Source organism: Diplotaxodon limnothrissa, linkage group LG19, assembly GCF_057381915.1.
Source record: "Diplotaxodon limnothrissa isolate DT_005_m linkage group LG19, D_limnothrissa_male_GT1.1, whole genome shotgun sequence".
Taxonomy (NCBI): Eukaryota; Metazoa; Chordata; class Actinopteri; order Cichliformes; family Cichlidae; genus Diplotaxodon; species Diplotaxodon limnothrissa.
The window spans coordinates 7,824,874-7,966,177 of record NC_140614.1 but is presented as its reverse complement, the minus strand read 5'-3'; the positions used below and the strand labels follow the sequence as shown (position 1 = coordinate 7,966,177).

The window sequence follows — 141,304 nt, the reverse complement described above, 5'->3', positions numbered from 1 at the left end:
CCCAAATCCCTCTAACAGATGGAAAGGTGGATCATCTTAAATAACATCCTGGAAGTAATGTTTGTGAGGGGGATAAAATCAAGCGTTCTGGGATTAATAACTTATATATATCTATATATACATTATTTAACTCTATACATGAAATAAAAACTAAATAGTCTATTTGCAAAGCATATACAAACATTGTACAGCTCTGATATTCACTCCCAGCAATCTAGAGTGACCCAGAAATAGGTAGCTTATACTCATTAGCCTTTCACCCTGAATTCCAAAGATGCATTTTCCAAACTTGTTCATTTTACAACCCTCACATTGGATCTCATTCCCACTGAAATTAAAAAAGGCCGTACTGTGTTACAGCCAACGCTCAACAATCCCGAGGGCAACAGGCGGTTTCAGCATTGCACGGTAGCATTCAGTCTTGTCTTTGTCTCCATGAACCCGATTACAAACTGCATGCACAGAACTGTCAGCATCATCATCTTTGCGTTGCTGAAGCCTCTCAAAACCTCCCAGGCGCCTCTGTAATCAACACCTCCTCATTAGAATATTGTTCCTCCATAAACAAAAACGCCCTGAAGCAGACACCTCGCGCTTCCCGAGATCAATGTGATTTCTTCAGCTACTGGCTGCAGGCCCGAAACGCCGTCGCCGTGAGCTGGTTTAGAGATGCGCTTCCCCTTTTCGTGACAGGCAGCCCAGACAAACTCCTGACACCTACCTGCTGAACCGACTGAGGTGTAAATATCTTTTGTTCTCCGCGGGGATGTGATGAAGGATGGAAGCGGAGCGCAGGAACAAAGAGGGAAAACATTTAACTTGACTGTTACAGGGTGTCTGTTGCTTTCAGCAAGTTCAGCTCTTCTGGTTTTAGTGCTCCGTTAGCAGGTGTTTACATTGAGCCACACACATTTCACATGACTGGGTTTCATTTTCAGCATTTTAAAGCTTGCACGAAAGCATGTCATACACCGAGGAACAATGTGAATAAAGCAGCCGGACTGGATGCATAGGGCCCCGAGTATTCCCAGTTTTACATCAAATATTCAGACACATGCTATTGCAAAATTCTTTTGAACAAAACAGTGACACGAAAAAATACGTGTCACTGTTGGACTGTGCCTGAAAGCTTCTTCATCACAGCTGGAGGATTTTTCTGCGACTAATTTAAAGTGGAGCACTGTCTCGTATTTTGTCTGTGACACAACTCGGATCGCAACCGGGCAGCAAATTAGAGGAGTCATGTTCGGCCTAGAAATCCTCTCCTCCTGCATGAAATAGAAAATGTTTCTGTCAAACAAGGAGCCTAGACTACACAGTGTGGTGTTAGATGAGATGGACGGACTTTTGTCACACCGCGCCATCAGAAACACATTTTCTACTGTAATGTACCGTTATTTTTGAAAACAGCTAAAAAGGTTGAGAAAAAAAGATAAACAGCAAGCTGTTCTATGTGTTTTGTTACTAGAGTCGGCATCTCATTGTTCACGTGGCTCGCAACGGGCCACAGAAACCACTACAGCCATTAATCAGCTGTTCACAAGTTGCCTGTTTCAGAGATAAAAGGTCCGAATCCACATATGACAGTTAAAGTCGCTGATTGGTTACTGTTTGCATGATATTTCCGTTCGTTTTAAAACATTTTACGCTTCACTGCATTGTTTAGATGAGTTTTATTCATACATACTCATAACCTTATGTCTTAAATGTCTCCATTCTTTGTTATGTAACAGTTAAAAATAATCAGAAAAAGCTCTTAAAAGACTTAATAGGAAACTTAATAGGAAACATTAAATGACATGTAGACGTGCCGGTTTCATCACTCAGCTACACGTCTGTCTATACACGTCTCCACAACCAAACGTCTTTAATTGTTTAACAGCGGAGAGGAAAGGCAAAGGTTATACTCTATGCATTTCACCGGTGCAGGCTGCATGAGTCGCAGTATTTCAACATGTCCCTGCTATTAGGAAGGTCAAATCCAAGGTCAAAGAGAGTTGATATAAGATTTGAAATGTTACTTTTCTTATTTCATTTAAGCCTTTCACCAAAATAGGGTGACTATTTAAAGTGGCCATCTGATCACGATACCTAAATGTAAAAGTCGAAATGTGTTTCATTCTCCGGTATTATTATAAAGTCTGACTAGATTTATTTTTAAAAGCATTTTTGCCGTAGACCTGATTTTGTTAAAAGTTTGTTAAAATGTTAAATACAGCAGCATTAGAGTTTTTATACTTAGAGATTTATAGTATTTTAATACAATTTATGCTTATAAACCGTCGATAGAGCTGCCAGTCTGTAAAGTAACAGTTGTAGCGCTGTTACATCAGCTGCTATCTATAAAGTCTCACCGTGAATTAAGCTGCACTCAAGTACTTAAAGTAGGTTTTCTTCTTTTCTAAATTGAATGCAAACAAGAAAGCTTTAATAAGGTAGGGGATTAGAACGGCCTTATTGCTCCTGTGGAACATGGTGAACTGTACTGACTCTATGTGTGTCAAGTGCCTCCCTTCTTCCCTGCCACAATTATCCTGTTGCCCTCTCATTGGATACCGCTCATCCCGCTTTTCAAACCTTTCTCTGAAGTGCACAGTTAAATAAAGCCAATCTGAAATCTGTCACAGCGCCTGGACGAGCTCACAGCGAGGTCAGGAAGTGTCTCAGCACTAAACAGCCTGTCACCACAGAGGTGACACCAAATCCAGGGTGTTTCCCTAACACTTCGGCATGCAGATTGTAATGGGAAATTCACAGCAAATTACCACACATTTGCCCTGGGCTTTAGTCATTTATAATATCAGAGATCACAGCCTGGGGAATGAAACCAATGCTGAAAGCATCCACAAGATAGAGAGCAACCCACTCCCAGAAAGTCTGTACAAAAATACACACAATGTCCAGATTTGTGTTTCTCTGTAGGCCATACTGCATAAGCCACGGTCACAGGACGGACATGTGCGACCTCTGACGTAACTCACTGGACATATTTTCTTTAACTGGCTCGTTATGATAATGTAGCTCGGGTTGCAGTGTTGGGATTTCACCATCACGCTCTGAATAAAATGGGGCTGACAGCAAAGATAAAAGCTAACAGTATAAGTGCATAGCTTAGCATTAAATGATACAGAACTCAAGGTTATATTTCAGATCTTGCAAGTAAAAATAAGATTTCACATGAGAACATGTGGCTCAGTCTAAAATCCCTTTAAAATAAATGTATATAACATGATGGTTTGGGGTGAGAAATAACAAAAAAAGGCTTCACCGAGCTTTACAGATGACACACAATGGCTAACATGTTGGTGTGGATGACTTAGAAAAGATAATGAGATGTAAAACGAAACAATAAAGAAATCAAACAAAAATGAGAAATCATAATTTATTCAAAACTTGTGATTCATTCTTTACATAAACACAAGATCTCAGTTACAAAGTGTTGTCATACATTTGAAATTCAACTAAAATCAAATACCCAGTCGTGAAAAAAAGGAAACTTTGATTCAATAAATAAATAACAGAAATGTTTTCAAGCAAACTGCAGCAGGCGATACGTGGATTATCTTTAACATATCAAAAACACCGTGTCACCGGGTAAGATTTTACACTGCAATTTTACTGCAACGTCTCTGATTTCTGTCTTTTTTATTTGGTTTTCTTTTTTACAACTAGATTTCATAAAGTTCTTTGGGTTTTGTTTTTTTCCCCTCTCTGAGGTTTAATATCGTGTAAGCAGATTGTGGCCTTTCTGATGCTTTAAAACACATCGAAGATGAATTTTGGACTTGGTTTTTTTTGTGTGTCTGTGTGTTCAGAAAGAAGCCAAAGTGCATTTTGGAGGCGACAAAGCTGTGAATTTGCCTTGGCATCCTCAATTAGAGTCTGTGCTGAAAGATTGCCGTTTCGGACACAAACGATCCCAAAGCAATATCAATATCAATAAATTATCAATAAAGTTTGATCTTAAAAGGGGAGGCACTCCGCCTTCTTCTTGAACACAGCTTTAGAACAATTTTTAACCCTCGACATCATCAGTGCGATTTTTTTCCACCCAAAAAACTTAAATAAATTCATGATTGATACAAATTAAAACTCATATGCGAGTTTAGCTTTATTACAACCCTAACCCTTATACCAGAAGTTTCTGGCAACTACTTCAAGGTTCAGTCTTTACCGGGTTAATGGGTCTGGCTGCACTATGATTTAAAATATAGTGAAACACGTTTTCTACTTTTTAACCGAAAATACAGACAGAGCACATCCCCACTGCTTTACCCATTTCAGCTGCCCTTTCCCTCTTTACACAGACTGTACTCTTACATCCAGCACAAGAGAAAACTCGATTATAATTTACAAAAAGCAGCATATCGCTAATAATTAAAAAAAAGACTGGTGCAAAAAAAGAAGTGGGGGGAGGTGTTACTACAAGCTCATCAAACCCCAAACAGGAAGAGTAATACGATTATATCATCAAAAGAAGCCAAGTCCACAATGCTTTTTAGCTACTCTACCTGATAGCACAAAATATGTAGATTTTTGTCAGAAATTGACAAGAAAAACTAAACTGGTGGAATCAGCTTAGGCTAAAGAGCAAGCGTTCAGTCATTAAGGTTTAAGGTCGGCTTCCCAGTTCATCAGCTCGGATGACTTTAAATTAAAGATTTACAGCATACTGCTAACAAGCTGAAGCCACTTGTTCCACCTCAAAATGGGAGAAAAGAAAAAAATTGTCCTTTAAGCGTTTGTTCTTCTAAACCCAACACCCACAACTGAGCAGGAGTCTGAGAGGACGGTTTGTATTGTAGACATTCACACAGAGACGGCCAGTCAACACATACCAACTGCTTTAAAAAAAAAAAAAGAATAGTGCATTTACACTGTGGCAATACTGTGCAGAGAACAGTCAACGTTAGTGACAGTGTGCTAAAAATCGGCTCACCTTTTTATTTCTCCTGAGTCACTTTCTTCTAAAATATCATGAGGGAACTAAATGAAGGAATAAAAGGTAAGAAATGAGCCTCGGCCTGGTTGGCAATGAAAATTTGCTGACACAAGCCTCGAGTCAAACTGCTTTCGCTGCCAACTGTATCTCTACACCTCCTTCTTTCTCAAAGACTGCAGTTTAAACAGCACAGCAGCCACAGACAAGGACATACAATCATTTGGGGAAGTGTTAGTTTGAGGGAAGTTTGAGTTTTCTTGAATTTATTTGAAGTTTTGACCAGTTTTCATATATTGCAATCATTTTGTGGTAATATGTAGGTTTTGAGATGTATTTTTTCACCCTTTTCCATCATCTTGGAATTTTAGAGTTGGCTAGACTGGTAGATATCCAGTTTGCTCCAATTGAGTATAAAGAATATGATCAAATCTTCCCACTGGTGAAGGTGGAACCAGTTTGTTTTTAGCTGTTTGCACATCAAAAGAAAGGGAAAAGTGGCTGATTATCTGCTTGTTGACTAGTCGGGTGTCTTTGGCTAAACTGAAGCTCCGTGCATTTAGTAAAACATGGCAAAAATCATGTTAAAGGTAAAAAATAAGCTCTCAGGAGCGCTCTGTGCAACTGCACATTACTGACATCAATCTGCATTTCAGCAATGACTGCAACGCATTAAAGGTCCCTGTCGATTTCAACCCTTTCTGGACCTGCACAGGAACCCTGTGTATTGATCTCCATCAGTCTTACACTCTGGTATTAGTCTCTTTCCCCTTCTCTGACCTTTGACCCTCTGTCCCAAACAGGGCCAGTCGTGCTGATATACAAAGTGCTCCTCAGAGTTCACCCTTGTCAGGCGGGATGGGTGACACAAACACCACGCTCTCCTGCCGAGTGTAAACGAGACGTTGTCACAACGTTCTTTTAAAGTGTTTACACTGGCTGCGGATTTATGCAGCGCACGGCGTGCCATGTCCCGCCGGAGCGTCTCTAACCTAAACACAACCCTCTAGTGGAGCTGGCTTTGGCCCATGTATGGGACGAGTGTTTACCCCGCACCCATCAGTCTGACTGGTCCCAGGCGAAGCAGAGCCTTTGCTCCGCCAGGCAGCACTGGATGCGAGCTGGGACGATGCCCGATGGAAGATGAACAAGCTCTTAAACTTCCACATGTAGGACGGCGGATTCTGGGAATGGATTAAATGAAGCGTTGTCCACTCAGCATTATCTTAAGTACCACTCCGTCACCCTCGTTTACACCCGAGTTCTTCTCTGATTATGCAGGAGGAACACCAGAGCGGCGGCAAAGACCGTAAACTAGGTCAGCTCATCAGACAGAGGCGGCTGGAGGCGTTACGGTGGGTTCACGCGGCACCCGCGTGTGGCTGGACAGGAAGCCAGTTATGTGAGAAATTCACCAGCGGTCAAAGAAGCAATCAGATTTTTGGATTTCATCACTACCAAGAGTTTTTATCTGAGGTTATTAGATACATCTGTCTGAAATTCTTCTATTTGATCCCTTTTCCCCCATGAATCAGTTCATTAAGATTACATTTCACATGTCAGAAATGTCAACGTGTCTTCAAAATGCTGCATAATAATGATAATTAGACAGAAAAAAAATATTTATCAAATACTGTCAGCACCATTAATGGTTAGGGAATCAAATGTCATTATTATACATATTTGTTTTCCATTCATTTATTAGAGGGATTAGCGAACTGGAAACATGAGGTTGGAGTCTTCTAGGGGGCATTTTCCTCACTCTATTTTAAGTTTTTAGGAAGCACCAATAAGCAAAATAATAATTAACTGCACCCCTGATCGAAATGTGCAGTTAGCATCGTTTCAAATTTCATTGAAAAGCTGATGCAGTGTGAACACAGAATGGGATATGTGGATAGGTAGCAGGACATATTTAATCATCTAAAATCATCACACAGCCCTGAGGAATCTTGTTTACATACTACGTACATTCATGGCTACAGTGCAAAGAACAAAAAAGGAAAAAAAGACAGGACTAAAATTTTAAATTCATCCAAATTTGTTCAGAATTTAATTATTATGCAAATCGAAAACGTCACAACTCCGTTAAATTCTTAAAAATCCTCAGAAATAAATATGCAGTGTTATAAGAACCATAAAATTTGTGTGATAAGAAGGCCACTTTGCATTTAAACGATGACAACTACGACACAACTCATGAACTCATCTATCGCCTGAGCGGACGATTTCCAGACTAATTACTGCAAAATGAATCTCTTACTTTCCTAAACTTTGCCGTCCCCAGTATCGTTTGTTGGGTTTGCGTGCTTCGGTAGAAATCAACAAGGAACATTTAAAGCCTTAGCGACGGATAACGAAGGCTGCTCTGAGAGAGCGAACAAGCAAAACATCATAGCTGCTAAAACGCTACAACAACAACAGCATCTCAATATCCAAACTGAAGGGCGAACACTAACCCAACGAAGGACCATTCGGGGACAGCCCAACTGACTTGTCACAGCAGCATCAGACGCATTTAATTGGTGGCTTCTGTCCCTACACTGATCCTACACAGTTTAAATCCATCTTTGCTGTTTTGCTGTTTTGAGGTACTCCTGATGACTTTAGGAGTACCTCGAATGTGCTATTAATGCATCTCAGTGCAACTTTGGCATTAAATAAAGAGCTGCGAGTGAAGATCTATGAAGAGCTGCACTAAATGTACTTTTTCCCCATTTGTGAGTGCAAAATGTAAAGAAATTGCAGTACTATAGTTTTGGTTTTCATGGAAAAAGTTTGATGTCCTATCTAAGAAAAACCTAAATAGTTTTTAGCATATAATCGCTAGAAGCCCCTTTTTAAAATGGATTGTTTTTAACCTGTAATTTCAACATGTTTTGAGTATTTTTGTGTTGTTTCCAATACCAATAACATCTTTGGTTGCAGCCACCGTTATAGCCAGCGATAAGCTACCTGCCCAAGTACAACTTAAAAAAAACTTTACAAACAGGTATGAGGTGGATAAATAAAATATAAGCGGAAATAAAGTGAGCGGAATGACAGAAATGACAATGTTGACTGTGCAAAGTTCGGAAATGATCGCTCATTTCTCCGAGATGATGACATGAACGAACTGAAAGGCAAGACGGTTCACCTACAACTTTAAATAACACGTCTGATAACACATTTCCCAAACCATTTTTCCGATTAGCTTTCAATTCCATGTCACTGTGCTCCCTGCACTGATAAATACTGAAGTAAAACTACCACACATCTTACTTAATTTTTTAACATGACAGAAATTTAGTTTCTTGTTGAATTTGTACATTTTAAAAGGCAACAAGCCTTCTCTGAAGATTTCTTATTTTTTATTTTTAGGAGCTCAATTTGTAGCAGAATGACATTTTCAGAAGAAGGCAGCTGTTACCTTGCGGTTCTCGACCTCTCCAGATCAACCTGGTGTCCAGAGTCCTCTATGACCAGATACCAGTCACAATGGAGAGTGCTCATTTTTTACAAACACTCGTGTCTCTGAAGCAAAATGAGTTAACTTTTGAGTGTGGCTGCCTGTTCCTTCTCTGCCTTCTCTTTGGCCTTTTCCTTCCCCATCAGCTTCTCCTCTTTCTGAAGCATCACCATGATGTCGGCCACCTGTGAGGTGGAGATGTCGATGTCCTCCTTGTCGACCAGTTCCACTACCTGAAAAAAAACAAACATTTTTTATTTAAAACCACAGAATAGAAGACAATTGAAGACACGTGGAGGATATACATGCACATAACAATACCCTCAACTTTTGATGATGCTTATAAAGCGCTATTGTACTTATGGGAAAGACCAGAATGTTTTGGTGAGACTCAAACAAAGCGAAGTATTTTGGATGTAGAAATTACAGGATACTATGTTTTTGTGTGTTGACACTATTTTGGACGCCTCCATTCTGTCCTGGTTTATAGCCTCCCATTAGTTTCCATTACATCTTTTAAAGGCTTGTATGATGAAATGGGCTGGAGATATTTTAGGTTAAACATAAACATGCCATACATTTGAAATGTTTTTAACAAGCGAGACTCTTTGAGTTTGTTCATTTTAAAGCATATCAAACCTCTAGAAACACATTAAGACTGTGGTATGTTTTTTAAAAGCAAAAGTAAAAACGGTGTATAAAACACATGTATTTGGCAGTCAAGTTGGCAACATGACCACAGTGATGTTAAAAAAAAAATAAAATCGCTCCAAACAGAAACTGCAGGCGCTGAAAAATCAAGCCAACAGTAGATACCAAAGAGTGCAGTTCTTCAAATGGCCACTAGAGGTTGGTATAATTTATGAATCAGATTAATCTTTTTTGTTTGTTTGTTTATTTTTTATAAAAACTGCAGTTCCTTGTGGCATGCTGGATAGCAGCTCCAAGGCCAAATTCGGATCGATGATGACCCATTTTCCTCCTGCCAGTGATCAAAGTCGATCACACCTGCGCTTAAGGACTGATCAGGGAGTTACAGTGGGGCAAAAAAGTATTTAGTCAGCCACCGATTGTGCAAGTTCCCCCACTTAAAATGATGACAGAGGTCAGTAATTTGCACCAGAGGTACACTTCAACTTTGAGAGACAGAATGTGAAAAAAAAATCCATGAATTCACATGGTAGGATTTTTAAAGAATTTATTCGTAAATTAGGGTGGAAAATAAGTATTTGGTCACCTCAAACATGGAAAATCTCTGGCTCTCACAGACCTGTAACGTCTTCTGTAAGAAGCTTTTCTGTCCCCCACTCGTTACCTGTATGAATGGCACCTGTTTGAACTCATCATCTGTATAAAAGACACCTGTCCACAGCCTCAAACAGTCAGACTCCAAACTCCGCCATGGCCAAGACCAAAGAGCTTTCGAAGGACACCAGGAAAAGTATTGTAGACCTGCACCAGACTGGGAAGAGTGAATCTACAATAGGCAAGCAGCTTGGTGTGAAAAAATCAACTGTGGGAGCAATCATCAGAAAATGGAAGACATACAAGACCACTGATAATCTCCCTCGATCTGGGGCTCCACGCAAGATCTCATCCCGTGGGGTCAAAATGATCATGAGAACGGTGAGCAAAGATCCCAGAACCACACGGGGGGACCTGGTGAATGACCTGCAGAGAGCTGGGACCAAAGTAACAAAGGTCACCATCAGTAACACACTACAACGGCAGGGAATCAAATCCCGCAGTGCCAGACGTGTTCCGCTGCTGAAGCCAGTGCATGTCCAGGCCCGTCTGAAGTTTGCCAGAGAGCACATGGATGATACAGCAGAGGATTGGGAGAATGTCATGTGGTCAGATGAAACCAAAGTAGAACTTTTTGGTATAAACTCAACTCGTCGTGTTTGGAGGAAGAAGAATACTGAGTTGCATCTCAAGAACACCATACCTACTGTGAAGCATGGGGGTGGAAACATCATGCTATGGGGCTGTTTTTCTGCCAAGGGGACAGGACGACTGATCCGTGTTAAGGACAGAATGAATGGGGCCATGTATCGTGAGATTTTGAGCCAAAACCTCCTTCCATCAGTGAGAACTTTGAAGATGAAACGAGGCTGGGTCTTTCAACATGACAATGATCCAAAACACACCGCCCGGGCAACAAAGGAGTGGCTCCGTAAGAAGCATTTGAAAGTCCTGGAGTGGCCTAGCCAGTCTCCAGACCTCAACCCCATAGAAAATCTGTGGCGGGAGTTGAAAGTCCGTGTTGCTCGGCGACAGCCCCAAAACATCACTGCTCTCGAGAAGATCTGCATGGAGGAATGGGCCAAAATACCAGCTACTGTGTGTGCAAACCTGGTAAAGACCTATAGTAAACGTTTGACCTCTGTTATTGCCAACAAAGGTTATGTTACAAAGTATTGAGTTGTATTTTTGTTATTGACCAAATACTTATTTTCCACCCTGATTTACGAATAAATTCTTTACAAATCCTACCATGTGGATTCATGGATTTTTTTTTCACATTCTGTCTCTCACAGTTGAAGTGTACCTCTGGTGCAAATTACTGACCTCTGTCATCATTTTAGGTGGGGGAACTTGCACAATCGGTGGCTGACTAAATACTTTTTTGCCCCACTGTACCTGGCCATGGATCCAAAATGCTAATTCAATAATCTCTTAGCAATTTAGCTTGGAATAGAATAGAATCCTTTAATTGTCCCACATGGGGAAATTTGGTTGTAACAGCAGGAAAAAAAACAAAACAAAAAACAGGACACAGAACAGAAACACACAAAATTTTTACATATTTACATCCTGGACAATAGTTACCAAAACAGAGTACTGTACAGTTGTTCTTACACTGTGTTAGATAATGCTGAAAAATGCAGTTTGTCAACAAACTGCTCCTGTATGATTAGAAAGTGTTGGACCAACTTTACCAACACATGCTTTTATTTCAACTCGGCTCGACTACTGTAAGCACTGTATATTGGAGTCAGCCAAGGATCTCTTGCACGTCTTCAGTTCAAAATGCTGCTGCCCGCCTCTTAACTGGCATGAACTGTCCTCTCTCCACTGGCTTCCTGTTCATGACAGAATTAATTCCTAACGCTGGTTTATAAATGGTCTTGCTCCCCCCATACCTTTCCCAGTTACTTCAGCCTTATATTCCCGGACCCTTAGGTCAGCCGACCAGCTGCTGTTGGTTGTCCCAAAATCTAGGCTAAAACATGGAGGAGAACGATCCTTTTCAATTATGGCTCCAAAACTTTAGAATACGCTGCCTTTAAATATTAGACCGGCATCTTTGCTTCCTGTTTTTAAATTTTGAAAACTCACCTTTTTTCTATAGCGTTTAGACTGGTGTGAGTTGATATGTTTATTATGCGTTTATGTGAGTGTCAGTGTTTTTTTTATCTTGTTTTCTTACCCCTTTGTTTCTGTACAGCACTTTGGGCAAACTTTCTGTTTTTAAATGTGCTATATGAATAAGTGAAATCAGCCGCTGCTGAACTTCAACAGGTAACAAAGTGATGAGCATTCAGGCTGCAGTCTCCGTTTCTACCTGTTCATGTGTCTACAGTAGAATCACCGTGACGATCGCTTTAAAGTCTCTTTGTGTTGGTTTTAATCTTGTATTTGTGTTGTTGGCTTTGTGTTTATACTAGGATCTGGAACTCTAGCCTGCAGGCTTATATTGTTAAATAGTAATTATGAGACAGTTTCAGATCATTTTACAGAGTAACATGACATGAACGTAACGAGTGGTTCAGTATCGTACTGCATTACTTTAAAGAAAAGTGTTCTGTGCAATAATTACTTTTTGAGTAATGAACACTGATCACAACAAAGACGGGACATACCTCCAACATGCACAAACATTTGAGCACTCAGCATTTTGCATGTATGTAATATTATTGATATGATATTGATAATGAAATCGAAATTGCTAAATTCTTATCATTTCCCATCCCTAACAATGTTCCTCATAGCAGATCAACTCACTTTGATGACGTCGTCGATGTCAATCTTCCCGTCCTTGTTGTCGTCGAGAGCCTCGGCGATGCTCTGCAGCTTGTGCTCGGGAATGTTCTGGATCTGTCGCATGATGTTGATGAGCTCGTCGATGCTGACCAGGTTCTCCCTAAAGGTATAGAACAGACTGTATACAGGAAACGGTTACCAGGTTTGACGGGACGTAAAATGTGGTGGAGAAGTCTAGGGTCAACATGCTGCATTCAAGGTTCCCAAAAAAATCAGCAAAAAAAAAAAACACACCAATCAAAAAAATTTGGTGCAATTTGTCATAACGGCAGGATTAATTAAATTTGATTTAGTTAAACGCATTTATTCATGCTGAATGCAGCATATTTGTTTTAAACTAATTTCTTTAAGCTGCCCTATGATAGAAACAGAAGCTTACATGCCAAATAATGTCCAATACATCCTTTTTTTTAAGATTTCGGAGACTTTCGTACAGTCTGAACAAACATCAAACATTTCCAATCATTTTATTTTAATTAAATGTGATTTAATTCATTAAATAGGTTAAAAAAGAAAACAAAAAAAAACAACATTTAGCACGTCTGAAGCACAGCAACCACATGTAGCGAGCAGAAATGGAAGCTGAGAATAAGATGAGAGCAGTGTTTGATCCTTTATTGCACCGTTTCAGCATCTGAAAAACCATGCTAGCATGTTACAAGCAAGCAAATGGCGGTTTACCCCAGTTTTGCTTACCTCTTGGCACCGCTATATTTAGCAAAGAATAATCTGTAAAATTTCAAATGAATTAGGGACTCAATTTAGTCAAAACTACTGAAAACGACATTAAAAAGGTATTATTCACTTTTGAGGGGGGGAAACCTTTTGTTCCCTTTGTTATCTCCACCACCATTTTACAGTAACACTAATGATGATGATGATGAAGATGGTGATGATGACAATGAAGATGATAAAGTTATCAATTACAAAGACAAGCTATGTTAGATACACTGATACATGTCATGAAGCATTTGGGTCAATGATCCATAAGCAACATTTTGATGTTTTCATCCTGTTGTCATTGTGTTTACCTGCTGATATAAAGTATAAACATGTTACAAGTGTTGCTTTAAAAATCAAGGAAATGTAATCTGAAGAAGATCAAAGTACTAAAGGCCAGACTGTGCAGCTTAATTTGTTTAGCTTGATTTAACTGATGCGGACTCTACTAAAATCAACTTGTTTAACTTTTACAAACAGGAAAGATGTACTCTATCCCATCAGATATATGCTAACAGTGAGTCTGTCTATGCAGTCACAAGCCAACACGAACGGCGCTCTTCATTAAAAGGTTGCTTGTGGATCCTTCACTTTCAAAAGCTTCATGGCTTTTACAGACTAGCACACACACGCAGCTGCAAAACCATCAGAGCGGTCTAGTTCAACAGCAGTTGGAGCACATTGATCACTTTAGCCTCGCTAACTGATATTTTGCATATAAAAGGAGAGATACAGATGTCAGTAGCCAATCTTTGTGTTGTATCAAGAGCTTTTGTTTGCTCTGAATATAAAATATTCAAAGAGTGATGAAGAGCTGAAAGACTTATAGTCTTTCTATAGAATGGTAAAATAACATTTTACTATGATTTATCTGTTTAACCAAACCACAAGTGGGAATAAATAACTTAAAGTTATTCATTTCATAAGCCCGGTTGGCTGTTAATACGATTGAGGCGTCTCACTGTGGGGAACGCTCGGTCAGCATTGTCCTTAGAAGCTTCTATCAACACTCCAGCAGGGGCAGCCCTCTTTTTTAAAAACAAATTAAATCATTTCTCATTCATTCAGCCTACCTGAGCAACCTAAAATAGATAAACTGGGTCAGGCAGCTGTGGTGAGAGCTAGAGTGATCTGGCTAGTGTAGTGGTTAGCGCTTATGCTACTGAGCCATGTGGCAATAATGCAATTAGCTTGGCCAGCTAGCTATTGTGCTAGGTACGAGGTGGCAGCTAACACGCTCCAAAGCCTAACTCTATGGCAAAGTCTAGTCTGTTAGGAAGATGTGAGCCAGTGACCAAGGTGTTAGCTTACTCAGGTAGCGCATTAAGCTAGCACTCAGGTTAGCAAGAAGAATTTGAATGAAAGACAAAATGTGTCAAAGGGAACAGGATGGTTGTTATTTGACGCAAGTGTCACAGCTGCCAGTCTATACTGGCTGAACTAATGATGTAGAGCAAGGGTGTCAAATGTAATCGGCCCACCAAAGACGCCAATCTGGCCCTGGTCTCTGGAAAATGTGAAGGGAGGGGTAAATTTTGGACGTTTAACTGTATTTTCACAAGTTTTGCGGCATTTTCTACTAATATAGACCACGCCCCCTGCCATTCATACTACACTACAGTAAATCAGAGATAGATGAACATGAAATGACACAAAGTTACCATTTTCACTATGTACTATAGAAATTTTGGATTTTTACAGTGAGTTTACTGTAACAAAAAATAAAAAATAGACACCGTGGATCAAGATCAAAGTGGGCTGTATGTGGCCCACCATGTAAAAGCATGTAGAGGCGTCTGAGGACAAGACTGAGGGAGCGTTCTGCACAATAAGACACCAAAATGAAAAACAATTATAGAAACAAAATAAATAAACTGAAAAAACATAAGTATTAGTCATTAGTAAAATTGTTATTTTGAACTTCGGCATTAAGCCGGAATTTAAAATGGGTGCTTAGTAACAAAGCAGGTAAATAAATTTCTTAGATGTTGAATTATTCATCTGCAGGGCAAAACTATCATGACGCCAAGTTCCCTGAAATCAAAGAGTCCCCCAGTGAAAGCAGTTACACGTGACAGATCCAATTCTGTCTAATGCTATACGGCAGCTTCTCTCACTGAAGCTGTTATGGCTGCTGTTTTCTTACCCAACAGGTGGGGTGGATCCACTGTCCATCTGTCCATCCAGGATGACCTTGTCCTTCTCCAGCTCCAGGATGATCTTGTCAATGCGACCGATCATACGGTTCACCCTCTTAGAAAGCCGCTGGCTGGCCTTTGACTCCTCTATGGCCTTCTCCTGACCAGTCTTGGAGAGCTCCTTTTTTATCTCCTCCAGATCCTGGAAAACAGGGCACAGATGCAAATTTTGCACACACAAAAAAAACGCCGAAACAACCACATAAAACAAGCCAAAGAAGTTGGAGCATTACAAATTAATACTCCATTTTGAGGTAAAACTGCTTAAAAAAAATTAGGCCTGATTGGCAATAAATCATTAAATTTGTCCATTGAAGCCAAAATAAGGCACCTCATTGTACTCCTGGACATCATCCTTCAGCTCTTCCAGCTCCTCTTTCTCCAGAGTCAGCAGTTTCTTCTGCTCCTTCAGCTTTGAGCAGGCATCACTCAGCAGGTCAATCTCTTCCTTGGTGATCTCCTCTGCCTGGAAGTTATTAAAAAAAAAAGAAAAGAAGAAAATATAAACATATGTTCTTTTAAATCAAGACAACCTAATCTGAAGTTCACAAAAAAGTTACTTTTTTAGATTGTGAATTATTACCACAGCCACGTGGTAGATGGGAGCAAGATGGGTGTATACCACTACATGAACCAAGTCAAACACTGTCTTCACTTAGCACGTATAACATGTGGATTTGATACAAAACAAACCCTAAAACAACTAAATATAAGTGGTAAAAGAGGGAAACTGGCAGGCATAGTGGGATACTCCACATAAAAAAACAACTGTGGCACTACAAAGGTTTTTAGTTAAGGATGGAAATGTTACACGGCTTGAAGGACTGACGAGGGGAGGTCCGTGTAGACGTGGGCCAAACAGCATCTCTTTAAGAAATTTCAAAAATAAAAGTAATGAGTGGGAATTTTTATAAGTTAGAAAGTGCAGACAAATACTCACCACAGGTTATTAGCGCAATTTGGCCTAAATATATGGACGTTTGTATTTGCTGTTTTAAATTTTTTTTTAAAAGAAAAGAAAAAATAAATTTCACATTCAGAAAATACAACTTCCTCCGAGTCTTTATAACAGGTCTGAAACTGGAATCTGTACGATTTTCATCCCAAAGCTGAACCTGCCCTCGCTACACTGTTGTTGCTCTCATCTGCAAGCACTAAGCAGTTACTGGTTTATGTCAGCATCAATGTTGTCGTGAATATGGACAGTACTTCCTCTAACTCTGATTATGTTCTCAGTCTTGGGGAAAAAACATGCTAGTGCTGTTTAACCCACATCTGGATCTGCTCAGAGGAAGACCAGACACCATAGGTTCAGGGATAGAACAAGTATCAGGGATCATTTGGGAGGAGGTGTTAATAAAGCCAACCTGGAAACGCAGAAACCTCTGCCACTGCTCAAACTGCATGGTACAGAATGAAAAGGCAGCAACAAGTGAGTGAAAAAAAAAACAACAACATCAGGATATGATACAATCAATGCAAATCTCTTCTGTTGTCTGAAATTAAAGCTCCAGGTAAAGGAAACTATACAACATGATATTACGTGTAGTAGAAAACTGGATGTGTGCAGCACATGAGGCAGGTTTAGAGGGTTAAACTGAAAAGCTTTATTAGAATTCTGACTTTAAGTCAAATATTATATAAATGCATAAAAATATTAAACATGTAACAGAATAAATAAAATAAATGTTATCATCTATTACTAACTTTACCTTGAGTCCCTCTATAATGGGTGCGGTGTCCTTCAGTGTCTCTGAATCGGCTGCCTTTTCGGCTTTAGATGAAGCTGGCTCGGCCTCACTGCGCTTCATCCTCTCTGCTTGAAGCTCTGGTTCACCCTCCTGCAGAAAACAGAGCATGGTTCAAACCCTATAGCAACACCTACAGAAACAACACTGCAAACGACTGCAGGAAGCCTTCAGCTTTAAGGGAGATGTGTCCTTGTTGCAGTAGTTAGGGTTAGGCAGTTAGTTTTTCTTGTGAGAAAGTTGCAGATTTAGAGTTAATCCAATCATGTGGAATATTACAGAAACCTTTTGATTTCTCTAAGCTGAAGCTTCAATGAAAAACAAAGAGCACATCATTCTACCTGAAAACTCACGACTGTGTAGCAAAAGCATGGCCTCTAAGGCTTGGTCAGACTCTTTTAAGGTCTTTTGGTAATAATAACTTTATCTTAAACTGGCTCATAAAGTCTGTCAGTTTGTTGGCACTGGTATCAAAGACTTAAATAGCACCTGGCCTAAACACTGAACAGACATCATACAGAGTCAGTACCCTGGCAGCCTTCTCTGCAGCATCAGCCAGCCTCTCCATCTCTCGGTCCTTGTTGTCCTGCCGTATGGCTGCCTCCTCCTGAAGCATGGTCTCCAGTTTGGTCTTGTTATCCACTTTGGAGAGCTCCAACTCCGCCGCCATTAACTGGGCCTCTTTGGTCTGGAAAAGCAAGCAGAGGGCAGGATATTCGCCTGTATTCCAGTATTGACCGAGGCTGCGTGTTGAGCTTAAAGTACTGCCTGCAACTTTATATCCCAGCTCTGTACTGTTTACATACCACCATTTCAGGAAGTGTTTGCAGCGTGGTTTTCAGCTGGTCTGCAGGAGACAGGGTATCTGGGAGGTACATGGCTCGAGACAAAAGCAGCAGAGAGGTGGGGATCTGCTGGTTGAGATGCAGCTCCAACCACTACCAGAGTCAAACACAACATTACAGAGGTTATTACAAATATGCACTCAAACATACATCTTAAGAGTTTCACCCCTGATGCCATTCCTGAAGTCTCCAGACGGTCAAACCTCTACTTTATTTTTACAGTGAATAATGAAAAATGCCCCCATCTGTCTGCTGTTGTCGTTACCTGGCCGAGTTGTTCTCTTAGTCGTTCTTCTGTGACTCCCAGAGATCTCATCCCTCTGACACGACACGCTGCCTGCACTTCGTTCACATTCAGGCTTTCCACCCCCTCCTCTGCTATCAGCTGATAAACACAGAGAAGAGGTCACACAGAGTCAGCGGCCAGTGTCGCTGCATTCACCCGGGTGCTGCCGTGTGCTCAGACATAAAACAACAGGTTTATTTTTCCTTTTAACCACAGAGATTCGTACCTTGTCGTCTGCGCGGATGGCCCTCAGCTTCATAATGAGCTGGAAGCGGAGGAAGTTGTTGGTCCCAATTGACTGGAGCTCCAGGAGACGACAGAGCGCCACGAGCTGAGGTCGAGTCAGGTTGTCCAGCGTCAGCTCGTCCTCAAACAGTTTGGAGAACTTTATGATCTGCTCATTACTGGGACGCTCCCCAGAGTCCCGGATCTATAGTAATGAGAAGATCAGGGCTTGTAAAAAGTTTAAATGAGACCAGGTTTACATGCAAAAGATGTACTGCTGTTCTCCCGTGCAAAGAATAATCCATGAAATGAATATAGTCAGTGAAAGCATGTAGTAACAAGAAAATACGGAAGAAATACTTAAATTTCCACTATAAACGCTCTTAATGGTAATCAACTGGTCACAACTCTGTTTTAAATAAAAATAAATTAATATTTTCACCACCAGAGAGCAGCAATGAGCTTTTTATTCTCCTCATTTCACACTGCTCGGTGTTAGAAAGCAGACCTTTTGGAAGAAGGTGGAGAATTCCTCCGTCACGTCGCCTTTTGCTGCCTTATTCCTCAGAGCGATCTCCTCAATGGTGTCCTGCAAGAACTTGGCCATCTCCAGTTTGACCCTCAGCTCCTTTTTCAACCTCTCCTCCTAAAAAGCAAGAGGTTACAAATTCAGTTTGCTTAAAAGCACTACAGTAAATCCCACTCAAATGATGTTAGCACTGATGGTGAGACATATGAGGACCAACACAGTCTGAATCTCTACAGTCCGCTTGCGTTCAAGGCTGGAACGGATAGTTGAATCCGCAGCAGACAAACTGTTTCAAACGTTTTTTTGTCAAATACAATTTTGATGACTGGAACCAGCTTCTAAAAGAAAAGTTTTCTTTATCACACAGGACAGAACGCAGGTTACCTCCACCAAGGAGGTCATGTTTTTGTAAGTGTGGGTTTTACCGTCTGTGAACAAGCTTGAAAAGTTTTGAATGGATTGTGATAAAACTTTGTAGAGGTAGCTCACATCCACCCAGGTGTTCACTGTCAACTAATGATTTATTAGGGGAAAATTGTCTCATAACTTAGACACTGTGATCCTTACCAGTGGTTTCTATTGCCAACATATAGAAACTACTTTATAAAGACTTAAAATATCAAGTCAAGACCTGGTCAAGCTCAACAGATTGGTCAAAGTGATAAAAATGTCATATAGGGCTATTTAAGACTGTTACTGTCATAGTCTAGATTAGATAACCATCTAAATAACAACTTAAGTACATGTATAATATTCCTGAATAATACAACTACATATGACATACAGTTCCAATCACAATATTTAGCAAACCCAGCATCGTGGAGCTAAAAATAAATACAATAAATAAATAATCAACCACCCATTTCTACTTACCTTCTTTGTCTGTGTCTCAAAGGTGGACGGCAGCATGTTGGGGAAGAGTTTCAGAGCTACAGGAAGCAGGAACTCCATGAAGGGAACGATGATAAACACCAGGAAAGGAAGAAGTCTGAAGACATCAGCACATGTTCTGAGAAACTGAAAGGAAATTTAAAAAAGGAAATAATATCAGCAAATGGGACAGATCTGTGTAAACTGATGGAATCTTTAAGTGAGACTATGAGCATCTATGTTAGCACTCCCGTTTGGATTTTCAAAAGAGCCGTTGTCTCATTAGGATCCACGTGGGAGCCCATAGTATCATTTTGTGTTGCTGCAATGATGCATGCATGATTTTTTTACCATTGAGATTTGATGTGTTTTTAAAGTGCTCTCATATTTTTTAAAGATTTTTCTTTCTTTTCTTTTTTTTTTTTTAAACATGGAGGGTACAGGAAAAAAAAGTGCCATTCATTCCCACCATTGTAGTTCATATCTGCCACCAGCAGAGGGCAGCAGCAATGCACAAACTGTGTGAAAATGTTGATTTCATCTTTTATTCTCTCCTTAAAATCGCCCCTCTAATAAGTTTCAAAAGTCAGCACTTCCAAGCCCACCTCTATACATCCCCCGTCCACTCACACAGTATTTGCATGGAGCCATAGAGCAAAGGGAACATTTGGCCTCACAAGGCTCTAAAACTGTCCATTTGATCCAACAGGAAGCACATTTGTTCAGCGCAGACCCGAACAATCCCGAGAGCACAGAAGCACTTGGCCAACACTGGCTGACTTCATTGTACGGCTGTCCAAACGTGGCTCGCTGACCATCCAGGACACAATTCCAGCGAACCGTCTACAGAAACAGCACAGAGGGGAAAAGGCCAAAAACACGAGTCCTCCTTTCTCCGCTCTTCCCACCTGCATGTCAGTGGGCCAGTAGGGTGAAGGATTTAGGCCAGCCTGAGTGAAAAGGCCTTTGTCTGCAGGCCCATTGACATGTATATCATCTCCCAGAGTTCCACATCAAAGAAGGGAGGAGGGGGTGAGACACGTTCAAATGGAGGGAGCCTTAAATGGGAGGCCTGGGTATTGTAAGGGAATATGAAAGGAGGAGATTAAGGAGGCAAAGCCAGTCCAGGTTAGATGAATGGCATGTAGACGGGTTTGGGACGTGAACTCTGAGGGAGCCTGCTCCATTTGAAAAGGTGCAGATGGGGTCATAGTGTGGGCTTAATGGGGGGAAGCTGCGGTCATCCTCTGCACTGACCTGCGACCATTAGCATTCCACTGAGGCTTTATATCCCAGCTGCTTTAACATAATCACAATGAAGTCAGTTAATGAATGTGTATACTGTAGGGCTCAGTGTTATGGTGTATGACGCATACATATCTCTGAATTTGAATATTAAAGAAGCGACTTAAAAAAAAAAAGATTGGTCTTCACTTAAGAGTTTTGTAAAACAGGTTACATCACATCATTTCACAGAATGACACACCCTACTGAACTTCTGTGTAAGTGGATATTGAGAAACATGTCGTAAAATGACTCTGCAGCGACGGCTGTAAAATCTCTGCATGTCCATAACTTTCTCCTGCACGCTTTAACACGAATAATCAAATAACAATGAATCTGAATCACAGTTTCATCTGAATTTACAATCAAGTGTAACAAGGCAAATGGGTCATTTCGTTTTTTTAAATGGGAATTTTCAACAAAATTTCAACAAAATTTTCAACAAAATTAAAATAAATGTATAATGGCAGATTCCCAAGTATCAGTTTAAGGGTTTCTTTTAAGTTGGACATAAAGCAGTGAGTGAAATGTGAATTTGGCCACATATTAAAATAAGAACATGGAAGGATTCCCAGACAAGATCTCATTACATCACACAGTTAATACCTTTGTATCAAATCTATGTCTTGGTGTGTTGTAACCACAAACCCCTCTAATACCCTGCCACATAGCCTCTGCTGTTACCCGATGTGCACCTCCCTGGAAATGTATCAACACATCTCATAACACAGGCCGCAACTTTTGTGATTGGCCTACGTTTGATTCCCGTTTTTGAATTAATCAGTGAGAGAATAACAATCACCACATTTCATGGATGTCAGCAAATTCCTGGGGGAACATAGCCAAAGCTATCAAACTGAACGTGAGGGAATACACAGAGTGGAAAAACCTGAAGAAAATACGTTTGCCTGACCGCAACAAAGAGCTGGGTCGCCGTCGGCCACTTGCGTAGGCTACGTTGCTCTACAAAGATTCCCTGCAGAAGTCTAAATTAGTCACTAAGAAGCATTTGCAACTCGCCAATTATGTCACCTAAATCTGCACCATCCTGTGCTGCTGGATTGGAGGTAACAGTACATAAGTGTGAACTGAGCTGACCTGCCCACCTTCCTTGAAATGACACCTGTGTGTGCCAGAACCTTTGGCAGATTACCGAACCGGGCCTCAGTCCAGACAGCGAATCGCGCTGCCGTGGATTCCGAGCAGCTTGTCTCATCAGAAATATTTGCATTACTTCACACAAATCCTACATTTCTCATGCAGTATACTCGTGAAGTCATTTTAATAACTGGAATATATTCTGTATTAAAACAAAACTGTGTAAATAATCGAATTTATCATATTTTTAATACCATGTCCTGTTGCACAGAATTTATCAACAACAGCTGCGTTAGGGATTTGTTGTGAAAGTCACAACAAAATGAGAGATGTAGGCTGAGTGCAGAGATGGGATGAATCTGGTACGCGAGGTAAAGCTTCTTCCTGAAGAGCTTTAATGAAAAGGCACAATCTGCCCGGCGCCTGATGAGTAAACACAGCGTGCGGCCCGTTTCCATAATTGATCCCATTAGGGTTGAGAGGCTATGGATAAAACGGTATAGAACATGATGTCTGAGCTGTCAGGCTTGAATCGGTGCTCAGTCATCGCTGATCTCTTAAACTCACGTCGGTTATCCTCAGTGGAAACTCTGAGCCGGACTAGAAAAAGAATCGTTTCCTTTCACTGGAAGCACTAAAAACTTTCATTTACTTGTTACTGAGCAACGTTTGAACGCTTCTTCATATTCTGCTGTTAATGATCCTGAGCTCTGTAGCTCTGTTACTACTGATACACCTGATCATGAGGCAGGAGAAACCTTTAAAACACGAGCCTCTTTTTAGCATTATCTAAATAAGCTTACATTAGCTGTGTTAGTGGGCTCAATTCACATTCTTGAAACTGACATTACTGTGTTAAAGACAAGCTAAAGCTTGTTCCAGGTGAAAAAAGGAAACTGTTTGCTGACTGGAGGTTGGCATTAATTCTTGCTCTGGGCTACAGAAAGAAGGCATATTTCAATGTGGAAATGCTGGATCTTGTAGCTTCTACAAACAATTTTTCATTTAATAAACACACTTTTGTGCTACTCTGAGTTTGGTATAAATTAAAAAGATCTTAGGCTTAAATATTTACCCTCAGGGGCTGGAAACTAAACTGCAGCAGCCCACACACACACAGAGGTGTGTGTGTGTTACCAGTGCAGAGACAGAGAGAGCAATCACCAGGGAAAACCCTTCCTTTCACCTACATTTTTGTTCACTAACTGAATCAAAGTATAGCCTGCACTGGGATTCTGGTATGACTGTGTAGTACAAATGTAATCTTCACTTCACTTTTATAGATTTGGTAATGTCTTCTCATATCTGTGACATATGGCATACATTCCAGGCATTAAATCTGCTCATTCCAGCAGAAATCAGCAGGTTTTTACATTTCTGCATGACCGCGAAAGAATTACATGCTTTATGTGAATGTTTGAGAAAAGAAAAAGAAAAAAAAAAAAAAAAAAAAAAAAGGTCAGTGAGCCCACTTTCAAACTATTTCCAATGATCACACTGAAATCTTTTGCAAGGTTTTAAAAGAACATTCATTCCTGAAAAACTATTAAAGATTAAATGTTTGCTGCCCTTTCTTACCATTAAACTAAATCAGGATCTGTAATTCGGGACAGATACATAAAAAAAATGTCTAATTTAAAAATGTAAACCCCAACCGTCACCAGACCCTGCAGCAGACAAAGCCTGGCAGCACCCAAAGCAGTAACAATCTCTCCACAATGTAGCTTCTACAGAAATGACAATGTCTTGCAGCCACACTGTGCAACACTCACCTGTCTCCTCTCACGGCGAGACAGAGGATGTCCGTTCAGCACCCTCCAGAACATCCGCCCAGCAATGGTGGTATCGATCCAAAGCAGCCTGAAGCCATGGTAGTAGTGCTTGATTTCATCTACAACCCGCTGTCGGAGCGTCCTTCGGACAGGCTCTGCGTCCAGTGTCGGGCTGTACACCGGCCCTCCTTCCTCCAGCTTCTTCTTATCCTTTAACGAACGCAGCGACTTCTCCACCTTGGAGTCATCCCATCTCCTCCTCGTGGTATGTATCCACCTGACACCAGAGATATCTCGCGGTCGTACTATCGTCCATTGGGGCCCCACTCCGACCGCAGGGTACATTGAAGAGGAAGCGCCCGACGCAAAAGCGCAGTAGAGCCGCTGTGTGTCTGAGCTCTGACAGGGACCCACAAATTCATCTGACACGGGCAAGGAAGGACCGAACGAAGAGACCTGAGCCAAGCTACCGAGTCGGAGCCCATCAGGTCTGAGGACACAGAGCAAAGAGTTTCAGGACCCAAAGTTTATATCAAGTCTTGGACAAAATATAAAGCAGCATTTGAAATGGATGACTTCCTATAAAAAAGGAATAGAGTGTAATTTACAGGGAGGCACAAAAAAACAAAATTAAAATAGAATTTCACCTGAACATGCTGATAGATCTTAATTTGCATATCATACAACACATTTTGGATCATTTGGTTTAATTGCCTTACTTTTGACTGGAAAGTGTGAAGGCTGTGCAGCTGAAATAGGAACCCTCTTGTAATTTCCCTGTAAGAAAGAAGAAAATACGATTAAAGCAGGTGTGTCCTTGGGGGGAAAAAAAAGCCTTCGGACGGACACACACACACACACACACACACACACACACACAGTGTATATTGGTTTTATGAACGTCCCAGAAGCAAAACAGCACCTGCTCATCGGCAGTTATCTGCAGCTCCAACGCATTTATGCAGATTTTCTTAATAAACTGATAATCATACTAGCAAAAACACACTGTGCTTAAAACTAGTCATGCAATAACATCAATCATCAAACTTTGTGTCCTTTGCAATCGCCTGTTCAGGAATACCCATAAAAGTCAATTCACCTTGAGGTTGCCCTTTTATTATTTTGGGGGGACGCTTTAGTATATACATAAAAAGTTAGTTTTTGCTATGGCCACATGTTTTGTTTTGTTTTTAAATATTCTGCTCTTATGTATTTGTCTGTACAGAACCGCCTTGAAGTCGCTCAGTCTTCTGTAAATATCTTTCCACTGATCTTTCTTGGGTGGCTAATTATTCACACCCTCAGCGAGGCCCACAGCAGGGTTCACAGACCACTACAGTGATATGCATGCAGCTAGAAGGTGGAGTGGTGAGACACTTCTAACCAATCACACCAGAGCCGAGGGCTCGGTCACGCCCCTTTTCTAGCTCTCACATGGCCGGCTGGAGTGAGCCCAGCATGGCCCAGCTGAACATGAGGCTGTGGCCTGCAGCCAGGAGGACAGAGAGTTTACTGGAACAGTTTCACCTTTGTGGCTTAGCGGTCATCTACAGTAGCACAGAGAGAAAACCCTGGAAATACAGTGGACAACTCAACTCTCCAGCATGTCCCCAGGCTACACAGCACTGCTGTCTTTTCCGTGTTCGAATCCCCCTGGGGGTTTTATGGTTTTGGTTTCGCATTCAAACACTGCAAATACAATGAAATTCATTCTCCAAAAATTAGTTGAAAGAAATAAAAAGACAAACAGAGCTTTCTATTCCAGGTTTCTCTTACTTATGATGACGATATGAAATTGTGTACTCTCAGATAATTTGCTTTTTCCTTTCATTTTTGTTTTTGTGGTGATGTGATCGCAGACAGTTGCATAGCTGCATACTGTAAAATCCTTATTAAAGCAGAAGTAAGAAAACTGCTGATAGAAGCTTTCCTGCATTAACTGTAGGAATAAACCTTCATTAAGCCTGGGCTGTTAGTTAAAATGAATAGAATATGGTGAAGTTAGGACATGTTAGGACATGTTACACTAAAGTAACCAATCATGAAACCATAACCTGGGAATAACAATATATTGAATATTGATTTGTTCAATCAAAAGGTGTGAGGCCAACTGATTGGTTGACTGGTTTACCAACTGGATCGTCCGAAAAGAAAAATCAGGGAAACTATAAGAAGATTTACATCACCGCCTCAAGGACGATGCTTAGAGACTAATCCTGGCCACATTGATCCGGCTCATTCAGCTTCAAAGCCAAAGGATAATTAGCGAATTAACAAATATATCGATACCGGAAACCATGACCAGAAACTCTGATTGGAGTGATGACAAATGGGAGGCCACAAAGCTTTTCACACATATAAGAACTTTACAGAGATCCTATAGAAGCAACACAAGCGCAGCAAGAGAGAAACAAATTGCACCAATCCCAACCGGTTCCCCCCACCAAAAGGCCACAAGCCATGGTTAGTCAACACTGTTTAAGTCCATCCATCTAATTTTGTTTACACTGAATACACCGGCCCCCCCAAGTAGGTTAGACTTTATGCACATGTTGCTGAGACAACCAATCCAACAACTGCTGTGAAGAACTGCAAGATCCATGCTCCAACAAATCTTAAACTAATTCTTAATGCACATTTAGAAAACAGGAGTCTGCTGTCGTTCTTTAGAGCGACAGCAGACTGTGTGCAAACAAAACCGAAGTTTGAAACATAGAGTTGAAATGCTCGACCCTCTGATTATACAGTACCCACAAAAATTTAAATATTCAATCACAGTGAATGCTAGTGCAGAGATAATGAACACTGGCATTGTGTAAATGTGTAAATCAATAACAGTGTACGTGTACCTCACTATGTTTGTCTATGACGGTCACAAAGGACTGCAGGCTGGTCAATGCTCAGTAGAGGTGGGGATCACCATACATCCCACGATACGATATTATTGCAATTTTTTTTTAAATATTTTGCGATATTCAGATTCTGTACATAAAGGTAAACTTTATCAATATTCATTTTATCTAATATCAAAGCCTCGCACTCAGTCTTTCTCTCATTTCAGTCAGTTTTATTGTTGACAAACTGAACGGTTTGTATTACAGTCTAGTCCAACTTAACTGAATGCAACCATCTGGTACAATTATAGCTATTCTGAACTATGCAATTTATGAAAACTATGCAGCCCATTCAGCAACTGAAGAATTTGAAAGTAAATTAAAACAAAATATAATTTTACATTAAATAAAAAAAGTTTTAAACTTAATTAAAATAAAACATGTCTTAAATTAAAATAAGTAAACTGTCATGTTTATTGCTGCCAAAAAACAAGTTAAACACATTTGGACAGTGAAGGAATGTCAGGATTCTTGCTCAGAAAAAGGATCAACATGCTCTGAAGTCAGAGAGTTCCAGTCCACAAAAACTTTTTTTGTAACAAAATATCGATTTCTGCTGTCCCTGTATCGATACATTATTAGCAAACAAAATATCACGATACTACACAGTATCGATTTTTTCCCCCACCCCTAATGCTCAGCCATCACAGCACGACAGAAAGCTCAATCTGCAGCTCCAGGTCACTATTATTACAGATCTTAAACTTGAAAGATTTTCAGAACTCTACTTATTAATACGTAGATTCAACCATACTACATGAATACTCCTGTACTCATTTTCACACATGATTAGACAGGAATATCAGTTGTCTCAGGTGAGGTTATAAAAGGCACTGACCTTTCTTCATGGAAAGCAATTTATCTGATAATCTGGGCCTAAAGCCAAGAGCACAGTCTCAGTCAGTCCACCGCAGACAGGCAAATCCCCATTATGACCCTCTCATCTATTTATACCCCCAGGCTCAGTGCAATGAGAAAAAACATCACCTTAACTTCAGACATGATATTGATTCTGTAGCATAAACCTGTAACATCTCTAATGCCTGCTGTGGTACACCTATTAACTTTAAAGCCACAAGCACACAGACATATCAGCTGCTATGATTCCTTTAATATTATATTAGTCCTAAGAGCGATTTCATTACATTGAATTTCTTTAATTTATAAACTTGTGAGATGAAATATCTTATTTTAGAAGCATCTATGTGACTAAGTCTCAGTACACTAATTGGTGCACTTTTCATGTCTTTGTTGAATACGTTTAGAATCACAGAGCACAGGCTGGGAAAAGGAAGTAAACCAGTATGCTAGAAACATCTGCGATTTGAGGATGTGAGATTAAAACTGCAGCAGCAGACGGTCCACTGTGCTCTCTGCAGACATCTCTTTGCAAACTTTTTTTAAAAAAATGCTTTAGGACCTGATTATTATTCTACAACAAACCAGAGACCACGCTCCCTGGAAATACCAGACAAAACATTGACAAATGCCAACATTTCGCAGTTGAATCAAGAAATCCCAGAAACGCTGATGAACTGAAACACCAACTACAGGAAGGTTGTTGCTACTACTAAAAGGTCAAAAGTTCACTTGTGTCCACCAGTCTGCCTCTTGAGTGTTTATTCATGGAAATACACGGGAAAGCTAAACTGTGTGTGTGTTATTAGTTTGCCAGACTGTGTTTGTGTATCATTTCACTTGGAGAAACATCAGACCACATTTCATAATTGATCATGACAAAAGTCCTGGTAATTCTGAAGGGGTCACAGTTTTTTTTCTTGCAACTTTAAGGGGACATTGCATTTTGCATATTGCAGTATTGGGGCATTAGTGTCCTCTATACTGTAAAAAAAATCCATTATAGCTAAACAGTCACGATGCCTTGGATTTTATATTCAAAAAGATTAAAAAAGGAGAGCTAGAATGACATAATCGATTATAGCAAAATCTATCCCAAACAGAAAATGCAATCGTCATATTACCCACCTCAAATTAATCAACCACAGAAAACTAGTCAATGCTGATTTTAGTCATAATCAGCTGTATAAAACTGACTATTTGCTATTTTCATCTGCCAAATCACTCTGCGGCTTCAAAGTTGTGAAATATTGAGCAAGGCTAAAACAAACTGGCCTCAATCGTGAAAGTAAAGCAAGACACTTGAATCAACTAAGTGAAATCATCATAACACACAACAGAAATATAGTCTCATGTATCCATAGCAACAAGCATCTGCTCAAACGTGTGTGTGTGTGTGTGTGTGTGTGTGTGTGTGTGTGTGTAAGTGTGTAACCAGGTTGCCTTCAGATAACCAAGTTAAAAAAATTATATTGCCAGGTTGTCCTCAGATAACCTAAACCCTTGGTTACGCTTCGCTTAGAGTGTATCACTCCGATACTTCCATCGCTGTGATACACTCTCGGTACAATTTATTCTTACAGACTCGTTTCAAATCGGTAGCTTAAAAGAATGAATGAGCGCCCGGAGTGTGATGAGTAGTCAGGTGTTTATTCCTGAAACCGGGGCCAGGACCACCTACCCTATGTAAAGGACCCTTCTAGATGCTAATATCAACAAGCTAATTGTTAGCGTTATTTGGTCAACACTGGCAGAGTAAACAGCAAGCTAGGCAGTAACAAACCAACACAGAAACCTTACCTTTGCCTTTCCTGAATTCATTCTTTAGGGATCGAGACGTTTTCATTAAAGGTGCCCGAGATCTTGTAAACAGGATTAACGCCATGCTTTCAGTATGCAAGTGGTTATCTTCACCTTAAGTTAGAAGGTAGCTATCGGGTTAGCGAGCTACTGCTTTTTCGAGAAGTCAAAACGGAAAGGCCTCTAACTTGGTACATATAACTGACAATTCCTTAGATCGATTTAACAAGCCAGGCCGCATATATAACTGCAGATGGGAAAATTTAGCTCCATGTCATGCCTTCCCTGTTACGCATATGACAGCTAGCCGGGCCAGGGTAACATAATGACGTCAAACCGTGCGGCAGCGATTAAAAAAAGCAGCTTCCGGTGACTTTATCAAATAAAAGCCTCCATTTCAGAGTAGAAGTGAGAGACGAAGTAGTATCCGACCGCTTTATGATACCACAAATGCGAATAAGTATATATATAATTTTATAAGACGTGTAGCATGAATTTGCGTATAAATATAATCTAAATATATAAGGAACCACAGATATGACAGATTTGTCTTTTTTCACAAGTTTTTTTTATTCTCTTTTTTTGACAGGAAAATGTACAGGCCATGACTGTACATCATTCAGAAATAAGGCAAACTAGTATTAAACGAATATACAGGGGCATATTAGGATGTAAATGAGTGTGATGTGTAAATAAATTAAATAAATACATAGACATATTTATATGTATTTAGTTGCATAAATATTTAAGTAAAGTAAGGAGATGCCAGTACTGGTAAAGAAAGGGTGGGGTGGAAGGGGTGGTGAGAAGACAATCAGTAACTATGTTGGCATACATGAAATAGTAGGAGACTCTCCCACATTTCAAAGATTACCACGGCTAAGAATCAATTCATTTTTTAGTCAAGCAAGCTTGTTCGTTCAGCAGTCAGTGGACACTTAATTACACTGTTGTCTGTGACAGCCAGAGAGTCAGTAACCCGGTGACCTGCATGCTGTCCAAATTTTGGGATTACCCTAGTTGGTTCAGTTCAAAATAACCCAGTGACCTTCGTGAGGTAGTTTAATTTAGTGTTTTTTATTCCAGTTTGTTAATTTTAGATTTAGACAGAACAAAAGTCTGCATCACACCGCTTGCTCCGTTCATTTTATATATGTATATGGAGGACATCTAAAAAGAAAAGCTGAACAAAGAGAGACAGGACAGAATTTCACTGATGATGACATTTAAATCCTCCAGAGCAGCCCGTACTTAAAAGTTAATGACAAATATGATGTTTTTCTCAGCACCTTATTCTATATAGATCGATGGGACCTATAGCGTGTTTGATAAAAACAGTAGTCAATTGCCATGTAGCACATTAAAAGAAGAGGTGGCTTACTGGTATGACAAACGGAATCTAACTGATACATATATACATATTTTTTATATATTTAGTTGCTAAATATTTGAGTAAAAATATTTTAGAATTCCTCCATTTGTGGAGTATCGTTAAATGTTGATTAACGGTTTTGCAGCTGCTGCTGAGTGACAGAAGGGGAGAATTTGTCTTCTGTTTTAAGTAATTAAAGTGCCCTGTATGCCAGTGTTATGATGCCTTTCTCTCACTTGATCTGTGTTCGCCTTGTCGTAAAATGTTACAAAGCTTAATCCTGACCAGGACTTCAGCTCAGAGACGACCTGTGACACACACACACACACACACACACACACACACACACACACACACACACATATATATATATATATATATATATATATATATATATATATATATATATATATATATATATATATATAGTTTTATTTTGAAGGGCCGTTCTTGTTGTTAAATAGATTACTGTAAGTTTCGCGCCCCTTAGCACGCGCTGCTGGTACTGCATTTTTTTATGCTTGAATTTACAGCATGAGGCGCAAGTAAGCGTCGGGCCTATGCTCTGCCGTGTTGGTATTGGTTATCATAAAGCACTGATAAGGAATTTGGACAAAAATTGAATGTGAGCGGAGAGTTTCCCATTAAGCAGAATCACAGTGATGTGGCTGTAACAACCCTTCTTACAAAGGAATCACACAACTTTTCTTGCAAGTCTGTGATTTTGATTCTTTCTCTTTTTTAGGAACCAAACTAATTTTGATATTTAGAATAAACTTTTTCTCGATTAGCGTGAAGCGTTTGACGATTTTAAGCCACCCCTATGATTAGAGTCCAGCGAGACAATGTGCAGTTATTTCACAGCCATCATAGCCACCTCATACCTGCTATTCTAGGTTTTGCCTGTATAGTCATCTCATATTAGCTTGAGCACTTCAGCCACTCTGTCACTGTTATTGTCCATATTTGACACATTTTCGAGGGAAATCTTTGAAATTTGTATTTAAGTATCAAACACTAGGTATAATGTTGAACACTACACCACTGTTCATAAAGCAAACAAAGACTTATCCTGAATATATGCTGTAAAGATAAAAAGGGACGGGGAAATGTGAAATGTCATTAAAAAAAACAGACGGGAGACTCCGGGGTCAGCTACTTCCTACGGTTGTTTTTTTGAAAGGACCGGTTGGATCCTCGCTCTGCAGCCGACCAATCGGAAGTTAGTATTTTTCGCGCTGGTTGGCCTGAGAGTTTGAGTTTCCCGCAAGCTTTTGATTCGACTTGAATGAAATCCTTCGCTTTACATGATGAATACGGGTATTCTTTCCCTTTAACCACCGAGAGGAGATTCAGCAGGTAACTAGAAAGATGCTGTCTTTCATGTTATTGTCAATCCGGGAAAATCAAGCTGGTTGCGTTTTTGCTAGTGCAGTTATCCGGGTCGACCATCCATTTTAGCAAGAGATGACTTGCTAGTTAGCCATCTATGCTAACGTTAAATGTGCAGTTTGACTTGGCTTCAATGGTTCACTGGGGCTAGCTTTGGCTAGCACTGTTAGCTTTTTGAAACAAGCTGTCATGGCGCCTGCAAAATAAATTTAGAAGTGAAACAAAAGCAGAACATTTTAAACGATTTACCGCCAATGTGCAACTATGCCGCCACGTAGGTATTTGCCTATTTGGTTTAATCGGATAGCAAGTAAGCTGATGTCTTAAGCGTCTTGATGGCGGCTTTGTCTATTTGCTGGAATCCGGTGTAATGGCTGACTGTAGTGATGACAGAGATGCGGTTGTACGCTGTATGAAAATGCTTGACCGCCTGTCCATGGTTGTGATCCATGAGATTCCCTCATCGTGGCTTCCGCTTCAGGAAATAGCCAGGGCCTTTTTCTTGCATGACATTATAGAGAAGTCCGCTTGGCAAAATAGGTAGCCTACGCTCGCCGGCGGAACACTTTAACGTAACGCTAATGTTTAACGTACAGACGGAGCGCTCGTTAAAACCGCTTGCGTTAACGTTAAGACAGCTTCAGTCGTCCTGCAGTTACACTGCAACGAACATTACTGTCACAGTGTAGGGCAATAGACAATATGGTTTAGCTTTGTACAAAGGGTGGTATGGATTAAATTCCAGCAATTATTCGCACTCCCAGTTGCATTGCTCTGTATGTCAGCTGCTTCCATTTCCGCGGCTTTTCTAGCCGGTAATGCGGTCGTTACGCGGCACAGCCAGCCGTCCGCTCATTGGACATTCGCTGCATGCGGTGGAGCCTGCAGGCTGATTCTCCATACTACTTTGCCACAGTCTGCAGCTAGCAGCTAGCAGCTAGCGAGTCATTTTCCAGGAGAAAGCCAACTTAAAATTATCGCGGTAAGAGGGTTTTCATGCCGCCAAGTGGGTTTCGTTCGCATGCATGGCTATAATCAAGGATAGGCTTGACCTGACCTCACTCTCATTAGTTGTTATTGGGTGGAGGATGAATAGATAAATGTATAGATATTGTTTCATTAAACACAGTTATTGCTGCTTCAGGCTTCTGGTCAATCGAGTCGCTCTACTTTCTTGTAAAAGCATCCGAAACTACAAGGCTAGAACATTCCGTGACAGGTGCAGTATTCTGTGTCCCCTCCCAGCTTTCTATTCAAGCTCGCTGGAGCAAGTGAGTGCCATTTTGTAAAATGTGTAACGTTATGCTTATTGGAGTCATGTCTCAGAATGCAGTTTAGCAAATTGAAAGAATCAGAAGCATACCCACACACAAATACTGGATAATATTGTTTTCTGATTCAACCTGTAGAATAAAACGTTTTTATGTGTCACTTGTTCCCTTGTAGCTCAGTGACCCTGGAGGGGGTTAGAAGTGATGGATAGCAAAGGTAGCTCCCTGCCTTCAATGCCCGAACCAGCCAATCCGATCAGCATGAAGCAACCACCGGAGTCCCTCAGTGTACGGAAAGGTCGAGGGGATATGAGTAGTGACCCTGCTATGCTAATGGACAAAGCTGCTGCACATCTGGCTGCCACACTACAAGACAGCGTTCTTCAGAAGATGGCTGGCCATAACAACCACAGTCACGACAGGCTCAAAGACCTCACCTCCCGCATGCTCAACGGTGACCAAGACTCACTGCCCGAGCTTTGTACCCCTGAGCCACCTATGTTCAGGGGTGCCGAAGCGCCTGCCACAAATGGCACCCATCAGCACAACTGTACTCCTCACACTGAAGCTGAACTAACAGTAACGATACCCCAAGTAGTCACGCAGCCGTTATTTGAGCCATGTTGTGCCAATGGGACCAGTTTGGCCACAGCCGCTGAAGGTACTATATCTGGAACCGATGAGAGGCAGGATATAAAGAAAAGGAGGGGGCGAACTGTCAAACCAAATCCTCAAACAAACTTAAATCCCTCTGACATCCAAGTGGAGCCTCCTGGCCACACAAACATTGTGGAGGGAACTGAAGAGACAGATGAGGTTTTACTTTTATTCTTACCTTTTTAAGTGCTACTTAACCCCTTTGTGCAGTGTAGTATACTGCAATATGCTGAGAGATGGTACAGTTAATTTAACAGACTGTATTACATTAAAAGTAGAACATTTTCAGCTATTAACGATGTGTTGGGAAAATGATCATTTCTTACAAAAGTTTGTATTTATTGAGTAACTGTCTTTCTTTCTCTTGTGCAGCCTGAGAACAGGTCAGAGTTGAAAGAGGAAGTAAAGGAACAGGCTCCTTTGCTGAGCCGCTTCTCCGTTGGGGATCTGGTTTGGACAAAGGTGTCAGGATACCCCTGGTGGCCCTGCATGGTGACCACAGACCCAGAACTGAACCATCACTTTAAACAGAAACAGAAAAGTGAGAAACTCACGGCCACCTGCACGATTTTAACATGTCCTGGAAAATTGATTTATGGTTTTATTGATTTGTCCATTTATTGTTTTTCAACAGCCAATGGGAGGTCAGGTCTCCTTTACCACGTGCAGTATTTTGGAGATGCCCCAGAGAGAGGCTACATCTTTGAGAAGAACATGGTGTCCTTCACTGGTGAGGATCAATACCAAGAGCTTAGTCGGAGCAACAAACAGCCGGCCTCGCGTATCAACCATAAAAAGGTATGTCTGCTGCTGCCGCCGTCTTTTGGTCTTTTCCCCTCTATGTGCCGTCTCTGTGTGTTGGCTGTGTAGCAAATGTGGTGTGCCGTTATGAGAAACATGGTACTTTGACGCAATTTTGAAACCCTGAATTTCCTCAAACTGTTTTGTTAGTTTCACTTTATTCAGGTTTGGGGTTTATAAAATCTTTTATCACTTCATTACAAAACCAGTCTTAATTCCACTTAGAGCTCTTTTACTCACAAACAAAATGCTAACAAAGAAATTATGTCTGCATCTCATAAGTTTGTGGGAAGAGGCTTTTTTTTTTTTTCTCCTCAGAGTTGTAAGGTTGAATATCACTGCTGTAATGTGTCACCTGTAACTTGGCTCATTCCTCTACTTGTCCCACAGACAACTCCCTCTGTGCCGCGTAAACTCCAGGCTCAGTGGAACATGGGCATCATTCAGGCCAAGGAGGCACTCGACATGTCCCTGGATGCTCGCATGGCCAACTTTGGATTTCTGTATGATGACGACGGGCCTCATCTGAACCTCCACATCTTGGAGAAGTTAAAGCCGGAACAAAGCAACAAGCTGAACCAGAAAGCAGAGAATAGGCTTAGCCCAGATCTCCCCCTCCAACCGGTGGGTACTGCCACTCTGTCACAATTTGTTCCACAAACAATACAAAAGCTCGATTTTTATGCTGGTGTAAAAGAAATGATAAACCTGAATCATCAGATTGTTGAAACCTAAAACAGAGAGCTGTGCTGATCTGTGATTAGTCAGTATTTTAACTGTAAGTTCTTAGAAATGCTGTTTTAAGCGCATGTTCTTAAGATGTGTAATACTGTAATCATGCATTAAACAACATTTGTTTTCTGCAGAATTCCTCAAAATCTGTATCAGGTAAACAAGGTAAACCAGTTGTACCTCAGAAGAAAAAGAGAATATCCAAACAGGGTCACTCTCCCACCAAGACAGCGAGGAGAAAGAAAACGTCTGCAGCGGACAACACTTCTGAGCCCGTGAAGAAGGGGAAAACAAAGGAGGTCTCTTCAACAAATGATGTTTCAGAAGTGGCCTCACTTCCAGTTTCAGTTCCAGGTTGGTTGAAAGTTGAAGACCTCGCAGCAGATTAACTGACCACTAATTGAGTTTTGGCCGAATTTGACCTTAGCTGGCGTATAATTACCAAAGCTGTGGAGTGTCATGCTTTAAACTGCTTCTTGTGACTAATAGAAAAGCAGAGTGGCTGGTTTATGGCAACCCGTTTATCATCAGGAGGCTGAAGCTTAAAAACGCTGCAAAGTTTTTAGCAGGAGCCACTGATGTTACAGGGACTGAAAGTATGCTAGCGCTAAAATGACCACAACAGTCGTGCATGTAGCAAAGGTCAAGGCAGCTTCTGTATTATTCCTAAATTCATTTTAAATTAATAAAATGTAAAACGAGTCATTGGAAGGAAGCCAACCAAGCTGACATTCATTTTCTTTTTAGTGAAAAAGGAGCGAAAGAAGAAGAAAAGGCTGTTAACAGATGCTGTGGCAGAAGAGGATCAGCAGTCTAACAAGAGATCCAAACCAAGCAAAGATGCTCAAAAACAGGTGGGTTTCTTTGTCAGTCCCAAGTCTAAGAATTTTTTAACTCTTTGTTCAGAAGAAACTTTTCCCTGGAGAAACTGAATTATTCTCTTGGCATGTTTGAATGCTGAAAACGCAACATGTTTTGTATCTAACATGGACATCAAGCGATTTGTGATAAACAACATACTGAGCAAACGTTTGCCTTTTTCAGGCTTCAACTTCAGAAGGACCGGTGAAAAAGCGGAGAAGGTGGACAAAGAAAACCGACGTAAAGGATGCAAAAGAACCCAGGAAACATCTGAAGAAGTCAAAAAGTCCCCTGACTGGTAAAAAAAAATATATATATATTACCGGTACTCTATATTTGTTTGACTGCTCTTTTAAATTCACATCTTTGTGGATTTGTGGCGTCTTAGCTGCTTTGAGTCTTAAAGTTAAAGTCCAGATCATTTGATGGTACACAGATGACCAAGAGGCAGAGAAACCAAAGCGCAAGAGAAAAAGGAAACAGGATGGAATGAATCAGGCCACACCCTCCAAGGCAAAGAAGAGGCGTTCCTCCCCGTGTCCTGATCCCGAGGTGAGGGGATGTAACAGCTGGTGGTACTAATGTGAAAAGGTTTCTCCAGCAATTCAAGTTGTTTTCATGATTGACGTTTCTTTTTGTCTTTATAGAGAGGTCAGCCATGTTGGCAATTAGTTTAGCTCGTTAGTCAGATGAGAAGCAAATTTAGAGGCTTCAGTGTGAATGGTACAACTGTAGCTAACTGGCATTGTCTTATTCAGAGTTCATCACACGTTGTTTGCTGCAGGGTTCTGGGAGTGAAGGACGCCCTGAATCTCCGAGTGACAGCTTAGACGGGACAAAGAAGGGTGAACGCAAAAAAGAGTTTGTCTGTCAGGTACATCTGCTGTTTGTTTCGAAACGAGTCGGTATTAAAGCTCACTCAGTTCACTCAGCTGTAGTTTAAATCTGTGTGCGTGTGTTTTTCCTCTAGATGTGTGAGCAGGCTGGTGAGGACCTGGTGCCCTGTGAGGGTCAGTGCTGCGGGATGTTCCACCTCCACTGTCTCGATCAGACTCTCAAACCTGACGACAAGCTGTTGTGTCAGGAGTGTAGCACAGGTGAGCAGAACAGAGGCGGCGTTAATAGTGGAGCAGAAGGAGACCGTTTATGGTAACACAATAATTCTGTTCCCGTTGCCGATTCTTTCTTCTCTGTTTCTTCTCTTTAGGAATTCACTCGTGTTTCATTTGTAAGAAGTTGGAGGGTGAGGTCCGGCGCTGCCACGTCCCACACTGCGGCAAATTTTACCACGAAGCGTGTGTCCGCCTCAACACCCTCACGGTGTTTGACAACAAGGGCTTCCGGTGCCCGCTACACACCTGCCTGAGCTGCCACTACGGCTGCCGCACAAAGCACAAGTCCAACAAGGGTATGCTCTCATCAGGACATTTTAGCTCACGGAGGCGGAGCTTGGTGTATTTTGTAAAATTTGTACGGGAAGGCAGTTATAAAATGTTGGTTTCCTTGATTCTGAACCTCGTACCAGTTAATTAACTAGTATTACTGTGTTACTTGGAAAGTTGATATTAGTACAATTGATTGATTTCTGTTGCAGGTTTGGTCTTATTTGAATTAAAGTGTTATAACAGTGTCATTAAGAAAGTCTTAAATGTAAGACTTTGCCTTGCTTATTTGTAGAAGCCCAGTTATCTCCAGTATGTAACAGTTATCACTTTATTTAAAATTGCAGTTTCATGTCAAATGGTTTATGACTAACCTTTCACAGGAATAAACAAGTAAGTGAATACCTGCCACTTCTGTTTGAGGTCATCGGTTATCAGTAGAGCCCTTGTCCGTGTTTACAAAGGTATCCATTCAGGGTTTCGTTTGTGCCCTTCTGGCGCTTTGGGTCACCGAGTTCACTGACTTCGCCGTATGTTTGTGTAACCTGGTCCCGCTCTCTGCGCTGCAGGCAGGTTGATGCGATGCCTTCGATGCCCAGTAGCGTACCACATCGGCGATCAGTGTGTGGCTGCAGGAAGTGAGATGATCACCAACACTGCCATCATCTGCACCAACCACTTCAACGCCAAGAAGGGCTACAGCCACCACAGCCATGTCAATGTCAGCTGGTGCTTCGTCTGCTCCAAAGGTTCGAAGCAGCTGCTCACCTCTTCACACACGGCTTTTACTAAAAGCTCCAGACTGATTGGTTTTAAGCGACTTGTATGCACTTAAAATTAAACATCGTACTAGTCAGTTTTATATAAAGCTACTTTTCAGTACTGAATGACATATTTATAGCTCACTAAACCTCTCTTAAACTTCAAATGTCAAATGTGGCGCCATTAATCTCCCAGGCTGCTATTACTGAAAATCAGAAAATGTTGAACTGCAGCAGCTCAAGTGTTTTTTCCCTTCCCTTTCCCTCAGCCAGTTTTGACGTGTTGTTGTGTGGGAGTGTGTGAGATGAGCGGACTGAAACAGAAAGAAAGTTTGTCTTCATTAGCTACAATATTATATCCTGCAGAAAAGTCTCACTAGCTATTTTCACATATCTCAGTTTCACAACCCAAACAGAAATGAAGCTATATGCCCTTGTTTAGGCTATATTAACAAGTGTGTACGTAGGAGCTTTCTTTAGCTGAGAGTCAAGCTAAACATTGGTTTTAATGTGCGTTTTTTATAAATCAGCACAGTACAGATTATACTTTGAGACTTTTTTTACAGTGTTAAAGACCTGGATGATTTCTACTTTCCTGCTTCTAAATTCAGATAAAACAGGTTATTTGTACCCAGCCTTAAAAATCCTTAGAATTACTGTCTAACCAGATACTTAATCACTTAAGCCTGCATAATTGAAATAATTGTTGGTCAGGATGTGTCCTTCCCCATGCTCATTAAACAGATATGTGGGAAAAGTATTTGTGCAGTTGGAAACATGCTTTCTCAAAGCGATGGTGAAAAACGACTTCAGTTCAAAATGCTGCAGCGAGAGTACTGACTAGAAAGCGAGAGCTGGCTGCTCTTCATTGGCTCCTTCACCTCACGTAAAAGGTCTTGAATAATTTAAAACTAGAATGGGGGGCGCCGGCTTCAGCTTTGGTTCCCTCTTCTGTGGAACCAGCTCCCAGTTTGGATTCAGGGGACAGAAACCTTCTCAACTTTATGGATTCAAACTTTCCTTCTTGATCAGGTGACTCTAAACCATCCTTTAAATATGCTGCAGTAAGGTTGGGCTTGTCATCCTACAATTTATTGCACCTTGAGGCCACTGCTGTGAACTGGCAGTACATAAATAAAATGTAAGTAAGCATCTAAAGGACTGGTCGCCCATCTAAAGGTGTCCTTGTGTTGCAGGGGGACAGCTGTTGTGCTGTGAGTCCTGCCCGGCAGCTTTTCACCCTGACTGCCTGAATATCGCTATGCCGGATGGGAGCTGGTTCTGCAACGACTGCCGAGCCGGAAAGAAACCCAAGTACAGGGACATCATCTGGGTCAAACTGGGAACATACCGGTAAGGGAACTGGATGCAAGGGTATCTTTTTACCTTTCATATCTTTGAGCTAAATCGGTAAGTTATACATTTGTTGCTTCTATCTTTCTCTTGTCCTCCTGAGATGGTGGCCAGCAGAGATCCACCACCCAAGAAACATTCCCACCAACATCCAGCATCTTCGACACGAGATCGGAGAGTTCCCAGTCTTCTTCTTTGGCTCCAAGGATTATTTCTGGACTCACCAGGGCAGAGTATTTCCATACATGGAAGGCGACAGGGGAAGCAAACATCAGAGGAATGGAATTGGCAAAGTCTTCAAGAATGGTGAAGATCTCCTCTACTGTCTGCATGCTTTAAACGTTTTCCCTAATTAAGTAATTACTCAGTTTTTAAAAAAAAAACAACTTAAAGGCCATCATAACAATCAGATTTGGTTTCAAGCCACTCATCATTATAAAAAGCTTCTCTTTTCAAGCTTTGTGTTAACAGAAGTAATTAAAAGGTGGTTTTTGCCAAAAGCTGCAGCTTCCACATTAACGTCTTCAGGTTTTAATGCTTTATAAAAACACAGACAAGCTCAACTGGACATGAAAGCCATTTTCTGGATTTTTGTAATGTAACAGATGCTGTCATAATTACAACAAACACAATGTGTATTTTTAGCTCGATGTGCTCATACTCTGTTCTGTTTTGTCTTCCTCAGCTCTGCTGGAGGCCGAAACTCGATTTAAGGAGATAAAGATAAAGCGAGAGGCTAAGGAAGCGCAGGAGAACAGCCGTAAACCTCCCCCATATAAATTTATCAAGGTGTGAAATGTCTTTGTTATGTCTAAGCACCGGTCCACAAGTACAGAGTTACATGAATGGAATTTTAGGATTTTCATAAACAGTTTGTGTGTTTTTATGTGGACAAGGAAAATTCAAACGTTCGTCTTGCCGCGTTTGATTTTGTTTGTAGACTGCTGATTGGTGTCAGTTTTACATTTTCATGTTGTTAGAGATCTTTCAAAATAAAAGCAGAAAATTTCTCCATTTAAAAACAAAAAGAATGGCTGTTTATGAGTTGATGTAGCTTAAATGCACCTGTGCTGCATCTTAAAAATGAGTGAATGATGAACTTTGCTTTTCCTTTCCATAATGGGGTATGAAGCATGTTCTTTCACATTTTATTTTGTTATAAAAAAAATGTTATCCCCCCCCCCTTAGGTCAACAAACCTGTCGGCAAGGTTCAGGTGTACACCGCAGACATTTCTGAGATCCCCAAATGTAACTGCAAGCCATCTGGCGAGCGGCCGTGTGGGTTTGAGTCGGAGTGCTTGAACCGCATGCTGCAATACGAGTGCCACCCTCAGGTGTGTCCCAGTGGGGAGCGCTGCTGTAACCAGGACTTCACCAAACGTCTGTATCCAGAGACCAAGATTATCAAGACCCCCGGCAAAGGTTGGGGCCTGATCTGCCTGCGCGACATCAAGAAGGTGAGAAGCTTTCTTGCATTGACGTGTTCTTGCTTGAAGTATCTTATTTGTTCATTTCATTAAAACTGCTTAAAGATGCTGCCCGTGAAAGCTAAGGGCCTGTATTCATCATGACGTTGCCCAAAAATACTCACGCCGTAGCTCTGCAGACCCGCCCAGATTACACAAGTAACACGATATCTCTGGTTTCTGGTCTGATTGGTTTCTGATCGTTTCTCGAACAGGGTGAGTTTGTGAACGAGTACATTGGAGAGCTGATCGACGAGGAGGAGTGCAGGGCGAGAATCAAATACGCCCATGAAAACAACATAACCGACTTCTACATGCTCACCATCGACAAGGTTGGTACCGACCGCTTATCGAGAAAGCCCAGCACGCCCTGCGGGTGGGCTGTTTGCGCTCCTCACAGTGTTAGGGTGCCGACTTCTCGGTAGCGGTGCCATTTCCACGGGGAGCTAGATCAACAGATTGGTATTGCATTGGGAATGTTGCATGACAGACAGCTGTAACATTACAGTAGTCAATACTACAAATACTACAAATGCAATTCGACTGCAAAATTTGTTAAATGGGAAATGCAAGTGTAGCTGGGTTGTGGATGTGCATCAGATATAAACTGTTCAGGTGCTGCAAATGACTGACTGTGGCCATCTGTTTGTGACGGTAAGGACCGAATCATCGACGCTGGCCCGAAAGGAAACTACTCTCGCTTCATGAACCACAGCTGTCAGCCCAACTGTGAGACACAGAAGTGGACGGTGAATGGTGACACGCGTGTCGGCCTGTTCGCCGTCTGCGACATCCCAGCAGGTGAGAGACATTTGACTGCAAGTTTAGTCTTAAATTTAAGCAATAAATATGCTCTTATAGTATATTCTTTAATCTGTTTTTGTTTTTTCTCTATCACAGGCACCGAGTTGACTTTTAACTACAACCTTGATTGTCTCGGCAACGAGAAGACCGTGTGCCGCTGCGGCGCGCCCAACTGCAGCGGATTTCTTGGTGACCGACCGAAGGTGAGCTTCCAAATCCAAACAAATTCAGTACAAATCGATTGAGGAGAACTAAACTGCTTTGGTGAAGTTCCATAAGTTTGCTCACCTCTGCATTTCCTCTGTAGAACTCAAATGGCCAAACAGCTGAGCCAAAAGGAAAGAGGTTGAAGAGAAAGTATAAAAAGAGGAAATCGGAGGGAAAGAAAAAATCTGAGGACGAGTGTTTCCGCTGTGGAGACGGAGGGCAGCTGGTGCTCTGCGACAAGAAGACCTGCACCAAAGCTTATCACCTGTCCTGCCTGAACCTCACCAAGAGACCGTTCGGTAAGACTCCACAGACAGTCTGAATGCATCTGTTTATGCTATGTTAACTCCCTGTTATTATTACTCACAAATTACATGGCAGCAAGCAAACTTCACATCAAACGAGTCTGAACTAAATGAGTCAAAACCAGGCTTTCAGAGAGGAGGGAGTCTGTTTACCCCCAGGAAAGTTGCTGCACCTGGTGACTAATCACTAAGTTTGCAGTGGAGATGGAAATGGAGAGCTTCACTGCTTCCAGCATAAAAGGAGAAATGGGCTTCGGCTGCCTATTTCTTTAATCCTTCTTTTTCATTTGTTTTTAGCTGTTTTTACAATAATGTGTTTTTTTTAAATCAAAATTGATGCCTCTCGCAATGTTAAGGCCCCACATGGGCACCATGAGGCTGTTCTTTGATGAGATGTAACTGACTGAGCTCTAGTGAAAGTGTCGTGGCTCTCCACAGGCCGCTGGGACTGCCCCTGGCATCACTGTGACGTCTGTGGGAAAAACTCTGAAGCCTTCTGCCAACTCTGCCCCAACTCTTTCTGCAAGGCTCACCAGGAGGGGGCGCTGCGTCCCTGGCCCCCCACAGGACAGCTGTGTTGTATGGAGCACGAAGAGCTGGAGGGAGGCGACAGCCACACCCAGGATATCGACTCGGAGACGAAAACGGCCGCCGCCGTCAGTCGTTCCTCTAAAAGCTCCAAGAAGGCGGAGGGAGCAGAGGGCAAAACAAAGGGCTCCAAGAGAAAAGCCGCAGACACCTGAAGTGACCTTTCACAGAGCCAAAAACACCAAACCAGACTCGGGCCCCCTTCTTCCCCATCCACATATAGTGTTTTCACAGGAACCAAGGCACTGTACATCGTTGTTATCAGGGAAAGCTGCTGATCTCTCACATGCTCAGCAATGGCTCATCGCTCAAGAGTCTTTTTGTTTTTTTACCTTTGAAATTTTCAGGCTTTTTTTGTTTTGTTTGTTTTTTCCCCTCTCCCCCCGTCTCGTCTGCATTGAGGCGAACCATCTGTGGTGAAGCACAAATCAGCAGAGCAAGCACAGGTCCGGACACTCATTCCTCCAGAAACCAAACAGCCTCTCATCTTACTGTCAGCTTGTTGGTTCGTTTTTCCTCGTGTATATAACAGAAGAAATGAGCTGGCGTCTGCATTAACGCTGATCCAGCCAGGACTGAAACCAAGTGCCAGTGTCACCGTCTAACTTGAACCTCAGTCGGGCCGCCTCCTCTCACTCAACACGGATTATCTTGAACAGCAGAGTTTTATAGCTTATATCTATATGTGTATATCGAAGACCAAAAGTATAATTACTGGAGTAGTGTAAGACATCACACAGGTTGCCAAATGGATTGTTTTTATTTTTATATATAGTATATATATATGCCAGATGTAATATGGAACACCAAGACACTATGGATAGGCGTCAGATGACCTCTTTTGTTTTTGTAGCCATAGATGACCTGTAACTGTAGACGTGTGCTGTTGTTTTTGTTGTAGCTCAGTTTGAACTTCTTTTTTTTTTTTTTGAATAATTTTATGATTTCTTTTTTTAATTTGAGTTTATTTGTGAAACAAAGATGTTGAACAGTGTGAAGCATGTCCAGTAAACGAGGGATTACAGAAGGTATTAAAAACGAGAGCAGTCTGAAAACTGCCCTGTGACTTGAAAAAAAAAACAACAACAAAAAAACACTACTTGGAGGATTTCCAGGTCTTAAATACTCTGTTCGATGATGAGCCACATTCTCGAAGGAATGACGGTGACTTTTCGGGTCAGTTCAGAGTCCTTAAGGTGCTCTCTCTCTCTGTCTTTTTTTAAAATATCCACTGTAGTGTCTGATATCTGATCTCCGCAGATTTTAGGCTTGAGATATAATAATACTGTCTGAAAGCCGGGCTTTTTATCGACGTAATCTGAGATTTAAAAAAAATCTTTCTTTTTTTAAATCCTCCGGAGGTTTTTGTCTCAGAACTGCAGTCCGGTTATTATTTAACACTCACGCGCTGGCAGACGACAGCACACTGGCTAACGTAATGCATCTTAATATTTGACGTGTACTTTTGTCGCATTTAACGATGAGCCCCGAGGGCTACGTGTCAGACGCTTGGCTGAGCATAAAACTGCTAAAATACTTGGCCCGTGTTTGGCTGATGCAAGTTTCATAACCTCACCCTGCAGACGGTGTAAGGATGGGCACAGCCACCATGTCCCCCTAGTCCCAAAACGAGGCCTGACGCTGAGGGGTTCCGATACAAGAACATCAACATTGAGTGAGGGAGCTCAGTGCTTCTGTTCGATTGTGCAGCATTTCACTAGAATGCCTAAAAGCAAGTCCTGATATTTGTGCAGGGGGGAGTCTCTGCATTTACCTTCTGCACCAGAAAGCATCAGCCAAGCCACCAACACCCTCACCCCACCCAATTTTAATTTTTTTTTTCCCCTGAAGGTGTTAAAACAGCGTTCCCACAGGTGTATCTTCATGTATGTAATGATTTTCTTTTATTTAAAGTGCTGAGCTGAGCCAAGTCTGACAATATAGAGCTCTGAAACCACTGCTTCTGAAAAGCACACACACCTGTCGAGGGAAGAGCACAATCAGGTTGCTGTAATCATGTGACACCTCCACACTTTTGCCAGTTTTTGCCTGAAAAGTGCTGATTATGCTTCCTGAGCGGATTTGACATTTTTAGGTCTCGCTGCTGCTGCTCTCTTTGAGTCGGTCACGAGGCTGCAGACATTTGCTTGTGCCTTTAACTTCACATTTGTCTGACTGTTTAAATTCTCTCTTCCAAACAGGTCGCTTGTTTCAGCAACTTTTTATTATTTTTTTTAATCTGTTAAAAAAGACTCAGAAGCAGATTTTACTTGTATACATCCATCAGGATGCTGTTCTCTTGTTTTTTGTTTTTTAATAACTGCACTTTTTTTTTTTTGTAAAGTTTTTCCCCAGGGCATGTGACTGGGACGTGTCCAAATGTTCAGCGAGTATTTTTGACTTCCTATGTTAATTATCTTCATCCTAACCTTGATTTATTGTTCTGTTGAGTGAATGTAGTCCAACCAGTCCCTTTTTTCTTTTGAAAGCACTGTAATTCCCTGTAGAGCTGAAGTGTAATGCGTGTAGGGGTTTCATTCTGTAACTACTGTCATAGTAAACCAGACTAATATGTACATAATGTATAAGTGGTAATAGTGATGCATTTATTGTAAATATACAAGTTTTGTCCTTTTTGTTTGTTTTTTTTTCATCCTCCCCTTGATGCAGTGCTGAAACACTTTTGTGCAGGATCTCACGTCAGCTGAATCGTGCAATAAAAAGTGGTTGAACATGTATCCACCGTCTGCTTTTTTTTTTTCTGTGTAACTGAGAGAAATAAATGTACGTCTGTTTTCACCGAGACACCAGTGTGAGATGGCACGCCTCCGCATAATTCAGTCAGGAGCCAGAAGATTTGCTTTATACAGCATAAAGTCAGTTGTGGTTTTGTTTTTAATAAAGACGTTCAAATCACAAATCATCTTTGGAATTTTCTAGTTGTGATGGAATTTTTTTTTTTTTTAAGCTGCCAACGAGACGATGAGTCAAATTTCCTCAGTGTCCAGTGTTAACGAGGAGGTTCAAAGGAATCTTGAGGTCATCATGGGCTCATCCAGTCAGAATGTGAATGAACAGTCATCTATCTGTTGCTGTAAAGGACACATGTGGGCTGCTAACTCTCAGCTGCCGCCCTATGTGGGAGTAAAAAGAGTAAGTGCAGTCCTTATGTAACATGTGACAGGTGAATGCGATTAAGGGCAAACTCCAAAGCCAATCAAAGGTGAGAAAAGGAAACGAGGTGAATCAAGGAGGAGAAAAGAATCTTTACAACATCCAGGTACTACAATGCTACATCCCAGTGCTGCAAGATGATTTGCATTAACAAGCCTCTGATGACTCTAATGAAAAAAGAGAGTGTAGGAAAGCTGAGCGCAGATGGAGAAAAACAAACCTCCAGGTTCATTATGACATCTATAAAGAGAAACTTCACAATTATAATTTACAACTGAGGAATGCAAGGAGGTCCTACTTCTCTGACATCATCACTAAAAACAGCCATAATGCTCGGGTCTTATTTTCTACAGTTGACAGGCTAACAAACCCTCCTGTGTCAGTGGCAGCTGAACTTCATTCGACCATGGCCTGCAATGACTTTGCCAAATTCTTCACAGACAAAATCCAAAAGATTAGACAAGCAATTGGTACATCAACAGCAGATCCAGGATATGTACTGTGTCCACCGAAAAACTGTTTAAACACCATCAAACAGTTTCACCCGATTAACAGCAATGACCTGGAGGATATCTTAGGTCAACTGAACTCCTCTTGCTGTTTAGATGTCCTGCCAACACGTTTTTTCAAAAAGGTCTCAAAGACTTTAGAGTCAGACCTGTTACAGATCGTCAACTTTTCTTTATTATCAGGTGTGTTTCCAGAATCACTAAAAACTGCTGTAATCAAACCTATACTGAAAAAGGACAATCTTGACAAGACACAAATGAAAAACTACAGGCCGATCTCAAATCTCCCATTTTTAAGTAAGATCATTGAAAAAGCAGTTTCTCAACAGCTCAGTTACTTCTTAAAACAGAATAATTGCTACGATGCCTTCCAGTCAGGTTTTAGACAGAACCACAGCACTGAAACCGCTCTGACCAAAGTGTTTAATGACATATGTCTGAATACAGACAGTGGAAAAATGTCAGTCTTAGTTTTACTGGATCTCAGTGCAGCATTTGATACAGTTGACCACAACATATTACTCAAACGACTGGAGAACTGGGCAGGTCTTTCAGGAACTGTACTAAACTGGTTCAAAACATACTTAGAAAACAGGAAATACTTTGTATCAATAGGTAACTTCACATCTGAGCAGACAAGTATCACATGTGGAGTTCCCCAAGGTTCCATCTTGGGACCCCCTCTGTTTAACATTTACATGCTCCCACTGGCACAGATTATAAAGAACAACAAAATAAACTATCACAGCTATGCAGATGACACACAAATATATATCACAATGTCACCAGGAGACCGAGGCCCTGTACAGGCTCTTGGTAAATGCATCGAGGAAATCAATGACTGGTTGTGCCACAATTTTCTCCAACTAAACAAAAACAAAACTGAAGTAATAGTCTTTGGCGCCAAAGAAAAACGATTACAGGTCACCAGAGAACTTCAATCTATACATCTAAAAACCACAAACCAGGCGAGAAATTTGGGTGTAGTGATGGATGCAGACCTAAACTTAGAAAAACACATTAAGACAATAACAAAATCAGCTTACTATCACCTCAAGAATATATCAAGGATAAAAGATCTGATGTCTCAACAGGACCTGGAAAAACTAGTCCATGCATTCATTTTTAGTAGGCTTGATTACTGTAACAGCATCTTTACAGGTATACCTAAAAAAAATCAGTCAGACAACTACAGCTCATTCAGAACTCTGCTGCTCGAGTCCTCACTAAGACCAAAAAAGTGGACCACATCAGTCCAGCTCTGAGGTCCTTACACTGGCTGCCTGTCCGTCAGAGGATAGACTTTAAAGTTCTGATGCTGGCCTATAAAGCTCTGAATGGTTTAGGACCAAAATACATCAGTGACCTCCTGACCCAGTATGAACCTTCCAGATCCCTCAGGTCATCTGGATCCGGTCTTTTATCAGTTCCCAGAGTCAGAACCAGACACGGAGAAGCTGCATTCAGCTTTTATGCTCCTTATATCTGGAACAAACTCCCAGAAAGCCTCAGATCAGCTGAAACACTCAGTTTATTTAAATTCAGGTTGAAGACTCACCTGTTCTCAGCTGCATTTGAATAAAGCACCAAATCCACACTTTTAAGCTTAAATTTCAAAACTTACACTAACTACTGATCTTATCTATTTCTGATTTTATCTGTTTTGATTTTATATACTGTTTTGTTTGTTTGTTTGTTTGTTTGTTTGTTAAGTGGGTTTAGAGCTCTGGGTAGCTCCCCAGCTGGGTCTAGACTGGGTCTAGAGAGTATTTTAAATTCAGGGAATTTAAAATAGAAAGTAGCTCGTCCACAGAAGGACTGGTAGCTCCCCTTACGATAAGGGTTCAGATCACGCGAACAGGTGTGAAATGTGCGTGTTTAGTTAGTTTGTTTGTTTGCTTGTTTTAATCAATTTTAAATCATGCTTTTTATTTGTTTTTGTTTCTAATGTCTCTGTAAAGCACTTTGAATCACCTTGTTGTTGAATTGTGCTATACAAATAAATTTGCCTTGCCTTGCCTTGCCTTACATGGACCATGTTGACCTTCATTCACAGAACCACACTGAACTCCACTGTAGTCTGTGGACCAAGAGATGAGAAGTAATCTGATTACTGGCTTAGTTTTCTCCCTCCACCAAAATGAAGATGAGATGCCTTTGATGCCTCTCTTTGAAATCAGCTGTTTGTCACTTTGAAACTTATGAAGCACCTTTAGCAGCGATAACTTGACATAATGTTTTTCAGTGACTTTGTCAGTTTCTTACATCATTGTGGGGGAATTTTTGTCCCACTCTTCTTGCTTCAGTTCACTGAGGTTACGCACAGCTCTAAGATCCTAATCGTCACCTCTCCCTCAACAGCCATCATGACGTGTTTGTGCTGATGTGGATGTGATTGGTTTTCACCAAACGTGGCGCTGACTCATTACCGAACATCTCTTTGGTCACCTGTTCAGGGGACGTTGTTCCAGAAGTCTCGTGGTGTGTTAGATGCAGCTTTGCAAACATAAAGCTCAGCAGCCCTCAGTCTTTAATGGTATTGTCATAAGCTTTAACATTTAACATGCTGAGACCTGTAGAGTCTGAGCTGTACCACACAGGGTTCTGTGTGACCCTACAAGGACATCCTCCTACAAGGACATCCTCCTAAAACCAGCTCTGACCAGTCACACTGGAGGACGTTTGAAGGCGGCCTAACATTTGCCAGTGTCTACAGACTCTTCCACACCTGTAACCTGCATTCAGGGCACCCATAGGTGGACCTGGCACTCCTGATGTTCTCAGTCAAGCTGCAAAGCGAGTAGAAGTCCCTCTGCAGGGCAACAGGCCCTCATGGAGTCAGACATGCACGCAGGTCCTCACACATGAACCAACTACTCACACCAGGAAAAAAGTTAATGTATTTTTTTTTATAAGGAGATCTTCAAGATGAGAGCATTTTAACATATACCTTGAATGACTGAGTTACTGTATCTCTACAACTCATCAATGAGACACAGAAACCATTTTTCAGTCCAGTAGAGTTTTTATTCCTCTTTAAGACAACAACAAAAAAATAATATTTTGCATAACAGTAGTACAGCAGCGGCCAAGGGTACAAAACACTTTCTTTTTTTGTTTGTTTTAATTATTCAGTGTAAAAATAACTCTACTCACACCTGTGCCGTCCTCTCGTAGTGCAAACGCTTCAAATAAAAGTTAGGCACATGATGGATACGATCGCAGTTCAAATTACACTTAAGTGCTGATGACGAGTAAAACATTCTGAATTCCTGTTTCAGTTTGCCAACCCACCCACCCCCACCCGGCGTCATCGCGTAGGACAACCACAGACTGAAGAAGTACTCCGTTTAAACAGCGTTAAAAGGGCAGTTTGACCTCCTCTTTGAAGCGGTCGAGGTCCGATGAAGCCTGATTAATTAAAAAGAAGGCCTATGCAGTCCTGATCACTGACAGTATGACTGAGGATTACCTGCTTCTGATTCTTCCACTAAGTGCAACTGACTCATGGCCGAGTTTAATACTAGAGACGAAAAGAAAAGACATAGCAAGCTTATGGTCCCAAGCAACAATCCCAACTTTGATGCTATTGCTTGTTTATATCTGAGCGAGCGATTAAGTGGCAACTTGACATCTTTCTATTCTGAGGAAAGGAAAAAAAAAAGAACTAGCACAAAATAAAATAAAATATTTCCCAGTTTTACATATGTTACAAATAAAAAATAAATATCAGCTCTGTTTTTACTCTAGCCTTATTTGTTTTGTTTAGGATTTAGAGAAAAATAAAGGTACAAAGAGCGGCTGTCGTTCTTCTCCGAACAACACAGTGCAGCTTCATTTCTAAGAGTTGTTCCGTCATCAGGACGCCAGGACGCCCCGGCGAATGATGTCAGAGACGTAGCGGCGGCTGAGTGACGAGTCGCCTCTCAGCTGGTGTGAGTGGCATCGTTTCAGGCAGGGCTCCAGCTCGCCGTCGCCCGCCTTGGAGTCAGACGTGTAGTCCTCGTTTTCCGTCCCCGTGCGCAGTCGGGTCCTGGGGTACGACGGCTTGGGCGTGTTGGTCAGTGGCCTGAGCAGGGGCTTGTGTAGCTCCGCCTGCTTTTGCTCCGTTATACTTGCGGGTTTCTCGCTCCTCTTTGGGATCCTGAACTTCCCCCAGCTTCTCAGCTGTGCAGCCTCGGGACCGTTAGATGCGTGGGAGCTGTCGGCCGAGGCTCTCCTCAGCCAGCCGTTGGTCTTGGCGCTGGGAGCGGTGTCTGACACCGTGCTGGCTTTGTTACATTTAGTGTTGCTCGTCACATCCGGAGAGACCGGGCTTCTTTTGATCCCTTCATCTATGAAGTAGTTGTCTGAGTCAGAGTTTCTGATGTCTACCAGTCTGATGGACACCGTTTTCTCCAGATGCTTTGACCCAAACCTGTTCTTCCCCTGACTGGTGAAGCTTTCTGTGGAATCATTCCCCTTTTTCCTCCTCCTCTCCTCCTGCTCATGCTCAATATCCCGTTTTCGTCTCGCTTCCAGTTCGGGCTCCGCAGCCTCCCTTCTCGGGCCTTTCCGGCTCTCATGCTTGGGCAGTTTGCCGACGGCTGGTTCCTGAATGACCTCTGGCTTTGGGAGTTTTTTAAACTGTGTCTCCTGGCTGATGTGTTGGATTCTGGCCTCCATGGCTGCGGCCTCTTTGATCTGGGAACTTTTGCTATCTCTCGTCTCCGATGCCTTGCTCAGATTGTCTTTCTTTTGAGTGTGCGGTGAGTTGGGCAGGCTTTTTCTCTCGCTGCTTTTCCTTTTTTCCTTTCGTTTGGTCTTCAGTCCAGAGGGGCTCCAGGAGGAGCTAGACTGGGAGCCCTGAGACGATAACCAGCCCAGAGAGAACAGCTTTTCCAGATCCTTTGCTGAAGGATCGCCTGAAACACACAAAAAACATACAGGTTTATTAAAACATGAGAGGTAACTATCTGTAATTATCAACCAGCCAAATTAGTTGCTTTTTCTAATATTTCTATCCTCAGGTAAAGGCCAACAGCAGAACGCAGGGCTTTGCTGTGAGCACCAGTTCAATTTTTTTAGTATGTAGCAAGCATTTGTAGTCTTTTGATACAGGAAGTAGCTTTAACATTGTGCTGACTTATTACTGAGCACGAATCAGACCTGGGAATAGGATGAGGAACATGACCTGTGTGCAAGTCACATCCTAATTTCTGCTCTTCTCTCGCCAAAGTTTCCACGTGCGATCAGCGACGCCATCAAGGAAATCCAGAAAGATCTACTTGACGTAGCCTGTAACACGTCGCCTACTGATGGCCTTTCAATCAGCTCAGCAAATAGTTGCTGGGTGCAAATATACAGAAATGACCAAACCCCACATCAGAAGTCGTGTGTGCAGAAACACACTTTTATAATTCAATACAAAATATCTCAACACGTTACGAACTGCAGGCGGTTGCAGTTTGTAACGTGCAGCTTTCTCACCTGCAGACCTGAGAAAGCTGATGGGACACACCGTCTACTAGCTAGGTTTACTAACATGAATGCAAAGTTCATGTGGAAGCTACCACATGCAAACCTGTTAACAGTTTGTTCATCTCATGGACTCACCGCTGAGCAGCTCGTGGTCAAGCAATCGGACCTGGTGCTGGAAGATCTGCTCCTGGACTTTCCACAACGACCGCTTCATCTTCTCTCTCCGAGTCACCATGTAGGTCAGGTTACGAACCTGTGGAGCATTAGCAGCTTCTTTAGTCACGCTTTTATCAGATTGCATCCTACAACAACTACGGCTCGTGCTGTCTTTTCACTTCTGCTGACTTAATTGTCGTGAGCAAGTGCCTCATTTCTGCATTTCTACAAACAAACCTGATATCCCAATTTCAGAAACCTGGATAAGATTTCACAATTACAGAAGAAGAGGAAAACAAAAACAGGAAACTTGACCAAGTTCAGTCAAGTTATGTGATAGTAACACAAAATATATTTTTAATCCGTTTTAGAATGATGGGATTAACCAGTTAAATATACTTTATGGAGACGTCAACCTGGTCGTTTGTGTAAACAGGTTTCCCGACAGAGTGACTCATCCACAGCACTCTGTAACAGAGACTCTGGTATTTGTAACGTAACCTAAGATGTGTTGAACCAGATGTTTTGTGTTTGTGATAATGTAATCTGGGATCAACCTCACAGCACACAGCTAACTAACCAGACAGACTGTCAATATAAACACTGGAGCCATAACCAGCTTTCCTTTCCCTGACACAACTGAGTACCCCTGCAGAAAAGTACTAATGTCTCACCTGGGCCTCACCTGGCCCACAGAGAGCATAAACTTCTTGAATGTCTCACTTAAACTTGTCTTTGTTTCAAGGTCAAACAGCAACTAGCTTGTGTGTGTCTACCAGGACAGTTTTTAGGCTCAGCACTACTGGCTGGGCTAATGTAACACTAGCCAGTCCAAACGTCTCAACAGCAGAGGGCAAGAGGGTGAGAAGGATTTAGCCTGCTGTGTTCAGAAAATATAAGAGGACAGATATCAGCAGAGCAACTGAAGATAAACTATTTTAAGTCATGACACTTGAACTGTTTGTTTTTACTCTTTAGTGTGACTTACTCTGTCAGGCTGGATTTGAAATACAGCAGGATAATTACATCCATCAGCTTAGTGATTGTATTTGGTTTTCTAAAAATTAATGCTTCAATGTTTGGAGACCTGCAGAAGGTCGATTTAGGGCTGGAATATTTCACCACCAAATGTGGTAAAGATGGCAGCTCTCACAACCAAACTCAGCACCGAGAGCACATTTTTTCATTTAAAGCCTCATACAGCAATACTGTGGATCACAGTCAGTAGGCAAACCTGCTGATTAGATATTGAAGAAGCATTATAAACCGCTAGTGATCGTGTAGTTTCATGCAGCGCATGGTAAAGATTGTTGTTCCATGTTTTTTACCACAGAGCTGGCTCACAGTGCCAAAGGTCCATTCTATATAACATCAGTCATCTTAGAAGAGTTTTGTCCAGCTTTTAAAAGATGGTTATGGTAGAATAAATGTACCTATACAAGCAGTTATGTCTGCTGTACTAATGAAAGGCCCTCTGTGGACTTTATCAAGCCTGTTTGTTTTGGTTTTTAAATAAATAAATGACCAGCAGCCCTCCTCTCCTCTATAAGCAGCAGACTTTTATGTTGCACTGAGAATTTATTGAACTGCATTTAAGCGTTTCTCTCGTCATCCCCTGCTCTTCATAACATTTCTCTTCTTGCCTCCGCTGTTGTCTTTGCGCCTGTGAGTCCTGCTGCAGGTGGAGTCAAAACCTACCCGCTCCAGATCTTGTCGGAGGTGTGTGAAGAGCTGCAGGCGGCGCAGCAGCACCTCTTGCTCGCGCCGTGCCAGGCTCTCCTCTTCGTCTTTTTTGGGCGTGAGAAGCGGCTGGTTGAAGTTGGCTTTGCGTTTCAGTTTCCAGTACTGATAGAGAAAGTCCACCACCTCAGGCACCAGCTTCAAGTTACTAGTTACCTCCTCCACGTCTACAAACTGGTAGAACTCTTCCTCCATCTCTTGCAGCTTCAGTTTGCGGAGGTTGACTCTCTTCTCTTCCTTGCTGAGTGCCTCTGGGTTGGTCAGTGCTCTATCGATGAGCTGAGGGGCCACACAGGAAGATGAAGAGGGGGAGGCGGCATCTTCCTCCTCTAACACCTTCACTCTCCTCCTGCCCTTCTTGTCTCTGGCACTCTCCTTCTCCTCGTCACCCGAGTCGCGGTCCCTGGACTCGTCACCCTCAAGCCCAGAATGTTTGGGGCAGTAAGACTTGAACTTGACCTCATCGTCATCTGTGAGGATAGTGTTCATTTCAAGGTTGGCGTGGAGGCCGCACGTCACGTGGAAGGAAGTCCGGCAATTTTTTGCTGAACACTAAAGAAACAAACAGAAAAATGTTTACTAAAATTAGTTTTTTTGTCCCCCATTCCTACAGGAAATATAATATATAATTAAATAAAACAACAACAACAACAAAAAAAACTTATTACTTAAAAATGCCAAAACTGAAATGCTGTCAAAGATGTCAAATTCACCAAAGCACAGCCTGAGACACAAACCAAAAAGAATCTCTAGCATCAGAAACATCAAATTTCTTCTCTAGTTATTCTTTAAACCTGCAATTCTGTGTTTTGCCATTTGGGGGCAGCAAAAACAACATACAGGTATTTAATTGATCAAAATAAACCAATCAAATACCAAAGTAACACTCCAGCCCTCTACTTGCTGTGACTCAGGCTCTCATACAAACCCACTTCAAACAAACAGAAGTACCTTCAGCTTAATAAGAAGTGAAAACAGTCAAATATATCAAAATGTTATGAATGACATCACTAAGGTTTCTGAAAATTGTATCAGAAAGAATTTTGATGATTGTGCCATCTCAGTGTGATGTACTTCAGCTGCCCTCGTATTTCCTACAGGGTTGCCGCAGCGGGTGGATCCGCATATTTGATTTGGCACAGTTTTTAGGGCGGATGCCCATCCACACAGCGCTGATATCTCACACTACCAACACATATATCATGCACCAACATTCAGCCTAAATATACACAGAGATCATTTCTTTCTCCAAATCACTCAGTCCAGATCTGCTGTGTGTCAAATTGTCTTCCTGCCTTACTTTTATGTTGTTACTATTGTGAATTTAACATGTTTAACACAAAATCTAAAACCACACACTAAAACATTTCACTGCTGGGTGATCTGCTGTGCCTTTAAGCCTCCACCCTGCTGAGGTGTGAAGTCACTGCCTTGATTTCCAGTACATGTAAACTGAAGAACACTGATGCATCCTTTCACCCGGTGTGGATCAATAATGCCCACACTGTGGAAATCTCCTCCCGTAGTCTGAGTTACTGACACGTGCTGGATGAGCTTTTCACATTAAATGAACCGTGGATTGTTAATAACCTGAATGCATGCGCCAGTCTTCTCTTTGCAGAGGCAGCAGATCAGAGCCCATCTGTTGCTGGGAATATGGGACACATTGGTGATCGGCTCCATCTTCTCTGGATTCCCAATGCTCACCTGCACAGAGGGTTTAACACACAAAGAGGACACGAGTTGCTCAAACGTCAGCGCACATGGTGTTGACAAATGCAAGTACATGCAGAGTGGTCTTAGACACAGTGTCACTGCCATGTGTGTCAAAATGGTTACCAACATTTTAAACAAGTGGGATCAAAACCTACGACTCTTAACAAGACAAGCAGCTGTCAGGAGCAGCCAATCAGAAGAAGAGTAGAGGCTACTAGAGTCCCACAATGACCATTTGATTAAAAAACAGAAATTATGACTGATCTTCACCTCTGGAATCCACAAGGCACAGCTGACGTGGACCCACTTAGTTCCACTTCGGGTGGGCTTCATGGCTCCGCCCTTTTTGGGACACAACTGGCACTTTGGCAGGATGCCGAGGGCACAGATCCGACACAACCAGCTGCCCTTAGGGACTTTCTGGATGCCGTAACACGCCTGAAAAGAAACCCAAACAGTGGCTCAGTTTCCAGAAAGCAAGCAGAAATGACGGCGCAGACAGGAAGTAGGTGTGTCACATGAAAAGCAAACCGAAAATGTAAGACAAGTCGCTTTTTTTGCCTCAGTGAGACGAATCTCTAAAATCTTGCAACTTTCTTTTTTCTTTGAACAAGTTAACAAAATCCATCTTTTTCCCCTACAGGAAACATTAAAACGGGAAGGATTTTATTTTGAGTCCTTTCATGTACAAAAAGTTAAATAACTGTTGACGTTAGCAATACGCAGCCAGTTTATTCAATGGGAGTGACTTCATATATTTTTACTAGACAGGGAAAAGTTTAAAACTGACAAAAGAAAACAGATTTGACTTCATATCGCACATTAACAGATTTAGAACAATATTCTGTGGGAATTATGACAGATTTGTCCTCTGTCTGCTGTGTTTTTTTCTCATTTTAAAGGGAGATGACGGCTGACCTGGTGAACGCAGATGTTGCACTTGTCACAGAACACCATCTCGTTGTTGTCCTCCCCGTCAGGTGACTGGCAAACATCGCACACCACATCCTCGTCATACTCGATGCCTAACCCCTCCTCGGTCTCCATGGCGTGCGTCATGTTTTCGTGGCAGCAGCGCTCAAACTCTTCCATCACACGCTCCATGGTGATTTCATCCAGTGGCGGAATAGCTGGGGAAAAAATATACATGAATAAAGATGTCCTGATCTACCGGTATTATAAAGTTACCTTATTTGTTGATGCTCTCTTACACTTTTGGTTAGACAATATGATCAGACTGCAGTGATGAAAAAAAAATAAATCTGCCTCCTGCAGGAGAGTCTGGGTTTTATCATCTTCAATTTCACTACAATTTAAGCATCAATATTTCTCTGTGGGCTGAGTAAATGCCCTTTTTGTTTGGCTTTTAATTTGTAATTACACCTACATTTTCCATCCATCTAAAAGCAGACAGAAGACACAAAATGCTCAATAACACATACAACACTGAGAGTTATCAAAAAGAAACTGGAAACAGCAGTGCAGTAACACAAGAAGCCTAAAAAAAAGCCGGACTCTTTACTCAAAATACAAACTGGACCCAAAAACCAAGTCTGTATATAAACACAGCTTGCAGCTGAAGGAGCACAGGAGAGGTTATGAGGGTGTCAAGGACAAGAAAGATGAACAGGACAGATTTCGCTGGCTCTCTGCGTCTCTCAGCTCACGCTCCTTCTGAAGAAAATAGCTTTGTGACTGCAAACCTGTACTGCACGTCTGTTTATACAACAAGGATCTATAATAAATACATAGATAATAATACTAATCTTTCAATGAACTTCACTGAATACTGATGGCAAACAAGCAGGCTGACAGAGTGTAAAGCTTGATGTCAACATCTCAGACCTTGCAGCTGTGGACACAGCTTTAAAACGCTTTCATCTGCTCTGTTTCATTTCATTTGATACATTTGATACAACAAAAAACAAAAGAAACAACTATATTCAGTTCCTGAGCCTAAAAATAACTTACAGATTTAACCATCAAACAAGCAGCTACAGAACAAATATGTACTCAGTGACTCACCCATCTCTGTAAACTCTTCATTTATGACCTGCAGCCAGGCCACGTCTTCCTCGTTCAGGTCGTAGCGACACATCCCCTCCGCCAGCGTGCGGATGTCCACGTAGCCGAGCACTTCTGTGCCTGATGTCCGGATCAACTTCTTTGGCCTACCAAACATCGTCTCCTTTCCTTTCTCGGACAGCACCCTGCACAACCGAGACCTTCACATTCACTATCGTGCACATGCAGTACACTATGGTAGCATGTTTAATCGAACTATACATTATTAACCAACAACTGGTGGTCTAACATGTACGGCAGGCTTTACAGTAGCTCCTAGCCGACCCAAAAGCACCTCTGGACTTTTTAAGGCATTCAAGGACTTTTCTTTTCAATGACACTTTCAAAAAGGATGCGATTTCCTGGTTTGCACTTAAACAGCCCTCAAATTTATAAAACATGTAATATTTACAATTCTGATACTGATGAACAGTAGACAGGATGGTAAAAGATTATCTTTCATGGTCATACAAATGAATGGAAACACTGTTACTAAATTAGTAACACTGTAACATTTCTCTGCTGTAATTTTGTTAGAAGGGTATTTCCTGCACGGCGGGATTTCTGGTGTCCCCTCAAAGAGGCTTTAACCAGAAACTCACCAGCATTCTAAAAATGTTTTGTTAATAAGGGTTTCGTTTACTCATATTTTCTTGAAATGCATCAATGTCTGTTAGGCAGGATGATACAGACTCGCTGCCTTTATCATACACGGACTGTGTTTGCTCACTGACATCCCCTAAAGGCAAATTCTGAACCACGAAAACCCTTCAGCACTCAGTGGTCGACAGATAAAACAATACAGGTTTCCAAGGTGATATTTTAGCACCATCAGCTTGATATTTTGATCTACCTCTACACAGGCTGTGCTAAATCACTTGGAGCCTCAGCTTGACTCGACTCGGTTTCAGACGTTTTCCGTTACAGCCGAGTATCACCTAATGCTGGGTTGTTATAGCAACGTGGTCTCGTGACTTCATTGTACATCACACAAACACCAAAGCAATGGAGAACGTCAAGGCGATGGCATACCTGCTGCTCGGTGTATAGCTTTTTGTCACTCTGGGACCACTGTGGGTTTTTTGTGTAGCCATTTCATTTGTTGCTCGGTTTCAAAAATGGCAGTTTTGATTTTCGTAAAGGCGTGCTCTCATGACTCATTGAGTTACACCACTGACTAGCCAATTGACATCACGTTTTTGCACTGCTCAGAAGCCCAGTCGAGTAGGTATTTAAAACATTTTTTTTTTTTTTTTAAGTACACAGTTTCAGGTTCTACCACCTAATCGAAAACCATAAAAACCAAGGCCAGTCGAGCCAACCCAAGTGGGTACAAGTGGGAAAGGGCTAGAAGTGTCAAAGTCTCCATCAGCTACGCTGCCTCTTATTCACTGAAGTGAACTATGAGTGAGATTGAATGTGTTACTTTTATTTCCTACCTCACAACAGGCTGTGGGATGGAGTGGGGGCTGACGGGGACCTGGACGCCCTTCTCCCACTCCTGCCTCCATGGGTCAGCTAGGACGTAGTAGTCCTCGGTGTTCAGCTGATACGAGTCGTGCACTTTCATGGCCGTGATCAGGTCCGTCCTGAAAACCTGCAGCACATAACATGAACATTGCTAAGTGTATAATGAGATTTCAGAGAAAACTGCTGCAAAACAAAGCTCGTCTCTGCAACAGCGTCAAGAACTTCAATCAGCTTAAAGAAGAAAGCTGAAGGTTCGCTAAATTACATTTTTGCAAAGCAACTGATAAATAAATATAGAATGTATGAAAACGTATATCACTGTTTGAACAGGTTAAAAAAAAAGAAAGGAAAAAATAATCGACTACACTGACCCTCACAGCTAAAGACAGCAAATTAGGATCCTGCATTGGCTCAAGTCATTGTTTTGCTTTAATTTGATTGGCTCTCTAGTGAAAGGGAGGACACAGTGGACTGCAGGGACCAAGTCCACAGACTGTACAGTAGATAACAGCAAACGTGCTTTCATCTCAAGGACACACTTGGAGTGTGGGTCCAAGATAGCACGTCTTTTCTTACACGTATAAACAACCACATAAACATTTATTTTACAGATGTGCTGCCAGCTGGTCCTTTCATTTTCACATTCATTTGTCAGCCACATATACACGTCTTTAGTTAAAATCTAAAGTACGATCCCAGAGTACAAGACTGACAAAAAAGAAGGGCCATTAATTATAATCTACACATTTCAAGTTTTACAGCAACCTTTTAAAAACCACAATAAATAGTTTGAGACCAAATGCGTACCTCAGAGGGTTTCTGCCCAGTCCACCTCCTGTGCTGCGATGAATGCTGGGACCAGCAGGTGGAATTACCTGAAACAGAAACACCACAAACTGTTGTACAGACCCACATTTCTTCTTTGAGCATCAGCCCAAGTCTGCTGATTTTCTAATAAACAACTTCACACCATTAAATACGTCTGGATTTCCCCCAATGAGGGGAAACTTGAGAGAAACGCCTGGCTCATTTGGATAGTCAAACTGGGGCAACTGACATTTTCTGTTTTCAATTTCATTTTATCAGCTAGAGTCGCCAATTTGACTTTGGGCCAGGTATGAAATTGATGATCAAAATGGGGTTTTTTTGTTCTGATTTTTTTAATCAACTGCAAGAACCACAATAAAAAGTGCTTGATCATTGTGGTGTGCTTTATGGCATTAAATATTTTAACTTGTCTGTCTAATAAAACCCTAAAACAGACCAGGCTAAAAGCAATTTCCAGTAAGCGCTTGGGGTTTGTTTTTATAACAGATGGCAAAATGATACGAATGCTCAGTCATAATGAAGCATGTACTTTGCTTTCTGTAATTTACAGCTCCGGGCAGCATTTTAAACAATGTGGTAAAAGTCCAACCTCTGAGGGAAACCAACAACTGCAAGCTGTTCCCAGATTTGAGACCATCTGCCTGACCTGCCAGGATGTCTTTAAAGGTCCAAACATTCCTCCTGTCCCTACTCTGTCTCCTGTTTCTCGGACTACATGACTTCTTTTGCTTTTCCTTTATGTTTGTCCATCTACTGCACTTGTTTCTCTTTCTTTTCTTCTTTCCTGAATATGGAAGTACAGACTTACTCACACTGACACCAATAACATTAGAGATACATTTTCAAGTCTAACTGCAAAGCAAAAGTGTCATGGTTATCAAGGAAGCTGTCAAAAGACTTTACTTTTACTTCTAAAAATAGCCAGACTTCATGAAGTCATTCGCTTTGTCTGAACTTATCTCGGTGCTTGGCACTTGTGCTGGCAGGGTTGTGCCAACCCTCATTCCCATCTATATGTGGACTTGGTATGAATGAGTCAGCAGAGACAATATTTTTGCTTACTTCCATTGTCCGAGTCATCGCTGCTGCTGGGGTGTCTGCTTCTCTTCATTGTCACCTGTCTGCGGAGCTCCGGCATAAGGGCACTTCACAAACAAGAAATGAGGTGGAGATACAGAATGGGAGGATGAAAAGGTACACGATAAACAACTGTGGAAAAGATTTGGTAGTAAGATTAATAGGCTGCCTTAAAACCCCTCACACAAAGAAAGTCGAGTCAGTTAGTAAATGCTACTTTTGGTGAGTGGCTTTGCACAATGCTGTAACCAAATCATGCTCAGTTACACCATTACCAAAAGCAAACATGTTGACCAAAAATATTCTTCTGGGTATTATCAATTAGCTGCAATTCACTGCAGCTAAACACGGTGGTATGATGTATTGATTATGCAAAATCTGAGAAAACGATCATGTTGTGGTGAAATATGTTCCCAACAGTCCTGATCAGCCAGCATGGCTGTATAAACACACACGCACGCACGCACCAGGCACTGCTCGAGAAGAAGTTACCGCATGCTGCACTGACAGGAAGCAACACTGTTATAAGATCAGGCTGCCCGTGCACGGAGTCTCAACTCCCAAGAGCACAGGAGGAAATTTCTCAGAATCCGCCGCCAACCCGCAGAGGGAGAAAGGTGCTAACCCTAATTTAGCTGGCTAGGCTAAATGCAGGCTAGCCAGGGTCTGTGCGACGCCCCTCCTTCCAGCAAGCAGGCTGCAGAAAGTACGAGCTAAATTACGAGAAACTAGCTCAAGCCACCAGCTGATCAAAACAAATGCTCCCCGGTGCTATTCTGGCAGCCTTGTGTTATAAGGATACGGATGCAAGTTCTAAGCAGACCACGGAGCATTGCATTTTTTTAAGTCACATTGCAACTCTACATGGCTAATGTTAGCCTGGTTGCTAATCTCCTATTTCCGTTATGTAACATAAGGCCCATCCCTAACCGGCGCCTCAAATTGGCATGTTTATATTTTTTTAAGTTAGCAACAACATTCGCTATATACAAATAAGTTAACTTAATAAACAGAACATATGGATACTAATTCGTATCACGAATATTTAATTTTGTTGTCTAAAGTCATTGTACACCTTATGTTTCGCTGACGTTGTTGGTTAGCACACCGGCTAACTAGTTAGCTGGAGGCTACACGTAATGTAGATTGTGTTTGGCATTATTAGCCGATGTTGCTAACATAACACAGGGTTCTACGGTGCCACTCACTAAATCCCACGGCACAGACAGCGCGCTGTCAAAGGTTAAGGGTCAATTCTTGTGCAAAACAAACTACACCAAATCAAAAACAACACGTGAATTTAAACTCATCGTTAATACAACACTGCCTTTTCGCTACTATGCAGCTAACCAGCAGGGCACAGTGTGGTAGGTTTACCAGCGATCCACTGGTTGAGGTTAATCTTTGGCGCCATTTTAAATGACGATGTCGCGTTTTCCTAGCGGACTGCTAGTACGTCCATACTAGAAATATAAACTCGCTCAAATGTCTAGATAAAATAATTCTGGTACATATGCACCTGAATTAAAACAGCGTAGAGTTTAAATAAATTGCATAGTACGTACAGAGCACGTCAGGCCGATGCGAGCCGCTGTTTTGAGTTTGAAGCGAAGCGCAGTTTTTGCCTTGAGTTCCGCTTGACCCGCATTCCACATACACAAACACAGTGGCGGCTGGGGAGGAGATTACTCTGCACACACGCAGCTATGTGCATCGGCCGCTAGAGGGCAGCAAAACCGAAACTGGTAGCAGTAATCCGACAACAGATCACTGCAGGAAAAAACAAGAAGTTTCCACAGCCTCGGTAACAACCCACGTTACCCGGTTGCCAGTTTGAGTGTCAACAAACCATAATAATGTGTGCATAATTCTTTCCCAAGTGTGTACGACGGAGGGTTTCTACTGACAACAAAGTCTCTGCTTTCTGTCAAGGACACCACACACTACAGGGACAGACCATCAGCAACATAAAAACAAACATTTAGTGAGAAAAGGACACATTTTCTTCCCTTCGTAAAGGTTTCCTAGATCAATATAATCACTTTCTTTACTGATACGCCCCTTTTTGTGTTTCTTTCTGTGCTCTTCGATATTATTTACAACATACTGTATCAGCTCATTTATGAAAGCAGTTTGATAATATCTGAATATTTATCCCAGAAGCTAGGAAACTTGCAAGTTACAGCAAGCAAAACACTGAAAATAGCCTTTAATAAAATAGTCCCGTTAACGCAGAATAGCTGAATAAAAGGCAAAAGAAAATATCTCAGTGAAATGAAGTATTTTATTATACTTTGCATAGTTTGCTCATGGATACACCATATTATAAATAAAAAAAAACTGTAAGACTCATTATCTATAATTCTTGGATCCTCGTAATTTTTGCCAGGAGAAACCGAGACAAATGATCACATTACATATTGGATATGACTTCTTAAAATTGCTGCTTTGGTAACAAAGAACAATTTAACATAATAGTAATTCAATAACTAATGTGTAAACTGTGTAAAGTCCAGGCAAAAATTCAGGGAGGCTGTAAAAACATTAACTAATAAATATTTAAGACTAAAGAACTATCACAGTATCAGCTACAAGGACAAACTCCCAACACCCTGTGGCTGTGTTTACATGCAATACTTTTAATACAAAAAATTATAAACATAATATTTTTTGTTCAAATGAACTTTTTGTACAGAATATCCAAGATGTGTGTCTGAAGGATGCATGCTTACAGGAATGAGCAGGAGGAGGAGGGTCCGGTGACTCAAATGCTCCATTTCTATTGCACATGTTGTTATTCTACATTTACATGTCATCAGTGACACACATGCTAATAAAACATAATCTCACAGCTCCATTAACACATGTTTTAATTCACGTGTGAACTTATCAGCAGCTATGAGGAGCCGATTTGATGCGAGTCGGCTTCTGGTGTGAACAAGAGCTTCAGTTCCTGAAGCCTCGCTAACTGACATCATAAAAAAATAAAACATAAAACGACAAAATGCACCAGACATTGACAAAGAGGGTTTTTTAAACAGCACCCGAGTGATTCTTTTTTCTTCAACCAGCCAACACAGTGAGAACTTCATAATAGCAGCAGAGGAATGATGAAGGTAAACAGAGGTGATCATAAAGGGTTAAATACAGTTGAGTCTCATCTTCCACTCGTCACAGTGAACAGGAAAGCTGGGAACACGCGCACGTTCACACACATCACATCACTTTTTTTAAGTTTAAAGGTCAGTATTTTTCCTATTTGAACTTTATTAGTCTGATGTGTCTTCCTGTGAGTGAAACAGAATCATTAAATACATGAAGACACACACATCTAGCACAGACTTGGTAAGATCTACAAGACAGACAAAACTGACTTTTCTACAGAGACTGAGAAATGACACATTGCAAGATAGACACAACTGAGAAAATATTGTGTAGAACAATGAAAGCAATGATGGCAGCAGGTTTACAGTCTGATTTTTGCATGAACAAATATTATAGGGTCAGTTTTCCCAACAGTGTGAAAATGACTTTTTTCTTTATCTGGTTAAAAACTGTTTATGATCAGATTATATCTGAAGTCTGGATGTAATTCAAAATTATAAAACTAACTTTGTGCAAAAATGTTTAAAAAGGTTTTGGGGTGCATATGCAGTGCCCACTATGATATACTGGTCTAATATTCTGGTTGAATAGGCATAAAAAATAGTCATAAAAGAGAAGAGAAGCGAGCGTCAGTGTTGACATTAACTCGTCCACCAATTTGGATGTGTGATGATCACAGTGATAATGTAGGATCAAGTAAATAAAGCCCCAGTCACACAAGCCAGTCAAATGGCCTGTGATCATTTGGCAACCACTGACTCTGAGGGAAGTGAGTATACCCCAACCAGTTTCTTGAAGTTGATAGTAGTTGCTGGGACGTAGACAAGGAGCTTCTAAATGCCATAGGTACCAGTTCAACCAACTGGTGAAAAACTCTCTGTCATTGCTTTGGTTGCTAGCATGTTGCTGCTGTCCTAGTTTGACTGGAAGTGACAGAGTTGACTACAAACACTTCCCAGCCACTCTCCGAACTTTAGTGAAACTGCAAAAAGTCCAACACAAGCTAGAAATAAAGATTCGTCACCTTCAAAGTAAAAGTTGCAACTTGTGAAACATGCTTGCCTCCAGTGGTGAGGCACGGCTTCTCCATTTCCACTTTGCGTAACATTTTTACAAATTGTACAAATTTTTACAAATTGTAAAAATGTACTAGTTCTCAGCTAGATGAGTATTTGCAGACAACCACGAAAAACTACAAGCAATGTGCTAGCAACCAAAGCAATCACTAGGATGATTTTGGTCCTGCACATATTTTGCAACCATTTTCACCCAGCGAGAGCCAACCCATTGGGGAACACACATTTCCCATGCAAACACTTGTTGTGTCATCTTCAATATGGTGAACAACTCTTGAGCAATGAATTCATGTCAGAGCCTTGACACTGAGCTAACCAGTTGCTTATTAGCTTAGTGTATTTATTTAGTTAAGGTAAATTAAACATATCTGCAGGTTAACCTACTTTTGTCTTTATGCTAACTATGCTAAACAGTTACTTGTTAGCTTAGCTTAGCTTAGCTTAATGTTAAGTTAACAAGCTTCTGGTGGTAGTAGTAGCTTCATATTTAGCATACAACCATAAGAGTGGTATCAAGAGAGAAAATCTTCATCAAATGTTACATTTTTTTTAAAATCTGAACCCATTCTTGAATCTTATTTTGCTTGGTGAAAGGTGAGAACATTACTTATAGACGCAAGTATGACTAAAAGATATTATCTATCACAGCAGCAACCTCTAACCAGAGGTGTGGTCGAAAGACAAGGTGAACTGTAAGAAAAATTTCAAAATATTAAATAATTGGTGCTGACGATAACATAAACTGGAGATCCATGTGGACAACTTTTTTTTTCTCCCCACAGTTTACAGTTTGATGTTGACATCTGTTCCTTATCGAGGCCTTGAAGTTTCCACTTAACCTTTCTCTAATTTCCCAGACTTTTGACAGATGCTTTCTAAGCATCCCGTTCTCTGTCTGAGCTCATCTGATGGCCAATATGGCATCATAAGATTTGCCCGTGCGGCAGACCTGAATGTTCTTGAAGCCGGTCTTGTTGAACATGTGTGTGTACTCGGACGGTGGGCGCTCCCTGCCCTTCGTCTGCACCAGCATGTTGAGGGAGAAAAGCTGAGTCATGATGGGCCCTCGTCTGTTCTCAAACAGCATCGCTTCTACCAGCAGGACGCCGCCGCCTGGCAGGAGGACAAACAAAGATACTGAAAGCAGTTTTTGTTTCAAATAGAAACAAAAACTGCTATAAGTATAATAATCAAATGAAAAATTGAGAAAATATAGCAACAATGTGTACTCTACTGAGTGAAATAAGTGTTTGATCCCCTCGAAACACATGATTTAGTACTTGGTGGAGTAAACTAGTGTTGGCCAGCAGGTTTGTGAACATCTTACAGTGCAGCAGATAAAATACAGGTCAAATCATTAACAAATGGAAACAATTACTAAAACTGTTATTTATGCTGTGCTCCAGATACCACGGAAGTCGGAACTTGGGAGTGTCGGCAGTAAAGTTGCAAAAACGAAGAAAAATGGGATTTGTTTTCATTATTACCAAGGTCGAGCTATTCACGTGTCACAAGAAAAACAATGTAATACTTGTTTTCTGTGCTTAAAAACACTGCTGCAGGGCATTCAAAGATAGAGCCTGATGAGTGGGCTGAGTTACAAATACACAACAATGGCAGTACAGATGACAAGTTTTTCAGTTTTACTACTGTTTACATCACAGCCACCATCTATGGCTGTGATTGTGATTACCTCAGGATTGGTGGGGTTGCTCTGACTCTGAGTTGAGGAGACGTTCCAGATGAAAATTCCAACTGGGAGCTCAGAAATGTCAACTTCAAACTTGATCGCTCAATAATATACTCATATTATTCTTACTCTTTTGATGAAGCTCATTAGCAATATGAAATGTAATAACAGTGGCTATTTTCAAGCTGGCCACTAACTCTGGTAAGAAAATGTCTCATTTTGACACAAACTGAACATAACTTGTCCGCTTTTGAAGCTGTTACTTCTCTACTTTCCCAGACTTGACAGATCTCACATTCAGTGGTTTGTCGCTAAAACAACAAACCCCCACATGTACCTGGTGTACTGACCTGGTGCACACATGTCATAGATCTTCTTCAGCAGCGTCAGGCACTTCTCTTCAGGCCAGTCATGAATGATTCTGGCCAGAACGTACAAGTCTGCAGTGGGGATTTCACCAGTGAAGAAATCTCCTGCACGTAGAGGGCGCAGCATTAATAAAGACGTATTTACCAGTTTATTGGTTACAGTGAAGAAAAAAATGCTTTTTTCCTAACTAATCTCATAGGGGACCTATTATATCTACTTCCATGCTTCTATGCATGATTCAGATTTCAAAATAACCAAAACAAGATGTTTAAGCTCCTTTCCTCCTCTTTTTTAACCCAGCTTTTTTCTGATTGGCTGCACCTTGCAAACAGGAGGTTTTGAACATTTTTCTATGCCCTTTCTAGGGAAGTACTTTCTATCTAACATTCACACACATTCATACTCAGACGCAAGCATTGGAGAGCAACCTGGGGTTAGTAGCAGAGGATCATGAACCTACCAACCTTCTGATTAGTAGGTGACATATAGCCACCCCCATGTATGTTTTTTCTTAAACATTTAAGGTGTTTTAAATCATCCATAGCAGACTTACCGGACTGAAATACAATAGCATCATTCTCCTGAGAGAAATGCTTCTGAGCCACTTCCACGACCTGCTGGAGATCAAACACTGTGACGGTGGATGAGGGATACGCCTTTGCCATCTCGCGGGCCAAAGCACCAGTGCAACCTAGCAATCGTTCATAAACAGCGATCAACATTTATCAGAGGGAACAATCCTTCAAAATGTTCATTTTTGGTATACATGAATTTGAGGTATCTACACCAATCAGGTATAACGTTACGAGCACTGACAGGTGAAGTGAATAACACTGATTATCTCCTCTTCATGGCACCTATTTGGGCGAGATATATCTGGGACCAAGTGGACATTTGTCCTCAAAGTTGATGTGTTAGAAGCAGGAAAAATGGGTGAGTTTAAGGAGATGAACGAGTCTGACGAGGACCAAATTGTGATAGCTAGACGACTGGGTCAGAGCATCTCCAAAACTGCAGCTCTTGTGGGGTGTTCCCAGTCTGCAAAGGTCGGTATCTGTCAAAAGTGGTCGAACGAAGGAGCAGTGGTGAGCCAGCGACAGGATGATGAGTCACCAAGAGACACTGATGCATGTGGGGGAGTGAAGGCTGGATAATGTGCCCTGCCACAAAGCAAAAATGGTTCAAGGAGCACAACAACGAGACTGAGATGTTAACTTGTCTCCGGTTTCCCCAGAGCTCAATCCAATTGAGCATGTATGGGATGTACTGGACAAACAGCCCCGATTCATGGAGGCCCCACCTCGCAACTTAAACGACTTAAAGGTGGACATAATGTTATGTCTGATAGGTGTGTGTATATCTATTTGCCTTCTTGGGAAGAATAATAGCCCCTCTCAGATGTCAGAGCATCCCTGACAGCCTCTTACCTCCAAGATCTACTACGTTCTGGAAGCCGGAGAGATTGAACGCTGTCACAACGTCATGTCCATCCAGAACCCATGACGAGTTCATGAGACCCATGAATTTCAGCATGTCCTCTTCTGATCTGTGCGGTACAGTTTAGGTTCATATACTGAATCCTAACAAGCTCAAAGCCACACTTGAAGCAGCGGGATCAACACCAACCTGTAAATGGCTTGGAAGACCTCCTCTGCTGGAAGGCCGAATGTCTTTTCATTCTGATTCTTCCCCTCCCTGCATGATGACAGAGGATAAGGAACAATTCTTTGTGCTCATGAAAACAACACAAAGCGAAAGAGAATGGTTGCTTTACATCTGCAAACATTTCTAAAAGCCCTGTTAAATCAGCTCGTTTTGTGTGGTATTTTAGCCTGATGTGGTCCCATGTGAATACACAGACCTGACAGCATCCACCAAGTTGTTCCACAGTGGGTAGATGGTTTGGGATTGGTAGACGATCATGTCATGGAGAGATTTGGCGCTGCCTTTGGCCAGATAAAGATTTGCCACGTCGGTGCTGCTGTACAAAGCTGTTTTAATAGAAGAGAAAGAGCAATAAATTAAAATGAAAGCCTTAAAGAGCAGCTAAATGTAACTGTTACACAATTACATACAATTTAATTATACCATTTTTTAATTATAATATTATTACCTGATGTAGCTTAAATTTGACATGTTGGCTTTTTGGAATGATCACACTGGAGATCATTTTCATGCCCAGGGAGAAACCATCATATTTTTGTAGTTTCCTTCTCTCTGTACATCAAAAACTACTTTCGGTCACCACAGCGGGTAGCTCTACAGATTTCCACCCCTTGTGCCCTTCCTGACACAACCCCGAGGGGTTTGCATCTCCTCCCAGAAACAAATCAGGGATCTTTTGCTTGCTACACTATACCCGCCTCCTCCTATTCCTCACCTGTTCCATCTGTCTTCTCAACCTCCAGGATCTCAATGCCCACCAGCGCGTCCAGCAGCCTCTCCATCCCATCCAAGCTGGTGCCCAGCTCCTGAGCAACATGCTGGGCACTCAAAGGCTCCTGGGACCTGAGCAGCAGGTCAAATACTCCAAGCTCACAGGCTGAAAATATCACCTGCGGAAAGACCTGTCAAGTTAACAACCTTGCACTGGTAGGCAGACTTTTAGTTAAAAAACTATGACTATAGGCAGATCCACCACCTCAGTCCAGTTTGTAATATTTCAACAGTTCCTGCATATAGTGGAGAAAATCTGAATCGACACACATTAAATCAGACTGACACTTCCCGAAGATAAACCGTGAAATGTTTACCTTGGACACTCTGAAGCCGTTAAAATACTCCAGAAGTTTGAACGGGTAATCCAGCTCACTCTGGGACATATGCTCTGCCATTACTGCGCTCCTAGTGGGGAAACATACCGACACAACGCCCTCACAGCCGGAGGAAAAACTCGCGCTTAACGTGGACAAACACTCTCCACGGGATCACCACTTACCGTCCGGAAAGCAGCCAGAAGGATCCGAGTCTGGTGAAGGTTGGTTTTAGAGGGTGTAAGTGCAGCACGGTTAGCTTGGGTTTTAGATAAAACAGCCAAAATGTCGGCGGTGTGTGATGGAGCTGCTGCTGGGAAATGTTCGGCAGAGAATCAGCTAAGATACATCCGTGATCCGTGATCTTGCTGAAAGCATTAGGAGAAACCCGCTTTGGCTTTACACAACGGCGACAGTGCATGAGCCACAACAGCCAACACCAAACTCACACTCACTCACACACGTTGTGATGAAGTTCCCGAATCAATCAGCGGCGGAGGGAGGCGCAGTTGAGTAGTTGATATCAGAGATTTACGCTCCACGTGAATGAATAAATGCAGCTCTGAAATATGGATTAATGTTTATTATTGGTGTTACATGTACCAAAAATGTTCCAGTGTCTCTGGATATGACAGCGAACCCGGGAGAAATTACTTAGCAAGCACAAATAATATTTACTCATTCTTTGTGGCTATGAAGGACAAGAGGGGGGACAAAGTGTTACCTTGTTACAACCAGGCTGTCACAAAAACACAACACTTGTTCCGATTTCTTGTCTTGAACCTATGAAAACTCACTAATTGTCGAGCTGTCGAATTCTTTGACCTGTAAATTTGCAATTTTGTACATTTATATACAACATAATACAACGTCATACAATATAAACAATTTTAATGTTACATATTCTGTATATATTACCACTGTGACAGTGTTGCAACTACTTGCACCTTAAATTCTTACTACACCCACACATAAGCTACATAAGCACTTGTTTACTTTATTATTTTCTGTGCTCAGAGTTAAGTCTATTCTTTATTTTAGTTATTTGTTTATTTAATGTGAAGGGAACCTGCAGAGTAAGAATTTAATTGCTCTGCGTATCCACTTGTGTTTTGTGGTGTATATGACAATAAACTTCTTGAATGTTGAATAAAAAATTCAGTTTGACAGGTTTTTGGTAAAAACAAGGTGATTCCAAAAGAGCTATCAGCTGTAACCTTGGCATGTCTCAGCATGACGTGCAATGTGTCCTTAAGAAATAAATTAAAATAAAGAAGTGGAGGAGAAAAGACGTGGCAGACCTAAAAATGATCTTTGACAAACGGACAGTATCTTAAAGTCTGTAAGAAACTGGAAAAATCATGATACGTGCATCTGGACCGTTAGATGATCCATCAGCAGCTTGCTAAAGACAATCAGAAATATTCTCTATGGAGGGGTTAATGTCAGGAAGGCGTTTTTAGAGAAGGGAAATAGGAAGAAAAGGCTGAAATAGGGAAATTATACAAGAAGTGGAGTAAAAATCACTAAAAACACTCATTCATGGACTGGCCTCCCCAGAGCCTGGACCTCAACATTATTGAAGCAGTGTGGGATCAGCTTGATAGAGATCAGAACGATATGCATCCAACATCCAAAGAAGAGCTTTGAAAGTCCTTCAAAAAGCCTGGAGAATTATTCCTGACTATTCCTATTTGTGCTTAATGAAATCACAAGAAAGCTTGTCTAAGAGATTTCAGCCTCTGTTGAAGAAAAAAGGTCCTCATGCAAAACAGACTTTCAAAGCTCATTAGAACTGTACAAACTGTTTTTCCTTCCATACAGGATCCAAAGGATGTTTCAAAACTTTTGCTCAGTACTGCAAATGTTTGCATACACAAGACTATTAATCCAGTATGTTTATATATGCGTAGATTTCCAGTATGTGCAGAGGGTGCAGCAATGGGAGGCCGAATTTCAGCTTTTGCAAAGATTTGCATGTTATAAATGTTGATGCTAATGTACCAGCGAGCTACGGTATCCAAATATTAGTGTTGTTGACCCAAGTCATGTTTCAGTTTTATGCAAACACGTTTTAACTACTTAGGATATCTTATGTATGGGTTGTCTTACGCAAGCAAATCAAACCTGTCCTGATGAGGCTGAGTGATTCATTCAAATCCTATGAAGTAAAAAAATATTCTGTTATTTGCTCATTATTAACATCACCCTAAGTATTTCCTTCAACATATAGATTTTTTAAAATTATTGCAGTATCAAACAGTAAGTTTAGTTCCTAGTTAAACACAAAGGTTTTTACTTTACTAGAGGCAGCTTCACATTTTGTGAAACTCTTAGCACTTTTTTTTTTCTTCTTAGTTATATTACAGAACTTCTAATTACTGCATGCATGTGCCACCCAGCATGACTGTTCCCCCACCATCGCTGTCAGAAGAAAGCAAACAGGACTGATGGAAAGACAGTGATAAAACACGGGAAAACTGTGTTCCTGCTAGCGATCCAATCACGCATCTCAAATAAATTCCAGACATCTTCAATTATTAACCAAATTGATTTATTATGCATGAACAAATCCCTTCCTGCTTCTGTCACGCAGACACGCACACACACACGCCCAACATTTAAATACATGAGATGTGGTGGGAATTCAGCATAGCTCACTTTGTTGTTGCACATGCTTTAATAAAATGATAGATATATTTACAGGATAAGCAACGGCTCTGAAAAACATTTTCTGCAATAACAGCTCCCGGTCCCACCCTGCAGCACCCTGCAACGCTCCTTGTATTTTGTTTTCCCCCCGTTTGGAAATTCATCCACATTTAAAAAGAAGTTTAGAACGCAAAGAAGGAAATACAAAAAAACAAACAAAAAAAAACAAACAATGGAGGGGGGGTTTGGCCAATACGACATAGCATTATACGTATATGGAGTTCATCAACTACATAAATATGGCAGTAACACTGAGTAATTCATACGGACTATTTACAAAGTTTGTGAAGTGGGGAAATATTACAGTCTGTGCATGGACGACTGATAGAACATATGCCTTCTTAAAAGTCTGGGGGACCGAGTCTAGGAAAAGCCTACACCTCCATCCTTCTGCTTGCCTCCTCTGTTAGACCGGTCAGGACTGACACAACAAACAAAATAAGGCACAATTAATACTTGGACCATTTTCAGGGGAATCTACAGACTTGCAGCTGGCTTGTGAGGCATGTAAACAATTGAGTCGATTGATTAGGACTGCCCTGTCATCTTCCCTTTGTATTCCCGATCACTGATTCAGTCCATCTGATGTGATTCAAAACAAGTTTCATATGGCGAGGACCTCTGACCCCTCCACCCCCTCCCATCCAAAATAAAAAGGAAACAAAAAAAAAAAAAGAGAAAAAACAAAAATTTGCCCTCCCGCCCTGCCCTCCCTCTATGCTACTCAACAAATACAATCACATGGTGACAAACAAAGAAAACTAGTAGTGCATACACTACAAACAACAGGAAAATGCGACGCCCTGCCAATTGCCTTTGGTTAGGCCACAGCACTGCCCTCTGAACAAGGGGAGACAATGACTTAAACACAAAAAACAAAAGAAAAAAAATAAATCAAATGATTGATTGATAAGCTGTCCGAAGCTGAAGCAGTTTCAGTTGCAATGTGACTAAACCAAAGATAAAAAGAGAGAGAAATCCGCTTCCCCATCCCAGTCCACTGATCATCTCAGACCAATGTGTTTCTCTGACTACCTCGGACCAGCCTCCACCCGTGCCCTGCGGCGACCATGACGACCACACTTTCCCCCTCCCCCAGACAAATGATTAAAATATTTTAGGGTTTTTGTTTCAGATACATCTAATGTCACGAGGCCTCTCGCCGCCCCCAGATGTGTTTGCTGTCGATAAAAAAAAAGCTCCTCGAAGGTTTTTGCGGTCAATCGCTTTCTGTTGGTGGTGATCTCTGTGGGATGGAGAGAAGAGGGAGGTCTGGGTGTTTACACTTGAATTCTGCCCTTCCAGAGCAGCCATGTCACCGGGCAGAATCAGGAGTGAAGATTTTGGCCAGTGGGGCAGGAGAAGGGAGTGGCAGATAGGCCAATAGGGCAGGAGGAAATGGAGGAAGTGGTCTAGGGGGGCCTGGGGGGGCCCTGTCACAGCTGTTTGGGGCTCCTGGCTTTGGTCGGAGTGATGGAACCTCTCAGTCGTGTTTCAGGTGGTCCTTGATGTCCTCCTCGTCTGTGTACTCTGACGGCTCGTCGCCCGGCTTCAGTAACCTTCCGACGTAGTCATACTTTTCTGGAAGAAAGTGCAGAACAGATTTAAAGCTCAAACAAAGGGCTGAGTGATCAATAAAATCACCTGACAGACGGCTAACCTACAAGTAACCGGACAATGGAAAAATTGTTTGGCTGGGTTTCCAAGTAAAATGTCAGACAGCTGGTCAGGGTACATTCAATTGCCTTACGTGGTCAATACATTTTGGAGATAAGGGATTGCATGTCTGATAAAGATTTGGCTTTGATTTGCTTCGCTAATTTTCTCTGGATTTATAAATGACTGTAGGGCAGAAACAGAAATCTGGACCTGCATGTCTGCTGGCTGCCCTAAAAGCCACACACACAAAAAGTGACCGTTGAACCCCCGAGGCTGAATCAGCAGACTGGTTTTGGCTGGTAAAAACAAGACATCTGACCCATGTGTGACACAATCAGCAACAGTCCAAAAATCAAAGATGCTCAGTTTTTAGGCTTAGTTTGGGAAGGCTTAAGTGTTTGAGGCTGGAACCAAAATTATTACATTATAATTTGTTTTATGTCAGTAAATTAATCAACTCGTGATTTAAGCTCCCAAACCTCTCTCAATACTTAAGCGAATACATTTGCCCTCGATGTCAAGATACAACTTTGGGCCGGAACAGCGCTGAGCGTAAATGACATGCTGTCATCCTCTTATAAGAGTCAATCAACTGCAGTTTGGGATTCACCAACTCAGCCAAAGCTGCTCAGTCCTGCTTTAAAGTGTTATTTAAGCAAGCAGAAGCCCGGCAGTACTTCAGACGAGTTCCAGTCCAAAATTAGACACTAATACAGTAGATCTGAGGTAAATCACACGAGGAAAGTTTTAAAATGACAGACTGTAACAGGATCCAACACTGTGCTGCATGTACAGCGAGCACAGAATAATCCTTGGATTATGACATGTCAGAAAATGAAGGCCTTTGTTTCCTTCCAGTTTCAGTGCTTCCTGTTGTTAACTGCTCTGCTGAAGATGTGGTGGCGGGAGATATTTTCAGGGTTTTTTATGTTTTTGTTTTTTTGCATGTCTCTTTCAAGTTCACTCCAAAGTTTCTTTCAACTCCAGACAACCAACAAACATTCAGAGCTGAAATGACTTCAAGTCTATGGATAATCAATGAATAACAATAGTATAAATAATTTTGTAGCTTCAAATCCTTCAACACCTCCCTTTCTTAAAAAAGATTTTAATTAACTGCAGGTTTTTAACTACAGACTGCAAATAGTCCATAGTGAAAATAACTGCTGATATAATTTGACAGTGTGCTACTTCTGATCTTTATATCACACACAGTAATTTGTCTGTTTCCAGAGTAAATGAGACACTTTATGGCATCACCGTAGGTGTACGGCAAAAAGCAAAAAAATGCCCATATGGCATAAACAGCAGGTCACTTCATTAGCAGATTAATGAGTTATGAAAAGAGCTCTTAGCTACAGCTGCTTCTTCATATTTTCTACAAGAAGGGGCAAACTGAAGCTGCTGACCCATTTGGTCCACTGATGGTTTTTCCACCACTGACTCACCTTTAAAAGCCTAATAAGTCACTAATGAGTATTTAGTGAGGGTCTACTTACATAATGACTGCAAGTAGTGTTTTCCCCCCCCAAAATGACAGGCCTGAGGGTCCAGTCGAGGAAAAACAAACAAAGCAAAAAAAAAAAAAACTTGCTTTTTTGGACAGTGAAGTAAACTTGAAATCAATACAAACAGAAGATTAAAACTCAGTCAGTGCTGTCTAGCTATTTGGATCCTCACTTAATATGATGGGTGCTGTTGTGAAATCTGAGCAAAATCAATACGAGTGTATTTTCTCTTCATAAGCGTACCCATAAATTGCATCTCCCACTCTCTAACACTCTCCATCTGTACAGCACTGAGATCTGACAAGTCGTCGTACTCGTCCCTCAGGATGTCTTTCTCCAGGCAGAAGGTGGCCAGGCCTCTCGAAGCATCCCGGCCAGCGAAAATGCCATAAGGACCATCTGAGAAACAAACAACAGCAAGAATGAGTAAGAGTTAAAGTACTTTCATATCTCCTTTAACTAATCAAATAACCAACAAAGTGTTTGCACTCCACTGTGTGTGCAGCGCAAAAGCATCACATGGTTTTACTGAGAATAAGGGAAAGTATACAGATGAAGTTGGAGTAAAGCAACAAGTTAACCTTTTATGATTAACTCAGACTTGCATCTTGTGACGATAGCAGCTGCTTCACATTAAACGTTTTCAAGAACAGTAAATACGCATGAACGTGTTCATTAAGCTGCTAAATAAATACATTAAAAATAGTTTGTTTTTAAAATCATCCACATTGTAGATGCTGAATGAGCACTACTGATGTTTTTATTAGAGTCTGGAGATAGATTAGTATGATCATATTGTAATCTGAAACTCAATATCAGCAACCTAAGGAGTACATTTCCTGAGTTGCACAAGAGTTTAACTGGGGCTGCAACACTCTGTCAATTAAACAGTTACTCAAGCAGAAATTTAATCATGTCAACAGGCACTTTTCAAGCAGAAATGCCAAACATTCACTCGTTCACACCACTCAAAAGGAATGAGTCCTTCAAACTCTTCTGATTAGAAAGAAAAATCAATCATGCAAATCTTCAGAGATGCAATGAATAGGCAGTTGTTAGAAAAAGAACAAATTTTTTTGTCCTGTAGAAATGTCACAGAAATGACAGGTCTCTGTTGTCACCTATGACAATTTGTTACTCTAAACCAGACCTGCAACAAAACTCACCACATTAGCAGCACTGAGGGCTTTAGTCAAACAAACATTGTAATCTAATCAGATCACATCCAGTATTTTCCTACCTTTGTTACAACCCAGTCTTGTAACATCTGCCAGCAAGATTAATTTTTACAAGGACATGTGTTACACTAAGGGACTTCTGCTTCTGATATCTGACTTTATTATCACTCGAAAGGGACCAGTGATATACAGTCTCATAAAACTCCTGAAGTTTTTCTCCACGTTTTGAATCCTTCATCATCTTCCAAGAGGACAATCATCTGACTTGCATGTGAAAACTCTGCAGGCTCATATAACGGTGCAACCCAACACAGATCAATGCTCACTCTGGCACTGCTTAAGAGTTTATGAAGCAGAGCTAATCAACTCAAAGATAAGGAGTACTCTTTACCTTTCACAATCAACCACGAGAATTAGAGAAAACTCCAGCGTGCACTTCACACGAAACTTCAGTGTGCAACATAGACATTTACTAAATTTGAATCATGCTGTTTTTTTTTCATGTTGACTTGATGTGTAACAAAAAAGAAACGCTCACTGGACCACATTAGTGCCAGAATAAGGCCTGAAAGACAGAGCAACAGCTGTGAGTGACAGCTACAACTGCAGGGATACAAGTGACTTAATATAATTTCTGATTAAAGGGTGGATCTATTTAATGCCACAATGAATGACAAATGCATCAGATCTGACAAGGAAGGTGGTGATGGAACAGCAGAAAACACCACCATTACCAAGTTGCACATCTTTATTCATTTTAATTTATTTAGTTTATGCCTTGTTTTACTTTTCTATCAACTGTTTCTCCAGCATTAAATCCAGTGTGACTAATATACACTACAGTTTATGTCACGGTCCTGCCAGCTCCACTGAGCCTCTGGTAGTGTGTCATAAGTTGGTGAGGTGGACAGATTCAGGGCCTGCTTGGCTCGGTCCTCTCATTGTGAAGTAGCAGACTGACACATGAGACTGCTGTTTGAATAATTATAGTTTATTGCAGAGTTGACGGCTGACTCAGCCTAGCCAGAGAAAATGCAGAGTAGCACGTTAGACGGCTGTGGGCCCGTCACATTCGTTTTGTCTAAGTGAAAGACGTGTCATATCTTCTTTTCGTGTTTTGCCAGGCTCGTCCCTATAACTCCATTTAACTTCACACAGTGGCACCCAAACTTGCTTTTCCCAATCGCAAATAAACATACAGTACGAGTACAGTAGTGCTGAGGTCATTTGAGGTGAAAATATTCATGCAAACTGTACAGAATTGATGCATTGTGAGTCCCATCACTGTAAACAAGCGACGGGTCCAGTCCAGACACTCGCACATTGTGCACGTCGACAAGCTAACAGGCTAGCGTTAGCAGACTAGCATGCTAAAACGTAATAATCATCTCCCGGCTGCATAACTTTAAACAGAAAGTGTCGCAGGTTTACGGTACATTAATATATATATATATATAAGGTTCAAACGTCTGCAACTTTAGTTGTAGTCACAACCCCAAAAGAAAAGTCGTGCTAGCGGCTAGCTAACAGCTAGCACTCCATTCAAAAACATAGACAAAGCCGAAGAGCTAGGCTAACCCCGACGGTTTGCGCCCAAATTTTGGTTCGGGACAACTCACCCCAAGAAGGGACACCTCAGCTTCCTCACGCAATCGTAAAGATTGTTTTCCCACAGCTCACTCACCTTTACCGTAAAACTTTTTCCCGCTGGTCACGTCGAAAACTTTCATGTTGACGGCCATCAGGATGCGGGGGTTCTGGATACCGTCGTACTCCCGCAGCTGCTCCAGAGTGAAGTCCCGTCTCCTCATCTTGGGAAGCGCCGAGGCCTCGTCGCCCTGGGCCGCGTATGAGTATAGCCGTTTGCCCCACCGTCGGTAGACCACCAGACAGACCACCGCTACTAGAACTAAAATACTGATATTCAGCAACATCCCTCCGAGGCCAAGCCCGTCCGACTCCTCCGCTGCCCCCTGCCCACCGCTTGTGTCAACTGGTCCGCTCGAACTGTCTCCATCGTCCGCCATACTGCACGGTTAGCGCCTACCCGCCCCTGGCCAATGCCGCGTTCACGTCCTGTCGGGAACCACTAGTTGAGCGAGGGTTCAGCGTTGTTGCTGCTGCTGCTACGGCTAGGCAAAAATGAAAGCGACTGCTCCACAGGAGCCCCAAGATCTTCAGTCTCCTTGTGTCAGCGGATTCGCCTTACACTGATAGAAAATATGTTTGAAAATAGTACAAAATTATCTATATATATGTGTGTATAACAAAAAAAGACAAAAACAACCATATATATATATATATATATATATATATATATATATACACAAATTATAAGGCAACAGCAGAGTTTGTACAATTTTAATGAGCTTGAAAGTGAATATTTGTTATAATCACCTTTATTTTTCAGTATAGCCTGAACTCTCTTAAGCACCCCCAAAAAGTTGATTCTGTTCATCTGGACGTAGCGTTTTCAGTGGGAAAAACGTCTTATCACTCTTCTAAGTGACTTCTTCAGTCCCAGCCAATTGCAGGTCTCCCCAACCTTTTACACAGTACCTTTGCACAATGATTGAAACCAGCCCACTGAATGAACAATGGGCTGTGAGGTCAGTTCTCTCTTAGGCAGCTTTCTTGTCATTTCTTTAAGTAGTCTTCAGGAATAGTTCTCCTGGCTTCTTGAAGAACATTCAAAGCTCATTTAAATGCTGTATGTCAATAAGCTAGAGATCCAGACTGTGGGGAGGCCAATCCATGACTGTTAGCAGTCAAAACTGCATGGGAAATGATTTCTGACAATTCCTCAATATTGGACTTTCTGACGTTAAGTCACAGGGTGTCTTTGGATTCCTTGGGAGCTGTTCTGTTTTTGCTTTTTCCCGAACCCATGCACACACTTTTCAGTATGAATTGCTTCTTTAGGCTGTTAAAAGGTGCGAGCTGTGATTTGACAACAAAAACTAGCTTATCAGGATAGGCGACTTGGCAGTGAAAAAAAATAATAAAAAAAATGCACAAACCCAATAGAGGTAGGGGAGTCGGAGAGATAAAGTAGGACAGATCACACAAACACAATTTTGTACAATCAGTATTTTATATTTTTTTGCATTTTACAATTCATCAACATGCACTGCTTTACCCTAAAAACACACTCAACACCACACTACCAATAAAACAAATCACTTCTCAAAAATCAAATGAATAATGGCAAAATGATTTTTTATAGTATTTACATTTTTTTCCCGTTAAAGTCAGCTCTAAAACACATTTTAAGTTCATTGGTGAAATAAAAGGAAAGTTAATCATTAAAGTGCTCTAGAGCACCAAGCCTCAAACAAAATATAAACTTCAAGCTAAAATATACTGTAGTTTTATGATGCTAGCTCACACCCATTATTCCAGCAGAAACTTATTTTTTTACATTTTTTTTTTAAACATTTTTATTTTATTCAATAGCAAAAAGCAATTAAGAACTGCAATGCTTACCTAAGACTATTCCATCCATCAAATACATGGAAAAATAAAAATAAATTATACTACTTCTGGTTGTAAAATGGGACGTCAAGTGTCCCAAATGAATTTTTGCAGGCTGTAAATTAAACAAAAACTAAAACATTGTAGTTTAGCTGCAATGTCTGTCAGAGAGTAAAAACATTGGTATGGAGCAGCAGCTTTGGTGCGAGTCCTTCACTAATTTTAAGTGCCCCTATTATGGTTTTTTTTTTTGTGGTTTGTCCTCTATCCTTTAGTCTGTAATAGTCCTCACTCCTGATGAACAACTTGAAATGCCTCTTTTACAGTCTAGGCTTTTTTCCATGACTTGTAACAATGTCCACCTTGTAGCTGTAGTCAATCAACCATTCCCCCCCCCCCCCCCCCCCCCCCCCAGTTTCCATTAATCTGACAGTATCTGAACATGTTAGCTTCATGTGTGAAAGAGCACCTTTTCACTTTTCAGTAAAATCTCAGACTAAAATCTTACAGGCGTAATGTGACCACACATGAGTAGCGGTCACTTTTAACGGACAGGCACGCACAGGTTATGACTGTGCACGGCGTTAGTGCATCTTTGTGAGTCACTGAGCTCACAGTCAATGCCCTAAACGGCAATAGCATGAACACAACAACATTTGATCTCAGCCACTCCCTTTCTAAATTGCATAACAATAAACATTTCTCCATGATGAATTTTTGCTATCAGAGCCTGTGTGGGAGCGGTACGAGCTCTCTCAGCAGCACCATGCAGCACAAACACAGACTGATGCCAATGAAAGACAGAGCTGAACATTCACAAGTATGGTTACACTTTGCTAAACATCTCCCCAGAAAAGCAACAGTTCTTTTTAGCAGGTTTAATGTGGCTCTTTTGTCATTGTTGTGGAAGAGTATGAAGGAAGCCAGAAGAAAAGAATTCTAAGGGGACCTGAGTGTGAATGACTAACAGCCTGATGAAGCAAGCAATGTGTGCACTGTGATGTCACCTACAAGTGAGCAAACCCTGGATAATCCTCCTTTCTGAAACGTAGCCTGACCAAAATGTACAACAGTGGTTTACCTCATTTAACTAATAAGTGGAAGATCTCAGTTTCAATTCTGAGAGGAGACACAAATCTCTTTGCGGTCGCTTCAGGAACGGCACCCGGTGTAAAAATCTGTCAAATCAAACATGTGGAACGACCCGCTGTGGTGACACCTTGTGAATGAGTGAGTAACTTTATCACCTAATTTTGTATTCAACATGACCCAAAATAAACAACTGACACTGTGAGCTCGTCAGGAAAGTCCTAGAAAGTTGATTATCTTCATTCATCCAAGTGACTTTCTCAGTCCTGGATGAGGGATGAGACATTTTTCCCACAGAAAAAAATGCTACCTCCAGATGAACACATTCAACCTTCTGGGATTTCTTTAACTGGGTGATTGAGGAAAGTGTTTTCACTGGTCAAATCCAAGGGCTCTTTTCCATTAGACTTCTATAGGACCATATGTTTTTGCAGCCACAGGTATCGCCCCCTGGTGGCTATTTAAAACAAATAGTTTTAGCTCTTTTCCTCATAAAGACAACATTTATCTACTTTCATTGTATCCTTAATGACGAGGTCTGATACCTCAGTACATATCAATAAAGACGTGGTTTGACGAACATTACAATAGTTTGCGGGTTTCTCCGAGGGTAGCTGAATAGGTAGAGACCAACCTCACTACCGTCTATTGCTCACCCAGTCATCTTGTTCTATAAGCAGGCATGAAATATGATAGGAACCACTCGGCTCCGACAAGAGCATCAAGGGTTACTTCTAGTAGGCTTTAAAGGGGTAAAGAGATAAAACACTTCCACACTGGCTTCAAAAAGTTGCATCATTCTCTTATACTGTCTATGGTTTAGTGTTAGCATGGTGTATGTTACGATCACGCTTGTTTCTTTAACTCTCCATGATCACATGTACTGCATTAATGGAGCCAAATTCCCAGAGACTGTGCTTTTCTGGACAGAAAGGAGCTAAAAGCAGAGCCTTACAGACAGACGGTGCTGCAATAATGGACAGAATGGGGTAAAACATGTAAACCTAATCTAGCAGACCCCCCAAAATAAAATGATAATATGGGCACTTTAAGACTCAACTTTGATTGTCATGATAAAAACAGAAGTTTATATCCTCAGAAAAGAAAAGAAACAAACAAACCTGCAACTGTTTTCAATTTTAAACACATCTGAATCCCAAATAATCAATTAGGAAGACTTTTAAAAAAGCAGAATGCGGACTATTTTACTTAATGAGAAAACGCCCGACATCCTGCTGTATCAGATTAGTCACACTGTGTGCAGTGTCTGTTATCTTGGCAACTTAGAATCACAGTTTAACAGCCCTATATAGACCAGCGCGGCTTACATATTGTTGAAATCAAAGTATTTGTTGAATAGTTTGGCATCTGAAAAGGCAAAATGCAGGGAATGCATTTATTTTTGTAAACGTTATGAGCTGTCAGGTGAACACATTCAAGCTCGCTGCCTATGCTTGCTTTTAAATGAAATGCACTGATAAAAACAATCAAATTGGATCAACCACGCTCAGTCTCTCTTCACACCCAAGCAGTTTGCCTCTGAAATGAATGAGCGCTGCAGCCGCCCCACTTTGCTTCTTTTCAAACCCACGCTTACGGGAGGGGAGCTTCATTTATTTGGTGCACCACTTTCCTTCTTCCCGGCTCTGGCTTCTGTCTTCTTGCCCTGTGCAGATGTTGTCGCTGCTGCTTTCTGGGCTTTGTCTTTGGGTGTGGTCTGTGCAGCGGCAGAGGCTGAGGCAGACTCAGCTGAAGTGCTGGAGGATTTGGAGGCCTGCGCGGGCTTTGAGGTAGTGTTGGAAGGATGTCTCCGACGCCTCCCTTCATCCCCAGCCGAGGACGAGGTACGCCTCCTCCTGCTGCCATCGTCTCCTATCGGGGGCTGCAGAGAGTCATCACAGGAAAACAAAGCGTAACTACGCGTGGGACAATAGATCACTCACGAGAATTGTTCATTTTTGCTGAGACCAGATGATACAGTTCTATGACTGCAGGCGCAGACTGAGCAGCTCCGAGTCTGTTAGTGTTTCAGTATGAAATAATGATGTTAGAATAATTTTATATGAGGATATGCTAGCTTCTCTTTTCGTTAATAATTCATTTAGCCCAATAAAACTTGCAGGTAAAGAGCACTCTAGTGTGGAGATAACATGAAGCATCCTTTCAAACTTGTAGCCAGCAGACACTCACCACCACCCTGAAGTCCTCCAAGTTCTTGAACTGCGAGAGGTGTTCCTGCAGCTTCGGATCAATAGGCTGGTTCTTTATCTTTGAATATTTCAAAAAGGCCCAGAACTTCTCTAGTCCATACAGCTGACCTGGAAAGGGAAATGCAAGGAAGAGCAGTTTCATTCAGTGTTGAATTCTAGGTAAAATTCAAATGCCTAAATGTAGGGGACATTTTTCTAGTCAACTTGTATCAAAAGAAGAAAAACAAAGGAGGGCCTAGCAAAAAAAAAGTTTGGGAACCACTGGATTAACTGCTTTTCCATTCCAATTTTGTACCTCCTAATGTGCATGGTCATTGTCATAGCAATGCGTCCGAGTGTCCTGTGACATAATTAAATGCAACGTAAGTGCTACAATAAAAGTGGACGTCGAGGCAAGGATGTATCTGTATATATACTCTGTGTCTGTGGCTTTTCATCAGAATCGAGGACCACGCTGGAAAAATGGCGGTTTTGAGTTTCATGAACGAGGCGCTCTCATGATGCCACTGACCAGCCAATTGGTTACATGCAGTCCTCCTGCTTGGATCGCTTGGCTGAGCAGGTACTAATCCAAACTAGCCGATTTAAACAGCTCAGATCTACTTTGATCTGAAAGCCAGCTCTTTTAATTTAGTCTGCTAATACCGGATACTTGCATTTTCATAAAATTAATATAACAAATACTATTAGTGGTTAGGTAAGAGGGAATACACGCCACATGTACTGTAGCAGAATGTTTTATAAAGATTGGTTGAGTCTAAACAAAAACAACCACAGTTTGTTTGCTTCACTGAGTCAGTGTTGAAATGGACTGAGAGAACTACATTAACGCCCTCTTCTCTTTACACACTTCCACATTAAACTGAGAGGGTCAAGTGAACCAAAGCTAAGTCACATGTTGGCCTTCTTTAGCAATTTTATATTTAATTATATGTAAATACTGAATATATTAATAGAATGTTTAGAATTTTGGTGTTTTTATGAAGCATTTATTAACCCGCTGGGGGTTTACCGCGGGAAGAACGGCAAAAACGGCGTTTTCTACGGACAGTGCTAGCAAACGCTCTCTACTTGCGAGTGAAAAAAGAAAAAGAAAAAACACCCCTTCCCTATTGGTGTTGAAGTTTATAATGTCAGCCAATCAAAAAAATGATATAGCAACATGTGGCACTTGGTTGTTTAGGGAGAAGGGGAGAAGAGTTAGTGTGTTGTGTAGTTATTGTTTTGTATTGTGTGTCAGTTATACTGCTGAATGTCACATTTGCTCCAAAAAAGCCACTAAAGGCAAATTCTAGTGTAAGCGCTGTTCCCACATAGAAAACTGGACTGATGCACCTCCTGCTGACAGACCTGCAGGGTTTAGGCCTGTGGTGTTCTCCTCTGTCTTATGCTTAACAAAAACTATTTTTTGGACTGGCACAAATAATTTGTGTGTCTTCTTATTTGTTGTAGAACACCTGATTGTTCTGTAAATAGTTTTAAATGGTTATATAAAAAACGCCTGAGGCCTTGGCTGCATTTTTAGGTAAATAGTACCATATAACTTTGTTGTTTGCAAAACTTGTGCATAATTTTTTAGAAATGTACAATTTCTATTTGCATTTCAAGTTATGAAAATGATTCGTTAAACATGTTTGTGGGTTTTACAGTAAAAAATAACTTTTTTCTACTCGGATTTTGAATTTTTTGTCTGAATTTAGATCAATTGTGCTAATATAGTATGCCAAAATGAAAACATAACTTCCCACACTCGTACACTCGATCACTGAATATGGGATTTATTCAGAAGAATCTGCTACATTAGTGAAAGCAGCAGCTGACATTTGGGAGAGCCTGTTTACATTTCATGTTTATTACCTTTCTCAAAGTCTCTGAGGGTCTCTTCTTGAAAGTCTTTGAACAGATCTAATCTGAATCTCTTCTCCAAACCGTAGCTGTAGTATCTGAACAGACACTCCAATCCATACCTGCAGGGACACAACAAACACTTCCTTTCACTCTGAGTTACATGCAAACAAATATCACCGAGCTTCAAACCTTGCTTATAGACGTTAGTGTGTGCACATAATGATGCACTGTGAGAAAATGGCTGGGTGAAAATGCAGCGCTGACAGCGAAGCAGTTGCATCTCCAACATTTCACAACAATGGATTCCATTCTCTCGTGGATTATTTACAGCTGTAATGAAGCTGTCAGAGGAACCAGACAGACAAGTATACTGGTTTCTGGTTCAGACAGGGTGAGCTCCAGCAGGAAGAGACATTGAGGCTGCTACACTCTTACACTACAGGCACTTTCACTTCAACAGGCAGGGCTGTGCTACCCACGTCTTTAAACAAGAATTTAGGTTTGACTGAGAAGCCCTTTAGAGTCACAACAGAAGCAGTGTTCACCTTTAACCTCATGCTATCGAACAATGACACTGCTTAAACCTGCAGGCGCTCCAATTCTTGAATAACATCAATAAGTCTTTCAATCTGTGGAAGTGGCTTGTTATTCCAGAGTCACTATCACCACTATGTGAGACACAAACACAAAAAACACTTCAGGGCGTTTTTTAGGGTGTGGTTGTAATTGTGGATAAGTGACACAAACAAAGCAGTCTGTGTTTGCTGTTTGCTTCATTAATGAATGACATTTACTTCTTATCCCTAGGGCACAGACGCAGAGCTCAGGATTTAAATGTCCGCCTCACCTGTAGTTGTCTTTGGCATCTTCTACAGCATACTGTTTGAACTCCTCATACATCTTCCTGTTGAAGTTGTCCCTGAGGAAGAAGGACCAGAACCTGAACAGAGTGTTCATCTCCTGAGATTGCCCGATCCCCAACCGTTTTCGCTCTGAAGGGAAAAATTCAAGAACAGGAAACAGAGAAGGTGACCATTTCATCTTGTTTTCGGTACTTCTTTCTCAAAGCTTGGAGTACGTGATGGTGTACTAGAGCTGAGGAGTACTTAGAAGCAGTATTTGTGGAGGTTTTTAGAGGTCTCTGTACCATTAAGGCACCGTCGGCGGTACTTGTGGTATCCCTGTTGAGTGAAGCCATTGTCCCTCAGCAGCTCATGGGATGGATGCCAAAATTTGGGCAATGACTGAGGGGTACAGCCGTAACTTCCTGATAGCGGGGCTCCTTCTGATGGAGAGGCATTGGAGCTGCTGTGCAAGGATGGAGGAAAAAAAAAAGATGTTTGAGAGGCAACGGGGAAACATTTAGTTGCCAGTTTATTAGATAAACCTTACAAAAACAAATCTAGACTAACAAAACAAAAAGCAGGATTTTTGTCTCATTTCTGTTTGAAGTGATAATGAGCCAATGACAACAAAACCCCCAAAACAAAGTGTGGAATTAGGCTCGAACGTTCCCCACCAAAAGTTGATTTTAAAAAAAAACTTTGTGTAAATCACATTAGCACCAACTTCTTTTCATAAAAAGGATTATACGTCAAGCAGAACAACTGCTTGACGTATAATGGAGAATGACTGGCAGGGCGAAATGAGGAAGCGCTCCTTGTGGGTTCTACTTTTTGCTCGTCACCTGTGAGACACCATCAATGCAGCCATAAAAAAGAAAATGTCACTGACATGGCAGCTCATCCGGCTCATGAAACACTTCTCTATTTAGTTCCCACAAAACAACAAACGTGACTTTGACCTGGAGACCCATCAGGTGGCGATTGTAAATGGTAAATTGACTGATTCTTATATAGCGCTTTTCTACTCTCCCGGAGTACTCAAAGCGCTCTATACAACATGCCACATTCACCTATTCACACCCACTCATACAAGCACTTCTAAACACAAGTGCAAACTAAACTACATTCATACTCCGATGAACGCATCGGAGGGCAACCTGGGGTTAGTATCTTGCCCAAGGATATTTGGCATGCAGACTGGGGAAGCCAAGGATCAAACCACCGACCTTCCGATCAGTAGCTGATCTGCTCTACCACCTGAGCCACAGCCACCCCACGTTTGACTCAACTCTGACCGTAGGAGGAGCAGCGATCCTTGTATTGGGATGCTAACTAGTCCGTCGGCCAAATGTGCAAAAAACCAAATTACACTCAAATGAAAAAGTCAGACCTGATGGACGCAGAGCGCGGTCGGTGTTCGCGAGAGTCCATCACCCAGCCTATGTGAGCCTCCTGGGGAGGGTTCGAACTGTGGCTCGTCTTCTTCTTCCTGGGCGTCTGGAACAAACACCAGGACAGGACACTGGTTAAATGAGGCACAGGGCGGCTGTGCTGCCTGACATTTTTAGTTTACTTTGTATGTTTCATGGTTTTATTTTAGTTTAAGGAGTGAGGAATGATATATTTATTCAGTATTTACATATTTGATCTTTTAAACCAATGTGATACCACAAATAGAAAACCGGCAGCCACTGTTTGTATTTGTAGGAGTGGCCACACTCTTACTGTTATGCACATGTGAAAAAAAGAGTTAGGACAAACAAACAAACAAACAAACAAACAAGGGAAAGGAAAAGTTTCACCAGCAGGCCTGCTGACAGACATCAATCCATCTGTTGATCTGTAGTCTGGCAGATAAAGAGGAGCTTTGCTACTCCTTGTATGTAAGGACACCGAGAGCTTACCTGTCCATCGATGGTGCCGGTCTCCTTCATCACAGGGTAGAAACGTGGTGTCTTGCTGGGGTCCTGGCGTCCGGGGGTGCGAGGGGTTCTGGGGGTCCGGGGTTGGTGAGCTCTGGGCGACTGTGGGACCGTTGTGGGCACAGAACGAGCCAACTCTGCTCCACTGTCTGCTGAGAAGCCCATCATTGCCCCAAAAAGTTATTAATTTATATTTACTGTCAGGTAATTATCTGAATATCTACCATCTTTATGTCTACAATGCACAAAAAAAGCCCATAATACAAACAAAATCACATCCTACACTAGCACCGCAGTGTGAGAGGGGTGTGGTTTAAACTGCAGAAGGTAGCACACAGGATGCTCGCTCATATGAAACCTGCTTCACCACAACTCTACAAACCCCACCTGGCATGGGAAGAGATGGGACTTCCTGGTTTAGGTCAACGGGCGCTTTGGGGGTGAGAGTGTCGAACTCATCTTTACTGATGACGTTCAGCTTCTTGAAGTTCTCCACTTCCTGCTGGGGAGCAGAAATGTGACAAAAGGGGGGGAAAAAGGAAAAAAAGAAGAGTTAGATGACCACTGATCATCACCATTTGCACTCCTTTAACACGGCCTTGAGATCATCTTTTATCCAAGCAGAAAAACAACAATAAATGCTGCACTTTGAACCGAACACAGATAAAACAAATGATCCTGTTGATAAGGTAACAAAAAGAGATGAGCTGGAGGCTGATATTTTTTAAGCTCTTAAACAAAGTAATATAATTACTGATCCAACACGAAGCAATTCACTGCAGCCCTGAAAACAATCTTCTTATTTAGTTGATTTCCTAGTGACAAATCTCAATTTTAAGTCAAATTAATCAATAAAAGGATTCCCCTCAGATACTACATTTGGCCGTTACAGGCTGTTTAAACTGATAACACTTCACTATGGTGGTAAAAAACACTCACACGCCAGCAGCTGCAGCCATGCAGGCCTGTGTGACACACAGCACATGTGTCGCAGACTTTGTACTTTACACGTCAGCACCAGACAGAGGGGGAAGAAAAATATGCAGGTGGCCTTGGTGCATGTGTGCTCAGGCAAAACATTTCCCACATGCTTTATTTATTGACCAACCCTTGAGCCCATGAATGAGCTGACCCCGTTGAAAACGTCTTCACAGAGCAGCTTGAATAAAGATTCTTATAGTTGATTCTGCTTTTGTGGTTGGCTTCATTTGTCATTTTGGTCACCGTTATACCAGCAAGCTTTCATTTCTGCTCTGATTTTACAGCCCCAGTTTGTTGACAGATGCAGGATTAAATGATTCTTGCTGAGTGTAACAGATATGTTTTTGTCTTTGTGAGTTGTGGACGGCTCTGACGCTGCCAGTGATGAGGTGGCAGTGTGTGAGAGTTCTTGATGTTTAACCTGCTGCTCTAACTGTTTGGTATTAAAGGTCAACTAATGACTCCTACTTTCTCCTTTCAGTTCCCCTTTGTAGACCTTCTGACCCAACACTTCTCCACAGCCCGTGCATCAACTCCTCATCGTGCTCTTTTTGTCCTGTTACTAATACTACAGAGACTTTTCTCCACTAATAGACATGTTGACATCAGTTTTTCTTGTAAGTGATTACAGAAAAGTCAATGATAATTTAATGCTCATTTAATTCAAATTTTACATACGCATGCACGCAAATCATAGACCCACTTTCTAACATGCATCTCAAATTTATTTGGAACAGCTGACCTGATAAAATAAGCCTTTCAAACCCCCCTTACGCTCTAGGAAAGTGGCCGTGTCTCTTAATAGGCAAAACATGCTATCAAGAAATGTATCAGTTCACCAAAATAATATTAACAAGCCTACTTCTTGCAAATTACAAACTAAATTACTTTGGCCAGCATGCATTTTATATGGATTTAAGAAAACAATCGCACTTCTAAGCTATTAATTAAGATTTTTTAATGTGTTTCCACGTTAAACATCTTCAAATGATTTAAGTCTGCTTCTGTTTTTTCTTCCACTACGAGAACACCCTTCATATGCTGGTAAAAAACAAGCAGACATTTCTGTTCTGTTCTGAATCCATAAAAGTCTCTTTTCACCTACTGATCCACTTCCATGTAACTGAAGGTTACATCATCTATGCTGATGAATGGGACCAAAGTGTTTTAAACTGATGATGTGATTTATGGTGACCTGCTACTGACGTTTGGCCATCAACATTATACGATGCTGTAGTGTTGTAAAACCTGAATATACACTGGTGCTGTGCTATAGTTCTGTTCTAATGTAAGGCTTGCATAATGCTGTGTGACCTATAGTCAGAGTTTGTACATGCACTGTATCCACAGAAGAGGCAGCTTTCAAAAGGAGGTCGCTGAGCTCTGGAAGCAACTGTAGTCTGGAGGCTTGTATAGTGGACAGTAAATGGTGCATTTATTTTTGTCCCTCCTCTGCACGGTGTGAGGTTTAACAGCTCTGTCACAATGTCTTCATGTCAAAGTGGCATGAGTGCCAGTAGTGCTTACGCTTTAAAGGAAACCTACAGTTGAAAGCAACCAAGGGCTACCCCAATGCTCCGCAGCATCATTCAATCATATACCGTCTATATATCCACTCTAGTATGTGCAATTGTGTTTCCTGCTGTATAAGAAAGAAATGTAAGACAATGCAACTTCACAATGATCATCACTGAAGAGGTGGTGCAGACAGTAATGGTTATGAGATATGAGCCCTAATGCAACCATAGCAGAGTGCTTTGGTTACAATACAAACATACACAGACTCATTTTTCAGCCCAGCATTAGATTTCTGATCCATCATGTGGCAGTCTGCTGTGTCATCTAGTTAATTTGTTAGTGATTTCCATATCAGTGATCTGATAACAATACAATTTAAAACACAATTTAAAAGAACAATATGGTACATGTATATTGTGCTAAATGTCAGGTGTGGCTGTAACACTGTTATAACTGCTAGAATTAGAACACAATGCATAAAACGCAAAAGTTAAAGCAGGACTTGTGAGCTGTGGAAACACAAGAAAACTCTCCTGGATAAATTCTTCAAAATCAAATCTGGCGGAAACGGAGGATTCGCTGATAATACAAACGTTTATGGTGACTTTCTAAGTCAGCACTTTGGACCAATAAAAACACTTATTTCTTCTTTGACAACTCCTCACCTATTTAAAAAATATAAAGGCTGGAAGTTAACAGAAGGATGCTGACACAGTTGTTTGTGCCTTTCGGGGTATTTTTGCTCCAACTACCTAACAGTTTATATCAAAGAAGTCTGGGCTCCAGGTTTGCTGAGTCTATCGCTTCTACCCACTGGCTGTGCATACGTAGTATAGCCTGATCTGTATTAACTTCTCAAAGACCCTCCTATTCCACAGAGCCGGGTGGGCGCACTTAGATAGCCTTCAATAATGCATAAATATGTCGAATTCCAAGCCATCAAACATTGTGACAGCGATGGTGACTGAATAACTGGATGGGATGGTGATGGCTTGATGCACACCAGGTTTTCTTACCCTTTAAAATTTGTAAATATTACAATTAAAGTTCTTATTTAATTAATTCTCAGTTTTGGTAACAACCTCATTACAAAGTCCAATTAGACCTTTTGGACTCGAGTGTTAAGTCTAAATAATTTCAGACTATAAAGTTTAAATGTGATCACCATATAAAGCCCACTACACCAGAGAAATTCAGAAGAATTCATCCATGCAACACCAAAACAAGCTTAGCACAAATCCTGGAATGATAATGAGACAGCTAACTTAGCATGATCCAGAGTATTGCCTAATAACTGCAAAGCAGTTTCAACGTCTAAAATCAAGTTAGAGTCAATGTTTCCATGGATGTTACGTTAGAACTGACATATGCAAACACATACGAAACTTGAGCAATATTCTGTGAATAGCAGTGAGATGCAAAGGCTGGTTTGTTCAGGCATGATTTGCTACGCTGTGTGCTGTACGTGCATGTCTGTACTGGGTGTTTCTTTTCTAGTGTCAGTGCAGTTTTTTTTTTTTAACCGCTCTCTGGCAGACCTGCTCCAACACGCTACATGATGACTGTAAGACTTTTTTATTAGCTGTCAGTTCCAAGCAGAAAATGCTGCGTACTGATCTAAAAATGCAGGTCGTCTGTATGTCCAGCAGGTAAAAATAATTTTCCCTATATTTGATCCATACATCATCTTCTAGAAGATAATGACTTTATTTTGATTTTTTAAAAAAAAAGGGAGTTTGAGTATTTGGTGTGGTATTTCAGTCATCTATAAACTTTTAAAATAGATAAAATATACAGCGTTCACTGATGCTATACGAGTGTATTACAGTCTAGCCTTTAAGACTTTAAAATCCACCATTAACGTAACGCGTACAGTATGATTTTCACGTTCGTCTTACCTTGATGCACTCGATTGGCTCCTCCCCCTTCCACAGGTCCTGTTCGTAGTAGTACAGCCCGTCGTTGATGGCTTTGGCCAGGTCGGCGGTAATTTTAGCTCGGGACTCATGGTTACCTGTCCGATCCCCACCGGGATGCTTACGGATGTAGGGTGGAGTCTGGGTGACGATGAGGATCTTGTTCACATCCTGGTCATCCAGCTCATAGTCCGAGTCGTCCTCATCTAAACAGTCTGTGAACTTGTTCTTCCTGGCCGCCATCTGCTCCATTTCCTCATCGAACATGAAGTCCAGCTCCTCCTGGTCGGGCTCTGCCTGTGGAGGAGGCTGCTGGCTGGGAGGAGGCGTTTTACTATCCCCCTAGACAACACAGGGAATACACAGCCATTAACAAAGGAACAGACAAGACCTGCTGGAAACGAGGTGTAAACACATAATAAATGTGATTAAGCCATCCAATTATATTAGGCAAACAAACAGTCCAGAGTTATACTGATCCATCATTAATACAATGTTTCTTACACGCATTTCTATTATTAATGTTATATTAAATAACAGAAATACATCTGTGAATAATCCAATTCAGTTCATCAGCATCACCCACTGCACACTCCAAAAACAACCACAAGGTTCATCGCCACCGTCTCTCTAAAGCATAAAATCAGAATTATAACTTTGTGAAGGACTTAGCTGTAACACGGTATAACTAATCCCCTATCGAGTTCATTTGTGAAGTAAAGAAACAGACATGCAATATTTAAGTAAAAAAAAGAAGCACATGGAAGAAATGGCAGAGGACAAGCTTGGATGAGTGAGTGCTGGAGGAAATACTCAACTGCAGAGGAAAGGCAGTGAGGCTGGAGCGATGTGGAGAGAGAAGAGCCGGCAATGCACACTTCATCACTGACATACTGCCAGGAAAAAGATGGAGGAGATGGGCGAAAGGTGTTGACAGTAAACACAGAGGAAAGGAGAAGACAAGCATTATGACGTAGTAACAAATGAGAGACAATGGAAGGGATGAAAGATGGAAAATATGTTTGAAAACTTTTAATTTAATGAAACCTGGTGAAGGAGTGAAGCATGCGTGTGCCCTTCTAGTTCTGATTGTTATGGCCATAATTTCTACCAGTTACCATAATAACATACTCAAAATTAAAGCAACCCTAGGCATGAGGGGAGTGGCCCGTTTCACCTTTTTGCACTCACTACCTTTGCTTTTGCAGAGGGCTGCCTATGACGTTTCTCAACCTGGATCCAGGCGTCAGGGTCGGGCTTGGGGGCGAGGGCATCTTTGGAGTCATCTGTGGCCGGTAGAGATTCCTGGCTGGAGGAGCCAGGGTCAGGGGAGTCCTGAGGCTGCACGGGATCAGGAGTCGCCGCTGCCTTCACAGGTGATGAAGCTGAAAACCCCGACACGTAACACAGACACTCAGTCAACCTTGTACAGAGTAAAAAAACAAAAAGCTCAAAGCAACATAAAACTGTGCGTTTAATCTCAATACCAACAACTCAACAATACCTGATATTAGAGAAACTGAACTGTTTTTGATGACTAATGGCAGCTTTGTCAGCTTGTTTACAAAGTGTCCATCAAAACCTGTTTTTATGACTTCCAGACAGCGTCATCTTAATTATTAAATTTTAAAAAAAGAAATCATAAATATGGATGTTTAATTTAGCATGGAAAAATAAAAATAAAAATAATTAGACTGAATTAATCATTCAAGCATAAAGATGATGCTTTTTTACAGCGTCAATAAATCTCATGATTTCAAAGCCAGTCTGTCTACTGTCTCTCTATCCACTGTGATTTTGTGCTTCTGCAGCCATTGCTCCCAAATATGTAGGCTCATTTAGTAAAATGTTCCAGCAATGTCATGTTTGTGGTGCCTTCCAGCTGCCTTTAATCCACATTTGCTGCTCAACTGAATATTTGGGGCAGTAGGTTGGTGAAAACAGAGTCAAAATAAACTGTGTGTTCATAGTTCACCCAGTGTCAAAGGGGCCGCTTAGCGGTGCTCTTTAAATAGAACTTAATTTTTGTATAGCAAAGGGACACGACACCCCAAAGTGCTAACATTCTATATATATGGGGTTTTGGATACACACTATGCATCTACATCATGAGATTTGCTGAGAGGATATCATTAGGATACTGACCGGAGTTTGTGGCATTGAGGGTCTGTCGAGGAACAAACTCAGGACAGTTAATGAGCTGGGAGAAGTCGGTGCGAGGGGAACCAACGGTGGTAGGGGTGGGAATCGGCCAACGCTCAGGGTCTGTTTTACAGCGGATCCTTTCATCAACCAGCTCCACCTCTGTGCTGCTCTTCAGAGCCTTCAAAATGCGAGATAGATACCAGAGCCAAGCATTAAAGTCAAGGCATGTAGTTAAGAATATAAGAACTTTTAGTTTAGCATTGATAAAAAATAATTACACACACACTTATTTTTAAAACATTTCATTTGTCATGAAAAGTAGCACTCCATGACTTCTCAAAGTCCTTCACTGCTACCATCTCTACAAATGTCAAACTTAGCACGATTAGAAGTTAAAAACTAACCGACAAAACAAACACTGATGTGACAAGAAACAAGCTTTACAGCCTGAGCACACGCAGCATTTACACTGGTGATGTGATGCTACCTCAATGATGAGGCTGACGTCAGTGGTGAGGGCCTGCACTCTGTGGAAGCTGGCGATGAGGGAGATGGGGAGGAAACCCTGCGTGTCCATTTTTCTCCTCAGGAAGAAGTCTCGCTCCAGATTGTGGAGGCTAAAGTAGTACTCACTGAAAAGGAAGGACAACATAATACATTTAATCACCAGCACAAACAAAACAAAGTTGTTTAACAGTCCATAAAGGAGATCCGTAAAGGAGCAGATTACCCATTTTGAAGTATTATAGTGAAGCTGGCAAATTTGTGCCTGTGTCCCTGAGGCTCCATTGATTTCAGGAATCAGGAACTATTCCCAAATAATTTACAATACTCTGTGTTACAGAAACATTTCAGTCTAGTATTGAGGTAGAAACCTGTAAGTCACCAATACAAAGAAGTATAAAAAATATATATTAAGAAATCATATTTTCTTTTATAATCCTTACCAAAAAAAAGACATAGTCTGACTTTAGCACCATATCTAGACTGGAAGAGCTCCCTGCTGACTGCCTGTCACACTATTTGAAATCACCATGGCACACTTTAGTGCCCACCCTGCGGGCGGCAAGCAGCCAGAGTAACGTCGGCTGAGTGAGCAGCCTGAATAACGCTGAGTGAGATGAGAAAGGAGAAGACAAGAGTGGCCTCTCTATCCTCCCTCACCCCTTCTTCCTCCCCTCCTCACCCTCTAACAGTTTTTTCCCCAGTCACTCCTGGGTATAATTCATCTCCTGTCCCCTTCAAATCACTCAGACTATATTTAGCATTTCACCTCACCCTCCAGTCTGAACAGCAATGAGGCCCAAAAGTGTCAGGCAGACAAGCAGTGGACACTGCCCCCTGCAGGCCACCCTGAACCCAGATCACTGCCTATCATACATGTACTGAGACATCCTCACCCCTCTTCTATAGACGTTTCTATCTCATCTCTTTCAGACGTTATTTTTGATCACACTGGTATGAAAAATGCACTACAGAAATAAAGACAGACCTTAATGAATTTATGGTCTTAAACTGAGTGACCTTTAAAAGGATACTCGAGGAAATGTTTTGAGGAAATAAGAGAACAACAAAAATCCGAAAACACTTCACTTACTATGTTACACAAGGGAAGGAAGAACAGGAAATTTAGCTTTAACGGTGCCTAAATGTCATTACTGACTATGAAAATGTGATTATTCATAAAAAGAGAGACAAACTGAAAAGGAAAATGTATCTGTATGGAATATTTTCTTCAATCATCTGGATGCGTTTCACTGGAACAGCAGCAGACAGAAGTTTAGCATCATCTCAGCAGCAGATCATCACTTTCGTCCCATCGTCCACAGTTCATTCTCGTTAAACCTCCTGTCATATTGTTTTCTTCCGTTTAGGTGTTTGCACTGGTTTTCTTTTTGGCTTTTCCGTTTCGTTCAGCACATTCCTTTCAGTTCTGCCACAAACACTGCCTCGTATTTCTGTCCATTTTTTTTGTTGTTGTGCAATTTTCTGCGTTTTCCGTCCTGATGCTTTGGATTTCACTATGATCTATCCATGCGTGTTCCTCATGTAACCTACCCATTTTGTTTGTAGCTGTTCCAAATTTTAGAGGCGGCAAACATCTTTTGCCACACTCCATGTTGCAGTCCCATCTTGAAGCAATACTATTAGTTCAACTAACATGTCTCAGGTTGGGGTGCTAAAATTGGCGAATGGATTGCGCTGCATATTTGGACCTGCTCTGGTATTTGTTTGAGAAATGCAAACTACAAAATGACCTGATTTTTACAACCTTCTACTTAATCCAGAAAAAAATATGTCATTGCTTAAAATAACCAATTTTTTTTTTAAATTTGAAGTATGCTTCATGAAGCTGGAACATCGAGCTATTAATAGTAAAAAGTAATAAGAGCCTCCATAAGATAGGACAATATTTTTTCCAGGTATTAAATTCTTACATTTGCCGTTTGATGTATTCCTTAAGAAGCTTTTCATCCACCGTGTACATCTGGAATTTGTTGCCATCATTGTAGTAGTAAACCATGTTGGTGCCAAACTCTGCAGGGGCCTGAGCAGAACCATCAGATGACTGAGAGTCTCCAAAGTTGAGCGGGTATTCATATCGTCCTAAAAACAAAAGAACAGAAGGAACAAATAATGGCATATGAAGGAGAGAGAACACTTCAAAAAGCTGGATTTTCTTGTCTTTGACAGAAATTGCATTGCTGATGATTCTGCTTCCAATTTATGTGTGGCAATGAATGAAAAACACTAGTCTGCACCTCGCCCACGACCTCTTCCGCGTCCACGTCCCTTCCCTCTTCCTCGTATTCCTCCACGAACACTCCCACCGTCGCTCCGAATGCTTGCAGCATCGTCGCCATAGTCCCGCGGCTCTCTTCGCCAACCTATGAACAGGAAAACATACACTCATGATCAAAGCCTACAACTTCTTCCATGTACCGCTGAAGGGCATTATTAAACTTTTAGATTTAAAACTACTAAGAAGTTGAGTTGAACAAGAAACTCAATGTAAGTAAACTGCTTTTTTATTTAAATAGTACTCGTCTTTAAGTAAATTTAAAGGATTGTAATCAATATTTTGTAACTGTCTAAAGCTTCAATATAAAAACAAGTTGTAAATAAACCCTAATAACAGCCAGATCATCTAAACTAGAAGGACTACTGTCAGCACAGATGATAAAAACATAAAAATGTCCACCAACATCCAGTTAGCTCAACAGCTTTATGACAAGCAGCAGCAGCCTGTTCTCGTTGCAGAGATCTGAAACCTTTTAATATTTGTTTTTATTTGCAGGAAAAATTACAAACATTTGGTTTTGTTGGCAATTTGTATGAGAATAAATGTCAAAGAAGCTTTAAATCATCCATCTGATGCAAGATATTCGCCAAATTAAAAAAAAAAAAGTCAAGCTTTCATTGAGCCATGCAGTAGGAAAAAAGCCATGTGGACACTAAAGACAGATGGCAGCTTGCTGAGCAAATGTTAAAAAGATACCAGAGAAATAAAAAGCAAAGCCAGCCCAGCGAAGTGAGGAAGAAAGAAAAAGACTGAAGACGTGAACAGTAAACAGTGAGCTCGAGGCCACTTACTCCTGGTGCTATCATGCGCCCTGTTATTATGGAGCGTTTGATTAGGCGACGTGAGGTCAGACGAGTCATCGATGGGCTCTGTGTCTGAGCGTGCTGGGCCCCTGCCGGGCGTCTTGGCATCATCATCCCGGGACACTTCCTCCAGCGGCAGAGAAACCCACTTACGTTTGTTACCTAACGATGATTGCACACCGAAAACAAAGCTTGTAGAGTTTTGGTCCAAAAGGGGGGGAATAAAAAAGATCAAATCCAGAAATAAAGCTGCATGGTGACTAAAACTGCAGCGTAAACCTTTCATCATAGCAATGAATGACTACTTAATCATATTCCAGGTTTGTTTAGCAAATAAAGGACTTAAAAGTCTTTATTCTCATGTACCCATAGCTTCTAGGGTTTTTGTACTAATGCTCTGTATTCAGGTTTTGTAGCCACATAACTGCAAACCATGTGACATTAACTTGTTTGCCATTTTGGATGTGAGACGCTGTAGCTTCAGTATCTAATGCCTCAGTCACACAGGCCTAGAGACTAGTCTGTGTCCAGTTGTGACGTTGTGGCTGTAATGTCAATTCTCCAAGTACGTGTGGTTGCAAAACCCCCCCCAAAAAACCAGGCAGGCATAGCCCATCCACACAGACCGTCACACTGACTGCCTGATAATGACATTTAGGTTACTGGGACTCAAGGAAACTGTAGCGGACGCGCAGACGCAGAAAGTATGATCCCCGCCTGCCAATTACTTTCTAACTGTGGAACACAAAAGTGCAACACAAACCGGGAACAGAGAGCGTTTGCCTTCAGAGTTTAAGTTGCGCCTCAGTGCTTCAACCAACAGGGTTCAAAAGGCACAGCTTCTACGAGGTTTTCTGTTTCTGATTTGCGTTGCACTTTTTCAAATTTTACTACTGATGGGTTGGCGAGTTTTTACAGACCAGCATGCAAACTATGGACTACTGATCAAAGTAATCAGAGTTAGGTTTTGGGTGTTATTAGGGTGTTAACCGATTTCACCTAGTGACTGCCAGGAAACTCCAAGGACCACTCACCATTGGATCGGAGAATCCACATTATTCCCTTGTGACCGGTGGTTATCAATCATCCAATATGATGAACAACTCTTGCAGATTATGTGCATGCAAGAAAAGGTTAGGATTTTAGAGAAATTTCAACTATAGCTGTTCATGGAGTAGGTATTTGGTCTCTAGGCCTGTGTGACTGGTGCTTTAGCAAATCGATTTCACAACAATGGCAACTGCCATCAATCTCCAGCAAGCTCTAGTCAACTGGATGGGGGAAAACTGTTTCCCTTGCAACTGGTGGTTGCCACACAGTCACTGGTTTGTCTCTAGGTCAGAGATTTTGTTGCTTCATTTAGCAGCTTTTTGCATCTCTATAGAACATTTGTGTCAATTACTTCTACATAGTCTTGTAAAGTTCTTATTAACAATGTGATTCAGGCATTTTGTTTAATGTTCACTCCTACACTACACTTCAAATTTTAAATTATTAAAGTTTGGCAGCTGATTTAAACGCTATATTAGGTCAAAACATAGTTTAAAAATGTCTTTTCTTTTATTTAGAAACAAAACTTTTCGCTTCTAGTTTAGACATCGAGGAGTTAATGAAGGTGCTTATCTCTGAATGGCTTCCACAAAGATTGGTGCCTGTGATGTTTACAATGTAGGAGTGGATCATTGGAAGAGAAACACGTAAGATAATCACAGCAGAGCATGCACCAGTCTTCACCAGCCAGCAATTACAGAGTTAATACAGTTACAGACATGCTAAAAAATACAAATCATCACAGTCGAGTGAAAAATATGCATCTCCAAATTTGGAACTCAAGAAACATCTGTATGAAAAAAAACCACATTCTGGAGATGAATAACTTCACAAGACGGTGATGAAATGTGTGTGAATCAGAATCAATCAGGATTGTAGCCGCTGTCATTAGCCTTATCCAAACCATTTAAGAGAGAGAGAAAGAGAGAGAGACAAAGCTTCATCTCATCAACGACTTGCTCTCCCATACCTCCTCTCTTCCTCAGGTTGGCACTCTTGGCGTCCTGTCCTGCTTTTGACTCTTCATCTTTGGTCAGCTCTCCCATCGGCTCCACCTGAGCCTCCTGGTTCTCTTTGCTCTCACCTCCATCATGGCTGCTCTCAGATTTTCTCTCCGGTCGCTCTCTTTTCTTCTCCTTATCTCTGCGCAAAGACGGAGGCTTCTTTCCATTGTTGTTGAGGACATTTTGTTGTTGCTAAAATTTTAAAGGGGGGAAAATACCAGCTGTTAGTCACACCTTTATAGAACAATTTCAATTTTGCGGGCTTTTACTAATATGTTTCCTGCTCTGTGGACTTGAATTCTTTGCACAAGTAAGAAAATATACAATGCATTCTTTTAGATGCAGATCAAGTTTAATCTTGGGGCTTAAAAAAACTACACTGGCAGAAACAAGCACCTCATTTCCAACACTGTGACAATGACAACATTTTTAATAACTTAAATATTCTTCGTGATGAAAAACACATCAGGTGCTTCTCCAGTTAATCAAACTTTACATTTGAAGATTTTTAAATGTTTCCTGATATTTTTAACTTTTCTGAATTCATCAGATCTTGAACTATACTGAAGATTAAGTGCTGGAGAATCAGCAGAGATTGAGGAAAAGGAAAAATCTAGAGTCCCTTTAGTTAGTTATATTTTCACCGCTGTCGCCTGTACCTTACAAAACCTGAAGTAGTTGTTAGAAGAACCTGAGGTGAGTTTAAAAATTTTCACAGTCAACTGAAGACCTGTTTCAGCTTTATCGGGTTCTGAATAATCCCCCCCATCACACATCTGACCATGTGAGATCAAAACCAGAATACCTTTTTACATTTTATAAGACAGCCCCTTTTTAAAAACCTGCACCAACCCTCTGCAAAGCTACACCCTGAACACTTCAGAATGCTTCTAGCGCTCCACCTAGTGAGCAGAAATTAGAAAAATAAATCCATCTTTGACGCGGCTAGTAGAAGCACCAGAAAACAAGCTCTCATTGCTTGTAAAAGAAGTTGCATTCACACATATCATACCTCTTTGGCCAGTTCTCCAGGCGTAGGCCAGTTAGTGATGTCACTGAAGTCACTTGACTGTGAAAGAGGAAGAAAGACTGTCAGGTTTCAAAGGATGATATAATGATCAGGAATCTTTTCATTTGCTTTTTGGGTGAGCAGGTAGCACTGAAGTGCCCAGCATAGAGAAAAAGGAGGTCAGTGCTCTGTGTGTGCGGGGAAAACTGCAAACAACCGTGATAAACACAGTGAGTCAATTTCCACTGCTGAAAATTCCATAAATTTGGGGAAACTGATATGGGATCAAGGTTAGGCAGACAAAGGGTACACACTCCAGAAGTGATGAGTATGGTGGGCAGAAAAAATAAACACAAACTCAAATGCTGATTTCTCTAACCATATCCATTCTACGATATGAAGCGCATCAAACAGAAAGTCGACTAACTTTATCCTAAAGGGATTCAGGCTTTTAAACAACCCCTGCTCTAATGCATGAGTACTGACCGAAAAAGCTTCTGTTCCAGTTCATCCCAAATTATTGTTTTTCAGACACGATACGACAAAAGGAGTAGCAGTCATTAGAGGTAACAGATCATAAGCAGAGCAAAAACAAAACACAGAACTCTATTCATATGTAAAGAGTGGTGAACACAGAAACCGAGCGTGCGAGAAATACTATTTAAAGTTATGAAACTACTTGTTACATTTTTCTAAACACATATGAAGGGACCAGGCTTGGTGATTTGATGTATTTAACATCAGTTTGCTTATTATGTGCATGACTACCAGACAACATTCAGTAACTGTGTAGTAATGATAATATGGGGTCCTGTAGAACTGTGACTATGACCCTGATGAGGAAAGGTCTGCAGGTTGCATTATAATTCCCCAGGTTACATAAAAGCCCACAATATGTGGCAAAAGCATGACTAGATAAGATAGTATGTCACACTTTAAGCACATAAACTGGGTATTAAAAACACAGTGTATCAATCCTCAGTGGAATTAAAGATCCACTGGGCGGATGCACTACTAAACGCTTCCCCTGCTTAACAATCATAATATGTATTTTTTTGGTCAATAAACATGACCATTTTATATATGATATTATCTTCATATAATCTAAATCCCTTCTAAATGTGAACTTCAAGTAACTGCAGTGGAAAAACTGGTTGGAAAAGCAAACAAAAACCACAGGTCAGCAGCTTAAACCGGCTAACAGTCAGGCTATCAGCAGATGGTTATTTCCCATTCTAAATGTCAGTACCTACGAAAATCCACAGGCAACGCAATGTGAACATGTGATCATTTTATAGTGGTTTATTTGCCAGGAAGAAAAGACTACAAGCAAAAACATCACTCTTTATATTAGCTGAGACATTCAACAACACTTTGTGGTTACTTTGCTGTGGAAATAATTAGTAAGATGTGAGCAACTATGGACATTAAAGAAAAGGATAGAAACGTAAAAAAAAGGATTACCTTGCTGATTTTTCTCGTTCTGGGCTTGGTGGCGCGGACGACTTTCGGAGCATTTTGCTGATCTGCGGATACACAATCAATAACCGAGAGTGAGGTCATTATGTTTGAGAGACAGGACAGGACTAGATCCAAAGGGGTTCAGTCCTTTTCAACTCTCTGAATTTAAGAAGAGCTTTGAGGAAGTTTCCGATTGAGAAAGGTTGCTCAACACTGCAGTTAAAAAGTCAAGTTATCTACTCTTGCATGCGCTGCTCTGCTGTGTTTGAACACCATCGGATATTTCTGTCAGTACAGAAAGAATAAATGTGCTCCCCCCAACGGACTAAGTGACACGACTTGTTGAGGGTGTTTTGTGCACAGGCAGCACCAGCGGTATGTGGCTGCGTCTCTGCAGGCTGCTGTGTCCTGGGAGTGGCCCACTGCAGCCTGACAGCTCCTATCAGCTCGACAGTGGATGGTCAGATTGATAAGAGAAACAGGGACGAGGCTTCCATATGAATGGGTGTATGCCTGAATGAGCCTTCAGACATCCACCCACGAGACTGGTTGTACAGTGACGCTGTAAAACGATGCCTGTGGTCTTGCAAGAGTCGTGCGCTTAAAATATAGCTCCCTCCTGGTTGCTCTGCGCTCTGACACACATTCACAACTCAAATTTAGCTGAACGGTCTGAACTCAAGAAAGCTGTATTTTAGAGTCGACTGTCACGAGTACGATAAAATAAATGCAATCACTCAGTGACCAATCAGCAGCCTCATGAGTCACTCAAATGAACTGTTGATACTGAAATGATCAACTGATTGTATGTTATAGATAGAAAGGTAATGCATTCAGTTGTGATATCTGATTAACAGAAGCAGAGCTAGAAAACAGATTACAGACAGACTTGTGTTTAATTTTACTCCTCATTGCCGGCCATGAACCCTACATCCTACATATCCCACAACGCCTTGATGGCTTCTTTCAACTAAACTTTTCCTACCTTCTAAACCTCCAAATATCTTAAGCTTTACTACCCCCACCCACACCCATTTTTAATACAAGCTTTCAGCATCAAAGTTGATGTCTTCAGGTTAATTTATTACTAACACTAAGAGGAATCAGTTAAACCTTATCAGTGGCCTGCTACTTCAATATTGTTATTCGTCAACTAAATGCCTTTTAGCTGTAGCTTTAAATGCACAAAAAGATCACTCTCTTATAAAGCTTAAACTCTTCTGTGCATTTTTAGGGTGTTATTTGATTCTGTATTTTGCCTGAGTATGGGTTTTCTTTCTTCTCATTGTTTTTGTGTGCCCTGTACTGTGTACAGTTATGTGTACTTGTTATGGTTGCCACATTACATGAGTAAATTAAATAATAAATACGAAACAGATTTTAAGAAATGATCAGCAATCAGGCAAAAGCATTCATGACACAAAAAATGACCCATTTGTGTCACTTTGAAATGAATAGGAATGAAGGAATGTTTAGATTTTTTTAATCAATTGACAAATTAAATGTAGCTCCATTTGCAAACCTCACTTTTTTTATCTATTATTTTTTAATATCAAAAATACTTGAAGCTTATCAATGATTTCCAGACTTGGCTCAAGTGACTTATTAAGTCAATTTCTTTTTTACTAAAACAATACCAGTGATACTGGTATCACTCATAATTGTTCGATTCTTTCAAAAATAAATACAATCATTAGATTACAACCCTGTCCCGTTTTATCTTATCACCTGTTCAGCCACTTTATTCTGATACTTTTACTAGTGACAGTGAGGAGCTGGCTGGCCGGTGGGAGGAACTGCAGACAGCCAGGCCATTGGACATGCAAAACGTGCTGTACAGCAGCAGGAACAGTTAGCCAGGCTGTCTTGGCGCTTACTTACTTATTTGTTTGTTTTTACAGTGTCAAGCATGTATGCGCGACATTAAGAATGATTACGTCCCACATTCAGGTTTTCGTGTGCTTTCACTTCACAGACACCAGCTCTGACCCTCGATCAAGAGGGAGAAAGCAGCACGAGAGTTAGCTGGTGGTGGCTAAAAGAAGTAGCAGTTGTCAGCAATCAACACGTGGTGCTACGGAGCAATCCGAGCACAGAGGGGGATGGGGCAGTATGCTCCCATCAACATCTCTCGACCGCTCTGACATTTAAGTTATGCACTCCATTCAACTCTAAACGAGCCTAAATGAGATATGTCAGGGATGTGCAGCAAAGATTAATGTTGATTTCTCTGCAGTGAAGCTGCTAAAATGCTGCAAAGCAAAAAACGTGTTTAATAGCTGCGGCTGCAGAGGGAGCTGTGTGGCCAGCTGTTACCATATTGCAATGTTGAATCTGTCTTAATACATGATTTTTTTCAAATCCGTCTCACCTTTGTCTTGAGAGCTAGAGTTGGTGCTGCTGACCGGCACTCTGCCCGTGGTCCTTTTAGTCCACGGGTTGACTTTCGGCGGAGGCGCTTCAACAACTTTCTTCTTCACCGTCTCAACAGCCGAGTCAGCGTTACTACTTTGGTCGTTTTCTTTGCTTTCCTTTTCTATATCCGCTGGGCTCTTGGGAGCCCCGGAGTCGTGGCTGTCCGCTAGTTGTTTTTCTAAGACTTTCTGCCCCTGATCTTGTCCTTTGTCCAAGTGAGCACCCTGGGACGTGTTTTGGTTCTTCTCCACCACTCCGCTCGGGCTGGCCGCTGTCAAACCCGAGTCAACCTGAGCACACTCAACCTCTGTGGACATCCTGCTAGTTTCCTAACAGCGCACAGTGTTAAATCCAGTGTGAATTGTTAGTCCTTGCTCTCTTATCCCCAAGAAAAGTCGTGAAAAGCTCAAGGGGTGACCACATCCACAAGTTGAAGTAAACAACTTCTGGGCTGGACCTCGCTAGCCAGCTAGCCAAGTAGCTCTTGGAGCTAAGTCCTAGCTAGCTAGCGACCATGTAGAAGTCAGCGAGCCCGAACTAAACGTTGTTGTTTTTCACTCTAATTGACTGTTTCGTATGAACAAATAATTACCTCTGAGTTTGTAGTTTGTCACCATGTAAACCACTCACACTCTATTCTGTCTCCAACGAGTTTCTGTAACTTTTTCTTTAAAACAAAACTACTACAGCGACCTCCTCTCTGGTTCCAACTCCACGCTACCAGCCAGGAGCTCGTGGAGCTACGCTGTAAACAGTGACTCTGGTGCCCCCAGCGGCTACGTACTGGTAATGCAGCATTTTTTTTTTATCATTAATTTATGTCACTTTAAAAACTATATAATATGGAATAAATGTGAAATGTTGTTGGTTTGATCTATTAAATCAAACCATCAAGGGCAACTATGTCACAAAATAGCAGTGATGGATTTAGTTGGGTTTTTTTTTCAGTGAAAACAATCTACACTTGACACCCTTGTTCAAATATTTATCAAAAAGAACATGAAGGTAAAATGAAAGTAGGTATTATATCTTTAGGAAAACTATAATTTCTTTCTTTCTCTCACCGGCATTCCCGTACTTTACTGTTCTGACATAAACTGTATAGCAGGTTTTGTTCAATCTCTTTATTTTGAGTGATTTGGTGTCTTTATTTTTTGCCAATCATTTTACAACAACTCATAAATTTTTAATTATTGGATCATTTCTGTAGCTCGGTGGGCATTAAACTTCCTGTCCATGTTCCAACTTGTATGAAATGTGCTTCATAAATAAAGTTTGGGTGATTGTTTTCTATTGATCAGGTGACTGTGGAGGCCATTTGATTACAGTAAACTCATTGTCATGATCAAGAAACCCCTTTGAAATCATCTGGGCTTTGTGATATGGCATATTAACATGCTGGAAGCAGGCATCAGAAGATGAGACACTGTGGTCATAAAGGGACGGAAATGCTCAGCAGCAAAACTTGGGCTGTGGCACTTAAGCAATGTCCAGTTGGTATTAAGGAGCTCAAAAATGCACACACCACCATATCACCATCAGTCAGAACCACTGCTGCAGGATGAAATGCTGTAAATGCCTAATTTCTGAGCCTACCATGTGAATATTGCAGCAGAAGTCAAAACTTGTTCTTGTGTGACAGGAGTGGTTTCCGGTGTGGTCTTCTGCTGCTGTAGGCCATCTGCTTCAAGGTTTTACATGTTGTACATTCAGAGATGCTCTTCTGCATACACATAATCTTTGGTTGGGGCTGCTTTACTATGCATTACTACATCAGTGTGATGTGACATGGGGACAGTTGATAGTGGCCCTCAGCTCAGTTGTATTATTGGTTGGGCATTTCTCATATTCCTCTCAATGCACAACAGTTTCTCTATTGGCAGTAACAGCATCATCGGCAAACCGTTTGGCTATTTAGTTTTGGCTCTGTGGGCAGCTGCAAAGTGTTCTAAGATCTTCTGGTTGACGGCAGTTTTGAGTTTGGACTTTATAAAACACAATGGACCAACCATCACCAGCATCAAGCAATTGACACAGTACCCCAAATCATCACAGAGTGTGGAAACTTTACACTGGACTTCAAACAGGTTGCATTTTCAGCCTCTCCACTCTTTCCACAGCCTTGAAATGAATTCCAGTTCTTTTTCTCCTTAGCCCAGGTAAGACACTTCTAGCTTTGCTTCTAGTGGCTAGATGATATAAAACTAAATTAATAAGTTAGAAACCAACTGAACTGCTAACACGGATCTTGGTGGATTGAAAGTGAGCAAAAGTTAAGGCCTTGCGTTCACATTTTCCTGAATTTTGCATACTCATCACCTGGAAAGAGGAAAAAGACGATGCAGGAGGAGCTGTAACACAGGACGTATGAATGCACTCTCTTCAGAAGCGTTTTCACCTTCAGTGTATGAACGAAGTCTAGCACACAGATGTTGTTTCAATTATGTAGCATGACCAATCTGTCTGCCCTTCACTGTTTCTGTGTGCATTAATAAAAAGTGTCATGTCTTTTCTAATTGCACTGTGCTGTGAATTGAATTGAAAGTTGCCCAGAAAATATAACACCCTATTAACATTGCTACATCATAAAATGCAGATGTAGTTGGGCTAATAAAATAAAAAATAACGACAATAAGTTATAATGCAGTTGAGCCAAAGATCATATTTACCTGAAATTGCTTTAAAATGAAGCGTTGAAGAGAGGTGCTCTTATTTTGTCAAAGGCCTGCTGACTCCACCCCTCTCTCCTCTGCCTGCATCACTGGTGGGAAGTACAAAGGGGGTTAAGGATAGGAGTCAAGGAGAGGAATCCAGTATGTGCAATCTGAGAAATGTGAAAGGACTAAGATAGCCACCTCTGAATGGGCCGGGTAGACTGGCCTAATGCTCCAAGATGCACTGACTGAGCTCCACGTGTCAGGGACCTGCAAACCAACACAGAAGGCTTTTTTTTTTTATTTCTCTCGTTTGTGTCTCGAGTACTACAACTTTTCAAGTGAACAAAACTCAGAGTTGTGGGATTCCAATCCCTCTGTCGAGTCTTTATTCTACACAAAAGCTGTCCACCAGGTGGCGTTACATAACACTACTTTTTCCATTCTGTTATGATGTGCTATGAATGTATAATGAACTCAGCACTCTAAGCTGGCTAAATATGCCAGATATTACTATTTGTCATGGTCCTGGCAGGGCTGGGTTTATTTCTCTTCTTTTCCCTCTCTTGTATAGTCAGTGTTACAGTTACAGTGGCTGTAAATTCCTCTCTGTGGAAAGACTCGAGTTGATTCCTTGAGGGGAAACAAAAACTCAGATCCCCACCTGCAAGATTCTTAAGTTCAAAACTCCCCCTCAAACACACTGGAGGCTGTTTTGTTTGCTCTCCCCACAACCACCACACATAAATATTCAATGCCATGCACCTTTATCAGGCAGTGTAACTGATTTTAATGTTGTTAGGCCACACTTCCTGAATTAGGGTTGAGATATTTATCTGCACGTCTCAGCAGAAAATCAATCCCAGGTCTGCAACATGCCAGGTTGTAGGGCATTTTATGGGCTGAGGGGCAATGTTATTTTATAAGAATGCAGTGAATATTCTCCAAAAGTTGATTCTGTTCATCTGGACGTAGCGTTATCTGCACGCTACGTCCAGATGAACAGAATCAGCTTTTGGAGATTTACTTACCTGGATGATTGAGAATGCATCAAGATGCAGTGAATATTATTTTAAGTTTTTTTTAGTTCACTCATTAATGGTGAGGCAGTCACATCAGCAGAAAATTGGATTTATTTGTTTGACTGCAGACGGCCTAAACCAGGGGTGTGAAACATAAGGCCCGGGGGCCAGAATTGGCTCAGGAATCTGGCCCATTGGATAGAGTCAAAAACTGTAAAGGAGGGCATAAACTTTGGACTTTTAACTGTATTTTCATACCTTTTACAACTTTTCTCTGATAAAGATCTCACACATGGCAATTCATAATATACCAAAGTAATAAATAAACAACATTCCTGTTTTTTCAATACCTACAATTCTTTTTTCTTTTCTTTTTTCTTATTTACAATGAGTTTACATTAAAAAAATCTTTCTGGGCAATGAGCTACCATGAAGTTTCTGTAATTTTGCAAAAGAGTTGTGTAATTTCTTTCATTTACTTCAGCAGCATTTCTTTGTCATTTCGATAGCACTTAGATTTACAGCTGAAATTGCACTTTTTCTTATATAATCTATGTCAGGGATTAAATGTGTATTTAAACTTCTTTACGCTGACAGAAAGGTGAGTTTCACTAGTTCAAACTCAAAGTGGGCTGACTGTACTGTGTGTGGCCCATGATCTAAAATGAGTTTGACATCCCTTACTTAACCTTTATATTCTTATGATCTAAAATTGTATGTAAGAAAAGTACTACAAATAAAATGCTTAGAAGCAGAAAGATGCTTTTATTCCAAAATCCCGTTGATATATTTGAATTGAAATAATGGCTGGTTATATTTTTCTCCTTTTCCATAAAGGTGCTACATGAAAAAAAATGTCCCAGGTTATAAATGGTTAAAATCTAAACTAGTTGAGACTAGAAGTGTTAATGAAAAATGCACCAATTACCACCAGTCGGCACAAATATGTTTAAAAAAAGAACATGCATGCATAAAGTAAAGATAACAGTTATCCTGCTGGTGTCGATGCTTTATTAGTCTTACATAATCTTTTTCAGTGAGTACTGATTAACCTTATCTGATTAACCTTTGCAGTCATTAGTGAAGCCAGAGTGGTCCAGACAGAGTGATACTCTGCTGAAGATCAATATGTCACCGCAAGCAAATGAAAACATCCGTGTTTTCCGGGTGGTCTTCAGTCCAGCAGATGGTGCGTGAATGCAAACAAAAACTGTGTGAAGTATTAAAAAAGCAAAATGGCCAGCTTTAAAATGTGAACTTATGTAAGAGGACTTTCAGTGTTAAAAATATCCTGTGGCCACAACAGAAAAACTTGAAATCTTCTTATTTAATAATATGTATTTCTTTATTTGTGTACTTAACATGATTAATGTGGATGTTTTCATGCAGTAATATAGTAAATGCAAAATTCATACATCCACTCATTTTTTTAATTGCACATAGTGGTGCAGGGGAGGGCCCTATATATGGCCTAAATGCTGCAAAATCTGAAAAGCAGCCTATAGGACATGCTTTTATTTTTTAATTTGTCATGTTAGCTGTAGGTAATATTAATGAATAAATAGATGAATTCCAATATAAATCAAATAATGGCTATGTTAAGTAACAGTAACATTGTGAGGAATGTTGGAGTTATTGCTGACAGGATATGTCCTTTAGGTGTCATTTGTCCCATTATACATTTGTCCCATTATCCTGACAGAGGCAGCTTTCAGGCCCTCTTCTGTTGAACCAGCTTCCAGTTTGGACTTTTTGGACACCCTCTCTACTTTTAAGGTTAGGCTTAAAATTTTGGTTTTTGATAAAGATTATAATTAGTGTTGGATAAGGTGACCCTGAACCATCTCTTGATTATACTGGAATAGGCCTAGGCTGCTGAGGCCTTCCCATATCCCATGGATTGAGTGTTTCTACTTTATTTGTCTTTCTTCCCTCTCCAAGTGTTTATCCAACTCGATTGAATTTGATCATTAGCGATGATTAAACTCGGGCTTTTTCTCCCATGTGTGTGTTTTGTCCTGTCTCACGCTGCTCTTATCTCTTTCCAATCACCCCAACCCCTGAACCTGGTTCTGCTGGAGGTTTTGTGCTTTTAAAAATGAGTTTTTCCTTCCCACTGTCGCCAAGAGCTTGCTCATAGGGGGCCATCTGATTATTGGACTTTGTTTCTAATATTGTAAGGTCTTTACCTGACAACGTAAAGCGTCTTGCTGAGAATGTTGTTGTGAACTGGTACTATATAAATACATTTGAACTGACATCAATGGTATCTAAAGTCCTAAATAGTTAACGTTTTGAATTTTTTTAAAACCATTTTTAGCACGAGTTGTTAACGCGCCAGTGTGATGACGTCATTGTCGGGGTCAGGACAGGTTGACCTCAGGTGTGTGTTTTTTCTTTTCTGGGGCATTTTTTGCGGGGTTCTTCCTGCTGAAGGTAAACATATGGACGAAGCAGCGATTTGCGGTAAAAATATGAAAACTGTGTTCGAGCGGCGCGGATTAAAGCGACGAAAATGTCCGGACAGAAGAGAAGATATAACGTACGCTTCCCTGCTGTGAGTAAATGTGGAATAATGTGGAAAATTAAAGCTGCCAAACGAGCTAACGGGTAACTGTAGTCGTGTGACAACTGTTGCATTCAAAGACTGCTGGAAATCATGTTTATTAGCGAGCTAGCCTAGCAAACTAGGAGATATGTTAATAAAAATGCTTTAGCTCTACTAGGCTAAATTACTTACTCGTTAAAAAACAACAACAAAAAACGGTACCATTATATAAGGTGTTTCGATGTTTTTTCAATGAATACGAGTTTGCAGGACGTTGTGCTTTCTGTTCCTTCCATTTTTTATGTTGTGGTTGGGAAACTTGTTTTCCTTTTTAATGAAATGTATGTAGGCCTATTTTGTAGTATAAATAGTTGGTACATACATGTCACACATTGTTTTTCACATATGAACCATTAAAAAAAACCCACCTTCAGCTGCTATTAACAGTTATTTCATCAGTTACATGCAGTTTACTCAGTGCTCCTCAATGCACCGTAACTTCCATTTGCTTGAACAGCTGTAAACTCTTTGATATTGTTGCCAGAGGCGCATCAGAAAAATCATGCAGAAGGACGCTGAGGTGGGCCGGATGGCGATGGCAGTTCCTGTAATCATATGTATCCTTTATGAGTTGCCGAAGCAGCATCTTCTTCCAGCTTCTCCTGAGGCACTTGCTGGGAGTTAAAGTCAGTTGCGTTCAAGTGCCAATCGCTTAGCAAAATAAATAAACTGTCCTAATGAATCTTGTTGTTTTAGGTATTGGATATTGGTTAGACTGAATTAAACATTAATTTAGGCTGATTAAAGCGAATACACACAATGGCTCAACAATAAATTGTTCAGTTTATTGCACTAAGATACATCCCTCCAGGTGATAGGAACTGTTTTCTGCTGTGATGGTGTGGATATTTGATGTTAGCTAGTGTTAAATGGTAACTGTATTATGTCAAAGCAAGTATGTAAATACATGCTGAAAGTGTTGTAGAGCTGTGAAATCCCATACTGCATCAATAAGCTCGGGCCTTGGAGATATTCCTGAAGTCTCTGCTGACCAAAACCTGCGTGATTACAGAGTCCAAGCTCAGCGCTGTTGTGTCTGTGGCTCACATGTAAGTAAGACTTTGTTATTTGAGCTCAAGTATATGAGATTATGAATTAATCAAGACTAATCCAACCAAGATGCTAAAATGATGGTATATGTAGACGTAATTAATGAAATCAGCAGTGTTGTGCCCTGTGCGTAAATGCATGCAACACTCTATGCTCACAGAAGAACATTTAGATGAAAGACTTCCAAAAACAGCTGGAAGCAATAAACTAAAGCCAGCTCCTATTGTCAGTGAGTCTGGTTCACATGACCTGTTTCACTTTCTGTCCTCATCTCTGAAAGCAGTGCTTTAGGGTTTCACACTGGAAGAGAAATATTATGAGTGTAAGTGAGGCAGATATTTTCACGAGATCTATGCGCACCTTCGACTGCTGCAGGCGTGCAAACTGTCTTTTGTGAAGATGAAGAAGACATACGTGCAATTATAATCTTGTTCATATCTAACTGAATATGACAGCATTCACTCAGACTTACTACGCACGAGGTTCCTCACAAATTTCAACTAAAAAAATGACTGAACAGGTTACAGTACTGTGCAACAATCTTGATCCACCTCTTACTTCTTTATACTTTGCTAGGAAAATGGAAAATAGATGCAGCGATTTATTGAAACATGCACCGACATACTTATAAAACATAGAGTTTGTACATTTTTAACAACCATGAAAATCGATATTTGGTACGAGGACCTTCATTCTTCAACACAGCCTGAAATCTCCGTCTTGTCATTTCATTAAGTGGGAATAGTTCTCCAGGATTTTTGAAGGACATTCAAAGCTCTTCTTTCGATGTTGGCTGCCTTTTGTTGTGATCTCTGTGATGACAATCCAAGATTGCTTCACTGATTTTGAGGTCCAGAGTCTTGGGAGGCCAATCCATGACTGATATTGTCCCACTGTGTGTTTTTTCTGTCCATGTATGCTTTTACTGCATTGGAAGTGTGTATGGTCATGCTGACAAATGAAATTCTGCCAATTAGATACTTTGTTTTTGCATGGTGGATCAAAATCTGATGGTAGCGTCATGTGTTGGTAGCCAGTGATGCTGGGGATCACATGATCCTGCAGCCAGTGATGCTGGCATTGCTTTTCAAACTTGGCAGAACCTCTACCATGTTTTACAGATGGCTGCAAACAGACATGTTGTGCCTTTCTCCTGAACTCTTCCATACTGCTTCACAACAATTTGAACCAAAAATTTCAAATGTTGTGTCATTTTGCCATTGTTGCCTCTGATTTTCAGTCATGTTTTTGTATATTTTGGCATACCTCAGCCTTTTTCCTCTGTTTCCCTTCCTTACTAATGGCTTCTTGACAGCCACCATTCCACTGAGATCATTTCTGATGAGGCTTGAGCGAAACAGAGATGGATCAATTGAAGGTTCAAATGCAGCTTTTAGGTCCTGTGCCAGGTCTTTAATGACCCCCACCCCCCCACCCCCCCCCCACCCTATTTGTTAAGGATGAGACCAAAATGGGTCGTCTTACTTTAGTTACGTGGCCTTTTAAGGTTCATAGGTCAATGTTAAGTAGCATAAACAAAAACCATTCCTATAAAAATATTCAGGTACAAGGACTGGACTGAAAGTTAGTGAAAAAGAGGCCAATGTTTGAAGAAAAACTTTGAAAGACCTTCAGAAAGCTTGGGGAGTTATTGTTCTGGACCATTTTATAAGAAATTATAAGAAAAGTCTGTTTTTTTTTTATATAAAGAATCAGCGGTGGCTCAAGAATCAAGAATACTGTATGCTGTTGTTTTTAAAACAGTTCCTAGGCTCTTAACATTAGTTATCCCCAATAAAATAAATTGAATATTTAACAAAAAAAGCAAATGAAATCAATATACTGTCAGTTTGTTTGCTTTTTTTTCTCTTTAGCATGTCGTTCACATGCATGTATATGAAAAGTTGGCATATAATGTATTACATTTTGTGCTTTTATAGGAAGCAATGCATAGAGTCAGAAAAGCTCTTCCATTTTCTCAAAGACTTGGTAGCACAAACCACGCCTACAAGCCAGAAGGACAACAGAAGCATGAGTATGTGGCCTTTATACAGGTAGAGAGTGTACCTTTAATGTCAATGTAACTAATTCCTTCTTAAAAAGCCTCCAAATGCCCTCAACATTATTAAATTCTTATGATAATTGACCTTTTCTTTGTTTCAAGGAACAAACAGCATGAAGTTTCTGTTAAAAAACCACCTGAAGTGGAGGAAATGGCTCCGCATGGTAGCCTCGACTCACTTGACAACGACTCGAGTGCCAGCGTACGTAGTAACTAAAAAAATCTTACTCCAACTAACATGCGAACCGAACCAATCAGCTCTCAGAATGTGTGTACTTGTGTTTCTGGCACTCAAGCAGTAGTGGACACTTTTGTGTTGCATGCTAAAAGCTGCAGCAGCGCCCCCTTGAGGCCATAGTGATAATTTTACTCTGAAAAAGTGTAGAGTACTTCTTACCTCAGCAGTGTTTGTCTTGTCTAGAGAACGGTTGTGGTGATCCGTGGGTGAAAGGGTGAAGACGGAGAACAAATTCTTATCAGTTACCTTGGTTACTAAGAGCTTATGAACTTTGCGGACATGTTAATACCCCTTCTTGTTTCAGTTAGTCAATCATTTCCTCTCCTCCTTCCAGGAGTCGGAGCTCTACATCTGCTTATGACTGTGCAACCAGCGGAAGCCGCTGTGAAGTCACAGCAGCGCCTCATTTCATTATGTCTCCTTACATTTGTCTTTTGTCTCTGCTGTCCTGGATTTTGGTCACAAATAAGTGAGGCTAAGTAATCGCAATACTTCAGCTGACGTCTACGTACAAGTTGTTTCGTTAGCTCAAGTCCAGCTTTTGGGTAAATAAAGAGTTCCTTTTCTTGGGAGGATAAGGGATCTTTGTTTGGAGCAGATATATTTTAGGATCACTTGAATCTTTTGTGGAAGTTTGCACTGAGTTGTAGATTTTTTTTTTTCCTTCTTCTTGCTGATTAGGAAATTGTGTTTGTAGAGCAGTACATGCTTGAATAATGATGCTATTTAGATTACAATATTGAGTTTTGAGATTATTCTGGAACACTTTTAGACAGTGTGCAGCTCTTTTTTTTTTTTTAACTGTATTTTGAAGATGTATATTCTTTGATACAAATTAGATGCTTTCAGTGTATTACTTTATTTTTTGCTTGTTTTTGTTTTCCGGTAGGATGTGCAGCAATCTTTAAAACCAAACTAAGTGCTTATTTTAAGAAATAGTGGCCTTTGTGGTGTCTATTTTTAGAGCACTTGTAAATTAAAAGTTTTAAAGATTTTTGCATATATGAAAATAAATAACTTATGTAAATAAATAATTGGAATCTCCAGATAGTTCGAATGTAAAGAAGTTGAATAAAAACAAGTCGCAAGCATATAGGGATTGGTTTATTCCAGTAAACTAACCTTTTTACACTGTGATGGCGTGAAATGAGGAATAAATAGATGCACTCTGTTCTGAAAGGTTATTTTTACTGGATTTTTTTTTTTTTAACATTTTGAAACCAAATAAAGCAAAAACATCTCTCTTCAGTTGCTACGCAGTGACCTGCATGAGGAGGTGAGACTGTTTCCATGTCCCAGCACTGATGAGGTTCGCTAACGTTCCTCCTGCTGATCCACGCTGACAGACGCTACACTTGTAATGAGCATCCAATCTAGTCTCAGAGGAACAAGCTGGAGTACAGTCCTGCTCCGCTGCAGGTGATCGGACGTCATTCTTCCACATGGGGGGCAGTGAAAACATGCATCTTCACTACAATGACTCAAAATGAGCAATACAAGTAAAAAATAAACATTCATTTTTTAAACATTGTTTTTCAAATAAAAGAAAACATTTCTGTTTATCTCCTGCAATAATTACATATTTATAGACGTAGAGGCCAATTTGAAGTAGTGGTGCGATAGATCCCTTTGTTTTATTCAATCCATTATTTATCCCGAGTCCCAAAGGCACGGTCCATTCATTCTCCTTTGAACAACTGATCCAAATACTGAAGGAGGGGGAACAAAAACAAAGATTGATTTTAAATATGCTCAGAAAAGAAAACATTTACACACAGAGAGGTGATGGATTGGCCTCACTTATGCTGTCTCTTCTGTTAAGTCGTGCTCTGAGTTTACAGTCGGATGTGCCAGAGATCGAAGGACAAAAGATTAAAAATCCAAAACAGGAAAGAAAACCAAAACAAAACAGCACTACAGTACACAGTTTTCAGAAGAGCCGTGCTCCGTAGCCAAATGTCTGTTTAATAGATTCGAAGTAGTATCTCTTCCAGCCCTCTTTCGTCTGCTCCTCCTGGCTGTTTGGGACGCCTCGATACTCCACCTTCAGCTCTGTCTCGCTGCTCCGGTCCAAGAACGTCATTGTGATCGTGGCGTAGTGCTCTGTGGCAAAAAAAAAATAAATCCATACTTTTAACTATAAAAGCACGATAGCATAAAAGGAAGAGAGATCCGAGGAGATAATTTTTGACCCTGAAGTGAGCTACAGATGAGGATAAAATTATAGTAGGTGAATGAAAAGCTGACCTTTTTATTGAGCCATAACACAAACCACTGCTGTGCAATTATTATTTCACAGTTTATGTGTTTGAATTCATCTATACTAGTACATTTTTTTTTCAAATTTGAATTTAAATGGTCCAGTTTGTTGTATGATAGTAAGCACTGTTCCCACATACTGAAAAATAGAAACCTACCACAGGGCCAGGTGTTATACCGCCACTTCATAACTATTTTCTCATCTGGAACCTGAAAGCAAGAGGACTTGTGTTAGAATTTACTCAGGTAAAGTGACGTTAATGTGGTGCAGTACAGTCAAGTAAATGATTCATATACACAAATGCTTATTTTTAAATGTCATAGATCAGACTCACCAGCTCTGTGAACTCGCCCAGAATATTTCCATCTAGCAGACGAAACTTTCCGCCCTTCTCTCCATCCACTGTGGCTGAACCACGCGTGAACGCCTGAACCATCTGTTTATTGACAAGAAGCCCCAAAATCAAAAGAAGCAAAGTCCATTTTTACTGAAAGACTTAACAAGACACAACCACAGCCTGGGTTTCCAATCAAACACACAGCTGAGGCTCACCTCTCTGTTCAGAAAGACCCTGTAGAGTTCAGCTGGTGAGGTGAGAAACGTTTCTTTCAATGTAAATTTACAGGTGGGGATCTTGACGCCGGTGTTGACGGGAGTGGCTGTGCTGGCAGAGGAGGAAATCTGTTCCACACAAGCATAGAAGTCTGGTGAGCACGGATCAGTTTATGTGCCATAACTAAAGCCTGGTTTAGACTTCTGCAGAAACGTCATAATTTTTGACGTAACTAGAAACTGCTTTAAACCTTCCACGTAATCTGACATGAACAACAACTGAATGGTGGGAATTTAACCACAGAAAGCAGGCTTAACACTGCTTCGGGTATCAGAGTAAATAAAATGGGGACAAAGTGAGTGTCAAAGTCCAAAATCTTTACTATGTGATTGATGTGCACCAACCTCAGTTTTATCCAGCTTAGCTTTGGACTGTGATGTGGACTGTGGTTTGGCCACACCATTGGCTGTGGGTAGGATCATCCCCTGTGTGAATTCTGCAATTAAAAAAAAGAAAGAAGAATTTGTATAAATATACCGCAATTTTCGGGCTATAAGCCGCTACTTTTTGCACAAGCTTTGAACCCTGCGGCTTTTAGTCAGGTGCGGCTTTTCTATGGATTGTCCATGATTTTTGTGATATCGTAAGACGATTTGTTTTGTTTGTTCCGCTCTTGTACGGCACTACGTTGCCTGGCGGAAGGGCATGTGATCAGACACACAGTATCGGGGTTCAAGAGTGGTATGTTGGTCACATGTCCATCCGCCAGGCAACGTAGTGCCGTACGAAGTAGCGCGAAAAACAAACTTCAAAGTAGCACTACGCGTTCAGCTGGAGGCGTGGATGATGAGCGGCGATAAACTTGCGAAAAGCAAGTTATGCCCAACTCCACCACTGGATTCTGACAGCGTGGAAAAGTGTGAAAACATCCATGATCACCAACGGATTTCGAAGGGCTGGACTGCTGCATGATGGAGAGGAGGACACCGCCACGGCCCTTCAGAGGGTGTTCGACTCTGACACTGACAACGAGGATTTCTTTGGTTTTGAAAGTGACAACGAAGGAAAGAAGCTGAGAGTGGATGACGTAGCCATCCTGAGCCTGTTCGTATCCGACACTGGAGAAGAGGACTTTGGTGGTTTTAGAGCGCAGGAAGAAGAGAAAGATGGTGGTGAATGACTGACTTTTCTTCTTGTTAAAGCCGTGTCACTGCACCTGAGCCTAAAAGGTAGGCTGAATCTATTTTTCTGGTGTGCTGTAGGTTACTGTTATGTACTACATTTGTTACTCATTTATGAAGCACAGTACATGTTTTGTACTTGTAATTACCGGTACTTGTACATATACCCTAAAAAGTTATGCAAATATGTACCCCTAACTTGTTTTTCAAAATATTAATAAAAGGGGTGTGTCTCCAAACAGCCATCTCTTTCCTGACAATTCCCTTTGTGCATATTCTCTTACATATGATGAGTCAACATTGAAACACCTGCGGCTTTAAGTCAGGTGCGGCTAATGTATGTACAAAACAGGATTTTCCCCTGATTTTAGCTTGTGCGGCTAATATTCAGGTGCGCTTTGTAGTCCGGAAAATACGGTAAGCATTTGACCCTTTTCTTTGACCTAAACTGAATCTGGCAAACTCTTAACGCAAATTCTACCCAAAAAGAGTTTAACGATTTACAATCATGCATAATCTCAATGTGTTCAGCAATTAGGCTCTGGGAGAAATTTGCTGTTCGTTAGCTCACCTGTTTTTAAGAACCCAACGTAGCTCTGCAATGCGTCGCGGAATTTATCCACTCCTTTCGTTTTCATCAGGTTCATCAGCAGCGTGTCGGGTTCATCTTTGTTCAACGATACAGAAATCTGGACACGACACAGGAAAGTAAACTCGGTAAACTCTTCCTCCACCTTCCAGCCAGCCTGAATCAGTGTGCACATGTGCTTTGGTGAAACTTACATCAAGATCCTCCATGTCATTTTCATCAGACAGGTTTGGAACTTCAATTGTTCCTTTATACTCGACTCCTGCTTTTGACTTTCCTGTTCAAACAAAAAAGAATAAACATGTCAGCAAAGATTCAAAGCCTCTTCAAACCTGCCTCCTATTTTAGTAACGATAATAAAAATGCAACATATTAGCTCAGTCACTCTTCTCTATAAGCCACTGAAGCTTTTTCCCCCTATTAGATATAAAAATCTACCTGTTAAAGGCTGAGCTGTAAAACTTCACCATATAAGAGATCGTGCCCTGCATTCAAGATGTTTGCAAACAAGCTGGCACAATGCTGATTAAGTCTCAGTACCTGCTAAATTATAGTCTGGAAGCAATGACGGTAACTGCCACTGTTAGCAGCCAAACGACCAGTTTCAGAGATACAATTAAAACCAAACTACTGCCTTAAATGAAACAAACAATAATGCTAGTTTTCTACTTACCAGTCCAAGTAGCTTTCACGTTCCACTCATAAAAGAAAATAAGTTTCCCTTTGCGGTTATTAATCGAGGCCTCTCCTTCCACCTTGCTGACTTCTGTCACTTCACACGTTCCCTCCTCATTCTCCACGCTCAATCCAAGAAGCAGAGATTTTAACTTATCTGATGACCAGTTTGTTGCATCTCTTTCCGTCCTGCAAAGTCCAGCAGAGACCACAAAGATAAGTGAGCACATCCGAACAGGGAACAAAAAACCCCAACACCTTAACTAAGGATTGTGCACTTTACAAGCCTTCTTCTCAATGTATTTTCAAAGTGTTTGCAGTCATACTCAACTGGGAAATTTGTTTTCTGAATCCTAAACATGAGATGCACTGACATGTCATCAAACATATGTCTGTTTGACACTGGTCGTTTGGCAAATGTGAGGCTAGACTGGCCAAGATTTACCTGCTCAGTCACATCAATTGTAAACTAGCAAGAGGAAGATCATGGTACTTGGATCTGCTCTCTTATTCACAAGGAGTTGCCACAGCGGGAAGCTCCACATGTTTAATTTGGCAGAGGCTTTACACCAGATGCCTTTCCTACTGGAACCTCTCCTCACATGACTGAATCAGATTCACCCTATATGGCCACTCATTATGCACTAGTTAAATGTGTTTAAAACAATATATAGTGGGAAGGGTTCTTTATCTTCATAACACAAAAGGGGGAGATCAAACAAAAAACACCCAACAACAACAACAACTGTGTACAGTTGTTGTGTACATTACTGGTAACTACTCAGGACGTCACAATTGGATCACCCAGTCAGATGGCCTCTGACATCAGCTTTCTAATCCTCTGCTAGATACAAATGTATTTTAGGAGGTCACCACAGCTGGAAGGTGGGCACAGACCGGCTTAAGTGACAAATCTGAGAACCACATTCTAGTTGACTGGTGACAGCGCCCCTTTAGTATGGCTGCTACAGAGAAAAGCCAGTAATCAAATGCTCCGGGATCATTACAGAAGACGAACAAATGCCATATTTACAAACTATGAATTCATTCGTATTATTTTGCGTAGGGCAGTTATAAAAAATGCAGTCACGTTGTAATTGGGGCTACCACACGTGTTCTGGTGCAACCGATGAAACATTGGTAACCGTAAACTTACCAAATGCGAGAGACTATAAAGCTTGTTACTACACCAGAATACTGCAGTAGATACAATTAGTCATGCTGCATTTTAACGCTACTGATGTTAAAAGCCGTTACACATGCATTTGAAGCTTCAGCGGCTAGCTACAGGCGAAGCTAACTTAAGAACGCCTGCAATGTTAGCTCGCCTAATTGTTTCAAACTTTTATATACCTCAATACTTGAGGCCGGCTACAGACAAAATAATGACCTAACCTTACTTGATCCAAATCTAAACATATAAACTACAGTTTGATACTAACAGGAGCTCGGTGTGTCGTGTTAGCATTAGGCTAACAGCTAAAAACCAATGTCCTTTCATTAGATCTTACCAATGCCAATTGTTGACATTAGTCGCATCAGCTCTCTCCTCTACAATCCAACGAGGGTCTCCTTCTCCCCACTTCGCCATTTTGTTGAATAAATAACAAGAAACGTTTAACTGTGTAATGTTAAAAGCAGAAAGCCGGTGTCTGCCGGTGACTATCCACCGATGCGCACGCTGTTTCTAGAAGCCTCTGGCTGCTGCGGGCTCTCAAGCGGTGCTCCTGCGTTTACTCGCCGAGCACAGAAAATGCTGGAAACGGAACGTTGTGGAAGGAGGTAAAAAATGTCCCCCCTTTGCCGGAAGTCTGAAGAATAGTTCCGCGTTAGGAATGCAGACTTCTGGAACTACAAAAATAAAAATAAGTAAGTAAGCAAATAACTAAGTAAATACATACACAGATAGATGAACTTTGAAAAGACTTGTTTTTATTTTCCATTTCAAATGTTTGTTTTTTTCCTAAAGAAACGCTTCATTCTGCCAGGCTCACATGAACTACTCATACAAATTACTTTTACAAGCATTTTTTTTTAAACCAACCACACAAAATTTGTAAATGTTCCATTGTTTTTGTTTTTAATTTTAAGGATGTACTTCTTTTGTCTGTTCTTGGCTGTTTGCAAGGGGAAGACAAATTAAGGCCTCACCCTCAGGTTTATGAAAATGGAGACTTTTCACAGCTATGGGGCAATTTTTGGACAAAATAACTGATTAATTATGAAAACAACTCTTAGTGAAACTTCTGATGGCATGGCCTAAACATTTTACATATCTTGAAGTAAAAACCTGTGATATTAGACAGTGATTATAAAAATGAGTGGAAGACCGTGAGGGATTAAGTCCATGTCAGCAGATTCTCACCTAGAGTTTGAGTGAGTATAGCATGAGCTTTTATTTAGGTATGTTCCCTTTGCTGTGAGTTAAAAAAAAAAATGGCTGGTGTCCACTCACCAGACACTTCACCCGTTGACCACTGGTGGTGGTCAGAGGGCCCGGTGGCGCCAGTGTCCGACAGCCTCGCCTCTGTCAGTGCGCCCCAGGGTGGCTGTGGCTACAATGTAGCTTGCCATCACCAGTGTGTGAATGTGTGTGTGAATGGGTGGATGACTGGATGTGTAAAGCGCTTTGGGGTCCTTAGGGACTAGAAAAGCGCTATATAAATACAGGCCATTTACCATTCAGCTGCTCAGTAACATGGCTATCTAATCACAGAGCAACTCAATGCATTTAGGCATGTAGACACAGACTGAATATTTCATAAATTTCATAGCAGCAAGAACAGCAAACTCAGGCTACAGTTCACACAGGCGCATCAACAATGCACAATTAAAGATTGGAAAAATCCTGCCTGGTCCGATGAGTCTCGATTTCTGCTGCAACTTTCAGAAACAACATGAATACATGGATCCGTCTTGGAGGTCTAATGGCATGGTGCATAACTTATTGGCACACTTTGGGCCCCTTAATATCAGCTGAGCATAATGTAAAAGTCACAGCCTACCTGAGTATTGTTGACCATGTTCCTCACTCTATGACCGCTTCTGGCGGCAGCATCCACCAGGATCATGAACCATGCTGCAAAACTCATCTCAAACAGTTTTTTTTTGTACGTGAAAGTGAGTTCACTGTACTCAAACGGCTTCCACAGTGAACAAATCCGATAGGGCACCTTTTTTTTTTTAATATTAGTAAAATTAACATACAAACAAAATGCACCATATACTACACATTCAGAGAATAGACATTCCTTACATATTAGCAACTTTAATATATAGGAAACAGAAAATATAAAGATAGGGTCACATAATTAAACAGATTATTAACTCACTAAGTCAAAATCTTCCACAAAGGAAACAAAAAAGCAGCCTTTTTCTTTTTACCTAAAGTCAAAGATTTAACCAACAGGTTTAAGTTGTTTTTCCAGTACGCTAGTGTTGGTTTGGTCTTAAAAAACGACATTTATGTATAAATTGTTTGCACAAGATTAATAACACATTAACACCATAATTAGCTTTCTTTTCTTTCAAAAACACTCTAAACATTATCATATTTAAGGTAAATGGGGTAATTTGAATCCCACTGGAATAAAGCCAGGTATGAAAATCCAACCAAAATATTTTTATAAAATTGCATAAAAAGAATAGATGGTCCAAATCCTCCTCTTCTGTTTTACAAAATACACAATTACCAGTTTCTATTTTGAATCTATCACCAAGGAGTCTATTTGTTAGGTAAATTTTATTCAAAATTTTAAATTGGACTTCTTTCCCTTTAGGAGGAATAGGGAAGGTGATGTAATCAGTTCTTATTCTTTCAATTTCTTCCCTTTAGAAATCTTTTAATATGTAATTACATCTAAGTAAATTTGGAGAATAAAGACTCCTTAATGAAGATCTTAGAAACTTATTATTGCATTTAACATCACAAAACTGAAAACCATCTATATATAATTGCCTTAACTTGGGGGAGATGTCAGAATATATTATATAATTTACAACTATGTTTTTAAGTGACAATGGAATGGATTTTATAACCCGATTAAATTTACTTTTAGAACATTGGATATTAAATTTTTGGCAAAAATCTTGATGTCCTAGAACATGTCCTTCCTCATCTACAAAATGGGCAATTGCCCAAACACCTTTTGATAACCAATCTTGAATAAAAATAGATTTTCTATTTGTCAGTATATATCAATTGTTCCAAATTGGGCTATTATGTGGAGTGAAATCATGTTTAAATAACATTTTCCAATAAAGAAGGACCTGTTTATGGAATTCAGAGAGTTTAACAGGTAGCTTAGTAATTTCAAAGTCACACTTTAGGAGAAAATCGATACCCCCCAGTGTGTTAAAGACCTTACTTGGTATAAAAAACCAAATGGAGTGTGGATTATTTAGGAAGGATTTTAACCATATAAGTTTCAAAACACCATTCATTATATCAAAGTCAATTGTGTTTCCACCACCTTCAATGTATGGTTTAACCAAATCATCTTTAGATATATAATGGCACTTATTCCTCCAAATAAAATTAAAATTCAAGCTATTAATTGTTTTAATAACTTTATTTGATATTGATAAAGAGTAAGCTGGATATATAAATCTAGATAAACTATCCATTTTGGTTAATAATATTCTTCCAAAAATTGTGATAATAGGGCACCTTTGAGAGGTGGTTGTGGTGACACGCAGCCGATAAATGAACAGCAACTGTGTGATACTGTCACTTCAATATGCACCAATATCTCAGAGGAAATTTTCCAGCACCATTTTGGATTAGTGCCACGAAGAATTAAAACAGTTTTTATAGCAAAAGGGGGCTAACCTGGGACTAGCAAGGTGTACCTTGCTAAAGTTGGCGTTTGGTATGTAACTTAATAATAAGTTATATCCTCTAATAAGTTAAATTAACTCTTATTATCTGTCTTATCCAAAAAGTAGCCCCACCTTCTGTTTTTTGTGTCAAGTCTAATAATTGTTCCAAAAAGGTTACAGATCAGTAGCTAGATGTTGGAGGCTCGAGGATTTAAAAGTCTGTCTAGGTACTGGTAACAGGGATGTAGATACAGTGGGGCAAAAAAGTATTTAGTCAGCCACCGATTGTGCAAGTTCCCCCACCTAAAATGATGACAGAGGTCAGTAATTTGCACCAGAGGTACACTTCAACTGTGAGAGACAGAATGTGAAAAAAAAATCCATGAATTCACATGGTAGGATTTGTAAAGAATTTATTCGTAAATCAGGGTGGAAAATAAGTATTTGGTCAATAACAAAAATACAACTCAATACTTTGTAACATAACCTTTGTTGGCAATAACAGAGGTCAAACGTTTACTATAGGTCTTTACCAGGTTTGCACACACAGTAGCTGGTATTTTGGCCCATTCCTCCATGCAGATCTTCTCGAGAGCAGTGATGTTTTGGGGCTGTCGCCGAGCAACACGGACTTTCAACTCCCGCCACAGATTTTCTATGGGGTTGAGGTCTGGAGACTGGCTAGGCCACTCCAGGACTTTCAAATGCTTCTTACGGAGCCACTCCTTTGTTGGCCGGGCCGTGTGTTTTGGATCATTGTCATGTTGGAAGACCCAGCCTCGTTTCATCTTCAAAGTTCTCACTGATGGAAGGAGGTTTTGGCTCAAAATCTCACGATACATGGCCCCATTCATTCTGGCCTTAACACGGATCAGTCGTCCTGTCCCCTTGGCAGAAAAACAGCCCCATAGCATGATGTTTCCACCCCCATGCTTCACAGTAGGTATGGTGTTCTTGGGATGCAACTCAGTATTCTTCTTCCTCCAAACACGACGAGTTGAGTTTATACCAAAAAGTTCTACTTTGGTTTCATCTGACCACATGACATTCTCCCAATCCTCTGCTGTATCATCCATGTGCTCTCTGGCAAACTTCAGACGGGCCTGGACATGCACTGGCTTCAGCAGCGGAACACGTCTGGCACTGCGGGATTTGATTCCCTGCCGTTGTAGTGTGTTACTGATGGTGACCTTTGTTACTTTGGTCCCAGCTCTCTGCAGGTCATTCACCAGGTCCCCCCGTGTGGTTCTGGGATCTTTGCTCACCGTTCTCATGATCATTTTGACCCCACGGGATGAGATCTTGCGTGGAGCCCCAGATCGAGGGAGATTATCAGTGGTCTTGTATGTCTTCCATTTTCTGATGATTGCTCCCACAGTTGATTTTTTCACACCAAGCTGCTTGCCTATTGTAGATTCACTCTTCCCAGTCTGGTGCAGGTCTACAATACTTTTCCTGGTGTCCTTCGAAAGCTCTTTGGTCTTGGCCATGGCGGAGTTTGGAGTCTGACTGTTTGAGGCTGTGGACAGGTGTCTTTTATACAGATGATGAGTTCAAACAGGTGCCATTCATACAGGTAACGAGTGGGGGACAGAAAAGCTTCTTACAGAAGACGTTACAGGTCTGTGAGAGCCAGAGATTTTCCTTGTTTGAGGTGACCAAATACTTATTTTCCACCCTAATTTACGAATAAATTCTTTACAAATCCTACCATGTGAATTCATGGATTTTTTTTTTCACATTCTGTCTCTCACAGTTGAAGTGTACCTCTGGTGCAAATTACTGACCTCTGTCATCATTTTAGGTGGGGGAACTTGCACAATCGGTGGCTGACTAAATACTTTTTTGCCCCACTGTAAGCTAATTACCATTGCTGCAAATGAAAACATCCAGAGGCAGAGGTAATAAGCATCATTAGCGATGATAATTACTGGTAATTACACCAATCAGAATTAAAGGGTCTTAAAAAACACTAATGAAAAGCCTCCAAATGTGGCTGCTACTGATTTGGGAAGATATAAACAAAGTGCAGTTTAACTACTTATTAAACCTGCAGTTTAGAAGCTTAAAAAACAACCATCAATGAACAAAATACACAATTCTAAAATACTGTTCATGCAGCGTTCTTATCAAAGTGATCTCTAGTGAGATGGAAAATCACATGTGATCATATTTGAACTTGACTTTATTGTCTTTTTCTGGACTTATTATGGATTTGTAATCATCCATCCATTCGCTTCCGCTTATCCTTTTCAGGGTCGCAGGGGGTGCTGGAGCCTATCCCAGCTGTCATAGGGCGAGAGGCGGGGTACACCCTGGACAGGTCGCCAGTCTGTCGCAGTTTGTAATCAGATCTCTGATTTCTTTAGTACACAGGGAAAGTATAAAACTTAGTGTTCTTTGCATCTGTCTGTCATTGCATTACAATTTCCCGTGAATGGAAATATTTCCAAAGGTTATCAATACAATATATTACCAAAGACATTTCTTTTAAGTGTCTGTCCGCATAAACAAGACAGAAAAGGTGAAAATAAGAAAAAATGTTGCACTGAGTTAAATTAGACCCAACTACAAAGGATTAAAAGCGGTTCGATCAGCTACTGAAACCAGCTGACTTCTTGTTACCCCACCAGAATGATTTCTTTACCATTTTAAGAAAATACGAGCATAAGCAAAAGCAAGTCCTTTTGTGCCCCTCACCACCAAAAGGAAAAAGCTTAGATGGATTTTGTTTGTTTGACTTGTTGAAAACAGAGCATGCAGTGACTCAACAAGTATATACCTTTTTTGCCATGTATTAAGTGTAAAACTATGGTTTCTGTTATTTTACTATCTAAATCAGTTGACACCATTTGAACTTTATTCAAAGGCTTTATTCAAATTTGACTCATAATGGACCAGTGCCATTCAAAATAAAGCAGAGTAACTGTTCGGGGTTGAGCAAAATGATTTTATTATTGCGGTCTCAACAGACATAACATGTATAAACCATGTTTACACCTCACTGGGTAAGATAAGATAAGATAAGATAAGATAGAACTTTATTAATCCCTCGGGTGGGTTCCTCTGGGAAATTCGACTTCCAAAAAAAAGCACAGCAACGACCGAAGTTACAGTTACAGAACTGTTATATAGATCCACGCACTATTACCCAAAATGTGGTGTGTTAGTTCTGACCACAACTACCAGAGGCTCAGTCTGCATGTGTGGCAGTGTTTTTAAACCCAGTCATGTTACTGACCCGCTGCCAACAAACCTAATTAGTATAGAGAGATGTTCCACCAGGTGCCTTTAGTTTTCAGTGGCATCAAATTAAAAAAGAAGAATTATTTCATTTAAAAATAAATAAATAAATACAGTACTGTGCAACAGTATTGAGTCACCCCTCATTTCACTTCCAAGAAGCCAGACATTCTTGTTATTTTCATAAACTGGTCTTGAGCAATAGTTCTTCTGACTTTCTGAAGCAAATTCTTCTTTCATTTTCAGTCCGCTCCTTGTTCCTGACTACTTTCAGAAGAATGTTTTATTCCTTGTTAAGGTGCTTAACACCTGACTTATTATTTGACAAGAAAACCGACAATTCAAACATATAAACCCATCTAACTGATGGGCTCAGCCACTGTTTTCTATACACATAACCAATTTTACATTGCAGCTTTAAGTGTAAAATGCCATAGTATCATACAGTATCACAGGCATTAAAAAAGCAGTTTTAGCTAAAAAGGTGGCATATCAAAGAAGTGACAATAATAATAATAATAATAATAATAATACATTTTATTTAAATAGCGCCTTTCAAAGCACCCAAGGACACTGTACAACAGATAAAAACTGGAAATATACACAATGATAAAAATAGAAGATAAAAGTTAAAACATACAGAAATTTAAGAATAGGCAATTTTAAACAGATGAGTTTTGAGGGTGGACTTAAAAAGAGAGAATGAACTAATATTTCTGAGGTCCGGGGGTAGGGAATTCCAAAGTCGAGGGGCAGAGCAGCTAAAGGCCCTCCCTCCCATTGTGATCAGACGAGCAGAAGGAACAGAGAGAGAAAGAGAAGATGAAGATCTGAGGCAGCGGGATGGGAGCTTCATCTGTAATAAGTCAGAGAGGTACGGTGGAGAGAGAGAATGAATAGCCTTGAATGTATACAGAATTATTTTAAAATGGATGCGAAATTTGACCGGGAGCCAGTGAAGTTGCTTCAGGATTGGGGAGATGTGGTGGGTAGAAGAAGTCCTAGTAATAATACGGGCAGCAGAGTTCTGGACACGTTGGAGCTTGTTGATAGATTTTTGTGTAAGGCCAAATAATAATGAGTTGCAGTAGTCAATTCTAGAGATAACAAGATTATGGATGAGAATGGCAGTGGCGTGAGGTGTGAGGAAGGGGCGGAGGCGATTAATGTTACGGAGTTGGAAATATGCTGCACGTGTAATATTATTGATATGTGAGTTAAAGGATAATGTGCTATCGAGAATGACACCCAAGCTTTTCACAGAGGGAGAGATAGGGACCAGCGAGTTATTGATGGTGAGAGAGAAATTGTTAATTCTGGATAGCAGTCGTTTAGTGCCAACCAGAAGAAGTTCCGATTTATTGCTGTTGAGTTTAAGAAAGTTGGAGGAGAACCAAGAATTAAGTTCAGCTAGACAGAGGATGAGGGAGGGTGGAGGAAGAGTAGAGTCAGGTTTGGTAGAGAGATAGAGCTGGGTGTCATCGGCGTAGCAGTGGAACTGAATATTATATTTACGAAAAATATGTCCGAGTGGAAGAAGGTAGATGATGAAAAGAAGGGGCCCGAGGACAGATCCCTGGGGCACCCCAGTGGATAAAGGAGAAAGCTGAGAAGTGAAGGATTTTAATTGAATGAACTGAGTGCGGTCAGATAGGTATGATTTAAACCAGGCTAGTGGAGTGTGAGAGAGACCAATAGAAGCTAATCTGCTAAGGAGAATGGGATGAGAGATGGTGTCAAAAGCTGCACTCAGATCAAGGAGAATAAGGATGGAGAGGAGACCAGAATCAGCTGCTATAAGAAGGTCGTTTGTTATTTTTATAAGAGCAGTTTCAGTGCTATGTAGAGGACGAAAGCCAGACTGGAACTGTTCGTAAAGGTTATTATCAGTTAGGTGAAGATGGACTTGTGAAGCAACTATTCTTTCAAGGATTTTTGAGAGAAATGGTAGATTGGAGATAGGACGAAAATTATTAAAGTTGTTGGGATCTAGACCAGTTTTTTTCAGAATTGGGGTAATAGCAGCAACTTTGAAGGAAGCAGGAACAGTTCCAGTGGTGAGTGAAGAGTGAATAATAGCAGATATGAGGGGAAGGAGAGGGAGTAAGCAGGCTTTGACGAGGACAGTGGGGATAGGATCGAGCTGGCAGGTAGAAGGCTTTGATTTATGGATGAGATCAGCAATATCAGCTAAGGATGGAAGTTGAAAAAAAGAGAGGAAGTGAGAAGGGGGAGAAGTTAGGACAGAGAAGCTACATTGAGCATTAGGGTCCAGGTCTAAGTGTATTTTATGAATTTTATCAATAAAGAATAGCATTAGAGCATCACAGAAGTTAGATGAATAGAGATGAGCAGGGAGAGAATCAGGTGGCCTGTTAAAAGAGTTGAATAGTGAGAAAAGGGTCTTGGTAGAGTTCTCACTTGAGCAGACAATAGCAGAGTAATAAGCAGATTTGGTTTGACTAATACATTCCTGGTAAAACAGAACGTGGTTATTAAACATATCCTTATGAATAGTAAGGCCAGTTTTTTTATAGAGACGTTCAAGCTGTCGGCCTTTAGCTTTCAGTAGCCGGAGTTCAGGGGTGTACCAGGGTGCAGAGCGAGAAAAAAGTACAGTTCTGGTTTTTTGTGGAGCCAGGGAATTTAAAATACTACTAAGGCTATGATTATAAAAAAGTACCAGGTCCTCTTGAATAGCTAAGTTGTTAGAAGACAAGCAGCTAGAAAAAGCAGAGGAAAGGATATCAAGATTTATATTCTTGATATTCCGGAAAGAGATAATACGGGGATTGTTAATTACAGAGAGGGTCATGTGAACATTAAAGGAGAGAAGTAGATGGTCCGAAATTAGCAGTTCGTCAGCTCTACAGATGGAGGGGGTAAGTCCAGAACAGCAGACTAGGTCCAAAGTGTGGCCCTTAATGTGGGTAGGGAAGTTTATGTATTGTTGTGACATTAAAATATTTGAGGAAACTAGACAAGTGGAATATGAAAACAAAAAAAGAAGTGTCAGATTGAAAGAAATGGGAAAAAATCAGCAAAGACATGACAAAGGACCTGAGAAACATATCTGGCACTTTACTTGATCCATCTAAAGTTTGCCAAAGCCTCATCAGAAACGGTCTCAATGGTAGGGTGACAATCATGAAGCCATTCTTAAGGAAGGAAACAGGAAGAAAGGGCTATGAGGGTATGACAATTTACAGAATAATTGAAAATCGGTGGCAACGCACTGTGGAACACTATCAGTGCTGGATTGGCCTTCCCAGAGCCTGGACCTCAACATTGTTGAAGCAGTGTGGGATCATCTTTACAGGAAACAGAACGATAGGCAGCCAAAGAAGAGCTTTGAGTGTCCTTGAAGAAGCCTGGAGAACTATTCCTGATTATTCCCATTCCTACTTAATGAAATCACAAGAAAGTTTGCCTAAGAGATTTTAGGCTGTGCTGAAGAATAAAAGTGGTCTTACCAAATATTGACTTCTAAGTTTATTAGGATTGTGCACATTCAGTTTTTGTTGTATGAGCTATATTTGTATTTGCACAATTTTCAATAACTCATGTCACCTATTTCCCATTTCCCTAACAAAATATAAAGAAATTAGGAGTGGTTTAAGACTATTTTTTAATATTATATAAATAGAATAATCGGTTTCTTGTTACAATTTTCTATTAAGCATTTTCTATTTTTATTATTTATTAATAAACTGGGTTGCGTTTTGATATTTGTGTCAGTGTAGAACTGTAGTATTACTGGAGGTTGAATCCACAGTGTAAGTGCTCATAATTCATACAGTGAGTAAAAAGGTTATAAGATAATTAACAAAGTACAAACACAGAAAAATGATGTTTTGCTAAACAATATTGCATTCTCTTGTAGGGATTTCGTTCTAATTTATGTTTGTTTGAATAAGTATTTTGTCATTTTACCTCTTAAAGTATTAAACTAATTCAGTTAAACAACTTAAGATCATATGTGATTTCTAACTCCTGCACAATAAAAGCCAAAAGGTTTGTCGCCAGCCAGCCTTTTATATGTTTCAGTAAACTGGTAGTTGCAACTGTCAGTTAAAGACAGTGAAATCAGAAGTAAAATAATTCGCTATAAACAAAAGGCATAACACCTAAATGTCGCGATAACCTCATACATACTAGTTACTAGGCACGTATCGGAGTAAATTCGTGTTTCTTAGTCACTTTCCATGACTGGGTATAATTCCCCTCACCACAGATTGTTTTTCTTGTTAAAAAGGCCAGCGGTAAACGCAGCGTCAATACACAAAGAGTAACCAGAACATCATCAGATCTTCTACATCTTGTTCTTGAAGCCAGCATCGGGCTTTGGCTTGTTTGTTGAAGCATTAGTAGGAGAGAAAAGCAGGGAGAAATCATTAGAGAGGAATCCCAGGCATATGGCTGGCTTTTGTCGGCTCCCCTCCCCCTCCCTTCCTTCCCCTCCTGTCGTCCGCTCCGCAGCAGCAGCAGGACAGAGGTAGTTCAGTTTTTGAAGCCGTGGCATGAATGATCTCATCTGAACCTGATCTCCGCTTTCTCTGCTGTCGATCCTATGACCGAGACGGGAATTAAATTAACACAAACACGAGGTGAGTACGGCTACTGAAGCACCCAACGATAGTGTTTTTAACCAGCCACCCGGGTGACCGTGTGTTGTTTTTGGGGAACTTAACAGCCCCGCCGTGGCGAAAACTCTTGTTTTTGGCTAGAAAGGAGGAAGGACCGCGGACTGTGGGTGGGTGGGCGCTTTTAGCTAATTAGCTTTACGTTCGCTAGCATTCGTTTTATGTAAGAGGAAGTTTCCAAACGAATGCCGAGGGTTTTGTGCCTCCTTGGAGGCATTTTTTTTTCACGGAACATTTTATGCTAGCTAGCGGCAACCCAGAAGTGTAAATTCCGTCTGTAGCATAGCCGGCCGGCTAACTGTTAGCTACTAGCGCAAAATGGCCTCATTGTCGCTCGGTAGCTCTGTTGCTGAAAAGACAAAAGCATGCGGTAGTCACGGCCAGAAGCTCTCCGTCGCTTTTTACAGCTATTCTAGCGGTTTTAATTTGGCGACTGGCAGTGGTAGCACTATGTATTTGAGTGGGAAGTGGGAAAAATGTAAGCAGTGCTTTTTAAAAATGTGTTTATTCATTTAGTACGGCAGGCTGTGAAAGTGGTGGGGGATGGGCCATGCTAAGAACCATTGACGTAAAACGGGGCTGAATTTTGTTTGGCTTCTGCTTCCTAGCAAAGTAGAAAACACTTAGTTTAGTGAATGTATTTAAACTGTTTTAAATCCAGTTTAGTGACACTGTCTGTCTGACGTAAATACAACTGTAATGTCAGCATCAGAATAAAGTACTGATTTACACGAGGTGATTGTCTCCCCCCCCCCCCGCACTTATTTCCTGATATGTGAGAAGTTTTTGAACACCACATATGTCAGCATTTTTGTGAAATCGTGTTAAAAAATGTGCGACTAAGTTTAATACATCAACATTAATGTGCAGGTGTAAATAAATACTATTTAACTGAGTATGAGCTCGATATCAGTCATTAAAATTAAGCGTCTGTAGCAGATCACTTTGGGTTTTAAAATCAATACATTCTTATTGGTAAAGTAAGTAAATCTTTTTTAAAAATGTTCACTTGCAGATCGAGATGTTATTATCAGGAGTTTGGTTGTTATTTAGTGCTCATGTTAGGTTATCTGTCAATATTATCTTGATTGAAAGTGTTTTAAGTGGTTAAAATGTAAGAACATTTAGGGAATTGATTGTATGAGATTGTAGTTGTTTACATGTCCCACAGTGGAAAAACACAACGCACTGTGTATGTTGCCTGCTACAGATGACTGATCAGACTGGTTAGGACATAACTCGCTTTCAGTCTTATTTTATATATGACCTATATATGAATGGCTGTTTTTCTTATTGTTTTCAGGAATGTAATTCTAATTTCAGAGTAGAATCCTTAAGCTTTAAAAATGCTAAACTATAGGGTGTTCGAAAACAATTATCAGTATAAATGTTAAAAAAAAAAAAGTTGTCATGTCCAAAACTGTTTTCTCTTCTGTGTGCAGTGATCCGTCTCTCAGGTTGTAGTTCTTCCTGTTTCTATTTAATGTCTTTTTTTTTCCTTTTATTTTTCTACTTTTTTTTTTTCTTTAAGGAGGTAGTTCTCTCTAGTGTCTCTTATTTAACAGGGGCCAGTATTATTGCACCACATAAGAAGACAACATACGTCCGTAATCGTTTTCTCACCCTTTTCATTTTAGATCTCCGGGTATCTTCATAAATTACCTTTTCCCCCCTTTATTCTGTCCACTGTCAGGAAATGTTATTCTATGATTACGAGGACTCAAAGACCTCCAGGCTCCCAAGCCTTTAATTGTACTTACGAGCCACTTCTCTTTATTTTTTCCTTTTGGCATGGATTGTAACTTTTTGAAAATGTGGTGATCTGATTGATCAGCAATTTAGATGTATACTTTTCTATTAAATGTGAACTCACAAGGTTGTTGTTTTACTAGTTTTTGTCAGTATGCTATTGCACAACACCCCTGACTACACACTGTGTCAATGTTAAAATATGTAATTTGCACAGATTATGGGCCTTAGTTTGGCCTGGCATCCTAAAATAAAAATGATAATTTGGTGTAGAGATGATTTATGACAGTAACAGCAGTGTCTTGGGCATGGTAGTTTCTTTTTGATTCCTAGTTCCTGAAAAACAGGAAATTTCTGTAAAGTGATCCAACCCTCTCTGTGAATTGTGCCCTGTGAATCCTAACGCTAAACATGAATCAGTGTTGTTTTTCATTGTACTGATTTTTAAAATTTTGTGTTTTCTTTTTTTCCCTTTTAAAAAAAAAAAAATGTATATCACAAATAGAAATTTGAAGCAACTGGAATCATTGACCCAAATGCCCTGCCCACAGGTTTAACACAGAGGAGACAGCCGGACACTGCGCATACTGTTTTTCTGTCTGATGGAAAATTAAATGCCACAGGCTGCTGTTTGGAGCTCAGTCTCCTATTCACTTGCATCCCATTTATTTTTGGGAGTCAGAGGGGCCTTTAACATTAGCGGGAGTATTGTTTTGTTCCTGTAAGACATGTGTGTGTTGAAGTGGTATTTAATGAGGAAGTTGACTGTGCTTTTCTTCCCCTCCTCAGTGAAGAGAAAGTGAAAATCTTGTTCTGCTAGTTTTTGAAGCGTCGCGTGCGTAGACCTGGAAACCTGATATCCCTTGTAAATATTAGTGGCTCATGGTGGTACATTGTACTGTGAATTGTAAATGCTGTTACTTTCCATATCCTTGTCACTTTTACCCCCTTGAAAGCACCCTTATTGATTAGGATATCTTTTTGATTTTCTTGATCACAGGTGGCAGTGGGGGAAAGAAAATAAATGCACTAATTAACTTGAGTGCTGTTTTTGTTTTCTGACAGAGGTCTCTGTAGTCTGTGCTTACTTTGATGCAGTGTCCGCATTTAGTCGGTAACCATGCTATTTTCGGTGGCTCAGTGGTCTGTTAAAAGTGTGGTTGTTCCGCCCAGCAGGAGTCTTGCCTCAGACTGGCCTAAAATGGGCAGAAATGGTGCTGAACAAAAGCTGCTTGTCGCTCGTACAAAAGTACTTGAAGCGTTGCAGCCGGGACCAAGCTGCATTGCTATTGCCTGTGCCTCTCAACAGGAAAGGTATAGCAAACTTTAAGAAAAAAACTACAACAATTATTTGTTTACTGTAGAGTAAGCCTGTAGTTTATTTGTAAAGTCACAGCTGCAGTTCAGCAGATTGTAGCCCTAGCTCCCTCATGTCCACACAAATGTTACACCACATAGCCTCATGACATCACACATTTACATAATTAATTACATGGCACTTAATCTTTTTAACTATTTTAGCTAGTGACATTGACAGCAGTACACATTTTGTGTTTGTCTGTGTGGCACATTTCTTAATATTTAAGCAAGTGGTGCCATTGTGTTTCTCACTGATTTTTTTTCTTTTTTGTCTCCTCGCCTTCACAAAAGAGAGACAACATGTTCCCGAAGGGCACCAAGCGCAAGTTCTCAGACTCTGGGGAGGAGGCCGTCTCCAGTGGCGACCAGGGCCCCGCAGCTCCTTCGGCGGCAGCTCGGATGCTGTCTTCGTCGTACAGTCTGCAGCGGCAGTCGCTGCTTGACATGTCGCTCATCAAGCTGCAACTTTGTCACATGCTGGTAGAGCCAAACCTTTGCCGTTCAGTTCTAATTGCTAACACAGTGCGGCAGATCCAGGAGGAAATGACCCAGGATGGCACCTGGCAGATAATGACGCAGGCCCTCGCAGCCGCCCAGTGTCCCACCGACCGCCTGGTGGCCACTGAAGTGCTGTGCCGACAGACTGATCCAGCAGCCCAGGCAGGGCAGAGCCCAAAGCCTTACGCAGTGGTCGGTGTGGAGGAAGGCTACCACTCTGAAGAGGTGGTCATGGAGGGAGATGTGGAGACGGATGTCACCATGTCTACTTTGTCACCCGTCTCCCCTCAGCTGTCCTCGGCTTCTTACCTCGCAGGTCCCTTTGGCATGGGGCCCTGCTGGGAGGAGGAAGAGGAAGACGGTGAGTGCGAGGAGGAAGAAGAAGAGGAGGACAGCGAGGAGTGCGTATCAGAGGGAGAGGAGGGAGACGGGGACCACCTAAGTGCAGACTCCAGGACAGGGGAGCAGGTTTTTGGGACTTTTGAGATCAAGCACCCAGCGCCGCCCCCTGACCCTGCGCTCGAGGAACTGTTTTCAGACGTGGACCCGTCTTACTATGACCTCGATACGGTGCTGACAGGCATGCAGAGCGCCCCGAAAATGGGGCCTTACGATCTGCTCGATAGCCTGTCCTCTCATGGGCCCACGGCCCTGAGCTCCAGCTCAAGCTGCAGGTCAGACCTGAACGAACTGGACCACATCATGGAGATCATAGTGGGATCCTGAAACTCTGAACATTCCTCTGGTCTGTACTGATGCCACAGACTCTTTCCAGACTATGCACAGTACACGTGTGTGTTCTGTATGTGGTATTGTTACACATAGAGATTGTTGGATGTTTTGGATCAAGATGGGAAATTAACAGCAAGCCAAGTAGATTTGAGGATGGGGGTATTAGAGATGTAGTTAGTCTCCTGTAACAGCCACTTGGGCAGGTTAACATCTGCTGTTGTGACTTTTTGTATAAAAAATAAAATGTAATTGGCAGTTACAATTGTGATGGTAAAATTAACAAATCTGGGGATTTAAAAGCTATGCTGGTGAGTTGGCAAAGCAGTTAGTTTCCCACTTTGGTTCTGAAATCCAAAACTCAACAATATCTGTGAGAAGGCAAAGATAATTACCTTATAACTACCATGATGCATTCTTATTTAGGTGTTTATGTCCGTCATTCACTCTGTCATGCTAGCTCCTTCTGGCCGTATTCTCTGCCATTTCATCAGTTCTATTTATTGTTACATGGACTGAGAAACAATTCCTCACACTACATGCATCAAAAACCAGAACAAATTGTAAATCCAAATCTATAAATCAATGCATATTTTCCTAGAGATTTGAGCAATTATGAATGGAATTTATGTATATGTACGTATGTGTATATAGAAATATATTTTTTGCATTATACAGCTGGGGGATTTTGCAGGCATCATTTGATATTATTATTTTTCCCTCCCAAGCGGTTTTTAAGATTTTAATAGCCAGTCTCAAGACGGTGTCTTCCCATGGTTTGGTATAGTCGACTGTAACAGGTGTCAGGACTGGCATCGTCTCACTTTATAGGCGCTGTTCTTTCATTTTCTTAAAAGCTTTACGCAGAGCAGGAAAATTGCTGCCAGTCAACAAACAAGGAGCAAGAGTTGTCATTTCTGGTAAGTTTACAGTAGCCAGGAGACAAATGAAGTAATTTTCCTGCTCTGCTGTCATTATGGATCCAATATCAGTAATAAGCAGCTTTTTCCTCACGCATTTTGGAGAAACCCCGGGGTGATAACTGCATCGAGAAGCCATATTTCTTTCTCTCATTTGTTATTCCAAGTGAAGAATTCTGTGTGTTTAACCCATCTAATTTATTGTTGTTTTATTTATTGTATTTATTTTATCAAGGTACAGACATGCCATGTTGACCTATCAATTCAACCATGAGGCCCGATGAAATTGTATTTATCCAAATTGTGCCCTTCGTTTCCAATGCAGTACCTATTTATTCCTAAGTTTTCTTTTTAAGGACTATTAGTAATAACAACAACCGGGTTACTATTCAAATTACTATGCAGCTCTGTCATATGTGTTTCAAAATGACTGTATACAAATCAAATGTCCTTTAATTCCTTTATGCAAACAGTTGCCTTTCTCCTAAATATGTGGAAAATCAAATGCATTCTTCAAAATTGTTCCTTATCGTGATGAAGAGATTAACTCAGGCAAATAAAATGTATTGACTAAAATACAGTATTACGACACGCTTAATACCTTACCACAACACTCCTGAAGGATGTCACTCTGGTCTGAATGGGAGCTAGAACTTCAAAGACTAATTATCGTTGTAAAATGTATGCATTTTTTTATATTAAGACAAAAACATTGTAGCATCTTTGTAAATATTTTTTATAATAAAAGGTGCAACTATTGATTGTGTGTGCTTGTTTCCCTTATTTTACAACAGGACATGTTACTGTTTAACTCTTTAAAGCCGGTCGGAGCGGGCACGCTCCGTTTTGCGTAACTATTTTTAAATCCCCGTAGAACCGGAACCGCATAAGCTAGCGCAATAATTTGTTTTGCATATGAAACCGGAGGAGTTGTACTTACATCTTATGCCATCAGCTTGTCCTAGGTTACGATTTCCTTCCACATATAGCTTTGCAAAAATTGCATAAAAAGCGCTTGCAGGAACAAAAACACAATATTCCAGAAACACGCTTTGCCGATCTGATCAGCTGTTTGTAACACTTCCTACATTTTTTGCAACTTTTTTGTATTTAAAGTTTTGAGGGATAAACCTCTTAAATTTCTCCAAGTAGAAGTATATGTAAAAAAACAAAAACGATTTTCAATTTTTTTTGTAGTTTATTGCACTTTTTTGCAATTTATGTAGTTACTGTGGACTTAATGCATACACATTATTAAAATTTGGGCTATAATGGTTGTATTGATGTATAGCAACTTGAAATGCTTCCAAAAATGGCACTACAGCAAGTAAGAATATAAAATAAGCTCTGGCGGACTTGGTTCTATGGTAGGTCTTAAAGGGTTAACTATTTGTCATGGTTTTTAAATGGATCTGAAAGAAGACTTGTGCTTCCCTGTTTCTGTTATATGAGCGCCACTGTAAAGGATGCATATTAAGTTTTGAATAATGAAAGCATATGTAAATAAGTAATTCCTGTGAGTGAAAAGCCTAGGCTCCAGACAGCATCATACTCATTTTTTTCCCCAGTCTTGGCTCTGCGTGATGTTACTGAGAGTGGACATCTTTTTAATATCTTCGGCTTAAAACTGTGTAAGCACTGAGGCCCCACTCACCTCCGCTCCATGACACGGTGAGTTATCCAGTTGGAAGAAACTAGATGTGGTCGTTAAGAGACGGCCATGGACAGCAACCACACTCAGGTAAGCTGTGGTGTTTAGACTACGCCAAGTTGGTATTAAAATGCCCAAACTGGGCTAAACCACCAGCCTTTTTCCAATCCATTTCCACCCAGAGAACTAATGCTCGCTGGATATTTTTTCCTTATCGGACTATTCTCTGTAAATACATTCAAAGCAGTTCAATTCTATTTTATTTATACAGCGCCAAATCACAACAACAGTTGCCTCAAGGCGCTTTATATTTTAAGGTAGACCCTACAATAATACATACAGCGATAAACCCAACAATCATATGACCTCCTATGAACAAGCACTTTGGCAACAGTGGGAAGGAAAAACTCCCTTTTACAGGAAGAAACCGCCTGACAGGACCAGGCTCAGGGAGGGGCGGGGCATGTGACAGGGGAGAGAAAAGGAAGACAGGCTAAAAGACATGCTGTGGAAGAGAGCCAGAGTTTAATAATAAGTATGATTCAATG

General features: G+C 40.9%; 9 protein-coding genes across 20 annotated transcripts; 3 read left to right on the top strand and 6 right to left on the bottom strand.

The window, feature by feature from the left end:
- Nucleotides 1-7,542: 7,542 nt before the first annotated feature.
- Nucleotides 7,543-29,862, bottom strand: letm1 (leucine zipper-EF-hand containing transmembrane protein 1). 3 transcript variants are annotated; one of them, XM_085342822.1, is made up of 15 exons: nt 29,562-29,862; nt 24,729-24,786; nt 24,010-24,499; nt 19,859-20,002; nt 18,965-19,102; nt 18,458-18,661; nt 18,211-18,330; nt 17,907-18,038; nt 17,630-17,788; nt 17,065-17,193; nt 15,684-15,818; nt 15,301-15,494; nt 13,131-13,163; nt 12,396-12,552; nt 7,543-8,620 (listed from the first exon to the last, which is right to left on the bottom strand). In XM_085342822.1, the coding sequence occupies exons 1-15, from the start codon at nt 29,644-29,646 to the stop codon at nt 8,468-8,470; spliced, it is 2,331 nt and encodes a 776-aa protein (XP_085198948.1). In that variant the 5' UTR covers nt 29,647-29,862; the 3' UTR covers nt 7,543-8,467. The 3 variants fall into 3 exon arrangements, with proteins under 3 accessions (XP_085198948.1, XP_085198946.1, XP_085198947.1); XM_085342820.1 differs by lacking the exon at nt 13,131-13,163; XM_085342821.1 differs by lacking the exon at nt 13,131-13,163 and having other exon boundaries at nt 12,396-12,534.
- Nucleotides 29,863-33,800: 3,938 nt separating this feature from the next.
- On the top strand, nt 33,801-43,669 carry nsd2 (nuclear receptor binding SET domain protein 2). Its single transcript, XM_085342659.1, has 21 exons — nt 33,801-34,412; nt 34,626-34,794; nt 34,888-35,051; nt 35,445-35,678; nt 35,921-36,140; nt 36,534-36,640; nt 36,831-36,945; nt 37,084-37,199; nt 37,432-37,521; nt 37,618-37,744; nt 37,855-38,055; nt 38,599-38,778; nt 39,987-40,143; nt 40,247-40,449; nt 40,829-40,932; nt 41,332-41,601; nt 41,826-41,942; nt 42,270-42,411; nt 42,511-42,617; nt 42,722-42,920; nt 43,365-43,669. The coding sequence occupies exons 1-21, from the start codon at nt 33,801-33,803 to the stop codon at nt 43,667-43,669; spliced, it is 3,939 nt and encodes a 1,312-aa protein (XP_085198785.1).
- Nucleotides 43,670-50,518: 6,849 nt separating this feature from the next.
- Nucleotides 50,519-63,366, bottom strand: jade1 (jade family PHD finger 1). Of its 2 annotated transcripts, XM_085342978.1 has the most exons (12): nt 63,274-63,366; nt 61,694-61,776; nt 61,278-61,415; nt 60,611-60,678; nt 59,773-59,930; nt 58,295-58,479; nt 57,188-57,399; nt 56,540-56,707; nt 56,144-56,260; nt 54,512-55,105; nt 52,793-52,910; nt 50,519-52,101 (listed from the first exon to the last, which is right to left on the bottom strand). In XM_085342978.1, exons 2-12 carry the CDS (start codon nt 61,767-61,769, stop codon nt 51,056-51,058), a joined length of 2,880 nt encoding a protein of 959 aa, XP_085199104.1. In that variant the 5' UTR covers nt 61,770-61,776; nt 63,274-63,366; the 3' UTR covers nt 50,519-51,055. The 2 variants fall into 2 exon arrangements, with proteins under 2 accessions (XP_085199104.1, XP_085199102.1); XM_085342976.1 differs by lacking the exon at nt 61,278-61,415 and having other exon boundaries at nt 50,521-52,101.
- Nucleotides 63,367-66,462: 3,096 nt separating this feature from the next.
- Nucleotides 66,463-71,144, bottom strand: asmt2 (acetylserotonin O-methyltransferase 2). Its single transcript, XM_085342529.1, has 9 exons — nt 70,887-71,144; nt 70,702-70,792; nt 70,329-70,503; nt 69,810-69,939; nt 69,575-69,643; nt 69,376-69,494; nt 68,502-68,639; nt 67,930-68,052; nt 66,463-67,002 (listed from the first exon to the last, which is right to left on the bottom strand). The coding sequence occupies exons 1-9, from the start codon at nt 71,120-71,122 to the stop codon at nt 66,791-66,793; spliced, it is 1,293 nt and encodes a 430-aa protein (XP_085198655.1). The 5' UTR covers nt 71,123-71,144; the 3' UTR covers nt 66,463-66,790.
- Nucleotides 71,145-74,164: 3,020 nt separating this feature from the next.
- On the bottom strand, nt 74,165-79,799 carry pgrmc2 (progesterone receptor membrane component 2). The gene is made up of 3 exons (XM_085343662.1): nt 79,443-79,799; nt 76,824-76,979; nt 74,165-74,994 (listed from the first exon to the last, which is right to left on the bottom strand). The coding sequence occupies exons 1-3, from the start codon at nt 79,783-79,785 to the stop codon at nt 74,897-74,899; spliced, it is 597 nt and encodes a 198-aa protein (XP_085199788.1). The 5' UTR covers nt 79,786-79,799; the 3' UTR covers nt 74,165-74,896.
- A 1,837-nt stretch (nt 79,800-81,636) lies between these two features.
- Nucleotides 81,637-106,983, bottom strand: larp1b (La ribonucleoprotein 1B). 6 transcript variants are annotated; one of them, XM_085343656.1, is made up of 20 exons: nt 106,208-106,983; nt 103,840-103,901; nt 102,379-102,435; nt 101,333-101,558; nt 99,301-99,474; nt 98,469-98,594; nt 98,145-98,313; nt 96,194-96,338; nt 95,707-95,884; nt 94,756-94,946; nt 94,380-94,454; nt 93,544-93,903; nt 89,534-89,648; nt 89,129-89,298; nt 88,615-88,721; nt 87,527-87,687; nt 87,227-87,371; nt 86,389-86,498; nt 84,512-84,639; nt 81,637-84,203 (listed from the first exon to the last, which is right to left on the bottom strand). In XM_085343656.1, the coding sequence occupies exons 1-20, from the start codon at nt 106,566-106,568 to the stop codon at nt 83,931-83,933; spliced, it is 3,333 nt and encodes a 1,110-aa protein (XP_085199782.1). In that variant the 5' UTR covers nt 106,569-106,983; the 3' UTR covers nt 81,637-83,930. The 6 variants fall into 6 exon arrangements, with proteins under 6 accessions (XP_085199782.1, XP_085199783.1, XP_085199784.1 ...); XM_085343657.1 differs by having other exon boundaries at nt 89,129-89,295; XM_085343658.1 differs by having other exon boundaries at nt 89,534-89,645.
- A 5,380-nt stretch (nt 106,984-112,363) lies between these two features.
- LOC146611642 (dr1-associated corepressor) lies at nt 112,364-116,425 on the top strand. Of its 2 annotated transcripts, none has more exons than XM_085343321.1 (6): nt 112,364-112,484; nt 113,020-113,092; nt 113,491-113,584; nt 115,526-115,620; nt 115,750-115,849; nt 116,220-116,425. In XM_085343321.1, exons 1-6 carry the CDS (start codon nt 112,443-112,445, stop codon nt 116,356-116,358), a joined length of 543 nt encoding a protein of 180 aa, XP_085199447.1. In that variant the 5' UTR covers nt 112,364-112,442; the 3' UTR covers nt 116,359-116,425. The 2 variants fall into 2 exon arrangements, with proteins under 2 accessions (XP_085199447.1, XP_085199448.1); XM_085343322.1 differs by having other exon boundaries at nt 115,526-115,639; nt 116,220-116,287.
- A 550-nt stretch (nt 116,426-116,975) lies between these two features.
- ahsa1b (AHA1, activator of heat shock protein ATPase homolog 1b) lies at nt 116,976-122,879 on the bottom strand. 2 transcript variants are annotated; one of them, XR_014904931.1, is made up of 10 exons: nt 122,655-122,879; nt 121,142-121,332; nt 120,663-120,745; nt 120,451-120,568; nt 119,103-119,194; nt 118,698-118,826; nt 118,480-118,581; nt 118,303-118,354; nt 117,686-117,988; nt 116,976-117,594 (listed from the first exon to the last, which is right to left on the bottom strand). XR_014904931.1 is itself a non-coding variant. In XM_085342852.1 (9 exons), the coding sequence occupies exons 1-9, from the start codon at nt 122,732-122,734 to the stop codon at nt 117,816-117,818; spliced, it is 1,020 nt and encodes a 339-aa protein (XP_085198978.1). In that variant the 5' UTR covers nt 122,735-122,879; the 3' UTR covers nt 116,976-117,815. The 2 variants fall into 2 exon arrangements, 1 of the variants encoding a protein (XP_085198978.1); XM_085342852.1 differs by having other exon boundaries at nt 116,976-117,988.
- Nucleotides 122,880-133,706: 10,827 nt separating this feature from the next.
- cdca4 (cell division cycle associated 4) lies at nt 133,707-139,851 on the top strand. Of its 2 annotated transcripts, XM_085343368.1 has the most exons (3): nt 133,707-133,814; nt 136,776-136,913; nt 137,250-139,851. In XM_085343368.1, exon 3 carries the CDS (start codon nt 137,259-137,261, stop codon nt 138,180-138,182), a length of 924 nt encoding a protein of 307 aa, XP_085199494.1. In that variant the 5' UTR covers nt 133,707-133,814; nt 136,776-136,913; nt 137,250-137,258; the 3' UTR covers nt 138,183-139,851. The 2 variants fall into 2 exon arrangements, with proteins under 2 accessions (XP_085199494.1, XP_085199493.1); XM_085343367.1 differs by lacking the exon at nt 136,776-136,913.
- The last annotated feature ends 1,453 nt before the right edge of the window (nt 139,852-141,304 follow it).

Coding starts and splice junctions, on each gene's coding strand:
- letm1 (XM_085342822.1), bottom strand. CDS start 29,646: ATGGCGTTAATCCTGTTTACAAGATCTCGGGCACCTTTAATGAAAACG. Junction 18,331..18,457: donor CCATCCGCGCAGACGACAAG/GTACGAATCTCT, acceptor TGTGTTTATCAG/CTGATAGCAGAGGAGGGGGT. Junction 18,039..18,210: donor TAAGAGAACAACTCGGCCAG/GTAACGACAACA, acceptor TGACTCTGGTAG/TGGTTGGAGCTGCATCTCAA.
- nsd2 (XM_085342659.1), top strand. CDS start 33,801: ATGGATAGCAAAGGTAGCTCCCTGCCTTCAATGCCCGAACCAGCCAAT. Junction 35,679..35,920: donor CAGATCTCCCCCTCCAACCG/GTGGGTACTGCC, acceptor TGTTTTCTGCAG/AATTCCTCAAAATCTGTATC. Junction 40,450..40,828: donor TGGCAAAGTCTTCAAGAATG/GTGAAGATCTCC, acceptor TGTCTTCCTCAG/CTCTGCTGGAGGCCGAAACT.
- jade1 (XM_085342978.1), bottom strand. CDS start 61,769: ATGCCGGAGCTCCGCAGACAGGTGACAATGAAGAGAAGCAGACACCCC. Junction 59,931..60,610: donor CTGGGCAGAAACCCTCTGAG/GTACGCATTTGG, acceptor TATGTGCTGCAG/GTTTTCAGGACGGACCTGAT. Junction 58,480..59,772: donor ATCCCACAGCCTGTTGTGAG/GTAGGAAATAAA, acceptor TCGGTTGTGCAG/GGTGCTGTCCGAGAAAGGAA.
- asmt2 (XM_085342529.1), bottom strand. CDS start 71,122: ATGCACTGTCGCCGTTGTGTAAAGCCAAAGCGGGTTTCTCCTAATGCT. Junction 69,495..69,574: donor GTCTTCCAAGCCATTTACAG/GTTGGTGTTGAT, acceptor TGTACCGCACAG/ATCAGAAGAGGACATGCTGA. Junction 67,003..67,929: donor CTATGACATGTGTGCACCAG/GTCAGTACACCA, acceptor TCCTCCTGCCAG/GCGGCGGCGTCCTGCTGGTA.
- pgrmc2 (XM_085343662.1), bottom strand. CDS start 79,785: ATGGCGGACGATGGAGACAGTTCGAGCGGACCAGTTGACACAAGCGGT. Junction 76,980..79,442: donor GAAAAAGTTTTACGGTAAAG/GTGAGTGAGCTG, acceptor TTTGTTTCTCAG/ATGGTCCTTATGGCATTTTC. Junction 74,995..76,823: donor GTGGGAGATGCAATTTATGG/GTACGCTTATGA, acceptor ACTTTCTTCCAG/AAAAGTATGACTACGTCGGA.
- larp1b (XM_085343656.1), bottom strand. CDS start 106,568: ATGTCCACAGAGGTTGAGTGTGCTCAGGTTGACTCGGGTTTGACAGCG. Junction 98,314..98,468: donor CGGAAGAGGTCGTGGGCGAG/GTGCAGACTAGT, acceptor TTTTGTTTTTAG/GACGATATGAATACCCGCTC. Junction 84,640..86,388: donor CCTCAGAGACTTTGAGAAAG/GTAATAAACATG, acceptor TTCCCTTTCCAG/GTCAGCTGTATGGACTAGAG.
- LOC146611642 (XM_085343321.1), top strand. CDS start 112,443: ATGTCCGGACAGAAGAGAAGATATAACGTACGCTTCCCTGCT. Junction 112,485..113,019: donor ATAACGTACGCTTCCCTGCT/GTGAGTAAATGT, acceptor TATTGTTGCCAG/AGGCGCATCAGAAAAATCAT. Junction 115,850..116,219: donor ACAACGACTCGAGTGCCAGC/GTACGTAGTAAC, acceptor TCCTCCTTCCAG/GAGTCGGAGCTCTACATCTG.
- ahsa1b (XM_085342852.1), bottom strand. CDS start 122,734: ATGGCGAAGTGGGGAGAAGGAGACCCTCGTTGGATTGTAGAGGAGAGA. Junction 118,355..118,479: donor TGGGCGAGTTCACAGAGCTG/GTGAGTCTGATC, acceptor TCTTGCTTTCAG/GTTCCAGATGAGAAAATAGT. Junction 117,989..118,302: donor GTATAACACCTGGCCCTGTG/GTAGGTTTCTAT, acceptor TTTTTGCCACAG/AGCACTACGCCACGATCACA.
- cdca4 (XM_085343367.1), top strand. CDS start 137,259: ATGTTCCCGAAGGGCACCAAGCGCAAGTTCTCAGACTCTGGGGAGGAG.